The 144,179-nt window shown below is 39.4% G+C and overlaps 1 protein-coding gene across 1 annotated transcript; it reads right to left on the bottom strand.

Annotated features, from left to right (window-relative positions):
• Nucleotides 1-51,290: 51,290 nt before the first annotated feature.
• ST8SIA4 (ST8 alpha-N-acetyl-neuraminide alpha-2,8-sialyltransferase 4) lies at nucleotides 51,291-99,667 on the bottom strand. The gene is made up of 5 exons (XM_040090901.2): nucleotides 99,229-99,667; nucleotides 94,631-94,762; nucleotides 84,618-84,875; nucleotides 75,578-75,871; nucleotides 51,291-52,719 (listed from the first exon to the last, which is right to left on the bottom strand). The coding sequence occupies exons 1-5, from the start codon at nucleotides 99,339-99,341 to the stop codon at nucleotides 52,437-52,439; spliced, it is 1,080 nt and encodes a 359-aa protein (XP_039946835.1). The 5' UTR covers nucleotides 99,342-99,667; the 3' UTR covers nucleotides 51,291-52,436.
• Between the last annotated feature and the right edge of the window lie 44,512 nt (nucleotides 99,668-144,179).

The following is a 144,179-nucleotide window of genomic DNA, read 5'->3' as shown; positions in this document are numbered from 1 at the left end:
GGAATGGATTCTCTCTCAAGCTAGCAGAGGGAAAAATGGAGCACAGGCTCTGAAAGGGGGGAGAGCCATGTCAATCTTGTATTTGTTTTCAGCAGGCACTTTTCCTTCATTTTGTTCTCTTAAAAATTCAGAAAGGGAATTAGGATTTTGGAATTCAATGTATTTTTGAAGAAGACAATACGATCTGAAGAAGTCAATATGATCTGATATGAGTGATTAAGCAGCTAAGACACTAAAAAAATATTAAAATAGCTGGAGAAATTCTTCCCAGGAATGCACATGCAGATATCGTCTTTTTCTTTTATGCACAGGTTGATCTCATGAAGCTGGTCTAACTAAGGCTGAGAGAAAGATTGAAATTTGTCATTACACAGTATTTAAGTATTTAAAAGATGAAATAAAGAAAAGGGGCACATTAAATAATGAAGCAAATTGATTATCTCTATATCTTAGTTAATGGAGTTAAAAGGTGATTAAGAAAATTATATTATGGTTTAGTGGATTTGAAATTAAACAGTAATGTAGAAGATTTATGTTCTCCAGAACAGAGTTTTTCCAGATTAAACTGGAGTCTTTGAACTGCAAACGTCTAAATGAGTGAAAAAATAAAGATTAAAAATATATGGATTAGAAAATGAAAGCAATAGAAACAATTTGTCATCTTGACCTGCCTAGGACTAGGGAAAATAAGAAGAGAAAGTTAACAAATATCTCTTTAAAGAAAATTTTATTAAAATTTTATGTCTGCATTTCTGTTCTTGTAAAGAACAGTGAGCAGAGCACCTGTTGGCCTCCACAAAGCAATTATAATAAAGTTTCTTAATTACAGAAATACAGATAAGCTGTTACAGCTGGCTACACTGAATAAGTCTGATTTGTAATTCAGATAAGTGCTGCTACTCCTTGATTGCAGTATGAAGATACAAAGGAAGCAGAATCCATAGAAACTGAGAGGAAGCTTAGGGATTATAAAATTGAGTGCTTGTTTTATGCTGCTAGGCTTGAAATTCATGCATGAAATTAGACTGTTTCTTTTATGGTACAGAAAGGTTATCACTCTTGATTTAAATGAGAGGAATAGACAAGTTGATTGCAAATAAAGGAGGATTGATATTCTAAATGTTCCAACAGAGCTGTTCACAAGTCCTCTCAAGAGCAGAGTCCACAAGGCCTATTCTCACGGGTACTTCTGTGTAAATGACAGTGTAACAGATAATAGCCATGCAGGACACAACAGTCACTTACCTTCTCTCACCTGATTCAATATTAAGTATTTTGAATACTACCATTCTTCTTTCTCAAACACCTCCCCCTTTTTGGAGTTGTGGCGCAGGGTACATACTTGGCATATATTTCAGTAGGCTTTTGGACTCCCACAGAGTTTGTGTGTACACGCATTCACCTACACATGTACATAGACAGAGAAGAGACACTCAGTCTCTTTCACAAGAGAATTCAAGCGCATCGATCTCTTCAGCATTTCCTGGTAGCAATATTAAGGATTTTGGTGGTCAGTATGCTGGTTTCTGTGAACACATCTATGAATGTCTGTATCTCCAAAATTTCTGAGGGGAATTAATTTACTTGAACTCAACTTTGTGAATTTTATGTCTGAGCGAGAAATCTATCTTGAAGGCAAGACAGTAGAAAGTATCATCACAGTTAATCATTTCTTGGCATTTGATCCAAGACCTTCACAAAGTCATAGAGTGGGAATTATTGAGCTGTTTTAGGAGTCTCTCAGCCCAGCCTCTTGTAGGTCACAAGCTGTCTTACTGAGTAGTGATACCATTTTCAGATATAGGTATTTCCATTTCCAATTATATTTGTTTTCTATCTAAGAATAATGCAATTTGAATAAAATATCTTTGCCCTACAATTAACTGTGGAGTAAATATTCTATGAATATTCTGTATTGCTCTGTCTCCTGAGGAATCTCTTGATAGGGAGTTAATGGAAAGAGCATCTTTCTTTGTGGTAGCTGTGGCAGTTCTCCCATGGGTAAAACAGCTGGAAATGTGATCAGAGAAATTTCTCTGAGCAATTTATTTTGAACTCTGGACTAGCAGGGAACTAAGGACCACAACTGCATTTCTAAGCTTTATATCATAACATATCTTAAATCTCTCCAGGTAATATAATGGTCATTAATAATTCCTTCTTCTGTTTTCTATGTTCACAGGTAAATTTCTGTATTGAATAATTTCCTTACAAAAATAGAACAGAGTAATAATATACAAAGAATTTTAAAATGAGAAGTTCATTCTGTGGAGGCTGATAAATTGTTGTACCTCTTGGGCTGGTGTAAAATTTTCAAGCATTATGAACAACTGCCTGTGGGAATTTTTGTGCTAAAAGAAAAATAAGAAAGTAAGGGGACAGACAGTCAAGCAAGTGAAAGCTAGTGAAACCACCTGCCACTAACAATTTCATTTGCATTACTATCATTTTACTAAGAACTCCCAACTTCAAACAGATAAGCAGATAAGCAGATTGAAAGAATCAAAGAACCGGACAACATTTGGAAAAACATGTAGCAGCTTGCATCCCTCAATGGTCATGCAGAAGGCCATGAAGAAAAGAGATCACTTTATTTACAAATAATTTCAACATTTAACTGTACCAGCTGGACTGACCAGACATGACCATTGCAGTCAGGATAGAATAATCTAAAAGATGAATAAAGCTGGGTCCTTCCATTGTATAGGAAAGCAGCTCAAAAGCACTAAGAATATCTTGTAAAACACACTCCTCCAAAATACATATTCCAGATTAGCAAGTTTAAAATACCCTAGTCTCACAGATCACTGAGTCATCTCTACATCATCTCTGAGCTATTTATTATACTGATTCTATAACACAGAATCACAGAATGTGTAGGTTGGAAGAGACTTTCAAGATTGAGTCCAACCCACACCCTAATACCTCAACTAAATCATTCCATTGCGTGCCACATCCAGTCTTTTTTAAACACGGACAGGGATGGTGACTCCACCACCTCCCCAGGCAGACTATTCCAGTACCTTATCACTCTTTCCATTAAAAACTTTTTCCTTATGTCCAACCTATATTTCCCTTGACTCAGTCTGAGACTGCGTACTCTGGTTCTGTCAGTTGCTGCCTGGAGAAAGAGACCAAACCCCAGCTCTCTACGACCAAAGGAAGTTGTAGAGAGTGATAAGGTCACCTCTGAGTCTCCTTTCCTCCAGGCTAAACAACCCCAGCTCCCTCAGTCGTTCCTCACAGGGTTTGTGTTCCAAGCCCCTCACCAGCCTTGTTGCCTCCTCTGGGCGTGCTCAAGCATCTTAACATCCTTCCTAAACTGAGGGACCCAGAACTGGACACAATACTCAAGATGCGGACTGACCAATGCTGAGTACAGGGGAAGAATGACCTCCCTGCTCCTGCTGGCCACACCATTCCTGATCCAGGCCAGGATGCGATTGGGCACACTGCTGGCTCATGTTCAGCTGCTGTCACCAGTAACCCCAGGTCCCTTTCCTCCTGGGCACTGTCCAGCCACACCATCCCCAGCCTATAATGCTGCAGGGGGTTATTGTGGCCAAAGTGCAGGACTCAGCACTTAGACTTATTAAACTTCATCTTGTTAGACTCTGCCATCCATTCAACTGGTGCAGATCTCTCTGTAGAGCCCTTCTCCCTTCCAGCCTATCAACACACGCTCCCAGCTCAGTGTCATCCGCAAATTTACTAATGAGAGATTCAATACCCTCATCCATGTAATCAATAAAAATATTGAACAGAACTGGCCCCAGCACAGATCCCTGAGGGACACCACTGGTGAATGGCCACCAGTTGGATGCAGCACCATTCACCACCACTCTCTGGGCCAGGCCATCCTGCCAGTTCCTAACCCAGCAAAGAGTGCTCCTGTCCAAGCCACAGGCTCCCAGCTTATCCAGGAGTATGCTGTCGGAGACAGTGTCAAAAGCCTTGCTGAAGTCCAAATAGACACACACATGATATGCTACAGAGTCAGTGTTTTGTTCATGTCAGTTAACACTTTATGCATTGCCTTCTAATGAGGCAGAGCACTAAATCTCATGGCTCAAGTATTGTACATTCACACAGTGATTTTCAGTAGACAACATACTACTACTTTTATGCTCCAAGTACAAATACTGTACAAGGATATTGACAGACTATTGAGATACGAGTTTTAGCAATAATTTCCACTAAATGAAAGAAAAAAATTAAACATACATCACCATGATCTGGTCCTAAAAGACAGAGGAAATGCATTAGACACACATCAGCTATTTTAATTACCAGTTTTAAAGCTTCACTAGTTCTTCTATACTTTGTGCTTAATGAGCTTTTTAAACAGTTTTGTATTATCTCCAAATTAATTTTTTATAAGAACTTATGAAGTAACTAAGATATTTCATTTCCAATATACAACTGTTTTAAAAAAATAATTCTTACCACAGTATTGTTTATCTGAATAACTGGCAAATAGGAAGAGCTTCTACCACAAGACCAGTATTTCTCACTTAGTTATCTTTAGCTCTTGAATGCAAATAAAAATGGTTTGGTAATCTAAATTCCTGAGGAATCCAGAGAGTTTATGGGCTAATGCCTTGAGAAGAGATTGGGATACTGCCATATTCTAATATTCAACTGAGATGATATGAAAGCTTCTGTGTTTAGTAAAATTCTTCACAGTCTTTTTTCTTAATGATTTTTTTCCAACACCTGCTCAGGAACAAAGGTGGAGTTTTGCAGCAGAGATTTTCTCAGAGGTATTCTACATTTTCTAAATGGATAGGCATGATCCAAAGAATTTTGAAACACTAAAATGTCATGGAATGCAAATGGAGCATATGTATTTTAAGGCAGACCTCTGTCCCAATGTTAGTTAATAAGAAATTGCTATGTTTTGAGGATACTGCTGTTATATTTCATTATAGATCTCAGATAAATTTGTAAATCCACAGTAAAATAACAGAATATGCTCAGCTGGAAGGGACCAACAAGGATCATTAATTCTAGCTCCAGGCCCAGCACAGCACCATCCCCAAGAGTCACAGCATGGGCCTGAGACAATTGTCCAAACACTTCTTGAACTGTCAGGCTTGGTGCTGTGACCAGTTCCTCGTGGAGTCTGTTTCAGTGCCCAACCACCCTCTGGATGAAAAATGTTTTCCTGATATCCAACATAAACCTCCCCTGACACAATTTAATGCCATTTACTTTGAGTCCTGTCACTGGGCACCACAGAAAGGAGACCAGTGTCTGCCCCTCCTCTTCCCTCCCAAGGAAGCTGTAGACTGCAACGGGGTCTCCCCTCAGTCTCCTCCAGGCTGAACAGACCAAATGACCTCAGCTATTCATCATACATCTTCCCCTTCCAGACCGTTCAACATCTTAATTAGTGTCCATTGGACACTAATAACTGAATGATTTCCTTATATTGTGGTACCCAAAACTGCCCCCAGCACTCAGAGTGTGGCTGCCCCAGTGCAGAGCAGAGTGGGACAACCCCCTTCCTTGCCCAGCTGACAATGCTGTGCCTGGTGCCCCACAGGACATGGTTGGCCCTCTTGGCTGCTGACTAATATTCAACCTGCCATCCACCAGGACCTGTACATCCCTTTCCATAGCTCTGCTGTCCAGCATCTCATTCCCCAGTTTGTCCCAGCTTCTAAGGTTACTCCACCCCCAGTGAAGAATCTGGCACTTGTTTTCATTAAACTTTACATACAGTTTGTGATGGCCCAGCCCTCAGATTTGTTGGTATAGATCTGCAGGGCCTCTCTGCCATCATGGTGTTATGGGAAAACTTAGTGTGCCTTTGAGTCTTGTATCCAAGCAATTTTATGAAGGTGCTGAAGAGCACTGCCCTTGAAATGGAGCCCTGTGGAACCCCACTAAGTTACAGGTCACCAGCCTGATGTCACCCAATTCACTGTCAACCTTTGTGCCTGACCCATGAGCCAGTAGCTCATCCATGAGATGATGTATTTATCCAGCTGGGTGCTGAACAATTTGTCCAGGACACTGTGAGAGACAATATCAAAAGCTTTACTGAAATTCAGAAAGATTATTACATCAACTGCTCTCCCTTGATCAACAAGATCGGGAACCTTGTCCCTTTCTTTGCCAATGAAACAAAATCAAATTTGTACAGCAGTACTTTCCACTTGTGAACTTGTGCTGGCTTTGACTGATGACTATGTAATATAACTTCTTTCAAAGCTATTAAGATTTATTCAATGTCAGTGAGATCAAGAGTAAGATTTTAGTGGATTCTCAAAGGATGGCCTTTCCAAAATTATTTTTTGCTAATTTTCATGTTATTATTTTATATTCTCTTGAAGTCTCTTGCAAAATCTAAACCAATGACGCTTCTTATTTATCGTAAGTGCCGCACATATATAAGACCTAAAAGCTGAAGATCATTAAAATAAAATAATGTAAGAGTCTGCCAGGTTCTTAAGCTTACCAGAAGGAATCCATTGTCTTTACCGCTTAGTGTTACTGCCCTTCAAATTTTGATGCCAGAAGTGACTTAGATGCTAACAACTCTACTTTGATCATTCCCAAAGGTAATAAGCATCTAAGATCTTTGGCCCGTCAAAAATTGTACCACATGCCACATGTTCTTTCCATCCTGACTTGCAATGAAATTTTCACTCCATGGGATAATTAATATGTTTTGCTTTCACTGCATAGCAAGGGAACATTTGTACTTCAGTATAAAACACATATTAATGAGAAGGGCTTGCTTAACTTCTGCCTGTTAATGCAGAGGAGACTTACTCAAAAAATTAGAGATTTCTATAGCTGGCTGGATAAGAGTCAGATTCATCTACTTCCTAGTGATCCATGTGGAAGTTACAATCCAAAAATCACATTTGGAGTTGGTTATAGACTACCATGGGCCTATGAACAAACTTGCAAGAGAAAATATTAATATGAATCCTATGGTAAAGGCAGCCAGGTAACTTCTGTCCCCCCATCCACAACTCTTTTGTTCTACATTAGGAAGCTTTTGCATAAAGAATAGAAATAATCAGAATTAAACTAGGAAGCAAAACAAATATTAGGCTTTCTTTAGGATAGCTTCACAACCCTGGTAGAAATGCAAGTGTCTGTATCAATTTTCTTTGACATTTTTTCTTCCATCTTCATTTGTCTTCTACATGAATTTTTGACAGGAAGTTTTCAGTAACATGAACTCACGTCATTACAATAAGGGCAAAATAGCCATAAAAATTAAAAGTGATTCTGTGCTATTTTAGTTGCAAATAGTACATCTCATCCCTGTATAATCAGTAGTTTTACGAATTATTTTGCAAGCAAGACTGTCATTCTGAATAACTAAGTATTTTGAGGGCTTAAAGTAGAATGGAACAGGAATAAAGCTGGGTGTATTTGTGTGTGTAAAGAGCACTGATCAGGGTCTCCACAAAGTCCCATGAACTGTACTATCTTCTTTTGTATTTCTACAATGTGTGTGATTTTCATTTTTCTAATTCAAAGAATATCCTAACAAAACCCCTGTTCCTGAGCTTGATATTCAGAACTTTCCTGGTCTGCTTCGAAAGTGAAATCACTTGACAAAAGTAAAATCACATTTGACAGAAATGTCAAATACAAAATTCAATCAAATATACTGGCATTCAAATCAAACTATTTTGTGTCTACAAATTTTAGGTTCCTGGCTACACTGACAGCAGTGACAACTGTGACATTTCTCCATTTTTTTCTCCAGTATGGTCAGAATAAACTATAAAACAATTTATCCAAGGAATACTTCTAATCTTCACGGTTTTTCCTAGATGTAAATAGTATAAATGTGACCTAAGGTTGGTTTAGTCTTCTTTGGTTATCACTGAACAGTATCACTACAGTCAGAAACATGTGGCTTTAAAACAGAGGACCAACAGCAAAGAAGTTTATTTGAAAATGCCCTTAGAAAGAATTGTGATTACTTGGGATCATTAAATCTATTCTTTTACTGTCTTTCTCTTAGATGAAAGCTTTTAAGACCCATTGTGCTGGCTTGAAAGCAAAACCAGCAAGAGACTCCAAGTCAGAAAAAAACAATTTAATAGGAGAGAAAAAAAGGGTAAAATAAAATAAAACAAATGCAGTAGTATAAAAGATCACTGACAGAGTCAGAATACAACCTGATACCCTGTGGTGGTGGTAGCAGTCCAGATGAAGTGGTCTTGTTGAAGCAGTGGTCCCATAGAAAGGTCTGGTAGCTCTTGTCCTCTGGGAATCCAGTGATTAAGGCTAACCGTGCTGTCCCAAAATCAGGTGGAAAATGCTTGGCTCCTTCCCCTGGGTGGAGCATCTCACAATGGGCTGATATCATTTTATCAGTCTTGTAATGAGTCCTTGATTGCCCATTAAACAGAGATAGCTCCTGGAGGGAATTACCTATGAGTCATGCAGCAGGGCATTGATGGGCCATTGACAGAAGATAGTCTGGAGGGAGGGGGCAAGGGAAACACTGCCCAACCTAGTTTCAACAGCCCATGTAGATGGTGATAGAATACATACTTTGGGCACATCTTACACTGTAACCTAGAACATCCATTTATCTGGAAAATTAATTTTAATGTAATTGAAATAACCACTAGAACTACCAGGAATGAATCCTATATATTTTTGTCTTAATTTTGATTTCTTTAGCTCAAATAGAACAGATTGTCAAACTCTAGGGACACATATGCTAACTTTTTCATTTAAATGGATTATTCTTATGATGAATAGAGCTGTCTGCATTTTGTGCATTGAGAAATGCAAACAGCAACAACAATGATTACTCTTCAGGAGAAACTATAACTCAGATAGCAAGACAAAGCATTTTGCTAGTGTTCAAACTGTCATTGTTCCCAAAATGGTACTTCTTTTTCTGTTTTGAATCTTCTGCTCACTTTCACTTTTTTGCTATTATCATATGTGTGTGTGTGTGTGTGTGTGTGTGTGTGTGTGTGTGTGTATATATATATATATATATATATATACACACACACACACACAGGATGCAGAAATCAGAATGAATTAACAAACAATCTGGATCTGCTTCTGAGAAATGTCTTTTAGTTTCTTCCATAGTTGCATTGTGTAAGAAGCATTTTCTGTTTTGGTACCAGAAGTGCCAGCTGTACTTTCAGTCATTTACAGTTCTTGGTTTTTCTCTGAGCTGAAAAATTCACTTCCCATATATAGATATAGATATACTGTAGATAATATACACTGTAGGTAGATGGGTATAGATACAGATCAATTCATGTAGACTTCTTAACTCCTTTCTTTCCTGGTGTTTGATATTCTATTTGCACATCATCCACAAAAGGGAGGAAGGAGGGATGAGGGCTTAGTGAAAAGCGTAGAGACTGCAGACTTCATTCTAGGAGAATGTGGCTTCCAGCCTGGTGTTCTGTTATCTTTTTCTGATGTACAGTGCCATGAAATATTCCCAGTTCTATGATTTTGTTGTCATAACACAGTTGGTCAGCAATGCCTACTCTGGAATGGTGAGGGACCCCACAGTACAGACAAGTGGTATACTTTTCTCTAGCTAAGTACAGTTACCTTGAAACCTGCAGCATCTTTGATGCTCAGTTCCCTTCCTGGGGAGTGGGTTTGTAGGACTCAGCAGACTGGAGCCACATAGACATAAAGGCCCTGTTAGAAGATACCTGGCAGCAGCAGTCTTTGTGAGCAGATCTGTCCCAGGAAGTGAAACAGATGTCTTCAAATGCCTTTCAAGAAGACAATAATATGGATCCCTCCAGTTGCACCTTTGTCAGAGTGTTATGTGAGAAAAACTCACCTGCACAAATAGAGGAGCATGGAGAAACAAAGCAGGTGTGAAAGCCCAAGACCACACTGCCTTGCAACTTCTAGGCCCATCATAGGACTCATTAACACATCATCTTCCTGAGTTTGGAAGAATCCAGGGGCACAAATACAAAATGAAACCCAAGGCAAGGACGCAGAAGGGCTCCCCTGTTTTAGTCCTTCCCATCTCTCTCAGGAGTCACCAGACGCTTTGTCAAGGTATTAAGTTCTTTATTGTCCAGGCATGAAACCCTTCAAGATGAATCAATTCCAGAGCACCATTCAGACAGCATGGTTACTGCCAAAAGGAAACAGGACATATTACAGCATGCAGAACAGCATTTTGGGATAAGTCTACCTGTGGGATATGTAGTGCACAAACCACAGGAAAGGATTTTAATGATTTAAGAGAAACAAGAGTGGGAAAATAGAGGAATAAGTTTATGGCAAAGGGTCAGCTGAGCGTAAACACTTTGCTGGGGAAAGTGTACTAGGAAACCTATTGTATCACAAACATTTACATGTTATTAAGTCAAAGGTTCAAAAAAGGTTCAAAATAAGAGAAAAGAATTTACAATATACAATGTCTAATACATTATAGAGGATAAGCTAAATGTACTTTTTCCTCTAAAATGGAGGAGAGAGCACTGTATTGGTTTTGTGAGTTACTGTATGTCTTAGACAGCAAATGCTGTATCTGTAACCCACTTCTTCCATTCACCACTGTGTGTAAGTAGGTGTCTTTTCTTTGCAGAGCTAAGGCAGTTAGTTAGCTGGCTGCCCCTCTTAGTCACTTACCTTTTGATAAATGCCATTTTATGGATTGAATTCCATATTTTGCAAGGATAATGCAAAACCAAAGCAACAATTTCTAGTGCCTTCACTAAATTCCCTGTTTCCAGAAGAAGCAGAAGTTCCATACAACCTACAAGAGATCAGAAAAGCTCACTCTGCAGCATAAGAAATCAAGAAATACATCCTAAAGACTAAACATAGCAAGGGCAAATTACAGTAGCTCATTGAACCAGCTGCTGTTTCATAAAGGGTGTTATTGGTTTAATCCATGTAGTGCAATTTTATCCCTGATGTAATAAATATGCAACAGCAATAAAACTCACTTAATGTACTTAGTCAAATCAAGGTATGCAAATTTAAAACAAAAATCTAATAATGGGTGGGATATATGACCTAAAGTTAATTCGTGTTAGGTAATGTGATATGTAATTAATTCACAGTGAAATGTAGTGATATGCAATATCAAATTGATCTGCATTTGGTCTGATTTAAGATCTGTAAACCTAAAGTGTGTTTAGGGTTAACTAAGACTAAAAGCTGCACGGAGGGACATGGGGTTGGGGGAAAGAAAGAATTTCTGCTGGGAACCGCCTTTTTATATGGAAAATGGGAGAGTGGTCATACCACCCCCGGAGATGGGCATGCTAACGATCGAACGATTTGGAGAAGATTGGTATCTTATCTGTTCCGGCCTGATTTAACATTTCCAAACCTTCTCCGGACCTAGCAATCATGGCATTGTTCCACTCTGAGAACCTATTCAACCAACTGGAGACCTGAACATGGATACTTAATGAAGCTACCATGAAGCAAGAGTTCTACGGTCGCTGACCACTCTCAGTGAAAGACTGTATAAAAACTGGCAGTGCTGGACACAATTTGTGAACAGAGGGGGTGGCAGAGCGACAGAGTCCGTTACCATGTTCACCCAGTGCTGAAACCCCGGGGCTCGATGCTGTTCCTTTGAATTGTGACTATTGGAGACTGAATTTAAGTATCAAAATAAAATTCTAAATTTTGATTTACGGAATTTGGCTTGTCGATTTATTACAATCTGGAGACCCCGACGTGATGGTCTGATTTCGGGACCCTCAGACCCCTGTCTCTGGCCAGGAGGCGCCCCGCTGATTTCAGCGGCCTGGCAGAGCCGAGAGACCTTGTGGAACCAATCAAACCACACTATGAACTTAAGCCAAAAAGCCACACTTAAAAGGAGGACAGGCGAGATCAGAGCTCTCAGGGAACTCGGGGAAGTCCAAGATACAGGGCTTCCATGGCCGCGGCGAAGATACAACTCATAAAACTCTACGTGCACGAAGAATCCACACAAGAAAAGGATTGTAAGTATTGCGTGGTTGAGTGGGGGTGACCGAGTGTGTGAGTGAGACGTGATTTTATCATGAAGCAAGTGGGACCCCAAGATCATAGTTCCACTTCCCCGCGAGGGGTGTGGTCGGTCGCGGGGGAAGCGAAAGTTACAGGAGTAACAAACACACCTCACACGTAAAACCCGAAACTTGGGGAGTTCGGGGGTCGGTCACAGGAAGGCTGAAAGGGAAGGGACATCCTTAGGAGTTCTGGGACTGGTAAACCTTTCAGCCTAGGACCAGGGAAGGGTCCGGGAGAAAACCAAAAAAGGAGAGCATCATCATCATCAGGGGAAATCCCGACAGGGACTGATCACCCTTAGGGTTAGTAGCCGGTGACACCATAGAATGGGACAAAAGAAGAGTAAAACCCAGGAGAAATCCGCTGGGAAATCCACAAAGGGAATAGCAAGGGACATTCCAGAAAGTCCGTTTGAGAGTCCTTTGGGATGGATATTAGAACATTGGGAGGAATGCCCTGCCTGGAAAAAGAAATCTAAAGAAAAAATGATACATTATTGCGTAGAGGTTTGGGAGGGTGTTGAAGTACGGGATCATGTAATACGGCCTGTCTTCGGAACATTCGAGAAGTAGATTTGTAATGCTTTAGTCAGCCACATAAAAATGAGAAAGAATAAGGAAGAATATGAATATGCTAGAATGTGGCAAAGAACAGATACTAAACTTTTTCCAGTGAGACTTAATAATCCCACTGGAACCTTGAGTGATAAATGGGGACCTTTAGATAATCTGCCTCCGCCATACCTCATGCAACCCCCACAACCTGCACAGAACCCGGTTGCCCCTCCAGAACCCCCAGGGTCCGGGCTTCCACCTCTGCAGAGGGTCCCCGCACCACCACTGATGGCTTCAGCGCCTTCTCCGGGACTGCAGCTTCCGCAAACAGGAGCTCAATCCCCGCCCTCTGGGCTCACTCCCCCGCTAGAACCCACGCTGGTTCCCCAGCCTTCCTGGCAGGGTGCCCAGCCTCCCATGCCCCAAGCCCTGCTCCTCGATCCCTCATCACCTGAATTAGAATTGGCCTCTTTCCTCAGCCCCTTTGCACGGGTTCCTCAGAATCCACTAGAGGCCAGAGATACTCCACCCGCCAGGAGAACCAGGAGGCAATTAAAAAGGTTAAATGAAGTGGAAAGTGAGAATGAAGGCAAAAGAAATAACCTTTTCCCTTTACGGGAAGTGCCCACTGCTCCAGGAACCATCGGATATGTAAACGGACCGATTAACACAAGTAACATTAGAGCTTTCAAAAAGGAAATGGGTAAGCTTATGGATGATCCTTTAGGGGTATCAGAAAGATTGGACGAATTTTTAGGAACTAGCATATGCTAGTATGCGGACCTTACTGCAATCTTAAGGTCGTTATTTAACACCGAAGAAAGGGAAATTATAAGGCAAGCAGGAATGAGGGAGTGGGAACGCCGAAACCCCCAAAGCACCCCAGGGGACCAGAAATGGCCGAGCCAGGATCCCCGGTGGAATGCTCAGACAGAAGAAGGTAGGAAAAGTATGATTAATATGAGGAATATAATAATTCAAGGCATCAGAGAGGCAGTGCCCAGGGGACAAAACCTGAGTAAAGTATTTGGGGAATGCCAAGGGAAAGAGGAAACCCCTACTGAATGGTTAGAAAGACTGAGAAAAAGCCTCCAGGTATACTCCGGGACAGACTCTGATTCCCCTGTGGGGGTAGTTTTATTAAAAACACAATTTGTGGCAAAATCATGGGACCATATATGGAGGAAATTAGAAAAAATCAAGGGTTGGCAGGAAAAGAGTTTGCAGGAATTGCTGAGGGAAGCTCAGAAAGTATATATGAGGAGAGATGAGGAGAGACAGAAAATACAGGCAAAGGTATTGGTAGCAGCAGTAAGGGAAGCCCAAAAACAGGAGCGTCCTCAAGACCTAGGGAAAACATTAAAAAGGGCCCCACAGAAAAAGCCAGCACCCCCTCAGAAGAAGACCCCTAATAATCAAGACGAAGGACCTGAGTGTTTCTATTGTAAGAAGAGGGGCCACCTGAAAAGAGACTGTAAAAAAAGAATGAGGGATGAAACAATATTCCAAGAAGATTAGGGATGTCGAGGGCTTTTTATTTTGGGGTCCATAACATCTAAAGAGCCTGTGGTAAAACTTAAAATAGGACCCGAAGGGAAGGAGATGGACTTCCTAGTGGACTCTGGGGCCGAAAGAAGTACTTTTAAACAACTGCCCCCAGGGTGTAAAATCAGTAAGGTTTCTATGATGGTCCTAGGGGCAAAGGGGGAACCCTTTAAAATTCCCGTAGTTAAGATGTAGAAATTTAATCTGAAAATAAGATTGCTTAGGAGATATGCTATTAGTTGAAGAGGCCGATTATAACTTATTGGGCTGAGATCTGATAGTTGCATTAGGTATTAATTTAATAGTGAAAAATTCCAGATTGATAGTAAGTTTATATAAATTGACCCTCGAGGATGAGAAGGAAATTAACCAAAAGGTGTGGCACACTGGAAGAGAGGCGGGGAAACTGGACATGGAGCCAATTTCAATTGAAATTGAAAGACCAGAGGACCACATAAGGGTGAAACAATACCCTATCTCCCTAGAAGGGCGACGAGGATGAAAGCCTATAGTAGAGGATTTAATAGCAAAAGGGGTCCTAGAACCCTGTATGTCCCAGCATAACGCCCCTATCCTAGCAATAAGGAAAACAGATGGGAGCTATCGATTAGTTCAGGACTTAAGAGCAGTTAATGAAAGAACAAAAACACGGTTCCCCATAGTAGCAAACCCATACACTCTTTTGAACCGGGTCTCCCCAGAGGAAATATGGTATAGCGTAATAGACCTAAATGATGCTTTTTGGACCTGCCCATTAACAGAAGGGAGTCAGGACTATTCGGCTTTTCAGTGGGAAGACCCAGACACAAATAGAAAACAACAGCTAAGGTGGGCTTCCCTTCCCCAGGGGTTTGTGGACTCACCTAATTTGTTTGGACAAGCCGTGGAACAGCTACTGAGCCAATTTTCCCCAGGGGAGGGGACCAAGATCCTGCAATATGTAGATGACCCACTAATTGCAGGACAAGAGGAGGGGAAGGTAAAAGCTTGCACCATATCGTTACTAAATTTTTTGGGAGAAAAGGGACTGAAGGTCTCAAAAGTCTAAACTTCAGTTTGCAGAGCCTGAGGTAAAGTATTTAGGACATTGGATTACAAAAGGGAGAAAAAGATTAGACCCAGAGAGGGTGGTCGGTATAATAGAGTTACTTCCCCCAAGAAACAAGAGACAAGTGAGACAGCTGCTGGGGCTCCTTGGATATTGCCGACAGTGGATAGAGGGCTATAGCGAGAAGGTGAAGTTCTTGTATGAGAAATTAACCACAGATAAGCTGAAGTGGACTGAGCAAGATGAAAAAGAATTTAAGTATTTAAAGGAAGCTTTAATTGCAGCCCCTGTCCTAAGCCTCCCCAATGTGAAAAAGAAGTTCCAGTTGTTCACAGATGTGAGCAACCACACAGCCCATGGAGTCTTAACCCAAGATTGGGCAGGGGACAAAAAACCCTGTAGGCTGTATCTCTAAATTACTAGATCCAGTAAGCAGGGGATGGCCCACATGCCTACAGGCAATTGTAGCAGTAGCCCTGCTAGTGGAGGAAGCTAAGAAGACTACCTTTGGGGCCCCATTAGTAGTTTATACTCCCCATAATGTAACAACTATCCTACAGCAAAAGGCAGATAAGTGGCTTACAGATACTAGACTTTTAAAATACGAGGCCATACTCATCCACGCACCTGAATTGAAACTAAGAACAACCACAGCCAAAAACACAGCCGAGTTCATCTTTGGAGAAGCATCAGATGGGCCCACCCACAATTGCTCTGAAATGATAGAACTCCAAACAAAAATTAGGGCAGATCTAGAAGATGAGGAACTGGTGGAGGGGAAAAAATGGTTTGTGGATGGATCAGCCCGAGTTTTGGAAGGGAAAAGAAAGTCAGGCTATGCCATCATAGCTGGAAGAACAGGAAAAGTAGTTGAATCTGGCCCTTTAAGAGCATCCTGGTCAGCACAAGCATGTGAACTATATGCAGTCCTGAGGGCTCTAAAAGGATTAAAAGGAAAAGCAGGGACCATTTACACAAATTCAAAATATGCTTTTGGAGTGGTACACACATTTGGAAAAATTTGGGAAGAAAGAGGTTAATGAATACCCAAGGGAAAAGCCTAGTACATGAAAATTTAATAAAACAAATTTTAGAGCCTATAAGAGAGCCAAAAGCCATCACTGTAGTATATGTAAAAGGGCATCAGGTGGGGATGCAGTTCAGAATGAGAAGAAACAATCTAGCAGATCAGGAGGTGTCGGGGCTTTCCCCCGCATTCAGGTGGTTTTAGAGTCTTTCTTGCGCTCTGCAAAGCTCTGAGCCAAACGGATGAAAGAGACAGAGTCTTTGAGCTCTGATTTTCAAGCTTGCATACTTCGTTTATTGTTTCTTATCTTACAATTCTCTCAGTGTCCAACAGATGTTTGCCGTGGCTTGGACTTCTGACAACTCCTCCCGAGCTGGGTTGACCTTATCTTTTATACTAATTGCTACGTATTTTATATTTACTATTTCTTACCAATGTCTGTCACTATTACTAAAAATTACTAAAAATTACTATTACTCTCCCATGGACTGAAATCAAAGCCAGTGTCTCTCTGAGCTCTGGGCTGGGGTCTCAGACCCCCCTGCCCAGGTCCCTGACCCTCCAGGGCAACCAAAGGAATGCCCTGGACTCCAACAAGGAGGCAAGAACGGCAGCACTCCTTACCCTAAATGCTCCAGAAACCCTAGAGGGTGAACCCCAGGAATTCCCTCCCTGTCCTTCTGAAAAAGAGATAGAGGAATTCAAGAGGATAGGAGGAATACTAGAAGATGGGAAGTGGAAACTACCAGATGGTAGAGAATTAATACCAAAGACCTATGCCAGAAAAATCTTAAAAGGGCTACATTTGCAGACCCACTGGGGAACCCAGGCCCTGCCTGAGCAATTCTTAAAGTTCTTTGGGTGTAAAGGAATCTATGAACTAGCAAAACAGGAGGTCCAGGGATGTATGATATGTCAAAAAATAAATAAATCTAGGACTAGGCAGGTATCCCCAGGGGGACGTCCTTTGGCCCACCGCACCTTCGGGAGGATCCAAGTGGATTTTGCTGAGTTGCCAAAAATTGGGAGGCATAGATACCTATTAGTGATAGTAGATCAGTTAACCCACTGGGTAGAAGCATTCCCTAGTCCTCGGGCCACCGCCCAAGTGGTAGCTAAGAAACTACTGGAGGAAATAATACTGAGATATGGAATCCCAGAGTCCATAGATTCAGATCAGGGGACACACTTCACCTCCAAAATCATAAAACATTTGGCAAATGCCTTAGGAATCCGGTAGGAATACCATACGCCCTGGCACCCCCAGAGTTTGGGACAGTTAGAAAGAATGAATCAAACATTAAAAGCTCAATTATCAAAACTTATGCTTGAGACCAAAATGTCATGGGTGAAGTGCCTCCCCCTTGCACTTTTAAACATCAGGACTCAACCCCACTCAGGATCAGGGTTATCCCCTTTTGAGATGCTATACGGAATGCCATATGAACATGGAATGCCAGTGGGACACCCTCGAGTTGAGGATTGTCAAATACAATCTTATCTTGTATCAGTTAATAAAAATTTACAGGAACTTCGAAAATGTGGACTAATATTACAGAGTACACCCTTAGGATTTGCCATCCATAAGATCCAACTGGGAGACAAGGTGTTAATCAAGACATGGAAAGAAGCACCGCTGACTCCTCACTGGGAGGGACCTTTCCTTGTCCTCTTGACCACGGACATTGCAGTAAGAGCCACGGAAAAGGGCTGGACACACTCTTCCTGAGTAAAAAGGGTCTAGCCGGGAGACAACATTCTGGAGTGGAGAATAACCTCTTCACCGGGAGACCTGAAGCTGAAAATCCACGGACAGACTCAATGACCAGCCGGTATTCGATTAGTTGTATCCAAGTTAGGTGTACTTGTTATCCTTTTGTTCATTTTAAGTGTGCTCATTGTAAAGAGATTTGGGTAGCCCATTGTTTCAGAGGGATCAGACCTTGGAGCCTGTGTGAAAATTGTTTAGAGGAGGAAAGGCAGCTCACAGACCTTTTTCTGTTTGTTGCCACTGAGGGAGGTATATTGGAATTAGATTCCCCAGGGTGGTTCCATTTTTACACAAACGGGTTGAGGGGGAAGCTAAATACAAAAGCCGAGCCTTTGGCAATTGAGTGTAGGAGGGCAGTAAAAGTACCCTGTATAGGAGACCAAATAAAATTGACCAGGTGGGGCACTTATAAAAGGCGATATGCTAACAGGACAGACTATGGAGGCCCGGAAGAATACCCTTGCTGCCAAGAAGATGGTTTACCTCACCGCTGGTGGCAACCCGGTGGGCAGAGGCAAAGGCAGAAGGGTACACCTATGGGTAAACCTAGTGATCCTGAGCCTAGTCATGTACCTCACAAATGGCCTTCCCAACCCTAAGGGACAAATGGGGCAGGAAAGAAAGTGCCTGAAAGAGACTCAGCAAGAGCCTACCTGGGGCCAGAACGTAGCTTTCCGGGTACATTTTAATTGCCCAGAAATCCAGCAGAGGGGGCTTTGCACCCACAATGAAAGTTGGTTCAGAGTATGCAAATTAAAAGAAAAAAACATATACCACGAGACAGTGGCAATGTCTAGAAAAAGGAGGGATATAAGTAGCCTGCCCATAATCCCCATATGTGAAAAGTGTAATAAAACTGTGTGGGTTGGGGGCAAGAAAGATTCCACCTTTGTAGCAACTTTTCAGGTAAACAAACTGTGCTATGACCAGAATAAATTGGGGATGTGTATGCTGAACGGAAAAACCTATTGGGTAGGACAGAATGAAAAAGTTAAGACAGCTTCCCTAAGCAGCGGGCCCATCATCCTAAATCTGTTAAGTGAGAATGATGAAAGAGTTTGCTTAAAGTTAGAAAGGACCTTCTGCTTCTCCAAAAATGAGGAAGGGATGGACCCAGAAAGCAAAATACAGAAAGTGGCCCAGGAATTAAAAAGGTCTGGCAGCCTGAGCCACCTGCTGGATACTGGAGCAGAAAGAAAGAAAAAGGGTGTGACTAGATTAGTGAAATTGAGCTTTGTTGGAATGAACTAGCTGGGGCCAACCCTTACCAATCATTAGGGAACCTAAAAGAGTTTTGGGAATCACCAGAAAGCACAGAAATTAAATGGAAAGCCCTGAGTGGAATATATTGGATATGTGGGAAAAAGGCCTATAGTGAGCTACCCCGCAAGTGGAAAGGATCCTGCACTCTGGGGATGATCAGACCCTCCTTTTTCACGCTACCCTGATCCGAAAGCAATCTACTAAGTGCTCCGTTATATGAGACACTAAACTGGAAAAAAAGGGAAATAAAAAGAGAACTTCCAAATGCAGGAGGAAACCAGAAATGGAGAAGCGAGAAATGGCCAGCTGAACGAATAATAGAATACTACGGTCCTGCAACCTGGGCCCAGGATGGAAGCTGGGGTTACAGAACTCCAGTTTATTTACTAAACAGGTTAATCAGATTGCAAGCCGTAGTAGAAATAGACTCAAACCACACCTTGGAGCTATTAGCCCAACTATTAGCCCAGCAGCACTCACAGATGAGGGCTTTTGTGTATCAAAATAGAATTGCTTTAGACTACCTGTTAGCAGAGGAAGGAGGACTATGTGGGAAATTCAATGATTCAGAATGTTGCATAGAGATAAATGATTATGGAGAAACTATCAGAGGTTTAGCAGCTGAAATAAAAAAAGTAGCACATGTACCGGTTAAAAAATTCAATCCTCCAGGCCTCCTGGTGGGATCAATTGTTTGGGACAGGGGCTTGGTGGAAGAAAGTGGGATTCTTCATTCTTCATTCTGTGTTCAGCAGCAGGAGTTATCTTCCTACCATGCCTGATACCATGTTTCATTCGGCTTATTCACACAGTAGTTCAAGGAATGCAAATCGCAGCTTTACCCACAGATCCCGAGTTAGCCTCAGAGGGCTTTAGCAAGAACAGTGAAGTATCAAAAATCATGAAATTAAATGAGGAGAGAAGCAGGGCAGCAGAAGTTCTGGCAAGGTTCGAGGCTCGAGTACAGGATGGAGATAAGTGTTAATCATATTGGAGTGAACTCGAAGAAGAGTGGGAGGACTATAAAGGTGATGTTCAGAGAATAAGAAGTCTTTTTGTGTTTGATAAAATTCTTGTTAAGAGGCTTTTTTGTCAAAAGAAAAAAAGGCAATAACAGGAATACAAATTAAATGTGTTTATATAGAAGGGGAGGGATTGTGATATGTGACCTAAAGTTAATTTGTGTTAGGTAATGTGATATGTAATTAATTCACAGTGAAATGTAGTGATATGCAATATCAAATTGATCTGCATTTGGTCTGATTTAAGATCTGTAAACCTAAAGTGTGTTTAGGGTTAACTAAGACTAAAAGCTGCACGGAGGGACATGGGGTTGGGGGAAAGAAAGAATTTCTGCTGGGAACCGCCTTTTTATATGGAAAATGGGAGAGTGGTCATACCACCCCCGGAGATGGGCATGCTAACGATCGAACGATTTGGAGAAGATTGGTATCTTATCTGTTCCGGCCTGATTTAACATTTCCAAACCTTCTCCGGACCCAGCAATCATGGCATTGTTCCACTCTGAGAACCTATTTAACCGACCGGGGACCTGAACATGAATACCTAATGAAGCTACCACAAAGCAAGAGCGCTATGGTCACCGTCCACTCTCAGTGAAAGACTGTATAAAAATCAGTGGCTCTGGGCACATTCGGTGAACAGAGTGGATACGGAGCGATAGAGTCTGTTACCACGTTCACCCAGTGCTGAAACCCCGGGGTTCGATGCTGTTCCTTTTAATTGTGACTATTGGAGACTGAATTTAAGTCTTAAAATAAAATTCTAAATTTTGATTTACTGAATTTGGCTTGTTGTTTTATTACAATGGTGAATGGCATTTCTTAAGATCCATAGCTTGGCTTTGTTGAACTTTGTTCCAATACTTAAAAGAGACTGGTCCTGCCAGATTCAGCAGAGTTTTTAGGCATAAGACTAATACTATTTTTTAAATTTTAAGATACTACTCCATTTTCTTTCATAAAGAAATATGTCTTAGTATCCCTTTAAGGACTGCAGACCAAGCTCTGAAGTACATTTCAGGAGTTTTCATAATTTTGCTCAATTTGTTCAGTATTAAACCCATAAAGATAGATACAAAAGCAGGAACAAAATGCTTGTAGCACTTATTAAACAGCGCTACTGCTGTTTAATTTTAGGCAGTATAAAGCTGTTCATATTAAGAATGGAATTTTGCAAGCTCTGTAGGACACACACACACACACACACACAGACACACACACACACACACACACATACAAAGATATTTAAAGACTGAGTTTTATGGTAATGTAAATACTACTCAAAAAGGTAAATATATTACTGGGGATATTCTATATTTGGTGCTTCTTCCCTTGTTATTTCTATTATATTGATTTTAATGTGATGTCACAAAGACTTAAGCTTTGAGGCCCTTCAAGTTTCAACTCAGAAACCTTCATTTAGATAATGAAGACATTAAAAATAAGCAACATCTTTTTATTTATCTAAATTTATCATCCTGGATCTTAAATTCATTATATTTACAATGTACACCCTAAACCCACATTTACTGGAAGTTCATGTTTTTCTCAGGAGGTTCACTTTATGCCTTTTAGAGTCTATAAATTTCCATGTCCCTAATGGCTATGAATATTTAAGATAAAACATAATTAGGTTTAAGATTAAAAAAAAAAAAGTTTCAGAACTAAAGACTGAGTTTAATTCCACTGTTACCTGAACTGTCAAGAGTTCATACAGAATAGATAGATAATTTTTAAGCCTTCACCTTTTCATAAGCTTTTAACTGACAAATTCATCTGGAAGCTATTTAAAAATATATAAAAACATAAAACACACTATTTAAGTCATTCACGCAATCAAGGTGTAAATTAGAAAGACAACGAAAGCTATAATATTGGAGTATTGTAGTAAGTTGAGAATGACAACAACGTACATTCGGAATCCTGGTCTTAGAAATTAACAAATCACCTAATAGTCATAAATCTTTGTTATATATAGTAATAAAGATAGATATGGGGGTTTTTGTTTGTTTTCTACAGAAAATTGAGTATGTGCATACAGCTTGAAATTCTAGTGAATTAACCAATATAACTAAAATTACATAATATTGTTTTTTAATCTTGAAATCAAATCAATATATCAATATATCAATAACAAATTGGAATGCATCAACTCATTCAAATCCTGGAAAATTACAGGTTATGATGTTATCTGAGTTAGTATGACCCCTCTGAAACAGAATGATAGAGCTTGACATCAGTATAAGGCTGCAAATGCATAATTTTAGGCAATGGTTTTTCCTGCAACATGTACAACTAACTCTTACCCTGCCTAATATTCCTATTTGAATATTGAATCTATGGAATATCTTGCAAGCACTGTATATTGATGTGGTAAACTAATTTTACACTGAGCAAGCATAGATTATGGCTGCATATGTCAGAGCTAGTATGACGTTCAAAGCAGAACAAAAAATATACCATGATTCTGAAATACTATACCCCAAAGCAACAAGGAGGGATCAAGAGCTCCCTGCCTCTGCAGTTAGGAGGGATCACTAGCTGTTCTTTTGAGTACCACATAGGATCGCTTTTAGTTAGAATATTCAAACTGTGGTTATCCTTTGGCATTGGGCTTGGTACAATGAGAATTTCTCACATTTTTCTCCTTTTTAGACTGTCAGGACAGTAAAAACTTCCATTATGATGTAGATGCTGAAGGAAGACACATATTTTTTGTATTTATGAATACGTAGTTTAACAGGTTGGCATTTCCCCCCCCTTGGATACTTCCAGAGAATTCTTCAAAACAAAATATATGCTCAGTTGTTTGCTCTGTATCTTAAATCATTTATGCATAGCCCAGTGATCATCTATTCTACGGTTTATTCTGATTACATCTTGTTTCTATCAGTAAAAATTCATAAAAATTTCCATGATACTGTGAGCAACATCTGGAGATGTCACAGCATTAAAGTCATTAGCCCATTCCTCTTTGTGATGTTGAACCTGCCTAATTTTGTCTTTGTTTTTATTTTTTCACTGAAGAAACAACTCATATTTTCTCCACACACACACAATTAATGTTTTTTACAATTTCTTTGCATTTCCATTACCCAAACAAATTTAAAAGTAATCATAACCCTTCTTGTTTACTTTCAGGAGACAGAAGTAATTTTCTTTATTCCATCAAATAAAACTAATTCTTGGGAATATATATCTCACTTGCGAATTTATATTCCTTATGTATCAGTTAAGTAATAAATTAAGAAACAGGTTGCTGATTTAATTTTTTCCCAGAGAAAGCCCTGCTCCTGTATGACAGCATTGTTATTGTAACAGAATTTGCAAAGTAACATTCAAATATCCATTTCTTTAGAATAGTTCGATTTTATTTTGCAAAACAGAGTATGTGAAAATAAAAAATAGGGGACATTTTTAGAAGATTTTTATTTAATTAGTTGCTATAGTTATTCTATACAATTTTTTGTACAAATAACAGTTTAATTTCATAGTTTGAATCAATAATTCTGAGTGTAAAACGTGCATTCTATCTCTGCCAAGACTTCAAGACTAGCGCATAAACTGTAGGAATCTTTCTTCGTTCTGATTAGTCAGCATAAAATATATATTTTTTTTTTAATAAAGAAAGACAGATTTTCTGTGCTGAGCCTACTACTACTGATCTTATTAACATTTCATCTTTTTAAAGTAAGGCTATCCATGCTTCATTTTTTCCTTCTATATTTACGAAGTAAAATCAAGCAACATCAAATACTCTGTAATTATTTCTTTTCAAATATGCTGAAGAATTCTCAATTAGCCCAATTTATTAAATCTGTTTTACATTTAGATTTAAAAATCAATCCTATGGAACAGGCCAATTTCTGGCCATCTTTGCAAGTGCTGATATGAAACCTAGAGAAATTAGGTTTCTGCTGCTACAGCTCAGCACATCTTGAAAGTTTTCTCAGGTTAAATAAGAACAACTTTCATAAACTCAAGCCAAAAATAAGTAATTTCACTCTCAGATAAGATGTGTTTTCAATATCAGATGGAATTTCCAAATGCCAACTCTTGCATCATATGAAACCCCTCGTCCTTCACACTGGTGTTTCCACATCATTCAGATAAGCACTGGTGCAGGAAGTGAAAGAAGGAGCAAGACTTTCATTTCTCCTACAGATCATGTGGAAATTATTTTTCAGTCTGATCTGAAACTGTTGACTTCTCCTTTTCATTATGTTTTTTCTACTCTTGGAGAAGAATCAAACAGCATAGAGGCAAAATGAGGTGAAGTCTGTCTGTGGGAAAGTACACATGGAAATTATAACTCAGCCGGGGTAAATCTGCCCTTTTCCCAGCAAATCTCACAGAGCACTGAGAATATACCTAGGCTGAAGGACTGCTCTGTTTTGAATAAAAATGTAGAGAGAAGTAGGCACTTAGCTAACAAGGGACACGCCTGCTAAAGTTAAAATAACTGCCTTAGTAATGATTAACAGTGCTGTAGACAATACACCCCTAATGAAGTATATACTAACAGACAATATCATAAAAGTCTTCCTTTTTTATCTCAATCTACACATAAGGGAATCCTATACCCTTGATGATGAAAGGAAGATAAAGCTTAGAGAGAAAAAATAAAGTGATTAATTATCTGAGAACATGTCAACATAAAAGACAAAAACAAACAAAAAAAATCACTGATTTACAAGTAACTAAAAATCCTTTAAGGAATATATATTAATTTCACTGGTTTTTTATGTATATCTGTTTATATATACAAATATCTCTTCAAAAGATTAGTGTTATATGCATGTTTCTATTTATCTGTGTATGTGTATGTTCCAAAAATATAAACACATTATGGGCAAGTGCACATTCACAGTCAGTAGAGCAAGAAACTAAGTCCATGTCAGTTTGGAATTAGCAAAATGTAGAACCTCTGAGGTAAAAGTAGAAAAATATTGAAAAAAAAAATCTTCTGAGTGGTAGAGAACTTGATCTGAAACAGACTAGCATTAGCAGGAAGTCAAGAGTTTCCTAGTATGTCATCTTCCTGAGGTTAAAGAACATTAAATACGTTCTTTGCTGTACTGTATATGCTGTCAGGAAATCCTGTGAGTCCCTTGTAGATAGGCAGGAGAGAAAGCAGGCCTCAGAAACTTAGTCAAAAATCACAGATAAAAAGAATTAAGAAACAGTATGCTAGCAAAGCACAGACCCCATTTAGCCCCATCATGATTTACCATTGCAAGCTTAGAGAAGTAAAAGTCTGCACTTAGAATGGCCATCTTACAGTACCCCAGAACTTCCCTTTTTCCCTTGGGATATCAATGCTCCAGAGACCTGTCAAGTTAGATTTTATCCTAGTCCAGCTTAACTCTTTTGGGTCATATCCATTCCCTGCATAATCAAAGCTTAGCTCTGAGGCAACCACACCAGGGGATTGTAGAATATCATCATTCCATTCTAGAAAGCAATTTCTCCTTATCACGTTCCATCTTTAAAATTGTTTTATTTCTAGGTTTTGAGGGCCTTTAAATTTGGAGAAATGGAACAGTCTTACTTTAAATACTAACATCTCTGGTTACAAGTCTCTGTACAAGTATTTGTTACAGTCCTAAATTCAGGCATGTACAATCAAAATCCGAGTTGACAAAGTATGACTATAATATCCAGTCACTGAAAACAGAAGGATTTTTGGAGTGAAAAGTAAATGCTACAAGGCATAATTTTTCATTTGTACAGGTTTGTTGTTTTTTTTTTTTTTTTTTAAATACTCGCTGCCTATCCATGTGTGAATAAAATGCAAGAGTTTGTGAAGAAGGCTTATATGTAATTTGGTAAAGGTTTATGCAATTTTTCTTCATCTTTCTTTTGGCACAAGGTGAGGCCAAGGTGATAATGACCTCTTTCTGTTTTGCTGCAGATGTGTTAAAGACTTCAGAGATAGTGTTTAGAAAGGTTTTTAGCCCTGTGAGAGTGAATGTGCTTCCTTTCTCACATGCACAGTTTGCAATGCTGTCATTCATCTGAAGAAAAGTCTTTTCCCCTTCCATCTGTTTTGGCTTATGTGCACACAAAATCCACACCAAGTCTGAAGGGAGGGGAAGAGTTTAATTCTGTTTTTGTTGTGTGACATGAACCTTGTGTTTTTTACCATCTCTGGCCTCTTCAAAACTCCATTTCTCCTGACATTATAATCAAATGTGTCCAGTCTTAGACAGCAGCACACATTTGTCACTGATGCCAAATACCCACTTTTGCTTTGGATTGCCTAGCAGTGAAATGCAGGACCCCTATTCTTCCGAAATAGCTTTTTTCCTTTAAATATATTTCAACTTGTTTCTTGGATCCCATTCTTCATTAGAATTCCTCAGCAATGATCTCAAGACAAACCTGTGAAAATCAGCTAAAGTGAAAAAGTAGGAGCAAACATCAAAATTACCTGATGCTCCAACAGAGCAACTTCATCTGAATACTCAGCTGAGAAAACAATATACTTGGTTGCAAGGCTAAACTACTTATAAACAAGCAAAAGAGAATAATGATTTCTTTATATTTCAGACAAAACAGTACTTTAAAATAGCATAATCTGCTAGAAATTACTGTTAAAGACGTTACTATTATTTCTTTATTGTTGTAGTTGTTGAGTAAAATTGGATTGAAGAATGATTTAAATTTCTATATGCTCTTTAGCAAAGAAAAAAACCCCTGAACACTCTCATTCACCCCTCTAAACAACATCTACTTGGCCAGGAAATTTTATTTAAAGAAAAAACAAACATAAAAAAAATTAAATAGGTTAACACAGAAAGAAAAATGAAGTTAAGGAGATAGATTTTTAAGACAAATAATCACAAGAATTTTACACAAACAAGTATGAAATAAAAAAGGTATGCAGTCAGACTTTTGCATGACATCACATACATATCTAACTAAACATAGCTTCTTTAACCAGATGATCAGTTAAACAAAAACCTTATCAACAAGAGAACAAATTTCTCTAAATATTGGCAGGATAATTTTTTTCCACTCATGGCATTATCTGGATAAGTATTGTAGCCAGACAAAGGCATGTAATTTTTAGAAGAATGGAGAGTTTTACTTTGTTTCTTGCAGCTCATACTATTATCTAAATACAGTCTTGTTTACAATTATCCCGCAGAAGCAGAGTTATTCATTCTCACAAAAAAGGAATTAAATACAAACTGTTTATTTTGTAAATACTATTTTCTTTAAACTTAGGGTAAAAAACCCAACTCAACTAGGTGAATTTTCCATTTCTTTACTTTTGGATGAACTAGAGAGAAAAGGAAGTGACTCTGGGGGTGGGAAGAGAGGCAAAGCATGGGAGAAGTGGCTGGACACAGAGCGTATGAGAGAGAGAGAGTGAGAATTAGAGTGAGAGAGGCAGCACTGCATGAGAAAAGAGTGAAAGAAAGAGGGAGAGATGGAAACATAAAAGGAAGAATGGGGGTGGGTAGAGACAAAATGTTCATGATGAAGAAAGAAGTACAAGGAGCAATAATTTTCAATTTATTCATAAAGCTGAGGAGGATTTATGACATCTAATGAAATATAAAAACAACTTCAGAAGGAAATGAAGCATTTTCCTGTCATACATTTTCTTATTTTTGGCTTGGATTTCATCTTCATTTTTAAAATCTCCCTCAAGCCCAGAACTTTTCCCCATTTTGACCTCACTTTCAACCAGCTGTTTTCCCAAACATTATATTAGCTCCAAAGTGTTGTCAAGAGACCTGCTCTACCCTATCAGAAAAGAATAGATTTGTACTTAGAGTACATCAAAGCTATGGTATCAGATGACTTAGAAAAATGCACTTCTGCCAGCAAGCAGATCAGTGAGTGTCTGTGTCAGATACAGAACTTAATCTCTGTTCTACACTTTCTGCTATGAAACTGTGTAAATATTTGGGTACTGCTAATTCAGCACTGTGATCTAAGCATGAAAGCAGTATCTATAAAATACATGTGCATGAGAATCACACAGTATTATGCTGAGAAAAATCAGAAATTTTATTGCAATTTGGAGTAGAGAAGCAGGGGAGGAGGGGGAAAAGCCCCCAAATACCCATAGACGAACTTCCAGACCAACTTCCATATGTCACCTTCCAAGATTCAGTCTGGAAGAGGTGGCTCATTATATGCACTGTGTGCACTAAACAAAGAAATCTCTTCTGATTAAAATGAAAATTGTGTTTTAACAAGGTGACTTCAGCTGCAGCACTTCAGATGGGCTACAGCTGCTGTCTTTGGAAGACTTTGTTTTGGCTCATCACAGATATATTTCTTTGATAAATACAGACTCCAAGCAGAAAAAAATCATTCCTGATGGTGCACAAAATGTGGAACAATATGAATGGAGGCCTGAAAATTGTGAGAAACATGGAAAAAGCTTTTGTCAGAACAACTGGACATCCTGCAAGAAAGCATCAGAGATGTGAAGGGGTATTGAACACTTCCTGGTGAGTTGTCACTAGTTCTGATCAAATGACCCTAAATTAAATGTTCAATAATTTCAACTCATGTGTGATTTGCATACTCTTTTCTAAATGGTTTTTCTGATCTCATCTTAAACTATTTGCTAAGTTACAAGCAAAAAAGACAAGCAAAACATCCTGAAAATTATAAAGAGGTCATATTCTGGTTTAATCCAATCTTATGTCCAAACATGGTTAGTTAAAAATGAAAATGAGACAATTTCTCTGCCAATGCTCATGGTCACCTTCTTTCATCTTTGTAAATGGATGCATAGGGTCTTCTGGGAAGAAATCTACCCAAATGCAACTGTGCTGCTGCTCTTCATGTTGATACTGCGCAGTAGCCTCTGAAGAGACCAGGATGCTAGAGATACTTGATGCTCAGGCAGTAAAGCGCAGTTTGCTGCCTTTGACTTCTCAACGTTGCTTGCACTTCCTCTAGTTCATCCTACTGAGAGGAGAAAGGAAAAGAGCATGGTCTTCCAATAAGACATATGGCAGCACTCTTATCACTTGGATCCTGCATCATGCCCAAACAAATTTGAAGCCCAAAATACTCCCCACATGAGATTAACCTTCCATTTAAAAATATATATATTAAAATATATTATTTCAGCCAAATTTTCAATTAGGAAGAATGTAAACTTTTGAAAAACATTGCTAAGAATTAAGTATTTTCACTCAAGCAGTAAGAAGCATCAAGCCAAGATGAATTTCTATAATTCTTCCTAGAAAATAGGATTAGTTTAAAACCTACAAGAATGTCTGTATGCCTAAAGCTATGACACACTCACCTGCCAAACACCATATTAATCTGAGGGTATTTAATGCCATGAGTGTTTCCATATCCAGCACTTTTCAGAAGCTGTTAGCTCTCTCAAGTGAATAGTGCCAAATTCTTTTTCTTTGCGTACATCCATGTCAAAAGTAATTCACACTGTGGGTAGAGGGAGCAAAAATTTTGCAAGGATTTGCCCAAATCTTTGCATGCAACTAGCTCTGAAAAATTTTACTTATAGGTCTCTGTTATATTTGGCTGCTATTAAAAAAAAAAAAAAAAAAAAAAAAAAAACAACAAAAAAACAAAAAAAAACCCCCAAAAAACCCCCCCCCAAACCCCCAAAACAACAAACAAACAAACAAACAAACAAACAAACACCACACAGAAAAACCACACAACACCACACCACCCTGGTGTTGGGTTTTCTGCAGTGGTTCCTAGTCATTTTCCTGCAGACTGGGTGTACACAGATTAAAGAATTCCTGTATTTGTAGCAGTCCAGTGCCTGACAGGTCTCTCAAGGCTACTTCAGCTCAGCTTAACTGAGCTCAGATTACTGTAATATTGCTGAATAGTTGCTCCATGAGTCAGAAAATACAGAGATGGACAAACACAACTTTGCAGTTTGTCACTTTTATCACACAAACTAAAGATAATAGAGCCACAGTTGCTCCATTATATGATATATGTTGGAAACTTACTGCCTTCTGAAAATCTGCATAAACATTCTATGCAGAATTTTATAAAAGAAATGATGAAACACTTGTGGAATAGCTTGGTAGAAAAAAAGATATGCAGGCAAATTACTGGTGTAAGATAATGACTTAGGAAAATAATGATGTGAATGTAATCTGCTTTTCAAGGACAAAGCATCTGGAAATACAAACAAGAAATATTATTTTAGATGAGACAACCCTTAAGTAACTTTTTGGGTTTTTTAAGATCTTCAGAATAAAACAGTTATAATTTTTACATTTAAATGCTCAGAAGAATATGAAGGATGTCAAAGAACACAACTTTTTGTGTTGCTCTTTAAAATGAAGGTTTATTTTAAGTAGCACTTGAGTAAGGAGCTCCCTTTCCACTAGACTTGAAACATTTAAATATATTAGTCAATTGGTTTTTCAATTTGCCTCTTCTGAAATATATACTTTTTCTCTTTTACGTAAAATATGCCTAAACAGCCAGAATATATATATCTAGAATCCTAAAACAGTTTTTTTTCTACTGCCCCAGAAATTACTTATTACAACAGAAGGAAGTGTGTAAAATTTAACTGCCTGCAGATATTTTACTCTAAATATTTCTACAATGAACACTTCTATATAATCTCGTGATTCATATCTCTATTGACAAGATTATGACTCTCCTAGAAGGTGGGCAGACATGTAGGACTTTCATTTAAAGTCTAAAAATCAAAACATTTTTCACCCAAAACCAGCTAGTTGCACCTACCTTCCGACAGAAGGAAACTGTTCAGATCTACCACAGCTTAACGCAACACACACTGCTTAAGCAGCTCTGGAGGTGATTTGTTCTGCAGCTGAGCATATACTGGGACAATGTGTTAATGACAGCTTAAAATATTCAGAGTGGCCATTTTTGGTATCTATCTGAATGCTGAAAAATAAGAAGGGTAAAGGTCTAGGGCAAATGAGGGCTTAAAGGTTCCTATTCAGGATGAAGCATGTGATTTTTAGACATTTCAGTACATAAATTACAGAGTTACTTAGGTTCTCAAGACTTTGCCTAGAATCATGTCACATTCCCAATATAAAAGGTCTCCTTTCTCCAAATTGGCATTTTTCTGCTGAAGATATATGGACTTGGTGGTTCATTCTAGGTCTTGTGCTGTGACAGTATTCTCATTTCTTTCCCCTATCACTGTTAAAAATAATGCCATCATCCCCTGAGCACATTGTTTCCAAATATCAACTGCCTTTACACAGAAGTTAATATATTTTGTACTGATTGTCATATGTCTCTTCACAAGATAAATTCCTTGTCAGCAATGGGATCTTACTCAGCATGTGTCAATTTTATCTGATCACAGACATAAAAATAAATGAGTGTACAGACGTTTTGGAGAATCTTTTATTCATCTGCAGTTGCTTTGTACTGAAACTTTCATCAGACTTCTGTGAAACATTGCCTGAGAATGTGACTGTATGAAAGTTTGTCTTACACATATTTTGAGGTAAATAGAAGGAGTCTGCAGAAAATCAAAATATGTTTAGTTCTGTTAGGATGTCAATAATGAATTCTCCTAAGAGGCAGAAGTTATTAGTGTAGCAGTGGATTTAAGCTAAGGCAGTAACATATATTTAGGCTCAAATTTGGCTTGGATTTTGGGCACACAGAAAGTGGGCTGCGATTATGTCATTCCTCAAGTGTCCAGTATTTCCAGCCTGTGAATTAGGGCAGTTCATTCTCATTGTGAACCTTTTCCACATTACAAATTTAATCCCCTTGGTGCTGGAAGTTTTTAAGCAATGTAGAAGATCTTGTAAAATATCAGTGCAGGGTACATGGTAGAAGTGAGATCTACACATCATCAGTATTGCATGGTATACAGGATCTGCTTAGAAAGTACCTAGGGGAGTAAGACTGATTTTCTGTCACATTTATTTCCTATCAGACTGCCCCAGAAATACAAATTTTCATCAAGAATAAATTAACTTCTTTTCAGCTCAATGTTTCTGCCTATATTCTGGTAATATAAATAGCTTCAACACATGATCTCAACACATGTTCTTCAAGTCAGTATATGAAGCCTATGGGTGCTCCCACAAAGATCCTGCCTGTGGTGGCAAGGGTGGGACTAGTGCTGAAGGCTTACTTGGTTCTTCTGCAAACAATAATCTCCAAAGTTAATTCTATCTTCATAACGCCTTTTATTTCCAGACTCAGCTATCTAAGGCATCCCTCAGCCAGCTCACGTGTTCATAGAGCACTCCAAGCAGAGACTTTTATCCCTTTAAAATAAAGAAGTAATGGACTCATTTCAGAAAAACAGAAAATATAAAAAAGTTAAGGCAAAGGCTTTCAGGCTTTTAGACCCTGCTTCTGTTTTTTTCTTTCTATTATATTCAAGAGGGTCTCCAGAAAGGTTTTGTTTTCCCACCTAACACAATTATTAATTTTTAGTGAATGTCAGGCTACTTAACCAGCCTCACTGCTAAAATGGTATCACTCCTTTCCTGCTAACATTTGTCAGTTTTCAGTTCTGGCCACTGGTTTCTTTAAAAAACTGTTTTGGCACCTTTTACTCCTAGCACTTTCTCCACACATGTATATATGAGATGTTACCACTTCTTGATTATTTCTGCATCCTGCTGGCTTTTCTTATTGGTAGAAACCAGAAGTGTTTCCATGGTTTATTTTGCTGTTTAACCTACACAGCATTAAAACCCAATCTAGCTATCAGCTATCTCTGAATCCTAATTTCTGTCTTGCTGCAGGAAAGCCTTTAGTAAGAGGAGAATCTTATAACAATTAGCACCAACCCAGAGGTGTATGTTCAAGAATTCTGTTTTAATCCCAGAAGTTGATTAAACCTAAATAGTAAATTTTAATTAAAAAAAAGGGGGGGGGGGGGGGGAATGTCTGACAACATGTGGCAACGTATGAAATATATTTAATGAATAATCCATGTACTTTGTCAATGCAAGCCATGCCATAGGAAAAAATGTTTTTCTCAGTCTTTCATTTCAATAGAACTGTGTAACATTAAGAGTTCTAACTGGTGTAAAATTTCAAGGATCAGTAAACTGAAGGGTACATGTTTATAAATGCTTATAAAATACAAAGCTTCTGCAGTGATGAATCTCATTCTAACAGTTTAAGATTCAAACAGCCTGGGTGGCTCCAATAACTTTAATGGCTTTATTGTTCTGCTACTCTGAAACAAACTTACCCAGACGGTTTCCCTAAACCACTTTAAAAAGCCACTCCTCTCTTACTTTCCTCTGCCCCACAAATCTATTCAGATTTATCACCAGCAGTTACTAAAGTGCTGCTTGTCTTACAGATGAGAGGCTCAAGCAATAGGGCTGTCCCAGGTGCTGGAAGGGGGCATCGGCACAGCTGAGCGTATTTTACTTACATGGCAAGAGCAGCAGGATCACAGCATTACCCTGAGCTCTCTAAACTTTTTCTTTCCTCCCTTGCTATGTTTCTGGTCCTTGTAATTTGTCCATCACCACATTACTACTCACCACTCTCCTGGACTAAGTTTCCCTTCATGTACTTCTTTCTACCAGTGGTTTCCGTCATTATTCCAGAATGCTTTCTTGAAGGAAAGAAAAGATTTATTCTTCTATTAAAACAATTATAAAAATATATAGCAGCTTATGTCCCATGTCAAACATCACTGCTTGGTCACTGTTATGGACGATCAATAGCCAATTTGATATAAAGTAATTTTATGTTGCCATATTAAATATAATAACGATCTGAAGTCACCACAATAAAAGAGACAACCTCAATCCTGGGTTATCTAAGTTGGGTGAATGTAGAGACGGTCACGAATGAACCAGTCTTCCCCCGTTCACGATCACTTAGATTCAGCAGGCAGCTTTTATACGGTTTTTCTTCCCTGAGGCAGTTTTATTGTTAGTTGTATCTGCCGCGCATATTCATGTGTTTTCTTTCTCTGGCCGCTTGGAATGCTTCTTCCTGGCAGAATCAAGCACTTGAATGGGGTTCCAAGAAGTTGGCATTGGGATGCTGATAGCAACATCTCTGGGTCTTCCTCTTCTAGATTGGTATAATGTGTTAGTCACTGGAGGAGACAGATGGCTCTTTGATGGAAGGGACATCTCCTGTTTGGCCATTCCTTTTGGTTGTTAATTTGGACTTCTTCCTGCCATTGTCTAGAATCTCTATGATTGTAAATTAGTCTCGGCAAGCAGAAAATTTTCCACAGTTCTGTAGAAACCTTCTGCTTGTAATACAGTTTATAGTTTATAACATATAAACCACAAATTTATCTCAAAACATACATCACAGTCACCATTCTGATTGCACAGACAAAAGTAAACATACTTACCCAATGAGGTTTTTGCTCTGCTGTCTGTATAATACTCACCTATTTTCTACCTTTTCACTTTAAATTGTGACTCAAGGCATAAGAGAAGGAAAAGAAAAAGCATTCAGAAGAGTTCTTTGTCAGCTGCATCATCAGCCACATCAGTGGCATCAACCACAGGCAAGGGAAAAAATCCTTTGTTCTGATATACAACCCACCCTATTAATGAGCTTAGTCTGAAGTCACATGTATTATGGATCATTCCTAATTAATAAATTATTTGATGTTCGAAAGTAAGAGCTTTTGCCTTTGTCAAATTAGAAGCTTGCCTAAAAATCTTAATGGTCATCTTTATTGCATCAAGTGCTTTAGCTCATTTGGGTAGTCAGAAATATTATTATACTTCATGTAATAAATGATCAAGACCAATTTCATGAATCAAAATACAGAGTTTTATTTCGAGACTTAAATTCAGTCTCTAACAGCCACAATTAAAAGGAACAGCGTCGAACCCCATGTTTTGGCGCTGGGTGAACACAGAAACGGACCCTATCACTCTGAATCTCCCCTGTTCACACAGACAAAGTGTGTCTCGAGCTTCTGGTTTTTATACAGTCTTCCGCTAAGGATGAAGAGCTACCTTGCTTCTCTTGTCCCTTTTTGCTTCATCAGGTATTCATGTCCATGCCTCTGGTCAGTTGAATAGATTTCCTGTGGTGGAACAATGTCTTGATTGCTTTCTCTGGAGTGGTGTTTAGAGATGTAAAACTCGGCTGGAGCAGATAAGATACCTGTATGGTGTTGATCGCTGTGTTATTGGCAGGTTCATCTCCAGGGGGGACACATCTTATCTGGTCACTCCTTCTATTCACTGGGTAAATGAGTGTTCTGATGGTTTCCAGGCAGAAACTCCCCCCCTTGTTTCTCAATCCTCTGTGTCCCCCTCACATTCCGCTTTTCAAAACCCAAGTACATTTTATATTTTACAAAGTTGAATTCAGACCGAACACGAATTAATTTTATATTACGTATCACACTTCATTAATTAAATAAATACCTATCTGCATGTTTTATTTAATTTGTTCTGTAGAATATTAACTATTTTGTCAGGGCAGCTAAAGAAGAATTGGCTTAAATTAGAACCTGTATTCTCTTCAGCAACCAAACAGAACAATGCCTCTGCAAGTCAGAGACTGTTTCCAGATGTTCCTGCTGTACTGTGTTCAGCCAGAGGGTAATGGAACCTCCTGTGAAGTCCAAAGACTGGTATAAATACAGCTGAGTCATTTTTTTGTAGATCTACTAGTTCTTTCACACTGCCTGCCTGTCTGATATTTCTTTTCAGGGTTTTGGCCTGCAAATAGGAAACTGTGTCTGTACTATAACTAATGATGCATTTCTTACAGTTATTGACTTCTTGCCCCCACATTACACAGTTTTTATGTTTCTGTGCTGTCCTGTCTAGTGAGGAGGATAGGTGGCTTAGTGAGGATGGAATGATTGCCTTGTGACAGAAGGTTGACTGAACACAGGTGTTTTCCCAATTGACAAGGTTTCTGTCAATTGTTTTCTTAGTATTGATAGGTATACAGAGGATATAAATTTTGTTCTATAAAAATTACCAAAGGAGCCAGCAGAAAAAGAGAACACCTCCATTAAAACAGTAGTATCTTCTTTTAAAAAGGGGGGGAAAGGGAAAAAAAAAAACCAAAAAACCAAACCACAAACCAAAAAAGCCCAAACCAACCCACACTATGAAATAAGACCACCATGAGCACCATCTTCAAACTTTCCATTATAAATTTTAGTTAACTATTACTGTATATAGCAGATTAGATCCTCTGCTTAGAGTCCCCCTTTAGATGTGCACTATATAAGAACAGAAGGATATTTGCATTAACTCAGTTACTTCTTTTGTGACTTTCTGTTGACTTTCATTATGATAGCAGCTCAACTGAAACTAAAATTACCAAAACTGAAATTTACCAAACCTATGAGGCATTCTAGTGTTGGAGTTTAGTGTTTGTTCCCTTTTGTTTATTTCTCTTAGGGAATTTTTTCCCATTTTGTTGCTAAGAAAAAATAACGACCGGGTGCTTAAGAAAGACAAAAGATGCTGCCAGGGGAATGGTGCTGCTGACTATTCTCTTAGCTGGGGGTGTTTCTGGAGGGGCAGAGGTACCATGAGAACTGGGCTGGGGAAAAGGGAGTTGGGTGCAGCTCCTTGTTCTCTTACACTCTCGGCATTCAGAGGGGGAGGAAGCAATATGCAATAACAATATGCAAGTATATCTAGAATCATTTACTTGATCATAGTTACCTAGAGATCTTCTCAAGACAGAAGCCATGTTAAAGCTATAAAATATAATCTGGCCCTAGTATATCACAAGAATTTAAGAACAAAATTATCCTTGACTACATAGTAACTTTCATATTGATCCTATGAAGCAAGTTACTTTTCCTATCAGAATTGCACATCATCTTTCCAATGTTAATCACATGCTCCAGGCAAAAAGCTACTGAAAATGAAAGGGAGAGAATATGGTCTGGATTACTACTCATCTGCCTTTATATTTCAACCAATACCCCAGAGAGGGTGTTCAAATACTAGCAGTAGTAGCCAGACCAAGAAAGAGGGCTTATCTAATTGACAACATAAAATATTATGTTCAGGTATGTTTCTGTTCTTATTTACAGTCACATACTTTTGCCATTAGGTACAGCTAACTTCATCCTGGTTTGCTAAGGCAATAAACTTTAAATGATGCCACTGTCAGTTCATCCTAATAACTTGGCCAATGAGTACTGCACCATGAAGAAGTTTAAGGGTCCAAAAATTGTATACAAATAAATGATGACTGTAAAGAAGGAGTCATGTTCTCAGTCGTGCACTTTGACAATACAATAGGAAAAGGAACAAATTGAAAATTGGAAATACCATATCAAAACAAGATTTTTGTTTTGGGTTGGTTTTTTTTTTTTTTTTTTTTTTTTTTACTGTGAGGGTGGTGAAATAAAGGACCAAGCCACCCAGGGAGGTTGTGAAGTCTCCATTATGGGTGGCTTTTAAAACATGAAACAGTCCTGGGCAAACTGCTCTATCTGAATCAACTCAAGCAGCAGGAGATGGACTTGATGATGTCAAGAGACTTGTTCCAAGTTAAATGACTCTCTGATTCCATATTAACCTGTTGTTCAAATTCAGCCATATTTGCTAGAAGAGTAGCAGACTTGCACATTTTAAATTCTTAGGACTTTTTGGAAATAAGTAAATTACAAGGAGGAGAGGAAGAGGGAACAGCCTCTCTCCTTCTGCAGAAAAGACAATTAGCACTCTGCACCCCTTCAGCAGCAACAGTCTCCCAAATGGGATTCAGATTTATTAGCATGGGCATATTAGTGCTTGCATAGCTGCCTGGCTTATAAGCTTCACCTATCTTAGCGGAACAGGTCCTTTTTTCCCATTCTACAACAGTGGACACAGGGATGTGGGATCATTGGAAGAGGAAGGAGCTCAGTGAGAGGGCTCTAGAAGACACTGGAAGTGTAAAGATGTAAGGTGGAAAAGCACTGATGCAGCTGGCATGAGAGGAGCTGAGGTTACCTCAGAACATAACTGTAAAATCAGGCTCTACACATTGACTTGCTTGATAAACAGAGCCATCACAGCACTGAATGCTGCTTATGTATCACACATTTTCTGTGTGCTGTAGAAGCAGAGCAAAGAACATTTCCATAATCCATTGACCAGACTACTCCTTCGTTCTTCTTAAAGAAGCAATTTATCCATGTGGAGTACCTTACCATGATAGCTATTCTTCCCCCAGGCTGGTGCATCTCTAGGTAACACTGCCTCAGGCTTCAAAGTCTCTCTTCACACACAGGTTTAGGACTCAGCTTGCATTTGCTGATGTTTCAGCAGAAGGAAAACAGAGAGCTTGGAGAGCAAGTGGACAGCCCTGGAGAGGAAAGGTGATTGCCATGAAGATGGAGATTCAGGAGAGCTATTTGAAAGCATCTTTTTATATTTTGTTCCTTTTTCTTGTTATTTTCATACTCTTATAATGTCATTAACCTTACCTTTTATTCTTGCTTTTCTGCAGTCAGACAAACAATATGTAAATGGGATGCTTAGACACTGTTCTTGAACATACAAGACCTGGAGTATTTTCTTGTTAGTGCAAGTTGGAAGTGGCTGCAAACAAGGATTTGAATGCCCCACAATAGTTGTTGTGTCATGAAGGTAAGCCTAAGAAATATGTTAGTAAAAGGAGGTAAGTTGCCTAATTAGTTGATTTAATAGAAGCTGTCAATTTCTGAGAGGAAAAGAAGCTACTGAGAATAATATTAATGAGTGTGATATGTGACCTAATGTTAATTCGTGTTAGGTATTGTGATATGTAATTAATTCACGTTAAAATGTGGTGGTATGTAATACAAAGTTAATCTGCGTTCAGTTGGATTTAAGAACCTAAAGTGTGTTTAGGGTTAAAGAAGAAGAAAAAAAGCTAAAATGCAAGAGGGGGACATGGGGGTTGGGGGACGGGGAGAGTCCCTGCCGGGAAAAGCCCCAGGACAAACAACAAAACTAAAAGAATGGGAAAAATGGGAAGATTGGCCGAGTCTCCCCTGGAGACAAGTGTGCTAACGATTGAGTGATTAAGAGGAGATTGATATCTTATCTGTTCCAGCCGATTTAACATTTCCAAACCTACTCCTGACCCAGCAATCATGGCATTGTTCTACTCAGAGAACCTATTCAACCGACCCCGGACCTGAACATGAATACCTAATGAAGTTACCAAGAAGCAAGAGCGCTATAGTCACCATCCACTCTCAGCGAAAGACTGTATAAAAATCGGCGACTCTGGGCACACTTGGTGAACAGAGTGGATACGGAGCAATAGAGTCTGTTTCTGCGTTCACCCAGTGCCGAAACCCTGGGGTTCGACACTGTTCCTTTTAATTGTGGCTGTTAGAGACTGAATTTAAGTCTCAAAATAAAATTCTAAATATTAATTTATGGAATTGCCCTTGTTCATTCATTACAATGAGGTAATAAAGAAGCAAAGTCCTGGAAACACTATCTGAACAGCACAGCTAGTTCATCAAAAAGTTTGTTGAGAATGAACTATTTGAGGAAAGATGCTTGCACTTGACTATCTGCTGCCATCCAAGAAAGTAGCTCATTTCATCACTACTATATTAGCAAAACACTTTGTGACTGTGAATCCACTTTATCAGGATTTTAGAAATTGACTGCTTACTAATTTGAGGCAAGAAGACCTACTACAAAAATCTTACATCTCTTCAAAGTATTTTTTGAGATACACATCACATAAGGATGGTGACTATTTTGAAGGGTTTATTTAAGGTATAGAACATATTTTCTTGGCTGACTGTCCATGCCCATTCTGACACTGGAACTAGTAACTTTTCCTGCTTTACATAGGTCTGGGTCTTAATTTCTTGGTTGCATCCTTGTGAGTCAACAGGGGTATTTTTTTGGCAGGGGCACTCCAGAAATGCCTTTTATTGTTGCTTAGATGGAATCTGTGCTTAAAGACAGGAGTTGAACTTTTACTTCAGTGTACTCATGATTGTTCACTGTATGTTATTCACACATGAACATAATTGTCACAGTATGTTGTCAATAAGTGGTTTAGGTTCCTTAAAGAAATGACATCAAACCTATTAGCAAAAGCATATTTGGTGTAAATAGGCAGAAAACAATAGAGTTGGATGGCAAGGCTCACTCTTTTGGTTCCTACATGGATGAAACATACAGAGGAAAATCAAAGCACCAAAAGAAGAATCATTGTCTGTGTTGGTTTTTGGTCTAGCAGCTGTTTGCTCTAAAACAATCAAAGAGCACTGAGACTCAAGTAATGTCTCCTTTGTAGAGTGTATTTTCTCATTGCACTTCTCTCGGAATACATTTTAGTTTCCAGGAAAGAGGTATTACTTTTCTTTGGGACCACAGCCTCTCTAAGGTGCAACAGAACAAACTGAAACACAGAAATTTCATCTCAGTATGAGGAAAAGCTTTGATTTTGAGGTTGACAGAGCATTGGAATGGGCTGCACAAAGAGGTTGCAGAGCATCCATCTCTGGAAATATTCCTAAGTGACATGGTAACTGGGTGAACCTGATTTGGCAACAGGGTTGGACTAAAGGATCTCCAGAGGTCTCTTCCAACCAGCTGTTCAGTGGTACTCTGCTGACTAGCTACATGTGCAGTTGGCTAGCTCTGTTATCACCTAAGTGCCATAAAAGGACAACTAAATGAGAAGTGGAAATTACCTGCTTTTGGCAGTAGTCCTTTCAGGACTACTCTTTTGAAAAGCAATCTTTCATCTTGTCAATCTTAAGACAATACTTGAATCTCATAAAAAATCTTTAAAGTTTTGCAGTAAGAAAAGGGTGAAAACATCTCATTGATTTGTGCATTCATTTGGGGATATAAGGAGCAAGCAGGAGATAAGGCATAATCTGAATACAGAAAGCAGAGGTTCATGCAGCCACTTCAAAAGTGGCAGGAGAAAATATGACTAACAGTGCCAATGTGAGCAGGTCTTCATTACAGTGCAGTAATTTTTCATGAACACAATTACTTATTATCAATTATATGCTTATAGTTTTTGCTGTAGTAAGCAATCAAAAGACATCATTTTCAATAAAAATTGATACCAATGTAAAACAATCTAATTAATATAACAGAGCCATAAATAGAGATCAGCAAAATTTGGCCTCTTTTATGTGTGTGTAATGAAAAAGAAGAATACAGTGATAGTATTCTCAAAGATACATAAGCTCCAATGTGGTGGTGTGAGAATTGTTTTTATTAAGTTATTTTTGTAAGATTTTAAAGTTATTTTTATAATGGTTGAGTCCACTGTATACCCCTGTGTTATGCATTGGTTTTCCCTTATGAGTTAGGTTGTTTAGTCTACTGTTTAACCAGACGTTTTCTGTCATTCATTCCTTCCCTGCACCTGTCGCTGTCAATCCCTGCCTCTCTCCTCGTGGTCGCCCTGTCTGTCACTCGGAAACCCTTCCCTGGCTTCTGGAAAACTCCGGGAGGGGTGCCGAGTGATAGGCTGGGGCCCTGGAGACCCCCTCCCATCATTTCATGGTTGGTCCCCGGTTTTAGGGTTCACACCCCCAGTTAACCCCCCGATTCCTGTGACTGGCTGACCGGTTGTCGCCACCCCCGTTTCCACCCCCCCTTAAAAACTGCCACGCGCCTGCCCTCGGGGTCTCTCCTGGGCAGCAGGTTGCAGCATGCAGAGCCCCGCGCTCCCTCTGCCTCAATAAACCTACGTTACATCCTGCTCGGGAGAGTCCGCCTTTCATTCAGTTGCCAGGGTCGCTTACGTCATCTACGTGCCCGTCGCTGGCGGTGGGATCCAAGTTCCCACAGGGAGGAAGCGGCGCGCTTAGCCTGTCGCTCCGACCTTACCATGCTGCCGCAGTGAGTTACTCTGAGCTAGCCTGTGTCTGCGCTGGTCAGCGCGATTTCTGGACACTGTGACACTCCAACAGTGTGTGAAGACTGAAACTGCAATAATAGCATAAAAATATTCAACTCATTATAGAAAAAGTTGGGGATATTTTCTAGTATCAATAGCAAGAATGGAGCTGTGTATTTCCTTTTGCAACGTGTTTGGTAAAGGTTTAGAAATCTATTATTGTTTGAATCTATTATTGATAGCGATGAATGTAATAGGCTTTAAATGGTACTGTATGGTACTTGTAGTATTATCTATGATTTCTACATTGCTTCATACAATAACTCAACACATTTTTTTCCATTCTATTTAAAAATCTAAAGTGCATACAGAGTTTAAATCTTTATCTTACTCAGTCAGTTTTGCTCTCCTGTGAATTGCTTCAAATATTTTATAATAGATTTTATTAATGGGGCATTTGGGCCATGACCTCTCCTGCCTGGCTGATATCCGGTGCCTGGGAGCCCAGGGTGTCTACCCTGACTGAGGGCAGTGGTTTTTTCATTTTCAAGCACACACAAAAGTGGAGCTGAGCACACATTCCTGTGACACACACAGGACACCGACATGGCTGGTCAACCGCACTGGCACTGCACAGTACCCCAGGGCTCCCTGCTCTTCCTCCTGGGCTGGCAGGCAGAATATGCCTTGTGTAACACTCTGGGAACACTCACCAGGTTCACAAGCATACACATGTTCATGGAGCCTCCTCTGCCTGCTTGGTGTCCCTTCCCCAATCCCAGACCCCCTTGTCAGACCCATGTGTCCTCAACTTGTTGGCTGGTACAGATGGAAGTTTGCTGGTGATGGCCACATGCACCACATCTACACCAGGTTTGGGGAAAACACAAGACACTTCATCCCAGCAGTTTGCACCACACAGATAGATGTGACCTGTGGTTCTGCTACAGCAACAAGAGCTGATCCCCTCATTCGCCTCACTCATGCAGAGCCTGCCCAGCAGCTGGTTTTGGGAACACCCAGCATTCCCTTCCCCTGACAGGAGGTTAGGGAACACTACTTACAACACTACGGATCTTGAATCACAGAATCATTAACGTTGGAAAAGACCTCTAAAATCACTGAATACAGCTGTTAACCCAGCACTGCCAAATCTACCACTACAGCATGTCCTTCAGGTCAGACTCCACCACTTCCCTGGGCAAGCCCTTTGAGTGCCTAACTACCCTTTCAGTGATGAAATTTTTCCTTACTATTCAATGCAAACCCTCTGGTATAAAGCCCTTCATTCCAGTAGTTGAAGAGAATGACTGAGACCCCCACCACAAACTCCAGCAGGTAACACCACAGGCCAGGGGCATCCACATCCCTCATCAGGGCTCCAGCACCTGGCACCCAAACCTTTCACAACAGTCCCCCACTATCTGGCACTGAGTCCTTCCAGCATGCACATGCATGGGACAGACTCTGAGATTACACAGAGAAGGAGGTAAGAAAAGATTTAATGGACTTAAGATAGACTGGGGCAATAAGCCTTAGGTATCTGCCAGACAAGCATACTGACCCGTCATGGTTTACACAGGACTAGCCCCTTTTCTGTCTGTTCCTCTTCTCTTCCTCCCCTGTTGTAATGCATTAATTGGGTTTATATTTCATCAGATTTGTAATGTTTTTGTTATGTATCACGTGATCTGTCCTTGCCCAGCAGTGTCCATCCCCCACACTAAAATGTAACCCAACCCTGTTCCCCTCCCGCTTCTCCCTTATTGGGTGTTGTTCTGTCCCTGCCTCTGGGCCCTGCCCCCTGGTGAAGAAGCCCCGACAGGGGAGTAGCGAGCTCTCTCTGGCACTGGCGAGCCATTGGGAAGGGCTCCAGCCAAGCAGGGCCGGGCTTGAGAATAAAAGCTGTAAGATCCCACCCAGTGAAAGAGAGTAGACTCTTTTTCTTTTGCCATCGGTGGTCGTCTAGTCTTGTGGAGAAATACCACAACTGGTGCCTTATGTGCAGCTCAAAGCCACAAAAGGTTCCCAAAAAGCTGGAAGAACCACTTGGGGAGCACGTGGCCGAAGAATCTCACGGAGGTACATGAGTCACGAAACGCAGCCCACCCACGCAGGCACACAGACCCGTCAGGCTTGGCATTCACCGTGGAATCTCCGAAACACAGGATTCTACAGGCCAGGGCTGCAGTTTTCTCCTTTGGACTTAAAGAACTCATTGGAGTGCTGCGAAGAAGCCCCCCAAAGAGCAGGCTGCTCCCAGGGAAGGTGACCACATGTTTGTGGAAAGATGACCCTGAGATCTGGGACTAGAAGCTCTTTTTGCACCAAAAAGGGTCAATCTCAGGCAAAAGGAGTGATTGGGAAAGAAAGGAAAGGAACACTGGATTTTTGGTGAGTACCACTTTCGGTTTTGTAAGGGAAAATCTTTTTCAGAGGCGGTGTTCCTCAGGGGAAAGGGTTTTTTTCACTTTCAGGGAAGGTTTTGCTTTCAGAGTAAAAAACCTTCAATGTGCTTTAATAGTACGCTTCTTTTGACAGCTTGGGGAGGGTGAAAAGGAAACTGTTTCCCCTTTTGGCTTTTTTTTCTCACCGGCGAGGTTTTTTTTCCTTTCGATTTCTCAGTCACAGTAAAGAGGACACAGAAACTCAAAATCTGAGCCAAAAATGGGTGCTAGGCTGTCTGTGTCTCAAAAAAGAATCTATTACCACCTTGGATGATGAGAAGACCCATTGTTCAAAGAAACAGCTGAAAAAATTAATTCTGTGGTTGTTTTCTCAGTTTCCACATGTATCATTAAAGCAAATAAACTTCCCAGAATTTTGGGAGGCTATAACAAAAAAAAAATAGTTGAATTTGGATTTTCTAATAATAAAGAAAATGCAAATTTTGCTTTTTATAGCTTAAAAATTAAGTTTGCATTGCAAAAGCAAAATAAAAAAAGAAGAAAAGCCAGTTCTTTGTGAATTTTCCCCAGCTTGTACCTTTGCAGGCAGTCCGAGTGCTCAAATCTCCCATCTTAGTGGTCCCATGGGGGGGGGGGGGGGGTCCCAAGATGGAGAGGATTTCTTTGTCCAAAATGGCCGAAACCATGTGCTCCCAAGCCACAAGGAGTCTATCCCTTTGTCTGTCCCTCCTTCCTGCAATCCCTTCTTCTCCCCAGACCCCTCCCTGCCCCTGGTTCCTATGGTTTCCCCGCCCACAGTCCCGGTTCCCACGCCCTGGAGAGAGCGGGGGGAGCCGGGAACCTGGAAGCAGGAAGTGATCCCGTCTTTTCTGCCATCCCTTTCACATATCAACAATCAAAAAGAGAGGATGCTGTCCACAGTAATTGGGACCCCTTTCCCCAACAAGCGATTCAGGGTTTATGCAAAGCTCAGGCCAAATTTGGATACAGAAGAGAATACTTTTGCAACCATTTAAAAGAAAATTTAGCAAGGAATACTACAATTCCTTTTCACCTGCAAGGAGATTTGCTTCCGGAGATTTGGCAAAATCCTGAAACAGCTGTTGATAATAAGAATCTGCCAATTCAATTAGCAACCCAGCCCAATAAGTCTTTCCAACCTTGCAGTAAAATAAAGCAGCTTCCATCAAAACCTTCAGTAACATTTGTGGAGCAGTTAACCCGAGCTATCGAGTTACAGGTTAAGAATAAGGGAACCCAGGAACGGGTCCTGGAGGAGATGGCTCTGGCTGATGCAAACGAACAGTGCAAGGCAGCTATCCTCAGCCTGTCTATAGAACCGGCTTCAACTTTACATGACATGCTCCAGGTGTGTGCCAGGAAGGTTCCCTGCATAAAAGCTCATCAAAACCACAGTTCCAGAGTCAAGCCACCACAAAAAGCTGCTGCTGCAGACACCGTGCCTCCTGTACCTGTGCCACAGCCACCGCCCAAGAGAGGAACAACGTGTCTCCTGTATGATCAGGCTGGACATTGGGCATCTCAATGCCCTTTAAAGAAGCAATTTCTGGACTTTCAGGACAATGGGGGTGGGAAGTCTCAAAGGTCCAAAGGGAATTTTTCTAAAAAAATAGAAAATGTAAATGTTAAACTAAGTAATCCTGCTTTAACCAGTTCTGCCTTTCAGCAGAAGTCACCGGATATGATAGTAAGGACCCAGCGACCAGAGAAACAAAAAGTCCTCATGATCAGGTCACTTGGGGTGACGGGTGTTCCTATGTGTCCACTCCCCCAGGTCTCAAGTGGGTGCCAGCCAAGTGGGGCAACCTTTCATCCCTAAAACTGCAAAGCCACCTGCAGAGGCTCCACAAGTGGCCAGTGATGCCTGGAGGAGGAGAAAGCACTGAACCTTCTCCTTCTAATTATCATCATCCCTTAACAGTGTTTTTCTAGACAGTTTGTTTGCACTAAAAGTAATTTTTCTTTTGCAACTTTAAAGGTACTCAAGGTCCGAACTCTGACCATCTCCCATGAACGGAGCCTTCCTCCTTCTTAGTTTAATAAGAAAAGGGGAAATGTTGTTATGCATTAATTGGGTTTATATTTCATCAGATTTGTAATGTTTTTGTTATGTATCACGTGATCTGTCCTTGCCCAGCAGTGTCCATCCCCCACACTAAAATGTAACCCAACCCTGTTCCCCTCCCGCTTCTCCCTTATTGGGTGTTGTCTTGTCCCTGCCTCTGGGCCCTGCCCCCTGGGGAAAAAGCCCCGACAGGGGCAGGGCGAGAGTTCTCTGGCACCGGCGAGCCATTGGGAAGGGCTCCAGCCAAGCAGGGCAGGACTTGAGAATAAAAGCTGTAATATCTCACCCTGTGAAAGAGAGCAGACTCTTTTTCTTTTGCCATCGGCGGTCATCTAGTCTCGTGGAGAAATACCACACTCCCCTGCACACTGCCCCATTTGCAAAGACCCACCAACTCCCCTCCAACATTCTGGACCCCCAGGACTGCATCCTTATCTGTTGCAAAGTACAATTTGCCCACACTTTCTTGACAGCTATTCAATGTGACTGATGAGGTTGGCTTCTTCTCCTTGTCTCTGTTACGATTTGCCTGTCAGGTTTGGGTCCTTACATATTTTGCTTCCCCCTTCTTCTTAGTATCCCATTTTACAAAGTCCTTGATCAGAAAATCATACTGGAATAAAAAATCCTACACTCTACCCTCACCATTTTGTGTGACTCATCTCTGCCTCCTTTGTTATTGGTCAGACAAGTTTGTGTCTCTCCGTTCCTGTTTATGGCTTCCCCCTTTTCTTAATATCCTCTTTTGTGTTGAGAAAGCCCCTGATTAGACACTTTAAAGAAACAGGCACTCTTCCACAGATTCTTACAATTAGCACAAGATTGATAAAATTACTGTAACTGTGTTACAAAGGAATATAGAACAAAATATAGCAGAAAACATGAAAGGAAATTTTTATTTTTCAGTCATACAAATAAAAAACAATCCCCATAGCTGTACTTGGAATAAGACTAACTGTGCCAAATATGACAATTCTGAAAGAATATGTATCAATACTTTAAACCACAGAAATTGTATGACATACACTCAGAAGCAATAGTACTGTGCAGGTATGAATCTCTGTAAATGCTCTTCCTTTATCTACATTTGTAACAATTGTGCTTTTCCCTACACAAAGAAACAGTGCTCTTAAAAATAAATAATGTGCAGTTTCAGAGTTCTATCCTGAAATATGCTAATCTAGATCCCCATCTAAATCCTGGACACATCTCTCCCAGGAAAGTCACAAAAAAGAGTGCTTAGCACTTTGCTAGATCAAATACTAAAAAAAGGTATTGAACCCGCACCTGTTTTTCTTCAAATTGCAGTCAATTAGAGAAAAAGTAATGACCTCAAGCACACGTTGCTTATATTGTTTAACAAAAGAATAATACAGTCGTTATTACATGTCAGACTCGGATTTGAAAGGTTCAATAGATTTTACGTCTGGCTCAGAGCTGTGGAAGAGAACTATCCCAAAGCTGAAAAGTTAATAATCAAACATTTATCTATTGATAAATAAATATGAAATATGAAAGACTGTCACAGAAACATTAACATGTATCTTGATAAGCAATTTACAATCAATTTATCTGAATGAAATCAAGTTGTTTAATGCAAAGCTGCCATAAGCTTTGGAAAAATATACACGTTCTGCTGTCTTGATTTAGTTTCCAGTTCTTATTTTTAATGTACATTTAGGAACTACAGCAGGCAATTGATATAGCTGATGAAAGGATAAATTTGAGGAACACTCTGAACACAACTGGCATTTCAGTTGTTCCTCACCAGGGCAGATATTACAACATTACAGATCTTTCTTTTTATCCTACTACTTTGAATTAGTTGTTGGTAGTGTTGGAATATAAAAATGGTAATTAAAATATAAATTGATTATCTGCTCTGTGCTGTGAGCAGCAGAGGTGTGAATGTAGATAAACAACAGAAATCACTCAAAGCAGCTAGGAAGGCCTAAGCCATTGACTGCTAACCAGTGAAGAACCACAGAAGTCTCTATACAGCAGTTAAGACTTGCCTGCAATGCCCTGAGTCCTCTCTAGGGAAAAAGTCATACAGTGGAAGTTACCATGTTTTTCCATTTAGATCCTGGGGTGCCTTAAGAGAAATGCTCCAAGAATCCCAGGAGGTATAAGGGAAAGGTTAAGAAGGGTGTTTGCAATGAGTCCATTGCTACAGCTTCCCAGCGTAGAGTGCAAACGACAGGGAAAGTCCTGGGCATGTCTCACCTCAGATCACCTTTGATCAAGCAGTAATCGGTGCTCACAAACCATCTCAAAACAATTTGTAGCACAACAAACCACACACTAAGGAGCTTCCCAGAATCTTTGGGCTCCACATGGACAAGGGTCTTATACAAGAACAATAGCGTAAAATGACCCCTAGTGCTTGTGAAAACCTACACAGTGAAAGATGTTTTTGTGCATTATTTGGGTTTATATTGTATCTCATTTTTATATTGGGTTTTGTAATGGTTTCTTCTGTACTCCCCTGTTCCCCTGGAAAATGTATCATCCCGAAGTTTGTCCCTGCTCCTTTTCCCCACCCATTCTCCCATACCGGAATGTAATCCAACTCTATTCCACTTCCACCTCATCTCTGATTGGGCAGTGGCTTGTCCCCACGTTTAGCCCCTTCCCCTGGATAAAAGCCAGAAAACACATGGAATTCTCTCTTGGCCAGGGGACAGGGACTGGGCTCCTGACCCAGGCTGGGGCAGGACCACAGGAGAAAGACTGAATAAAGCCCTGATTTCCCCCAGATCAAGTGCAGACCCTTCCTTTGCCATCAATGGGGACCTGATCTCTCTAAAGGAAAAGGTTCACAGCTACTCCTGGGATTTTTGGGGCCCTGAGGAAAAAAATCCTTCCAAATATGGTTAGTCTCTCAAGCTAGCCGAGGCAAAAACAAAGCCAGGGCTCCGAGAGAGAGACTGCCACACAAAGACTTTTATAAAACAGCTGCTTGCCTCAGAGAATAGTTTGAGACCCACTCCTCACTACATCACACCTCAGCTCAGGACAAAGTAAGGCTGGTGAGAGAAAAGGTGTACTGGTGTGGAGTCCCATGGCTTTGGTAGGGAGGCACACCTAGGTGCTGGTTTGAAGGGAGAGTGCTGCAAGAAGGATGAACGTGGATGATAGCGGAGTGCCTTGAGCCTATGGCTCACGGTGTCCAAGAGTGCAGTACTGAAGGTAGAAAGCCTGCAGAAGATGAGGTTAAGGCCCAGTTTTGAGGAGGTATGGAAAAACTGTTGTCTTTGAATGAAGCTGCTGCTACTGTCATGTCTTGTGCCAAACTAAGTCAGAGAAATTTAGTGATAGGGAAAATAATCTGGACTCTATGGCTTCTGTACTAAAGTTAACTTCACTTGCAGAAAATCAAATGTGAAGCACACAAAACCAAGGCTTAGGCCATGGTTTCATTTATCTGCTGACCTTTAAAGGCAATTTTTCTCACCTATGTTTCTATTTACATAATATTCTTTTAATTTATTCATTTGCACAAATATTTTTTTTACTTCCAAGGAATAAGAGAGTCCCCATTGACTTTGCTGTCAGATACATAATCAGTTGGCATATTCATACCTCCCACAAGTGAACAAAATCACCTGTCAGTTAATATTTTAAACTACGAGAGCATGCAGTTTGTAGACTGCCTGACACTAGAGACAAGAAAAGACATTCCCAGGAGATAAAGTTGAGCAGATCTTTCTCTGAGCTTTTGAGAGAATGACAATCTCTGAATTATTTCAATAGCAATTTTGCCAATGTATATGAAATATGCTGTAGAAGATCTACAGTAGCAAAACCCTAACAGCAAGAGCAGCAGTATGCTCACACTTCACCAAAGAAACAACCTCGTATTAAAATGAAGGTGTACATAGTGAACAAATAGCACCCTCTGGTTTATCAACAACAAATTAAACACATTCCAGTCTGCATGGCTGTTTAGTTCCTCATGATACCTTGGTTTCAGTGAGTTTCATGTTAGGACCACTTATTGCACATTAGCATTTGGCCAAAGTAACCTGTCCTAGGTAGGAGAGTCTGGTGAGTAAGGAAAGATGTTACTGTGTCTTACATATAAGACACAGAGCTGACTTTTTACTTCCTGTAATATTTGGCTGCAAGGCAGTGATTTAGCTACCAAATTTCATAATTGCAGATCTCCAATCATGCATGACGAAATACATAAACTTAAGAGGAGAAAATGGGTAATAAAGAGCATTTTCAGCTAGTAAATGTTTGTGAGAGTGGTGATACATATGAAATTGGTCAAACTAATTCAAAATTCAGTAGATACGCTGAATATCATATTTGGAGACCAGGACCTAATGTTGCTCTGAAAACATAACAAGAAAATACCCATATATTCTACCTGCATGCTTACTCCTTCGCCAAGCATAACAGGAAAGATATGAAACCATGATGTTACCCATTTATGTGCTCCTTTAGCACTAAAATATATCATAGGATGACAGCTTTTGTTTCTTAATGTATGCTGTACTGACACTCCACCCTCTCCTAAGCTCCTGTAATTTCTTTTCTCTTTTTTTGGAAAGAAGGAACTGAAAGAACTCTTGCCTTTTGGATAAACAAGGCTGATGATAAAAAAAACAACAGTGAGAGAATGCAGCTCTGTGTTATTTCAGCCAGTTACACATCAGAACATTTAGATGATACAAAAGAGGTATATTAAATAAAGAGATCATTTAACAGCATTAGAAGTTTAAAAGAACTGTATGAGCTGCATTAATCGGCTAGGTTTTTTTTTTTTTTTTTCTTTAGTTCCACTGTCACCTGAGTTTCTTTAGACTTTTCCTTTCTATCAAGAATAAAACTGTATATATATATATATATATATACACACACACACATACACATATATATTTGAATGCATGAAGTATTTTCTTTACTCCTGCAGATTTTTCTGAAGAATTCTCTTTGTGAAGTCAGTAAAGAGGCTTTGATTTGAGAGGCTTCAAAATTATAAATAACAAATAATATGTTCCCTTAAGCAGCAAAGAAACATAAATCCACACCATTTCTCCAAGATAAGGAAAAAATGTGTATAAAAAGTAATCTTTGGCACTGAAAACAAGGGCACCCACATGTCTTCAAATCTGTACAGGAGAGAACTTCTCTTTAAGTCAGACAAAAATGAAACCAAAAATGGTTTCATGTAATGGGTACTGACAACAATAGCTAGAAAAACAATTGGGATGTTAAGGATTGTGTGACATCAGGATACAACATAATAACACTTGATAAAATATTTGACGTTCCCCTCGACCCTCCCACAGTTACAAATTTTTTTTCTTTATGACAGTTCCATGAGATAAAAAATTTAATTACTCATAACATCCTTGAAATCTTGTAAGGGTTCCAAAACTTAAAAGCAACAAACCCCAACCAACACACAAGAAAAACAGCAACAAAAGTTGAGGTTATAATACAATATAGAAACAGTTCTCAGACTGAAGGCATTTACTGATTTGTTTGATATTACAGACTTCACTTTCTCTACTCAAATCCATCATGGTATTTTCTGCCAAAGCCTGATTTATTTACTCAAGTAAATATTCCATCCACTGGGTATTCTTGTGCGTGCTGTCTGATCACAGTTGCAAATTGTCAGGCTCTTTTTCTTCTTTAATTTGTGATGAATGTGTCACTGCATCCTGTAAACACTACTGAGCATACATTCAAGCTTTGTTCTTAGTGAAAGTGGCACTTACTTGAACCCTTGCAGTCAAAACAGCTTAGTTATATAGCACTTTACAGGTATAACAGCTGGTTATGTACTTCTAATATAACACTTTTTTCCAATGACTTAGTGGGTACTGAAACAAATCCCCACTGTGGTCCCACTGTCATTCCACAACATCTTTATTATGAGGTGTGTATTCTATATTTATTGTACTTTACATATGCTTTATTGCTGTATGCATTTCCCTGTTGTTAATTTAAGTGCTCCTCTGTTATGTAACACATACAACGTTTTAAACTCCAATGGCATCCTATGAGGACTGGCATTAGAAAAGTACCGATACTTCAGGTCATCATAATAGTGATACTTGACTGGTTTTCCATGTAAATCCTTTGGGAATGGCCAAAATCCGTACAGGTGAATTTCATCACAAAATCTGGTGGCAAGTGTATACATGAGGAGACCTGTGCTGGGTCGTTTAATGTGGACCTTGTTTGTCAGCCAATAGCTGCAAAGAAAGAAAAAATGCATTACGAAATGCATATAACTTCACATGAATAAATCCTGTAAACTTATTTTATCTACTACGCATTCATTCTACACTACGAAAAGCTGAACGTCTCCTTTTCTTTAAACTGAGATCATAATGACACTGGTTTGGTACACTGCCTTTATTTGTCCAAGAAGAGGTTAAGGGAGACCTTAGCACAGTGCTAGAAAAAAACTGGCTAAGGGACTTAGTTCAGGCTTCCATCCTGACACAACATCATATCTGCAGAAGCTAGAAGACTGTAGTTAACCTTCTCAGCGAGATCAGGGAACAGTCTCTTGCTATAAAATCCAACCAGTTGTATCCACTTCATGTGATCAAGTGAGCCCTACGCTGAATATTTGATAAGCCTGGTTGTCACTTCACAGATTGCTTGTCTGAGTAGAAAGGAAATGGAAATGATAAATGTAAGTTAAGCATGTAACTTTCAGCAGTCAGTAGAAGAGAAGCTTGATTTACTTGCTTGTGATTAAATACATAAACCCACTTGTTAAAGGCAGTCTTGAGATAAGGAAAACCTGACACAACCCATTTTTAAAATGTTTGTACTCAAACATTCACTGATCTGACTGAGGCAACAGGACAGTTCTCCTGAGCTAGTACCAAGAAGTCTGGTTATGGCTTTCAAAGCAATAGAGGGTTTTCAAGGCCACAAATGGAAACTTAACTGGATCCCAGCACATAGCTCACGTTGGTACCCTCAAAGTCTGTCACCGACATTGTTCTACATCTCTAACCTTTAAAATCAGAACATCATTAAAATAGTGCTTGCTATTACTGGTAAAAGACTTCTCCCAAGTCTGATTTGATAGAAAGTTCACTAGTACTTTATGGAAATAAAAAAGGTCACTTAGATTCTTAAACCTGGTCATTCTTCTGATTCAGGCAAACAACAGCCAGGCACACAGCTGTATTGATCAGATTGTGGAAATGTGTGCCTGCAAATAAGGGAAGTAAGTATTACTTAGCATTACCACACAAATGTAAAACCATTGCAGTGTGCCACTGTACTCTTAGCTGTAGGCTGTGAATTCCTTCTACCACAGTCTAGGAAGAAGGTCAAGGAAGATAAGCCTCATGAGACCAGTTAGCCTTGTTTTAAATTGGGATTACAATAAGGCTGGAACTTGGAATTCTACATCCAGAGTGCTATAAAGGCATCAGTGGTATAGCAGGAGGATTGTCCTATCCCCAGTATGAGACAGAACACCAAAACCATGTCTTTAATCAAAGCCTAAAGTATGTTAAAAGCACCAGATAATATGTTACAGGTAAATTAACCATCCCATTGAAAGTGGCCTTTTCAGTTTAATTCTTTGCCAAAATTATAGCTTTGAATCATAGATAGGTATCCATGTGAAAGCTGGTTTGGTATTTTTGGTGGGTTCTTTGGGTTTTTTTTGTTCTGTTTTGGTGTTTTGTTTTGCGTTTCTGTTTCTGTTGTTGTTGGCTAGGTTTTTTTTAGTTTTTGGTTGTTTTGTTGAGGTTTCTTTGCATTATACTCAAATTCATTTTTTGAAAGCTGAAGGACCCTGCAAACAGAAAACTGTTCTGAGCCATGTAACTCCTTCTCCAACGCCAACATAGGGAATGACTCAGAATTTTGCTTAGCTGTAAAAACAGGAAGGTAAACAGCATATTTAAAGAGTGAATGCAATTGGGAATGGGTACATCTACAAATGCCACATGCATGTATAATTTTCCACTGTCTTCATAAACATAATTTTTTAGACATAACATGCTAAGCAGTTTGCTTTTCACTCTGATGAACTGCAACTCTGTAAAACAAGATAAAACCAAAGGAGGGACTCCATTCTAGAAAGTGTTGGGTTGTTTTTTTTGGTTTTTTTTTTTTTTGGTTTTTTTTTTTTTTTTTGTGGGTTTTTTTTTTTTTGGGGTTTTTTTTTTTTTGGTTTTTTTTTTTTGTTTGTTTTTTTGGGTTTTTTTTGGTTTTTTTTTGTTTTTGTTTTTGTTTTTAATGGAAAAGTTGCTGGAGAAAGGAATCTGAACACTTTTAGCACTTCATATCACAGGTACAGCAGAATAGATTAAAAGCTAATTACTTAATTTTTGTAGAAACCGGTAGCTGTCTCTTGAGAATTTGGTACTTGAATTTTGTGCAGTCATCCATCTACATAAGCGTTTCTAGCCAAACAGCAGTCAAACCTGATGCATCTGGTACTACAGGGTAGCACTGGTATCATTCCAGCTGAATTTCACCCTTCCAGGAATAGGATGTTCATGGCAGAAAATTAAATTAGTAAACAGGTAAATATTTGAAAAGGATACTACATCTTACTTAGGCATTTGTGTTCAGAAATAAGTATGTTATGAAGGAACAAGATGCAAGGAAGACCCTCTTACAATTTAAGAGTATAAAAGCATATCTTCTCTTCTGTTTGTCATATTCAGGTATTATACAAAACAGAAGTTTAACTACTTGGAATTTCTTAAAATTGAAAATATATCTAAACTCTCTCTACATATATAGAAAATAGAGTACTTGGTTACTATAATTACTATAAAAATTTTGTAACTTGGGATTAATTATACTTCAGATAAAAAAAAAAAAAAAAAAGCAACAAATGAAACAGTTGGAGGCACTCAGTGCTCTAGGCTGATGCTTCCTAAAGATATTTATCTCAGCACATTCCTGCCTCCCAGTGTCTGGTTGAATTAATAGAATTGTCAAGTGGTGACACAAATCTCAAGCAGTCTTTGTGATTTTTGTTCTGAAAGATATGTGTCAACTTTTCAGTCACTGTTAGCTGTTCTAATCTCAAGCTGAGTCTAGACTGATTAGGGTCGACTGATGTAGATGCTTTAACCCATAAACATTTTTGTATCTGTTTTTAGTTTCTGGAGTTTTATTATAACTTTCGTTTAAAGCATAAAGATACTCTCCCATTCTACTTTTCCAGGATGCACTCATTTCCTGTTTAACTAAGATTACATCATGAAGGAAGTAACTAGCTACAGAATGGAATGACATTGTTTCTCTCTTGTTTCTCATAACTAACCTCCAGATTTTCACCCATGACCAATTCCTGATTTTCCAGCTGGATACAGAATCAGCTTAACTGACAGGACTGGGTGGATCTCACCATGTTAGAAAACAGTCCCAACTATTAAGTCTAACTGGCCATGCAGTGCATATGTTTTCTTGATGCCTCATGCTAAAACAACCCCTTTGTGGGGCCCGAAGGGTGAATTTATTGAAGATTAGTGAACATGCTAATGCATAAACACTCTTTAATTCTATAATTTCCGTGACTTGAAGTTGAATCGCTTGAATTCAAAGAGATCTCACTTCAAATTACTTTAAAATATAAGTGGCTGATGGTAATACTAAATAATGGTAAATACTAAATATACTAAACTACTAAATATGGTAATACTAAAAGACACTGGCAAGATACCATGTATTTTAACTTAGGCTAAAAAGTTAAAGTAATCTCTAGGGGTAAGTGAAAACCAGCACAAATAGAGAGTATGTTGAACTTTCTGCAGTGAAAGGAAGGTCAGGTCAGTGCTTAGATCAATGTATTGTATTTTATAAAATTGCTGTTAATAAATACCATGTCTGCAACAGGTAACTCAGAACCCTCTTCCATGAAAAGGAAGGGTATTTGAGCAGGTACTGGTTCCTGTAACAATATCCTTGAGCTCCTACTATCATTCTGTCTATTTTCACCTCAGCTCCTCATCCCAAATCCAAGCATCTTTGCCTCCAAAACTTCTTACCCACTTCAGACATATCAGGTAGTTAGCCATGGCCACGTCTGAGACCTCTTTCACACAGTCCAGCATGGATCTCTCTTCTACAATCCTTTCTTTTTACATTTCAAATAGATTTTACATGATTTTAAAATCTGAGCAATGATCTCTTGCATGTTTCACTGTATTTTACATTAAAAAAATGAAAATAATCAAAGACATTTTGGTATTTCTGTTAGTACTGGAAAGAAATAATGTCAATAAAGGATTTGTGCCAGCATTATTCTAGTACTTTCTGATGCTTTAAACTTAGACAGTTTTTCCCCTTCCTTTTTATTGTTATTATCTTAATGAAACCTAGTTCTTATATACAGTTCCATACCATAAATAAAAGACATTTTGAAATTCTGTATGTAAAAATGTATTTTTGTCAAAGATCCTTCTTTGTCTCTACTAAGATCATACAAAAAGCTATAAAAATGTATTAAAAACTGATTTCTAATTGAGGCAATTTGTACAAAACCTAAACCTCTCAGTAATAATGACTTTTACAAGAATCACAAGATTATTCCCATTGGAAGGAACGTCAGCAGACCTCAGACCAATCTCTGATGGATCTCAGTCCAATCTCTTTCTCCAGTTAGGGTTCCTCAGCCATTGCTGGCTAGGCCTGTGCTCCAGGCTGACCACATTTGTAGCTCACTGTTTGGCTTGCTTCAGTTGGCAAATATCTTTTGTACCTTAGGGGCTCAAAGGTGCTTGAGTGGGAAACTGTCTAAAAAAAGCATTGTTTAAAAAAGCAATGAAAAAAGTGAAAATCTGCCCTGATGAATATGAATAAATTATTTACAACCATAAGCACTGTTAAAAGATTGCTTTGACACTTGCATTTGTCTTTGAGTTTACAGAACTTCAATATTTTGGCTTTTAAAAACACTGAACCTGTTTCTACCAGATTAAACTATCACCTATAGTTAAATATACAGTCAAATCCACCACACTTTCACCAGTATCTAGCAAGATGTCCTCATATTTAAGAAAACGGAATGTTCTACAGTCAGCATGACTGCCGAAGGAATGTCAATTGAGTAGCACACTGCTATCTGATAATGACTTTTTGCAGCTATTGACAAAAATGAAAGTAAAATAAACACATAAAAACACAGGTATCTGTTTTAAAAATAGTTAACATTAATATGATCTTCTGACAAGACTCTATTACAATGACTAATACATGCAACAATTGATGCCAGTCATCATCACATTATATGAATACTGGGGAATTCAAATTACAATTGCTTACCCTGCTGCTGTGGAATAGATGACTTCTGATTAAATTAAAACATGAGATGTGCTTTCTCAGGGCTGTACTCAGACTGAAGTGTTTTCTCAGACAAAGAAAATCAGATATGATGGGTTATGTTCAAATACCAGGTAATTTAGTGTACTTAGCACCTTTATTTGCCTCATCTACAAATTCCGTAAGATGTCATAGCGTAAAGAGATTCAGAATCTGGTTGCATATATTTCAATGGATTTTGAATCCCTTGTTCTGGACAGGGCTGAATCTGAGGAAACATATAGGTTTAAACACTGAATAGCTCAAAAAATTATATACCGAGCTCTGTTTCTTAAGATGTCCAAGCTGGTCTCCAAGCAAACCTACTCAGCACACCTGACTGTCACTGAAATTCTGTTCTCCTTTTACAGACAGAGAGAATATTTGTAAAAAGAGCTTTATGAGAAATCATATATGGTATTTGAGAAGTTAATGCATTAACATTAATAGGAAGGTAGGGGGAAAAAAGATTTTGAAAGATGACAAAACATTTCAGTGTTACTCAAGAGGGTCTGTGTGAGAAGCTAGAGGTTGTATATTGTCTTGATTACACTTCCTCAAAAGATAATTCAGAACAGGACAAGACACAGAGTAAAGCAACATACACTACTAGAAGAATAAAGTAACTTCTGTATGAGGAGAGAATAAATAGAGTAGCTTGAAAAAGAGACAGCTAGGTGGGGAGATGGCAAAACACTCCAAAATTACAAAGTGGTGAAGGTGGCAAATAGGAATTTAATTACTACTTTAACATAAGCATTGCAACATAAAAAGCTATGGACTCAGTAAAATCATTTATTAATAGGTCTGAAATAAACAGGTGAAAAGTACTTCTACACAATACAACACTGAACTCGGAATTCATGGCAATAGGATATTTTGGATATCATTGGCCAACTGACAAAAAAACCCACAACTTGACAATGTTCACAAACCCATTGGTGCTGATGAAGCTCCTTCTCAAAGCTTTGCTAAGCTACTGGCAATGGGAGCATATATGACAGAGTAATCTTTACCCTATTTCTAACTTCTCTTCCATGTTTCTGTGTTGGTACCTGGCACTGGTAAGACTACAGGCTAGAAAGGAATCTCTTAACTAGCCACTTTTATGTTCTTGGACCAAACATCCGCTTTCTAAAGAAGGTGTTAGGGCAAATATCTTCCTCAATTTCAAACAACAAAACTTGTGCTTTCTTGTCTTCAGTGGGACTAATCACACCAATGATAGGAACAGCCCTTCAATTTACCCTCTCAATTTATGTAAATGTTTTAATTAAAAATGCACTATTTTTGTACTGAGATATGCTTTGCGCAGAATGCTGCACAAGGAATCTCAAGTGTGAAAGAATTAAAGTGTGAATAACAACACAGAAAATGTGACAGCCAGCACAAAGGAACTGCTTAGCATTTGCAAATCTACTTGAAAGTTTTCAGTGTGCAGTATTTTCAAAGAGCATACATAAAAACCCCTATTTTATTAAAGGGAATAAATCACTTTATGAAGAGTTGAAACTCCATCACAGCTTTACCCAAAAAGTCAGGATTCTGTCCAGCTCTGATCTGCCTCTTTATTGGTTAGAAATATTCTCTGTGATACATCACACTACAGGACAACAAGGGAAAATAAAGGCTACTTTATTATTACTTACTTATGTTTCTAGTGAAATTTGCGATATTGAGTATTCATCAATATATTTTTTAAATTATTTAAGCACTCAGAAATTGATTTACATGAAAAAGACAACTGAACCTTTGCCAGTAAATATGGTTCATTTTCTGCTGCATAGCAATAGAAACATCTACCCCTGCTTCAGAGCCATGTACTCTAGCACAGTACATGCCTCTGTTAAAAAGTGATGCTCACTCAACTCATGCACAAAACCATTTTCAAGAGTGAAACATAGCTTAATTTTAGAAGATGTAATCTATAAATGATTTGAGATTACAGTTCCACTAGACACATAGCAAAGGTGCAGCAAAACAGACCTAGAGTACATTTTACAGGCTTAGAAAGTCAAGAGGGAAACTTCTGGAGAAAAGGTTTTCCTTTCCTGACAGATCAGCTCCTTACTGAAATATGATGGAAAGAGATAGATCTTCCAGTGAGGTATTCCATGTCTATCTTATTTCTGTGACATACTTGGACAATAACATATGCCTACTGTACAGATAATACAGCAAAATATGGAATTATATGAATTATAGAATCACAGAATTTATTCACTTGGGAAGGACCTTTAAAGATCAATTTATCCTCTCCCCCTGTTCTTGGCATAGACATATTTATCTAGACCAGGTTGCTCAAAGCTCCATCCAACCAATGATAAAACATTTCTGCCTTCTGTCTAATCCAAACCTACCTTCTTTCAGCTCAAAACCACTGTCCTTTGTCCTGTCTTGGACAGATAGGTAAAAAGTTTCTCCCTCCCTCTCCAGCTTTCTTGTAGGCTCCTTCAGGTATTAGAGGGCCACAATAAGGTCTCCCTGGAGTGTTTTCTTCTCCAGGCTCAGCAAGCCCAGCTCCCTCTGCCCTTCTTCAGAGAAGGGATGCTCCAGCCTTCTGATCATTTCTGTGTCTCTGCTCTGTACCCACTGCAGCAGGTCCCTGTGTTCTTTCCGGAGTAAGGCTCCAGACGGGGTCTCAGCAAAGCAAAATTGAGCAGAATCAACTCCTTCAACTTGCTGGCCACTCTCCTTTTGATGCAGCTCAGGATACAATTGGCTTTCTGGGCTGTAAGCATGTATTTCCAGGTGATATACGTAACATTTCCTTCAGGTTAAAAAATCCTAATCTCTCAAAAAACATTTTCTAATTTTTTTTAATAAATTTGTAGCCATAAACTAGAATCCACAACAACAAGATAAACAACAAGATTGCAACAATTTTTCTTTTGCTCCCCACAAAGACACTACAAATTAATGACTATCTTCACAATTATAAAATTAAAGTCAATGTGCCAGTGTGCAATTTCAAATCAATCTGGTTTTGATTAATACAGACTGAATCTGTATCAAGTAAACTATTTTTTATTATACATTTGTTGAAAATTGCTAGCATTTCTGGGCTTTTTTTTCCTCCTTTACAATTCCAACAGCTAAGATGACTATTTAGTATTTTGTATATTTTCATCTTGTTCCATAGAACAATTTAAAAATACAGAAATATTAAGGACTAAAACCTTAAGAATAAATAAGAATAAAACCTTAAGAATACTGGAGAACATTTGAACAGCGTGACTGGTAGATGTAAAAATGGTGATCAAGAAGGATGCATATGATTTTATGAGGATTTGAAATGTCAGCTAGGAGATGCTTTTAGATGGTACATAAACAGTCAAATCTAAGTGAAACAGAATGCCTGTAGCAACATACAGTAGCAATGATAAAACCCAAAAGAGAAGGTATCTGATAAAATTAGGAAGAAATAGAACCATCAAGTTGAATATCAAATCTAAGCAACTATTTGCCGTAATTTTATAGTCTGCCTTTTTCTCCTTTGTTTAATTCTTCCTGCATGAAACCTAAAAGATAAACTATTTACCTATGTCTGTAACTATAAAGCACAGCTACAAAATAGGTAAACTTGCCTGGAAAAGTTCTGTGGGATTGCCATTCTGGAAAGCAGACTGGGTCCAATTCTAAGAAAACACTTATAAAAGTAAGTAAAAAGAATGCAATTGTATCTTAAATAGGGCTAGAAATGGTTTCAGAGGGAGTCAATGGCTTTTTCTCCTCTTGTACAGGTTGCATATATTACTTATTTTCCTCTCTAGAAAGGGTATTGGCATTAGTTTGGCTACAGAAGCAATGAAGCAAAGGGATGATTCATAACCAGATGGCACAACAGTATTATATTGGTTTTAAAAACTAAGTTTTCTACTCAGTAAAATAAGATTACCAACCACTATTCCATGCACAGAAACTTATGTAAAGGTGAGAAAGAAGCGTGGAAGTAGGAAAAACTGTCAGGCAAAAAAAAAATCCCTAAATGTGTAGCGTATAGAAAAGCTCCAGCATTCCCTAACAGCAATATGGGAAGGCAGTCACAGGAAAAAGATATTTTCAGGTTGTAGGACATTTGTAGCCTAAGCTTATATTTTGACTTATGTTCATGCTAGATCTGTTTTAGAAGCAGACTCCTCCACTGAAGAAAAAGTTTGGTTGTTGAGTGGTAACAACTGCTAGAAAGAATTCCTTTGCTCTCCACTCATCTTCTAGGGCTCCTTTTCCATCTAGGGCTGGCATGAGAGACAAGGCTGCTGTTCCCTACTACTGGAACATTTGATTGACTTAGAGGTTGATCCAGACCAGCTGTGATGGCTGACTGGCTTCCTTGGCAGGGATTTTTTCTGTATCATCAGGAAGGTTGATATCAGCAGCCATCCTCAAGCTGAAAGACAGTGACACAATGAGACTCTGTGATCTCTTCTATTTCTGGAACTGAGAAATCTGAACCCGAGAATATACCCCTCCTGGCCCACAGGGACAACTCTAACAAACAGAGATCAGGCAGGATGATAAATAAACAGCCTACTTTCTATCAGCCACATTCCCTTCCTGAAAGTAGCCTTATTATACTTCTCATAGTAGCTATTCAAGTCTCAAAAAGACTATTGAAGCAGCCCCTTGACAGGAAACCTTGATAATGGCTTAGGTCAGCAAAGGTACAGCAGCTAAGAAATTAATTTGACCCATGACCCAATTGACTGCACTGTAATTGGTTATACAGAACTAATGCCATTGGGTATGTAAAACCAAATGCTCATATTGATCTTGAATTTCTGTGCTTTGTAAAACTGTCTCCTAGAGTTCTGACTTTTTCTGGGAATTGGTGAGGCAAACCAAAAACTACATTATATTTCATTAAAAATTACCACCAAAAATTTATCTCCCATGCCAAAGACAGGCAAATGGAATAAAAGAGGAATTTGGTTTGTAAAAAGAGTGCAAATGATTGGATAAAACTCTTCAACTGTATTTACTGGTGAAAGCTTGTTTGGGAAAGCCGTGTCAAATTAAGAACATAGAAAAATCTTCTGTTGGAACAAAGATACAACAAATTCAGTTAAAGAATAGCAGGTTAAAAAAGAACTATGTAACTTTAGTGCAAAGTTGTAACAGTAATATGTATCAGAGTGACTAGAGACATTGTTACATGCTTTGAAACACACATGTAACTTCGGATTAAATTAACAAAATATGGATTTCAAAAACTTACATTAATTCTTAATATTTCAAGAAACAAAATTAATAATATAAAGTATCAATTATTCATATTTTATGAAGGCATTACAACAACTTACAATTGATTAGCATTTTTCCAATGAAAATTTAAACAGAATATCACTGGAAGGGTGTAATTAAAATTAATAACTTGCCCTAATTCTAGTTTTCACCATTAGATATAATCATTCCTACTGAGTGAATATCTGTTCTTATGCTAATGACCAATGAATATACTTCTGTAACAGAGAAAAAATCCTATCTAATTTTTTCTCTTTTCAAAACAATGCAAACACAGTCATGTTCAGAAGAAAAATCTAATATATGCAGAATAAAATGCAATGTTCACTATGCATAGTAGGGAATTAGGAAGACAATAATGGAAGGGCCCACTCAAATTGTTAAATTCTGCCTTTGTCACTTCAGAATACTTTATCTGTCGCCTAGAACATTGTCCTAGGGTGACTTTATGATGCTTGTATCCCCAACTGCCTATTCTGTTTATGCTGGATATTAAGTTCTGCACCTTTAAGACTGGTTCCAAGAGCAAAGAAGGAGAGAAGAAGCATGGAGTTTGTTTTCAGAAACTGCACTGACTCCTTCATATTCCGCACCTGGACTGTGTTGTCTGCAGCATGGACAAGACAGTCAGAGAGAGCTCTCCTTTGCTTTTAGTTAGCTTTTAGCTAGCTGAGGCAGAAGAGTTCCCTGGACTGTGTTTTTTCTTTTTCTTGGAACCGCTTAAACCTGTTCTGGGACTGAAAACCCAGAAAAACACCATGAACTAACACCTATGGACCATTGGGGCCCAAGACACAGCATTTTCCAGTGCCAGAGGGACTGATAAGAGACTGAGTGAGCTGAGCTACACCCCGTGACAAGGACTTTCTGAATTTGCCATCTCTTCAGAAGAGCGAGAGGTTTTATTGTTTAATACCCTTCATTTTTTTATGCTTGTGAATACTTTACTTGTTAAATAAACAGGTTTTTTCCACTTTTGTCTGAGGAAATCTTTTCCCAAACCAGCTGGGGAAGGAGCTGCTTGAATTTGCTTTCTAGATGGACCCCATTTGGAGGTTTCCTCCCAAATTTGCCCTAAACCAGGACAAACATCCATTCCACAGGTCTGTATTCTTGAAGGACTGCTTCCTAAAAACTTACACCACCTGTTAAATCTACCTAAAAAAGAAAAACTTGGTAAGAAAAGTTGTGTTGAATTTCCATTCTAGGCCCAATCCTAATAAAACAGTTACAAATGTAGGCAAAAGAAAACAATTCCATTTTAAGTAGGGCTACAGCTGGAAGTATGTTTTAGAGTCAATTTCTTTTGAAGGGAGTCAACTTGGGATTTTTTGGTCCCTGCTACAGAGTAATGTATTACATGTCCCTGAAACAGAGCAAAATTTAGAAACATGATCCCAGAATGAGTACTCTGCCCTCATCTGAAAGCATTACATTAATGGCACTAATACTGAAGCTAATATTGAAAAGCACAGCCTGTAAATTTAAGAAAAAGTTCAGGATGCTTTTTGCTTATTGGACTCTAAACAGCTTTAAATGGCTTTCAGCTTGTACCCAGCTGCCCTTTACTGCTGAAGTCAATTATGCCTAACATCAGGTCTGGATACAGTAAAACAACATGTTCAGTGCTATGCTTCTTTTTAGACTAACTTCAGTTACACAGAAGAAAATCAGGTCTCTTTTGATTTAATCCATACAAACTGAAATCTCCTATTTAGAAATTATTACAGAAAATATGCATTATAGGACCTTAAATTTCAGTGCATTCAGTGCAATGAACCAGGGCAGATTAATCAGATACAAAAGCTATTGATTTTACTATCTGTCTCAAAGTGAGTTATGATGATAGTCTATTCCATAATCCTCTGCTTTGTGTCCAAAATGGTTACTGTATCTTTAAGGCCTGGGAGTGAGAGTGTGGGGGGCGGAAGCTTATGGGGTTTTTGGTGGACATTTTTGAAGATTCACTGCCGAGGTGTACCATAGCGCTGTGCAGTTAGATTTTTCTCGGCTAGCTTGGTTTTGCTGGCCCAGGCTGAAAGCTTTTCCCTTCTCTAGTTTGGAGAAGATGAGTAGGAATTTTTCATCCACCTCGAGGTGAACTCAACAGCTGCAGGTCTGAGAATGCAGTGGGAGTGGCGGGACCAGGGGTGCCCTGTTCCACTCCGAGCCTCAGGGAGCCAAGGGAGAGAAAGCACACTAAGAGGCTCCAGACCAGGCTTTTCACCTGCCATGACTGCTGTGGAGAGAAGGTCGATGGCAGAGAGCCACCAGGTTTTTGCCTCCCGCTGGAACTCCTCCTTGGAAGCTCCACTTCCCTCAGAGTGAAAGCTGGCACTATCTTGAACTGTGCGTTAGGAAGGGGTATTTCTCCAACATTTCCACCATTCTCTGGGCATTTCTGGGTTTTCATTCCTCTGTGAGTGTGGGACAGAACATGAGTTTTGACAGTTCAGTGTTCTTTTTCTTCCTTGCCTTGTAGGTATTTTGTTGTTAATAAACTGTTGGGTTTCGGGTTTTTTTCACTTTCTTCTATTAGTATTCATTTTCTACTGGTGCAGGGGGGAGGGTGTTGAAATTCTTTACAGAAGACTACTCATTACAGTGTGTCTTCTCTTAAATTTGCCTCAAAAGTGAGACATTATCATAAATCCCATGGTTCTCATTGAATTAAACAACCAATAGACAGGCTTAATACAAAAAAAAGTAATACTACTTCAGTACATGAAGGAGGCAGAAGTTACTCCTTAGGATCAAGATTACACAAAACCTTTGACCAGTCAAAAGCATTCAACTGAAGCAACTGCAAGCATGCATTCTTGCAGTGTTGAAGAATGTGTTTGAGCAGAATCAATTTGCTGCATCACAGCTTAATGGCAGATTGCCTCACAAAATCCATTAAATATGAAAAACACACTTAAACAATACAGAGGAGTTAACATGCCAAAGGACCAGTGTCCTTAAAGAATGAATGAATACTGTTCACATCCTACTAAATTCTAGCTCATTGCAAACAATGCCAACCAAAATGCCCATTAAATAGCAATGGGATGTGACTGGAGTTATGCCAAACCCATAAACTGGTTTCACAAGGACATGCAATACACCAAGGAAAAAACAGTTTTCAATCACTTCTACAAACCATCAGAAATAAATATGTGACATCTATGTGTAAGGCTGCAGATACCACTACTAATTCTACGTGCAAAAACTTCCCAAGAGAAATTTCAGTTATTTTCAAGTAAGAAGATTAATGAATGTTCTTACTCCAAAAAGATTTTCTGTCTTTAGCTTGCTTTCTGATGTGACGGCCTTCTGCATTATCTTCTCTTTCCACTATATATGAAAGGAGCATAGAGAAAAATGACAAAAGACTTCGCCATTATTTGTTAGTATTAAAAAAAAAAAAAAAAAAAGTGTCCTCTGCATGGTACAATTTGCTTTATTTTCCTTATGTGGGTTTCATGCACTTTAAATCTGCACAGCATCAATAAAGGCATACAGTAGGTAGGTATCTATTATTTTTCACTTTATTACTGCTCTTATATATGAAATAAGAATTAAAAAAAAAAAAAAAAAGAGGCAGCAAGGTTGTGTAAATGCATTTAAAGCTATTTTAAAAGGAAATAGTTCTCACTTTATGGATTAAAGACTTTAAACAAAATCTGAGCTGCTTTACTAAGTTACTATCAACTAAGTCACTTGAAGCAAGATCTTCAGTCTGAATTCAAGCTACTGAACTTCAAGTCATCAATGCTATAGAAATAAAGTGTGTTTACACATTGGTACATTTCCCAGTTATTCTGTGCCCAGAACTTGCTTTGCATACTACCTACAAGTTTAAAGAATTTGAAAACAAAACCAGAAAGACAGATTTCTGGTTCTCTTTCACCTCTGCTTCAGAGAATGATCAACATACCAAAATAGCAATCTCATGATTTAACACAAGATGATCTGAGACATAATTTTGTGCTCTTCACCAGTCTTTATTATCCTCACTGATGAGAAGCCTACTGTTCTTTTAACAGATCCATTTGGAAAAGATGTTTGCTACTAACAACATCAGAGAGCTGACATCAACAAATCTATGAACCAAATCTTCCTCTACCCATATCCTCTCCTGAATTCATCCAGTGCATTTTCTAATAGTCCAGAGTCAGCAAGCATCATCCCTCTGCATCTGCTCCCATAGTGAAACATCCTCCACCCTAGATTGTGGGGAAACCCACAAACTACAGCACATCAACTCCTCTTTGGAAACCCATGACAAACGCCTTGCAGGCAGCAGAAATCCCAATTGCCACCAGTTATCTAGGGGTCAAGCCTGCATTTTGTTCCCAGCACCAGCATGCAGCAATACTCCTGCAGCAGGCTGACCTGCCCTATCTGCTTGGCAGTCATTTTTCCCCAGCACAGCTCACAGCTGTGCTTCCAGTTTCACACACCTAACACAGCTTCCAGTGGATGCCTTTTAGAGAGAACACAGTGCAGCATGGAGAGAAGGCTTCTGTCCTTGATGTTGTCTTTATCAGGCCTCAGGATTTCTCTTTAGTGATTTTCTTCCTTCTGCAAAGAAGATAAAACTTAACACTAAGATTATTTTCTGAAACCTTTCTGTCTGAGAGCTATGTTCTGTAAACCACCTTTTTCCTATTGCATTTCAATGTTCTGTCCATTACAGACTAAAAGGTGAAAAAGGCAAGGCCTACCCTGTAAAGTTTGTGCCACACATGAACCTTTCTACTGCCTTGTTAGCCCATCTCTATGTTACATTTCGTATGAGGCTAAATAATTTGATATAAGCATAAGCTGTGCCACCTGTTGGTTTCAGTATGACTGTGAAACACCCACTTACTTCCCCTCTGCCAATTCTGCTAGTGAGTGTGCCCACACTTGTACTAAAAAAAAAAAAAACAAAAAACCCACAAAAAAAAAAGGAACAAAATCCCCTGAGCCTCCAAAAGGTTCAGAAACCATGGGCTGCACTTGTTTTCAGTAAGGCCCTATCTCAGATTCTTTTACAGGTTCTTCTTTTCTTGCAAAAGAAAATGATTACTCATCTTCTTTGGAAAGTCCCATGTATTACAGAGGTATACAATAATGTACAAATAAATGTCAAATGAAAAAGCAAGTTCTAGCAACTACTTTTGCTAAGTCCATTTTCTTTGACTACTTCACTAAAGATACGATACAAAAATGCAAATTATGACACTAGCTTCTAAATACAGACTAGAAAACATCAATAAGCTGTTTCCACAATGGCCATGAGGTATAGGAACTATAATATTTCTATGCAGAAATATTGCTTAAAACAAATTAGAAATGAAAGTAAACATTCTAGAAGTAACTATTATTTTCTAATTTTTCCTATGGCATATTAATTCACCTGTTGAAGACAGAAGAACAGATCTCAGAAAAGGACTTCAATACAGCGGTGTTATAGTATTGAACTCAATGAGAATCCAAAGAGCACTAACCTCCCACATACGTATAGATACGTCCTCATGGCTACAAATGAGAATAAGGATAAGCAAAACACCTAAAAACAGGATGCACAGGAGCAACCTCTGCTGAAAGAGACACACAAGACAGAATGGAGGGATAGATACTTTGGTATAGAATGGGAAGGAAATGCGTACTGGTAAGAGACTTCAAATCTCATTCCATCTGAAACATATGCACTACTAGCATCTACCTCAATTATGGTGTGCTTTCCAACAGCAAAGAAGCAGAATCCAGATTTGTCACCTGATTAATCAATTATTTTCTTTGTAAACATGTTCTGTTCTTAAAACATCACACCAGGCATGTCATCACTGACCTAACCCTCTCAAGGGTCTGCAATAGAGCAATGCTCACCCTTTTTCTCACTTTCTAATTCTCTGATGTAAACTGAAACAGGCTAACAAGCTTTCCTTAGCCTCTGAAAAGGCTATACATGGCTTACATACCAAATAAACAAACTCCTTCCCTCTCATAGGGGCCTGACACAGCCCAGATGCTCTTACTCCCCTCCCCACTCCTCAGTGGGGTGGAGAGAGAACAGAAAAAGCAAAACCAAGTAAAGTCAGGGATCAAGATAAAGACAGCTTACTAGATGAATGAAAGAGCTGTCTCCCACCTTCTTTTTCTGCCACCACAGCTGTATTGCATGATGCTGGATGGCACAGAATTTCCTTTGGTAATGGAAGCTTTGAGGCTGTGCAAGTGCCATTCAGGCACAGCCTAAACACTGGTGTGTTATTAACAACTTTTTACCCAAATAGAACACACAGCACCTACATTTTGGCACAAATGCTCAGGAAGAAGGCAGTAGCCATTAGTCTTAGCACTTGGTAGTTCCAGACAAAATATCCCCAGATATTTCTCAGTGCTTCTGATCTGAAACACTTAAATGTCTTCCTGTATACCAACAAGAACACAGAGACTTCAAACAAATCCATTAAAACATTCTTGAAGGAACTCATATGTATTAAAAAGCAAGGCTACCGAAGACACTAAGCTAAACTGCTTCTTCCCATACTGACACCACTGTTTACATTTGTGCTAGTGTATCATTTCACTGAAGCATTATTCATGTTAACAGCCCAATGACTTGAACTGACAAAAGCAAAAGGCCAAACCATATAGAGCATTCAGCAATAGCTTTGTCCGCTTATTTCCAAACTGCCTCAGTAGTTAACTAAGCATTTGAAGCAATCTGTTACTGGGTGGATTCTTAGGACAACCTCTCCTCATCACAGAAGTAAGATCAAAACTAAAAGCATACATCTTTAAAAAGCCTTGGAAGGCATTACAATAAAAACAAAAAATAGCAGAATTTGTATTATTGTCTTATCTTGGAAACACCACTTAAAAAAAAAAAAAAAAGAGAAGGAAACGAAGGAAACGTAACAATTTTCTCATGCATACATGTTCCAGCGAGAATCAACAGATAATTCATCTCATGTGTCAAAAGAAATCCCAAGAGAAGCTGTTCTCAATTCTATTAATACCATATGGCCAAAATCACTCTCTGTGGATTCCAGTCCTGTTACTGGTTCATCAGAAACAGACTACAAAAAATCTTTCTATTTTGCTTCTCAATTGCACAGCTACAGGTATTTTAACAGGAATATGAAAGGATCAAATGGGAGTTATTTTTATAGTTTTCAGAAACACAGGTTTTATGTTAGGGAAAATAATTTATTTTTAAAAAAACCAACCTAAAATTGAAAAAAATCATAGTAAGTACCAAAATACTTTTCAAATAACTATAAATTTGCAGACACACTGTATGAACAACCTATGTGTTATTTACTCCCTGTTTAGCTCCTAGGAATCATTAGTGAGAGGAATGACAAGATTTGTCTTTACAAACAAGCCCTAGGTCTGCTGATAGATAAAACTAGCACTGAGAGATAAGAGAAACAATGGGAAGGATTCTATTGATTGATGAATGGAAAAGAAGATGCTTGCCTTTACAAACAAACCATAAGTTTGTTTGTAAATGAAATTTAATATTGAAAGATGAAAGCAACAATGGGGAAAAACCCATAAATCCCATAAAAATTAAAAATTAGGGGGGTTATACATTAAAAGGGGAAGCTTAGGTATTTCAGGAAGTCTGTACCTCTCAAGTACCTCAGCCAATGGGGAAAGAGAGAGGGAAATGCGGCCGGGAAATCAGGATAAAAAGGAGGCCGCGTCCTCCGAAAAACTGAGAGACCCCAGGGGAAATGCCCCATGGCCTCTCCCTTTATTCAAATAAAGTAAAAGGACTCCTCTGTCTCCTTTTTGGACATAAACCTCTGGTGTTCGTGGATTAATTTTCCTAACATTAGCATTAGTTAGAGTGGTAGAAAACCTAAGCAACAAAACTTGAAAATGGAAAATTTCGTTCCTATTTTTTTTTTAATGACTAATTTTGTTACTCTCCATTAGTTGAAACCTGAAATTCAGTCTGGGAAAAGTAAGTTTTACCAGTGTTGGGTATATAAACATTGCTGATAAGGAACAAAACAGTTGCCTCAGTAAGAGATGAAACTGTTCTCCCAAAACAAAAACTTACGGAAGTTTATTGTCAAAAGGTAAATAAGAATTAAAAAAAAAAAAAAAAGGATAAAAAATCCCTATTATCATGATAAACATCTCCTTTCAGGCTTACCTGGAAGAATGGACTAGGGAGTGAAAAATGTAAAAAAGCAGTTTAATGCACTGTAAATTCTGCTTTCATGTTCTCTACTTCAACTGCGCCTTCTTCCAATGAAAACTCTCAAAAAAGTGAGATATCTCTTGACAGACCTTGCTGAGTCTTTCACAAATGTGAAACTAGTTCAGGGCACCTCCATAAGAGATGCAGAGGTGCTGCAGCTCTGGCAAGTAGCTGATAGACTGAAAAGTCAACCTGGGAGTGTTTCCACTTCAAGAACATCATTTTCTGCTCCCCACCCAGGACAGGATATTTGGACTAGACGAACAACTTCACACAATAGATTAGGTTCTTAAAAGCTGAACTGCCTTCCCATTTGTTTGTATAAGTTAAACAAAGCCAGCTCCAAGGATACCTTACGCTAGGGCACAAGGGTACTATAATGTTAAACTCATATTTTTAATATCCACATATATTAAAGAAAGGAATGTGTTCCACTGAAACATAGCTACTGTGATTTTTTTCCCCAGTATTTTGAATATTTATATACATGATGCAACAGATACAGTCATTTTATAGTTAGAATTCTGTTTTTAGTGTAATGGCCTTTTTTTCCCCTCAGGTGATTTATTAATCCATTAATTCCAAAACATTTTTTCTCTAATAAATATATTTCAACAGTATACTGAAAAGGGAAGTCTGTTAGCAGGAAGAAAATAAACAGAAGTTTGCAGAAGTTGCCAACATAGATTACTCACAGTACTTGTTTCTCAGAACAGAGCTGCTGGAAAACTACTTGATTTCTGCATGTTTCATTTTCTGAAAGTATTTTCAGTGTAATTCCCAGAGTAAAGAAGATACGGTAAAGTTGTGCAAAAGGTCACTATATCCAAAGAACAGCTGTTTGCTTTCACTAATAAAAATAAAAGACCCTGACTGAGAAGTGACCATAAATAGGCACAGCATACTCCTTACATAGGCAAAACTCAGAGATTTCTGTGGGAGTTCTGCTATGTTTAATGCAGGATAATACTGCTCTTTCACAGGCAGGATCAAGAAGGAAATAAGCAGAGCACAGGCAAATCCCACAGGATGTCCACACAATTGTTCTGTAACCAAAAGATGGGAAGGAATCTAATGTGAAGCAATTTCAGTGATACTGCCGCTGAGTGACTAATAGTTCAAAATATCAAGTTTCCTACTGCATGGCTCCAGTTGGAAGAGCAGCCAAGAAAACATTCTTACACATCAAGATGAGCGTGAGAACTTTGTTTTATGGATTTAGGAGAGGAAATACAAGAAAAAAACTTCCCAGAAAACGAGTGTTTTTAAAATCTGTATTGCTTGTCAGGGCAAGGGGGTGGTGGTGTTCAGCCTCTTCAACAGATGTCCTCAAATATTCACCAGCAGAAGCACAAAAAAAAAAAAGAGAGCTGTGCAAGGCTCTAGGAGTTAACTGACCTCCCCTTAAATGCACCACCTACATGTTTCATCTCAGGAACCCTCTCTAATCCCTCCATGGATCCACAAGGAATCCATGGCAGAACATCCCAGTGATCCTACTTCTGAGTTTGGTTGTCACCAGAAGTAGACAATATGATCTGGACTCTAACCCCAGCAGGCTCAGTTCCTGTTTGCCTACTGTTTAATCCACACTGAATTACAGCTCTGCTACTGGGACAAGCTTCTATACAGACACTTTCCACACCTCAGAGAGTATAATTTCATTTGGAAAATATTACTACAAATAATCCTAATGAAATAGTTCAGCATTAAATCTCAGCCTTCTTAATAAAAAAAGTTTCTGAAATTAGTCACTGAAGTAAATTAAAAAAACAGTTATGTGGTTTGTTCATTACAACTACTTTATAATTAATCATTTTGGCAGTGACATTAGAGAGCCCGTAAATGTTTTTAACCAGTTAAGATATTAATTTAAAGATTTTAGTTCCATCTTGAACTCTGTCATGTATTGATTGCCTCATTTATTTTGTCAATTCGTGCAGTGACATTGAAATTTCCATAAATCAGCTTTTAGAGACACTTTGGGAAAAAATACAGTGGCTCTCAAATCACTTTCAACATCTAATATTTGAAACTTACTGATCAAGAAGTGAAAAAGCAAAATAGAAAAAAATATCACAGGTAGTCACTTGATCTAAATCTACTGAAGAAAAAAAAATTGAATACAACAGCGATTTATTATACTACTGATTTAAAAAGTAGTTATTCTGCTGGACTTTGTATGTATATAATCTGGTTTTAAAATCTAAAATCCTTCTGAGATTCTAGAGGAGCGTCCATCACTCACAGCCGTTTTATAAAGCATGAAATCAGCAAAACAGTCATTTCTTTTTCCAATACCATATTACCTTTCTTTTAACCCAAAAAAGTGCATAACGGACAAAACAAAGTTTTTAAAATTATCTCAGAATGCAGTTAGCTGATCAACAGCAACTCTGGAACACTATGTAATCATAAAAGTTTATTTTCATTAAAAGAGAAGGAAGAACAGGAGTGAGAATTTCAGTACAGTGCTGTGATTGTAGCCAAACTGGCCTTTTACTAGATAAAACTCTAACATAACCTTATACTGCATTAGAAATAAAGAATTTGGCCTCATTAGATCAGAATTCTAAGATACTTCATGTTCTTCCCTTGGAAAGTGCCTAACACCACATGCTTCAAGGACTAATGAAGGAAAAAATTGACAGTTTGATACATATAAAAACCAAATCTTGAGCCTGCACCTTTCAGCATAATATGTTCTCTATTTGTATTTAACATGTCAGGTTGGAATCACGAACCTTATTGATTATCAGATATTAAGTGGCCAAAAATTCACCATACTTCCATATTTTTATAAAATTTTAGGTTCATTAAATCAAAGAATTATTAGTATCAATTTAAATTTACTGTTGAGTTTAAACCACAGATTCAACAACTGGAAGAACCTATGTATCAGATGACACTGCTAGATATAATCTAAAATACAGCTCAATCCAAATTTTCAACAATTCTGATGGCAGACCTTTTGTTGCCTCATTCAGAGAGACAATGTAGGTACTCATAATTTTTTTAAGACAAAGCCCCCCAAAGGACCTTTAAATTGGCCAGCTTAAAGACTGCACATTCTGAATTACCTTTCACATTCTATAATTTTGCCCAGATTTAGTAGATAGAAATGAAAACTGTTGTTTGTAAACTGGAAGCAACCTCAGACAGGTTTATATACAAATACAAACCACTATGTATTAAAGACATTTTGAATACTTGATAATTCAACTCAGTCATGGCCCATATATAGCTAAAGTCTGAATGTCTAATGAAACTGAGTAACTCAGTAAAAAAGTAAAGGTTTTCTGAAGAATTTCCTAATTTCAAAGGCAATAGATTACTTTTTCCAGTGCTAGAAGCGCACCACAAAGGGAATTCAGCAGTTAATCTATGAGACATGGCAAAATAGCCTGAAGAACAACTTACGTCTAAGCTTTGTTCTCACACTACATTGGGATAACAGTTCAAATATTCTTTCTAAACTTATCTCTGCTGCTCTAACAGCAAGAACAGCTACATAATCAGTAACTGATGTACAAGCCAATAGCAATACTTTAAAGTATCTTCCTAAACCCCACAAACAGCACATTTCAAAGAACTCCAGCAGAATATTACCATACTGTCATAATTTAATGTACAAATGCATTACCATCATCTTTTGAACGATTATCAGGCAATGCCCTACTTGTATAGTAGTGACAAAGACACTGAAGCCTTAATCTGACAGTTTTGTTTAATTATGGCGTTTAAAAGAAAGATATCTGCTCAAAGCATGGATACATCTTTTTTCTAATAAGTGGTTTCATTAACATTTTCAGTGATTCTGATCAATATTTTTGAATTGCCCAAGCATCTGGACCAATTCAAAAGGAGAAAAATTGCTCCAAATCCTAGATATTTTATGAAGGAGATCAGTACTTTCAGATCTGCCAGGCTTCATTATTTAGAGGGTTACTTCCTTACCCCTGATGCTATTTAGACTGTATTTTTCATCTTCACAGTTATTTCCCAAAGAAGACATGTAGCACTTTTCATTGTACACTGAATTCAGACTATTTTTAAGATTAGCTTATCACTAGATTATGATACACTTTTGCACATAGAGCAACTGGAAAAGTTATTGTGCTAATGCATTTCAGCTGTTGGCAGCAGAGCTGGCTAAATGACTGGCCAGCATTTATTACCAAACTTGTCATAAATGCAATTCATTACATCAATAAAGGAAATAGCATGCTCCTTTTGACACTCATCTTTTTTTCTGCCTGCTAGGAATTCTAGCTGTGAGTTTCATTGTGCTGAGGACAGACCAGTCTTTTCCATACACTTACCCTCTGACAGCATGAATCAGTCTCAGTGATGGATAGGCGGTTCGCACTTTCAATTTATTCTTAAGGATTAATGCATTAACCCACTCCACATGCTTCTCTCCACCTTTGACCATGAAAGCTGGGATCCAAAGGACACTGTCATTCAGCATGGATAGTCTATGCACAAATTTTTCTCTGTCACTCTCATTCCGAAAGCCTCCAAATGCTCTTTGTACAACTGATGGGTTCATGGTAATAAAATCAGATTTAGTTCCCACATCGGCAGCAAACTCCACCACAGGAGCTAGATTGCACCTGAAGAGGAAGAAATTAATGGAAAAATGAAAATAAATATGAAACATTAATTAAGAAAAACGTGTGCATGAAGGGAAAGCTAAAAATGAACATGCAAGCCTAATTCAATTTAATGTGAGAAAAAAAAAATCAGTGATAACAGGTGTGATAACACAAAGTATTTTACTCAAGTTGGACAAGGATCAGACAAATTTTAAAAACACTAAGTGTGCAGAATGCTGTGAGAAAAATAAATCCTCTCTGGAACCATTTGGAAACTATCTGATCATGCTCTAGAATGCATCAACATCTACAGCAGCACTTGTGAATAATATGCTTTCTTAAACCTATTACCTTTAATTATTCATTTATCATCATGTTACTAACAGCTCTTATACAAAGAAAGCCATGCTAGCAAAATAAGGTATCATTTATACACTTTAGTACACGCATTTTTATTTTACTTTACTTACAACACAGTATTTAAATATTATTTATAAACTAACTTAACCCCATCTTTAAATGAGCTTTTGGTATTACCACTGCAGTTTATAAGATGCTTAGAAATTCGGTGTTTTTATTTGACTTAGAACTGTGACTTTTGGAAAAGAGTATTAAATTTTAATTTTTTTTTTTCATATCTTATTTTCAAACCTTTAATTTTTCAGTAGCTTTGTGCCTTCTTCCTAGGGTTGAGAAGGTCTCATTATGCCATTGTTCAGCAGATTTTTACTCCAATAAATACATACATGCATATGCAACAACACATGTGTTCAAAGCAGGTGACAAAATACAACTCAGAAATCAGCTGTGATTTAGGCGACCAGTATGATCTGACTAAAACAAATCATCTCCACAACATCCTCAATGAATTAGCCTGTAGCTGGTATGCCCCAAAAATGCATCCTGACACAATAATATTTTCATAACTTAACAGACTGCTCTGTTGAGGCAAAGGATGGTAAGAAGCAATGTTGGAATAGACTTCTCCAAAACAATTGTACATGATCACACTCGTAATATAAACAGTATTCCATTAATTCTACAATTTTTCATCCACTAGCTTCTTCTAATGCCAGATGTCCAACAACATAAAAATTAATCAGCATTACTTAACATCAATTGATGACCTAGTCCTGTCTGATAATTACTTAACATTAATTGATGATCTAGTCCTGTCTGACAATACTAATTACCCAGAAAATAATTTTCATTATGTAATTTTCAGGTTAACAAGTGGTATTATCTTCTTCAGAAAGACATTCTGAAAACTATGAAGTAGGAAATAAAGAAGTCAAAGTTTCTGATAACATGTGGGCAGATGTAGGCTAAGGAAATAAGATTTACATTCTTCATTACCTATACATCTATTCCACAAACCATCTGCATGCATTTCAAGCTGCTAAGAGTACTATCTTTTAGAAAATGGTAGTTAGGGCATTAGAAAAACTCCCACTGAATTTAACACTAGCTTTGTAAATTGTTTCTGAAAACCTTAATGCATGAACTTACAACCTGTCATTATTAAAAGTTTTTTTTTTTTTAAATCTAAAAATAAAGATGATAAAATAATCAAACCAAGTACTTAAAGCCAACCAATCAAATTCACTGAATAACTGCTGCTTTTGAAAATACCTCTTTTAAGATTGCACAACACAATAAGGGATTTATATAGTGGATTTGTTTTAGTAGTCATAGATACACATGACGAAATCTATAACTTAAAAATATAAGACAGATCTTGACATTGCAAATCCTGCAATCCTCTGAGTCCAACTTTGAGAAACAGACCATATATGTGTCAACATCACCATGTTCATAAAGCTGTATGCCATATGCATATATTATATATCATTACTGCTACATCAGTAACTCAAATCTGTAATTTAGGGAGGTATACAGCATAGCAGTATAACTTGTATCTTACTGCATATTCAGATTTTTCAAGTCTAACTTCAGAAAATAATCAGCGATCCAAATACACTCAGTAACAACAGGAATGCAATGTATTACCATCCTTATTGTAAAGTTTCTTGCTTGTAACTAGTGTGACTCTAACCTCCTTCACTTTAAAATTATTTCACCTTGTCTTGGTGCAACAGGCTGGGCTATAAATTTTATCCCTATTTTCCTTTTATATTCCAGGGCTAATAAAACCCGCTATTGTGTATTTGTATATAGACCTGAGTGTAAGTATATAACTTTTACCTGGTTTAGAGCTTTTATCTTACCCTCTAATACATCTTTATGCTATACCACATAGTGTGGCTGGAATTTTTAAGTTTACTTTTTTAGAAGATGTCAATGACGTCCTACCAATTCTCATGATTCTTTCAAGAAAACTTCACATTCAGAGGCAAACATACACATACTAATTTCCTTTCACACGAAATGAAGAAGCCTATTAACTGAAAAACTTTTAAATAATCAAAGCAATTCCCTTCCATTGTTGTATTTTTTAATACTAGCTAATTTGCCATAAGGCACAGAATGCCAAATATAATCACAGCAGAGATGAAGTGGTGAGGGTGTTTCTGCATGAAAAGCTTTACCATTACATGCCTAGGGATTGATGCACTGTAAAAAAAACCATACTTTTATTAGGGTTTTTAAAGGAATAATATATGTAAGACTGTAATTTACTGAATTTCCTCTTTCTTACATGCCACATTATTAGTACCTTGCAACATATGAATGCATATGTATAAATTTCTTGCAACATACCATCACTTTCTGTTCATTCGAAAAACAACTTCAGTGTTGCCTTCACGTTAGCATGAAAGTAACCAGGCTTCAGGTGAAAGCTGAGCAAGACAAACTTGCTATGCTACTGTTACTGAGAATATAAGAAGAGTAATTAAGTCACATTGAGCACTGAAGACTGACTTAATTAAGCAAATTGCTGAAAATATGACTATTGATGGTATATCACTTTACTAAAAGGTTTTTAAATCTGCTAAGTCTCCTTCTCCTGAGCTGTTTCCAGACAAAAAGATGGAATTAGTTTTCTCCCAGCAAAAATAATTCTCTAAAATAATGTTTTCATGGGTTCCTTTGCCATTTTTTGCCATAAAAAATTTGTTTCAGTAGAGTGTTTGAAATAAACAATCTTATGGGTATTTTTTTGCTATATAAAAGCATTCAATCAGAAGCACTAACTACTGCTTCTTTCCCTTGCACAAAACTAGCAAGCAATTAGTTATTATTGTAAGCAGTATCTATGGTAGAAAATGCTTAGAAAATGGTCTAATGAGACAAAGACTGATACATTTGAGAGTGGGCATTAGAAAAAGACCTAAGTGTATGGGAAACATTCAGAATTCATAATTTATGTGATCCATGGTATCATAGGCAATAATATCCATGGTACCTCAAATTAATGCTGCAGTGCCTTTTCTTCCCATGACATCAAACCGGACCATAGACAAAACTTCTGCGCAACAAGGTGGTTACTATAAACTTAGTATTAGGCATCAATTATATTATTTAGGAAATATCGAAGCCTACAGAGGCACCTAAGTTACACAAATACTATGTACAACTATGATGCTAAAAGGCAAATATATCTATAAAACATTCCCAGTAAAAATGCAGGGATTCCCACACATGAGCTTTCAGTGTGATAACAAAAGATTTTCAACTTAAAAATGCACTAAAACGAGCTCTGGGATAAAAGAGAAAAATTAGATGATGTCTGAAATATCATGTAGTATTTGAGCATGCATAAAACAACTGAGATACTAACACATGCAGACCAAAATGCCTCAGTGATTGAAAATCTGCTTCTTCCACAGACACCCATTGCATGTATTAGTCACAGTGGGATACGTTAAGAAAAAGTGTGGGGAAAAACCTGCTAATGGCTGGAGTTGTATGCCATGAGAAAAAAATGAAGAATGGAATAGGTGCTTCTATACCACACTTTCACCAAACTGGATGATCATCCCTGGGTTTCCTGTGCCATCTTTATGGCTCAAACATCCATAACACACATAGTCTTTCAGAGAGCAGAGCTTAATTAAAAAAAAAAAAATGCAATCAAAATCACAAAAATATGCTCAAATGAGAAGTCAGTTTTTCCACAGAGATTCACTTCAACTTGCTTTGTCACTAGGAAGTACACAGATCATGTATATGTACACAAAGGTCCAGTGCAAAGTATTCATAGATCTTATTTCAAGTTAATTTTAAATAAAAACCATTAAAATTTCCTTGAGTAAAACAGATATAATTTCAATTTTATCTGACATTGACAACCAAAGGAATATTCTACCTATAGTAGAATAATGCAAGAAATGGCCATGAATCTGTACACTTCTTAATCCTCTAACAATTGGTGGACTTCAGGTTTAAAAGCTGAAATAAATACTTTAAAACAGTATGAAGTCATGGAAAGCAGTTCTTTATATGCTCTTTATATGTTCGATGCTTTGTTTCATTAGTATCTTCTCTTGGTAGAGCAAAGCCAAAAATACCAGTTACATAGTAATAACCACATACATTCTGAGAAGACAAAAAATGAAAATCAGATTGTTGCTGGCCAACATATTAAAACTTCCTGAAACATAAGGCATTATACCTAGATTAGTGTCAATAACATACACTTCTTCCTGAGTAGCCTGAAAGGTTTCATATCCAGATTCATATCCAAATTCTTGTAAGAATCAAAATAGCAATCTTGAATTCAGTAATTCACACCATTTAAAAGAAATAATTGGATATGAAAGAAAAATTAAAGGCTTGAGCAAGCAGGAGAGGAAAAAAGAATTCAAGACAGAAGAGAACCTCACAGCTGGAGTACACTCTACTCAATCTACATGCAAGAAGCACATTGCCCTAATACTCAGGTGTATATAGTGTATCTTCTCACCTGGTTCTCCAAATAAAGCTGTGCAGCAGTGCTGTGGTAACTTTCATACACACACACACACAAAAAAAACCACACCAAAAAACAAAACAAAAAGAAAACAAAACCAAAACAAAAACAAAACAAAAACACCACACAAAAAAACCACCAAAAAAACACCCCCAAAACCAACCAAACAAAAAAACACCAACAAAAAACACAAACAAAATCAAAACCAAAACAAAACAACCCACCAAAAACACACACACACACACACACCCCCCCCATGTATTTTTGATATTGTTCAAATTCTGAACCCAAAGCTGAACAGTTTAGTACATATGGGCTTCCAGAAGTAATTCCGAGTTATTACTTGGCAATGCTTAGTGTTGTTATCTTACACTTGCCCAAAATACAGCTGTATTTCTCAGAAACTTCTATGCAACCACTGCATTTCAAAATACACCACTTCACTATAACAAGTTCATCTGCTTTATAAGATGCAACAGCTAACTCAGCCCTGGCTTGGTAATTTCAGCGTGAGAAAGTGCAGATAATGTGGGAATAAAATCTAGTCAGATATCTTGGAATGCTTCAGACTCTCATTGGGCAGAGCATCAAAATGCAGCACACTTAAACTCAGCACTGGAAAGGACTAGTAGGGGCACATAGATCAATAGCTCCTAATGAGGTATAAAAGCATGAAAGGTAAAAAGGAAAGGTATACAGGAAACAGAAATAGTCAGAGTCATCACTGTTTGGGATTTTTTTAATAGCAGTCTCCTTGCTTCTCATTTTAATTAGATGGACCACATTTTCTACTGCCAAAATAGGAATGACTTTACTAATCTTGTGAAACTTCTGTGTGTTTGTCCATTATTATTAACACTTTCACACTAGCTTTATAGAATATTGAGTTTATCATACTGCAAATATTGTTGGATATCCGTTGTGTCTTCTTCATTGTCACAAACTTTCAGTGTCAGTTTTATCATTAAATTAATGATATTTTTGGTGTTAACTCTGACATAAGAACTGCTCCTCTAAGAAATAACTCTCAGAGACAATTTTCCTTCAGATTCCACCCTCCTCCTCTCTCCCCGTGTCCCCTATAAAATACAGTCAAAATCAAGGGAATATATTTAACCAGAATAGTATTACATACTTGTCACAGCATATAGGCATAATGCACTTAGCACCAGTGGATTCTACAAAACTGTCCTTCACCAGCCTACACATTTGGCTACATTCAGTAACTCCTTTTGAGAATACCATCAGGTGGCACATAAGTGAGGACATTTTACCTCTAGAGAGATCAGATAAAAGTAAAAAGATTAACAGAGTGTCATGGTACATTTTAATACTAGAATCCTAACACCAATATAGGTAAATGCTTATGAAGCAATCCAGAACGTCATAATTACACCATGTGATTACATATCAAGTGATGCACAAGTTTTACTAAATGGAACATGAGGAACGTAAACTAACTCTGATGAACAATTTGTTTTTTCTTTAACTTCCATTATGAACGAATTCTTTGCTATTTAAACAGGTGCTATACAAATATACATGCATCGAGACTTAAACAAATATCATATAGTTTCAACTATAATACGTAAATTCTAAACCATCTCAACTTTCATTGTAACTCCCTACAGGCAGCATGGCCAAGCATGTTATTCCCAAAACTATTAATCACAACATTGTCAGACTCACTTGTTGCTAGACAGATCACTTTAATTGTCATATACGATAGGAGAGATGTTTAATGGAATCATAAAATGGTTTAGGTTGAAAGGGGGCCTTAAAGATTATCTAGTACTAAATCCCCCACCATGGTCAGGGATATCTTTCACTAGACCAGGTTGCTCAGAGCCCCATCCAACCTGGCCTTGAACACTTCCAGGGATGGGACATGCACAGCTTCTCTGGGCAACATGTTCCAGCTCCTCACAGAACACCCACATCTCTCTCCAGTCTAAAGAATTAATCATCAACAGTAACTTTCTACTGCTCCTATTAAGCTTCACCAAGTCTTTAGAATATTATCCTTGGATAGTTGAATTAGTTAAAACCGCCTGTCAGGTATCATCACCTAGTTTCATGGCTAATTAAAACAAGTGGAAGAGCATGGGGATGACTGCAAAGAAATCCAGCACGTGATTTACAATAAAATATGTACCTTGCCTTTTCTATGAAAATTTTAATCTAGAAAATCTAGCAACTCATTTTTTCTGTAATCCTGTGTCAACTCCATCCTGGAGTGATGGTATTGTATCCCCTATTCCTTGCTTTGTGCCCAAAAATGGGCCCTAGAGCTTTAAGCTAAATCCAGAGAGAGAGAAAGAGGAAAGAGAAGAAATAATTTTTTTTTTCACCACCTGTGCTTAAAAACACAGAGAAAAAGAGACTGAGTTGTTTGCTTTTTAAGCTAGCTTTTTGTTCGTTAGCTGAACCAGGAGTTTTTCCTAGAACAGTAGCTTCATCTTCTATAACTATTCAACTTTTCTCCAAAACACCAAAACGTCACCCAGGGGCCTCCCTCCACTGCACTGCGGCCCAGACACTGGCTCCAGACTCAGTAAAAGACTGAACCACACCTACAGAAAAAAACTCTGAACCTCTCAAATCAGCAAGAAGTTATATTATTTAACATTATTTGTTCTTTTCATACCTGTAAACTTGCTTTTTAAATAAACAATTTTTTCACTTTCTCCAGGAAAAATCCTTTTGAACCTGTAAGAACCCATTAAAAAAAAAAAAAAAAAATTGCTAAAAAACCCTATTCTTCATTAAAGGAAACACCCTTTCAGAACATTTCCTCCTAAATTTAAACCAAGACATCCTCTTAAATGAATCACATTTAATCTCAGAGAGAGCAAAAAAAGCATGCCATAGGCTAAATGCAGTTTAAAACTGTGGTAATTGCTTTTGGATTTCCTCTGCAGTAAGTAAGGATGCTAATTTGAATAACCAGTGGTACAGTAAGATTAATTAGGAAAATGAAAGAGAGAAGTTGCTTCAGTTGCAACTTGTTAAAATAATTTTCAAATTAAATACAAATTTCATGTATAGTCTTCTTCTATTTACGTACTGCAAAACTGTTATTTTTCTTTTCCATGTCCTTTTACTATTTATTGTCACCATCATTTTTTAGGGTGAAAAAAGAAAAAGCAAATAACTAACAATGACTGCTATTTCTATATTGCTTTCTGTCGCAACTCTCCTGTCTTCTACCTTTTCACCTTTCTCAAACCAAATCAATTGAAACTTCTGCTTCAAAAGCAAAAGTACCCATCTCTTGCTCAGCATTTTCTACACAATGCAAGATGTCAAATGAGGTCAGCTTTGACATGAAATCCAAGCCTCTATTGTGTGTGTTTGAAGAACGAATAAAAAGTGAAACATAATTTTTTCCCCCAAACTGCAAGAATAGATTCTTAAACCAATGTGAAGGAATATATTAGGGTGACTTCCAGCTACCTCTGTGGCATCCTGGTTTAACATCAATACACCACACTGAAATTTTACTACATGCTACACAAAAGTAATGTAGTAATTTACAAAAGGCCATCTGTGCTGACCAAAAGCTAAGAAAGAGTGGTTTTAAAGGAGAAACCATTTTGCATTGATGCTACCAAGACCTCTATAAGAATAATTCTGTCTGGAATAAGCACAGCAAAAAGCAAAAGTAAGTGATATAAACCTCTCTCTATTGTTTTATTTTCACTGTAAAAATAATCTTCTTGTTAATAATATAAGCATGAATTTAAATTTGGGAAATCACATGTTGATGGATATTGTTTCAGATTAACATCAGATAATGCCAGTAATACGTACCTCAGGCTAAAACATTTCTCCCAGCTTTTCTCCAAGAAACATAATAGCCTGCATCTTCAACAGCAGATAAAAACTTACCTTATTACAAAGTCATGGTTATCAATCTCTTTTCCGCAACCACTCTTCAGAAGGATGCCAGAATTCCCAATAACTGCACACGTTTTAAATCGGCGATTTTTCATTGGAGAAACTTCAGGGAGAAGGCTGTGCAAATCCTGAGAAATGTTTAGAGTGCGACGTCTGTCCAGTACATAATGAATTACATCTCCTGGCTTGAAGCTGCTTTTGACCACTGAGACATCTCTTTCAGCATCCAAGAACTGCAGTATGTTCTTCCTGCATCGACAGAAAAATGCAGAGATAAAACCCAACACTCCCTGCTCGAATGCAGTTTGTCTAACAGCAACATAAACGGTACAAGGCATACAACATAAAGCAGAGGGTAGACCCTGTCAGCCCTGTTAGGGTAATTTCCCATGCTTTAGGACGGAGTTAAAGCAAAGCTTTAGAATGGAGCTCACACTGTGGTTACAATGTAACACACAAATACTACCCAACTACAGCTTAATGACTTGTACACACAAAAGGCACAGAGACACCAAGGAAAAATAACTGAAAATTTGAAGGCATACTGTGCTTGACTCCCTCCACAAAATTTTGGAAATAAGATGTTTTTAAAAAGTACTGCGGCAGTTTGTTTTCATAAAAACAAACTTAAATACATGAAGTATTTGTGATCAGGAAATGTCACCTCATACAAATCAGGTTGGCTCAGGAATGGCCATGTTTTCTTATAGGTTCTTATTTCACTATAAGAGTAATATATTCACTTTAACATAAACTTCCTCCTAATTAACTGAGGTTTAGTTAAAGCTATGCTAATTAATTTGATATGAGAACACACCCAGTCTTTTGTACTAATTTGAACAAAATCAGCTTGAAATATACTGTAAATTAAACTACTGCAGCTCAGGGTCCAGTCAATCTGTTAGCTGAACTCAAAATTTCTAACAAACTCATCAACACTTTGAAACATTTATCCTCTTTTCTGCAAATAATTATTTAAACTATTAGGTTTAGATACATATGACCAAGCATGAGGGTTTAATAAACTACCACATATCAAGTGAACTATGGCAGTCGAACAGTTGCATACTTCCAGACCCCAGCAAGTAACGGATGAAGAATGTTTGCTTTTATGTCAGCTGGAAGGTGAAGTCATGGTATCTGCTTATGGGGCCATCAGGATGCTCTGCCTAAGTGGAGGTCAAACACCTCAAACTTGCCTCTATTTGCAGAAGTTATCAGTGCTGACGGAGAAGAGGGGCTCACCCTGCTTTTGGTGCTGAAGAATGCTGAGACCAGTCTGATTTACCAATCCCAAAGTTAAACACTCTATCCTGTGAAGAACAGTCTTTCCTGACAGAAACTGGCACTGGTGAGGATGCAGCAGAGCTACTGATATTGGAACCAACAAGTGACAGTACTGGTAATTTAAGTAAAGCTTCTGAGCTGATATATCTGACTGTCAATCACTTTACAGTACAAAAGCCAAGGCCTCCTTTATAATGGCAGAGAATTCTGACACACTCCTTCTAGGATGGAGAGTGTGTGTAGCTTCCTTCCTCGAGTGGAAATCACTTTCCAGGTTACTCCTTAAGGCTGAGTAAAGGAGACTTGCCCATGGTCAGTGGTATGGGTAAGAAACATCAATTTCTACTCAATTACAGCTTTAATAGCTAGCTTTAATATTGTTGCTTCAATATGGCTTCAGTAAACAGTGCACTTTACTAGAAGCTATAACTATATCACATATTAAATAAAAATGATCTTTTAGTCTAATTATTTTCATGACCATCAATAAATAATTTACTTTAATAATTTAAATGTATTTTGTTTGTCATCCTTAATCATGTGGGACAATGTTGCATAAAGGTTCAATTACACTTGCACAGTCCTTTAAACATCAACTGTTGACCAAGTCTGGGGCTAAGATTAGATCCAATCATACCTTGAGTCCTCTCTGAGAAGGAGTTTAACATGCAAGGGGCTCAGAAAACAAGTTTTGTACCTCCTGACTCAGTGGGAGGGATTATCTAATAAACTCTGTCCAAAGCTTCCATTCTGCCCACGACAGGTGGGAACGGGGTCCAAAAAATGCCATATGTTCAATACGTAGGTTCAAAAGAGATATTTAATGACTGCAATGCAATGACTAATGTATGCAATGACTAATACCTGCACTGGCAGTGTAGAGCAGTTTTCAGTACATCCTTGACATAAAAAGCTGAAAAATCCCTAGGCCAGAGCTGAGGGAGCCGCTGATAACTCAGGACTGCAAGTGAACAAAGCTTTAGAAGCTTGCATCTGTCTGTGAAGCAGGTGTGTTTGTGAAGAAAGATCACATCTGAGCCAAGTACAACACTCTTGTGGAAAAGACAGGGAGTGCAGAGCTGGAGCAGAGTGTTTAGTACATAACAAATCTACTAGAAGCTTTTGCCTCTGCAAGTCTAACAAGAAAAGAAGAAAAACAAAAACTTTATATTTTTCACTGTTGTCAGTGGGTAAGGTCAAATTTGAAACAAAATGGATATTTTGATTAAAATAATGTTATTTTTGCATATTAAGCCTCTAGAGCAGAACTTCCATAGAGCACAACCAGACAGGAAAAGACAGCTAGAAATCTGATTCTAGCAGTTGTAACATTCAGTCACAGCCATAAAGGTGAAATAATCCTCCACAAATTAAAAGGGATGAACTACAGAAACACCCATGCTCACTAGCCAGCTCTTGTCTTGCTGCCTCAAGAAAGAAGAGTATGTCTGAACCTTTCAACCAACACAAAATACTCACCATGGAACTGATCTTAAAAGACATAAGAGAAGTGAAACATAATAAAAGTGATTTTTAAGTAATTGCTCTAATTTCCTAAACTTGGCCAAAAAAAAAAAAAAAAAAAAAAAAAAAGAAGGAAAGAATATCTGGAATGTGTTGGGCTATCTGTTGCAGCTGTCACATATGAAAGAAGCAGCATCAGAGGCTGAGGTACATGAGGGACTCAGAATAACAAAGCAGGAGAGATAATCTTAAAATCCTTTTACAGAAATACCTTGCCTGGCCTTACCAAAAGCTACACTCAGTAGCTTTTGGTAGGGTCAGGCAAGGTACTTCTGTAAAAGGAAGAAGACGACTCAAATTCGGCCTTTAAATTGAATAGACTTTAAATCTCCTTGAGCTGGGTAGCTTAACTTCGTGGGCACTCAGCAACAGATAGATCAACTGATACAAAACAAAAAAGAGCAAGAAAGAAAATAAATTACTGCAATTATTCATTACATAGGAAGAGAACTACTACAGGGCTGTCAAAGATAATATGAATGAATCAAAAACTATGAACATCATCAACTAATCTATCAAGAGACATATTTCAGTGAACTCTGGCTTGAGAAGGGATGACCACAAACAAGTCTCAAAACCTCAAAAATTTATGTGAAATGTACAGAAACTAGATTTCCAGCTACAAAAAGTCACATGATCACCAGAAGATTTCCCTGATATCTAGAAAAAATTAGCCTAAAACTGTCCATGTTAGCAAAAAAGTAGCAGCATTTGTGTATAAACACAGTAACTTCTGTATTATTTTTAAAAGTAAGAGAAAGGCAGTGAAGTTACGCAAACAGTGTCAAAAAAAAGTAAAAGTACCTTGGCTTTCATTATTCATTTGGTTGCCTGCATTCAAAACTCATTTATCTATATGCTGATCAAAGCTCCTCAAAGAATTTCATGTGGACCTGAATTAGAATCAGATAATCAACCACTCACTTAAGACAGCTGAAATTTCCAAAATGTCTAAGGAAATTATTTTTCAATAAAATGCCGAGATGGTCAGAAGTCACTAATACTAGTATCTTCTCACATATTCCTTTTTTTTTTTTTTTTTAAATCTGAAGCTGCCATTATAGTTAAATGTGCACACAGGTATTGCAGTACACAACAGAATCCTTGTATAAGAGATATGCAATAATGCATTAAAATTTAAAAACTTTAAAATGCATAAAAACATTAAAATATTTTTTATGGATTCATCTGGCTGTATCCAAGCATCTTCTAATACTGAGAGTAATATGATAAATAATGCAGAGTCCATGCTATTGTTTTAAGTTCCTCTGTGCTACTGACTCACTTGTACCATGGGGATAACAGTACTTCTGATTTTCACGTAAGTGCTAAGAGAAAAAAAATTACAGAGGGACATATCAAATACTGAGCATGCATACACGAGTGTCTCAATCAGTCTTGATGTTGATTAATAATAACAACTTTAAACCTCTGCTCTGTCCCACAAAGAACATTAAAAATAGCACAACAAGGTTATTCTGATTAAATATGACAAATTCTGATTAGACATGACAAAATAATGACAAGTATTAATCCACTTCAAGCTGCATATTAAATTCAAAAGTAAGCTTGAACAAAAGTAACCAAGGGAAAAAAACGTGTGATTTTTAGCAAACCTTGAAGAAACAGTATTCTGCAACTTTTAGCGAAAATGTGCAAACAAACATTCATTTGAGGTGGTTTTTTTATGACAAATAGAACTGTGTCAAGGGTGACCTGAACCATTTTGTAGGCAGGTGAGACTGATGTGACTCACCCTTAATTGTAGCCATTGTAGCTGCTTGGAACATGTTAATTTGTGGCTGACCTATGGTTTTTCTTTGATAAGCAGAAACAGATCTCCATAATATTTAAGTACCAACTGAAACTCTCAGTTATCTGATGAGTTAATGCAACAGTAATGTCTCTGAACAGCCTTCCAAATGTCAAGAGTATGTACTGCTCTGGGGGAACATAGCGGGATATTTTTCATGATGCATTTTTCCAGTTTTATTTCGTACTGTGGTCTTTGTACTACAAAACTATTATATAATCTCAAACTGATCTTCATCTGCCTCAGAACTGTGAGAATGAATGAACGAAAGAAAATAGACCACTATAAGATTTGACTTTTAAGGCTACAGAAAGCCTATATATTTTTAGACATTCTCAAGAAAACTGAAACATGACCTCCAGTGCTTTCTCTGGAAAAAATCATCTTTGTAGAGGAAGGCAGTGACATTAATCATTGCTGTTGGAATTGAGTGGACCCCAGTTGTGAGGGGAAGCCTCTAGAGTGCATCCTAAGTGCCCAGGAGTCAGCAATTTTAGTTTACCAGCAATCACATTATGGAACAGAGATGGACGAAGTGTTTAATTGTTCCTCTCTGTGCCCTGTGAAGATACACCTTTATTTACGTGACCCCCAGCCCATGTTTACCTAATATGACCCTAATAATCCCTATGGTGGGGATTTGACAACCACTCCAAGCACCTCTGTCAGTGCTTCCTTGGCCTTACTGAAAGCGTATTCTTCAGACCTTTCCCACAGCAGCTGAGGCTGCTCTTGTTCCTTATGCCTTGCTGAGGACTATACCTTATTCTTAGCAATAGCCTTCATTTACCTGAGGATAAGAAACCACTCAACTTTTTTTTTTTAAAACTTTTATGCTCTGGATTTCTAATCCCTCCTCTTGATCTCCTGCAGGCCCTCTCTGAGAGGCTTCCATAAACAACTCTGCTTTCTAGCCCTGTCAAGCCCTGACTCTCCTTTGCACGCTGCAGCTGGAAGGCAGAAAGTATCTCTCAGCCTTTAGAATCACCAGAGGCTATGGCCTAGATAAAACAATTTTTTGTCAGCTAATTTGTTTCATTAAAAACAACATGAAAAAACAAACTCTATGGTAACAAAATGTCACATCTTGCTCTTGTATATGACTTAAGAGTTTCAGCTCCTCTTGGTTTCTTGAGGAGACAGTGGGGACCAAAGGTATTTGCACCTGCGCTGGGTTTTACTTTAGTCTGAAAGGAAGTTTTAAGAAAAGCTCTTCGAGGAAAGCAGCCTTTAGAATTATAGGATAGTTTGTGTTGGAAGGGGACTTGACGTATCATCTATTTCAACCACTAATTTGGATTTGTTAAAAACAAACCTAACTGCAGATAACTCTTGAAGAGCTCCTAGGAGCTCCCAGCTGATGGAGACCACACAACCAGAAATGCTGTTAATACAAGAGAGTGGACACGCAGAAGGAAGAAGGCTTTTAAACAGACTGTGACTCAACTGCTGCTTATCACAGGAAGGTCATCCATATACCAGCTTTTCACAAAGATAAGCAAGGTAGAGTAAGATGGATCAGAAAGCAAAAATCCCCTGAGGGATTTATGACTAAACCAGACCAGAGAACCCCAGGTTCCTTTTCTTTGACGCAGAAATGATCAGAAGGAAACAGTGCAAATGGCCTCAGAACAAAAGCTTCAGAGCAACTGCAGTGCTCCATTGCTGGTTACTTCTTGCACTTCAGAGACTTACTGCAGCTGTTTCACACTAACTTGTAAAACAAAAATTGATAATAATCTAAACCTTTTGAAGAAGGAAGATGTGGTTTTTCGGGGTTTTTTTTGAGATGCTGCTGACATCTTACAAGCTCTCACACTTTTCTGACAGGAAATATCTGTTAAATTGCAGAGATAAATACATTTCCAGTGTACTTTTAAAAAATTTTGCCTTCCTGCAATTCATGACCTTCTTCTGCTCCTTTCAGCATAAATTCCCGTATTTATTTAAAAGTACGTAGAAGAAAGTCACAGACATCAAACTGAGGTTCATTTCACACAGGTCACAGATGTGCTGTCGTCAGCCCAGCCAGGAAGGCTTCCTCATACAGGTTTGTACCATCTCAGCCATACCCCTACTTTCTGAAACTATAGCCTTCATTAAAGTGAAGTCTCCCTATTTCCATAAGCATGAAGTGAAAACCTTTACGTTGCTAGAGAGAGTATAAAGGACTTAAGACATAAAACCTTAGCAGATGGTGGACCCTTCTTCATGACTGAAATAATTCAGACAGAAAGGAGAGTCAAGAAACCAGTTCTCTTTCTTCCCTTTGTCACTGGAATTCTCCCTCAAAAAAGTTGCCAGCAATGTGAAGGTTAACATCAGCTGCAAAAAACCACTCTCCCACTAAACAAGTCATTGTCAAGGCAGCACATTTCACGAAGTCTCAAGTAATTAGTAACACCCATAATTTCCACCTCAATCACAGAAACTCTAGCTCTTTCTTCTTAAGACTGCTTACTATCTCCAAAGAGCTCTGCCTTCCCAAGAGGGCTGCTACACTGCACAGACTTCCTTGTCTGGCCGCAACATCCTAGGGCACCAGAAACCCACTGGAAGCTTTCCATCTTTCCATAGGTTCCTGATAAAGGAGATATATCATTCACTGACTCCTGTCTGAGCTTGGCCTTGCCAAGAATACCTTTGAGGCTGATAGACACATCACTAACTTGAGCAAAAATAAAATGGCCAGAGATGATGCCCACAAAGTCAATGAAGCAATAGCAAAGTATAATATTCTAGATGCCAATCAACAGGAATTGACATCACTGACCAACAGTCCTTGCACAAAGCAGAAGTCACTATAAACTACTTTCCACATTTGAAAATTGCTAATGTGGGTGGCAAGCTGATGTAAGACATAAAAAACATCTGTCATTTATGGGTGACTATAAGTTTTCTGAAATATCTTTATGATGAACACTAATGGCTTCACAATTATTTCCACTGCTTAGAATTGATAACATTTTGTATATTATTCAACAGGCTTGTTTATAGTTTCTCTCTTACTGTTACTTCCTGTGGTCAACCTCACATCAAAAGACCACCAACCACTGTTAAAGTTAACAGCTGCAATTATAGACTATGAATCATCTTCATGGTCTACACAGTGCATTCAACATATTATGGAAGACTGAGAAGTTAGTTAAACCACAGAAATACAGTACAACTTTGCTAGACACTTCTAAAGTCAGTCCTTAGGTAGGTAAGTATAAGTGTACAACTACAGCTAAAATGCTTCTTACTGCTGGAACATGGAAGAAAGGTGTATAGCAAACAGCCTGTAAAAGTGAGAGAATGTACATAATTTAGCCAGCATCAGACTGAAAGACATCATAAGGTGTTGCATGTGGCTTCCTCAGTGAAAAGCCTGCCTGATAGCCCTCCCTCACCACTGAGGGCCATAACTGAATGTGCTATGCATGTCAGCAAAGAGGATTTCTGGGAAGACTATGCTTGGCAGGTCGCACTGACTCCTTTTGTAGAGTTCATGTCAACTTTTGGCCCTAAGTCACATTCACCTAAAATAATTTTTCTGGTTCACACCTACTCTCTGCCTCAGTGTTCACTAAGGTAGCCATTTCCTTTGAAAACAAGACTGGCAATGTGGACTTCTAAATAACCTCAGCTGTGGTACAGAAAATCTTACAGTGGAAGAATTACAGTGGAACCTCTACTTCCAGCACTTAAGCCAGTGTACCAGACACACTGGCTTCACTCTACTAATGAGATGAAAAAAAAAACCAAAATGCACAAATTTTTTTAAAAATCCACGTATAAAAGTGCTTCTTAAGTAAATAGTAATTTGTTAAATAAGAGAAATTTCCCCTTCTGGAAAATAATAAAGAAAAAAGCTATTTTGAAACTTAATTATTTAGTAGATTGAGATGATACACATGAATACAGGATGAAAAAATATTAAAGCATTCTCTACCATTTTACCTTTTTGTCTGAATAATATATTTTGCATTTGGAACAGGTGGAAAACTGGCATAACTCAAGCTTAATTTTCTCTCTTAGTTTTAACCAAAAGGTTATTGCAATATTTTTTTATTGTGTGCTTTGAGCAGCAAGGTGTTTGTGTTTAAAACGGTTCTGAAATATGATGTTCAATTTTTCAGTAAAATGACTGAGAATATTTGTCTCTACTTATAGTCACTCACTCATTTCCAAATCAGCTTACTGCACAAGCAGAAAAAGCTGTTTTCTCCCAACTTTCAGATCCATAACTTATGATACATACATTTGTGAGCTACCTTTATCTTCTGCATGCTTTAGAATTTGGGACATAAAATAGCAGTCATTAAAAAAAATCCCTAAATTTCTCCTTCAGAGAAGCCATGCTTTTATACATGGAAACAATACCTCTTTAAAGGGTTTGCAAACTCACCTTTAATTAAAAAAAAAAAAGGAAAAAAAAAGTAAAAATAAAAAATTTTGAAAGTAGAAAGGGCTATCACATAGAAACCACATTTTAATTAGAACACATCACTATTCAAAATGTTAATATTCAGAAAATCAAGTCTAATCTGCTATGTGATTGTTGCTAAAAATAGTTACTTTCCCTCGTTTTTCATAGACTGCAACACTCCTAGGACTCCACACTGCCAATCCATGCTCCATATGTTTCTCTCATGGTTCCATCCTGATGCAGATGGGGAAGATAGGACACCACACACTCAGAGACATCTTGCTACTCTCTGTGGCTACAATGTGCAGAGATCCACCGTAAAGACACATCAGAACTATCACTCAATTTAACTCTGCTACTGGGTTGCCCCCTCAGTGTAAACTTAAAGCACTTTTTGGCCTTTCTGACATCAAGAAAGGAAACTGTGTAAGACATAGCTACTGTCATAGCTATTGACCCTGCCATGTGGACCAGCCACAGCCGCAGGTGGATTCACAACACTTGATGGCCCAGATATTGACTCCTGCATCTCAGCTGTCTGCCCAAGCTCCATCTGTAGTCAAGAGAGGAAAACTGATATACTCAGGATACTTTCACCTGTTATATTTCAAACCTTTAGGATGAGAGAAAATCATGTCCTAAAAGCAACAGCTTCTCACCACTGACTGTGGAACAGTTCTAGACAACCAGCTTACGTATGGACATGAATAATATAGACTGATTGCACAGGTTGGACAGTCACAGCCAGATGAAAACATTTTATTAATTCTTATGAAGAATGACTTGACTTTGAAGCCTAATGTAATGCAGTTGCATTTATCACTGAAACCAAAATAGATACAGTTTAAAAACATCCACCTGCAAATGTAAATCAAATTACAGTTTTATAGACCAAAGGAATTATAAAGCAACATGAATGAAAAGAGTTATAGGTAAGGTGAAATGAACTGCTTTATTTAAGAAACTCACCTTATTTCCATTACCAAAGAAGAATTGATTTTCCAACCTTCTGCAGCATGTTGGAAGATTGAGGAGCCACCCTTTCGAATTATCTTACCAGAGCTATTGATCATTGATCTACTCAAACTCAGTTCACCATCTCTGCAATGCAATACAGAAAACACACAATTACATCAAGACTAACTCCAGCTTAAGTAATTTACATCCCAAACATCAGAAATATATCCTTTTATTCACAACAAAGATAAGCAACAATTTCTTGGCTTTCTAAAGAAAACACACCATAACAGAAAAAAATCTGAAACAGCTATCTGTAATAGTTGAATATGCAAATTTAGAGATTAAATATGTTTATATTTGTAATGGAATAGACATAACAAGAACTACAATAAATTCCAAATTGTGAATCTGGACAAAACTTCATTATGCTTGTGAGGCAGATTCTGCACTTCTAGATTCCTAATTTCTAGTACTAAACTAAGAATTAAGTGTTACATTTCAAGCCTTTGCCCAGTTCATAATCTGCAATACTGGCTTAACAGGTATCTTTGGCCTCCTGCTGACGCTAAAGATTTTTAAGCATGGAATTCTGGAGTTTAATGGTATACAAAATACAAAATTTCCCCAACACTTCATGAAATTTTTGCATGCACACACTCAAAACACACCAGCCGTCTTATCCTGTCCATCAGCCTTATGATTATACCTTTTCGGCAAGGCAACATTAAAAAATAGGTACAGTAAGCTTTGGGTGATGACCACTGAACATCTGGTGAGCTAGCAGAAGTTCCAGTGATATTAGCCAACAGGATCACATAAATGGGACAGAGAAGTCTAGACACTACAAGTGCAATTTAAGGTGTTAGGACTAAAACTCATTTTTATCTCCACATCTTTCCATTATCAACCATAGTGTTCCTTTTTAGATGCCAGAGCAATATTTAACTGAGTGCAAACACAGCTGTTAATCACAAATATATCAAAGTTGTTGGATATAAAAATCTACCACAAAAAATGTCTTTTAACTCAGGTGTGCACAGGACAATATATAGAAATCCATTTTATCTGTCAAATAAGCATGCTCGGAAATACTGCCAATAACAATAACTTAACTTGGAAATAGAGTATCTGACCACAGCCCTTCAACAAACAAAATGGTAAAGATGTGAGACTAAGCTTTCCAGGAATTGCTGAGTTGTGTTTTTTGGTGACTGTAAGTTTTGATAACAACTGTATCACTGCCCTTAGTAAGAAACACAGAAACATTACTGCTGTATAGAAAGCAATAATATTTAATAAATTATACAACAGACTAAACACAACCTAACCTGCAACGGGACATTAATTAAGCTAAATTAACAAAACTGGTAATATGTAGTAATTTCTAAAACGTGCTGTCATCGCAAAAGCCTTTATAACTAACAAACCAGTGTCACACACTTCATCAAAACCGTCCTACACTACTTGCAGCTCTCTTTCTCCCCCACCCCCATGCCAACATCCTTCAGCCTAGACATCACACTGATGCAGAGGTAAGGCTGCCACCTGCTGAAAACGTACAACTTTAGGTTCAAGACCTGTACGTAAATAACCCAAATCCTGCTGACCTGGAGGCATGGGAGGATGCTGCAAAGCCCCTAAATCCAACAGCCAGATTCCAACTGATACTTTTTGCTATATTAATTTTTTTATTCCCTGTAACTTTTCCAAAATGGTTATAATAATATTAATCACATACATATTCCTGCATGTATTTTCTAGATGCATTGAGTGCACGCATCTAAAGGAAAATTACCAAACTACAGCCAGGTAAAGTTCTCAGCCTAAGGATAATTCAGAGATGTCTCTAGTTTATTCTAGGTTAAATATTACTTCATACACACTTGAAAAATAAAACCAGTGACAAAACTTAGCAACAAAATGCATTGCAAACACTTAAACCATAGCATTTGAAATGTGGTTGATTTTCATAGTCACAATTTACAACTGCAGTGAGTTACACAAATTATAAATTGAAAAAAAAGTTAAATCCTGTTCTTATGAAAGAAGACCCTAGGTACTTCATGCTAAAATTATTACTATGAACACAAATGTGCTCATTTAGATGCTTCTCTCTCTTTTATTGGATTAACTTTCATTTAAAGCAATATTAAATAAACAAATATATAAAAATCAAAGTTTTCTCCAGGTAATTCTTCATTGTGTAAATAACTGAAAGAAATCTAGATAACTTTGTATCTTCTAGAATCATTTCAAATCCTCTCTGATGCAAATGAAAGAGCTGCCATACTGTGACGGCAACGTACAGCTGAAAGCATCAGCATTCACTTTGGATCACCTTGCCTTGGTGACCAATTAGACTCATATAATAAGGATTACTTCTTGTGAAGATAGTTCATTAAATAATATAACTGCCTCCAAATGTATTCCATATCAGTAGAAGATGACACTGCTTAAGAAACACTACTCTGCACATAACATGCACGTTTCACTATTTGTTTAATCTTTAACGAGGCATTAATGTCTATTTGAAGCAGGGCATGCTTCACATTAATTGTCCTAGCACACTTTTCTATGAGAGCACACAGCTGGTTGAAAGTTTCTCAAGTAATTTAGAACTGTATATAGTCAGTCCATTTTGGATTGTCTAGGATTTACCTCTGGTGCCACTAATACCCACAAAACGGGCCACCTCGCCTATCCATAAATTCTGAAAGTAAAACAACCAAAGGTAAACTAACTTAGCTTGCCCACACAGCCAGTCAAAAATAACCCAACGTTCCAAACACCTGATTCAGGAGAAAGGCAAGTTTAACATCAATAGGGGCAGCAGTTATGAGCAATACATTTTTATGTATTGTATACATTCGTACAATAATGAATGGGATGACAGGCTGTGAAGAGGAAAAAAAAAAAAAAAATCTACAGTGAAAGTGAGTAGTACCGTACAGTACAATTATTATCCCTGATAAAGAAATATAGATATATCACAAAATGACTAGTCAGAAGTATATTACTGCTGTATCTTAAAAGGTTTTTTAGGAACATACATATTTATAACTGAACACACTTGTTCCCTTTCATTTAATATTAAAGCAACAGTTCATTTTAAGTTCAAGTTTTAAGTTGTGTCAAACAATGCACAGTAAGCTGAAAGTGGGTTTTTTTTTCCTTTACAAACTTATTTAAGTAATTTCTGAATAATTTCATCAGTTCCTTCTAGTTTGAGACAAAGGAGCACATACTAAGAAACAGGGGTATTAATGACAATTTTCATCTCTGTTTTCACACAGCTGTAACCCCAAAATTTTAAACTTCTGTACATTGCCTAAGAATACAGATACCTTTTGGCAGAAACCCAGGCTGAATAAGAGGAAAAGATACCAGCAAATTGTGAAAATCTTGAATAACAAAGGAAGCAAATATTGCACACACACAGGTGAGGACAGCCCCTGCTCTCAGCACATGCTGGGGCCGCAGCTGCCCAGCCATGCCCAGCTGCCTGTGTCCCCCCGCTCCTCACCAGACTGCCTGGGAAGGAGGGATGTGCTTTCTGTCTTTAACTCCGGAGCCTAGCAGGCTGTAATTGCCTCAGCTTTCTCCAGGCCTGTACAGATACTTACAAACGTACCTATACCTCCTCTTTAGATTAAGGCAAAGGCTTACTACACAAGAAGACAAAAATCTGCTGTGAAAGAATTCTACCCACAGTCGACATGCACAAGGCAAACAGAAAAGTGTGAGTCCCTACTTAGCTTTTACTGATTACATTAAACAACCAATAAATATTATGCATAGTAGTGAAAACAAAATCTTATACACCTCCAAGAAAAAAACAGCTTTGGCTGAAAACCCAACACCTCCAGAGAACAGCTGCAAGCTGGGAGAACGAGGAATGGAGGCATTCATATACATAAAAAGAAAGCTCAGGTGTAAGCAGAAAAATGGCAAGGCACTCTTTGCCTTTTCGTTTCGAGTCAACGACAGGCAGCAAAGGGAAAGTATATAACACACGGTATCAGCGAGGGACCACCCTTTCCAGTGCAGGAAGCTCGAGAGCTAAGGGGGATGACCCACACTCCTCTCAGAGCCAGAATCCTGAGGAAAAAGCCAAGTTAAGCAAAGCTCCCAGGCAAACTTCAAAGACGGAAGCCACTGTTCCCCTGCATCCTAGCACGCCTATCTGCTAAAGGCAAGGAGCCGAGGTACAAGGCGTTCCGGCGGCCGCCGCCGCCACCTCGGTCCGTCCCGGCCTCCGGGACAGCCGCGGACAGGTGAAACTTCCCAGGAGCGCCCCGTTACGCCGGCTGAGAGGCAACCTCAGAAGCAGCGCAGCTCCCGTCCTTTCCCGTGCACTCCCACCCACCCTGCGGCCGCCGAGCCCCGGCAGCAAGCTCCGCTGGGGTACCCCCCATCCCGCAGCGGCATCCGCGCCCTCCGCAGCGCCAGGCAGCGAGAATGCTGAGCTGCGCTGGTACCGCAGGCTGCGGGTCACAGCCCGAGCAGTGCCGGGGCATCTGACAACGCACGCGGAGGGGACCTAGGGCAGGGAGCACGGCCCCGCCACCCCCTCGGACCGCCCTCCCGGCGCGGAGCCCCGTAGTTACCCGGCGAGAGGTATCTCCTGGCGCTCCTCGGTCCGCGTTATTTCCTTCGTCTTATAGAAGATGAGGAGGAGACTTACGGTGCACACAGTCCACCTCTTCCTGACGGAACGCATGTCTTCTGCGAAACGCGGGCCCCCTCCCCCCTTTCCTTTGTTTATCAGGGGCGTGCTGGAAACAACTGCAAACGCAGCACGAATTGCTAAAAACACGGCGGTGTATTTTGTTGTTGTTGTTGTTGTTATCTTTTCCCGAAATAATTACAGAAGATAAAATAAAACCAAGCAGGAGTAGCGGCTCGGGTTTCGTTGGCGTTTAGTTTGTCTCTCTTTCGCCCTGCCAGGCAGCTGGGCTTGCAAGCGGTAACTCGCTCGCCTCGGCCGGGGACACGAGTCCGCGGCGCCGCAGCGCGGTGTCCAAGCCGCGCCGAGCCGCGCAGCGCTCCGCGGGATCCGCTACGCGTCCTGATCCGCTGCGGCGCCGCTCGGCCGGAGGCGCGGCCAGGGCCACCCTCACCGCGGCGGGGCGGCGGCGAGCGGGGCGCGGCCAATGCGGGCAGAGCGGGCGGGGCCTCGGCGCGGGGAGGAGGACCGCCAACGCGGGCGGCGCCGGCGGGGCGAGGGAAGGTGGGAGAGGCCCGCCGGCAGCTCCGTAGGGTTTGGGGAAGGCGTGCCTTCCTCGCCTGGCTAGCGTCGGTTGTGCCCGTATCACCAGCTAGGCGTCTGAAAAGGACAGCGAAGGACCGCCAACGTAGTGCCTGTGAAAAGGAACGCGCTTCCTTTTCAGAGAAGGATGAGCTCCCGCTATGAATGATTGTGGCTTGAACAGGGCACTGGAGGTTTTTCCCGGTCTCCCTGTCCCAAAGCCGCAGGAGAAGGCGGGAAGCGGCGTGACTCCCGCACACACCCGCCTGGAATCCTGGAGTCCGGCCAAATCCACTGCCCATGTCCCGCTCCCCAGGGTCTTGTTTCATCCACACGGTCTCAACACGGCCGTTATTTTCCTAACTTCTGCAGGGATGGTTCTCTGAAATGCACAAAAAAACCTGACAAACCACGAAACCCCAAAACGAAACGAAAAAACCCCAAACCTTTGACATGGATAATGCAACATGAATATTAAATTATTATCTATATCCGTTTTTCTCAGTATTGTTTTGCCTTTTTCAAATGCCCTGGAAATATGCTGATTCTGTGTGACAGGCATCTGCCCACAGCCCTGAGGTTTGCTCTTAAGGAAAAGGCAAGACCAGTATCAAACTTCTCCCACGGGGACCCAGGAAGGGTTTGCGATAAATCTAGTGTGACTTCTCTTTCCTAGTTGAGATTACAAGTAGGAGCTCACGGGATGACAGAAACTTCCCTGGGTCTATTTGGTCTGATATCTTGTGTCTAGAACCGATCCATAACAGACATTTCATAGGAGCATGCAAGGAAATTTGGAAGTAACTACAGATTTTTCCTTCCCAGGAGATTACTCCCTCACAACCATTAAAAGTGAAGAAAGGTTAGGGAAGTTTTTGAGAATCTTAAGGCTGCTAATAGTTATATTGGAAAAATCAGTTGTGTGTAATAAGAAAGTTTAATTCAGTCTCAGTGCAATGGAATGAAAATGGCAATTGTCTTCCACACAAGCCAGAACAAGCTGCATTTTCTGTGCTCTTTTCTGCTGTCGCTCTGATAACATAGTCTCAGAAAGCGATCTCTATAAGGCATCAGCAGCAAAAGGAGAAAAGCCCATCCTATCTATGCAAGTGAAGTTCAAATTTCCCATCGTATAATAATTGATGTTCTTTTCTAAGGGGAAAAAAAAAAAAAATTATGCAACCCTACTTAATACCTTAGTGAAAACTACATCACATGTTCAGCCTAACAGTCAGGATTCTGACAGTGTTTTTAACCCTGTTGAATATCTGTGATTTTTTAAATATACTTTATATATTTTTAATATTATTTTTATACTTTATATTTTTGTATCTTTTGTATATAAAATATTTGTATATTTTGTATATTACATTATTTTAGTAGTTAGATGGACTCACTGAAAATATATGTTGAAAATGTATATAGAGCATCCCAAATTCACCTGTCTTCAGAGGTGGTTTTACTTGATTCCATCCACGATGCCAAAAGGCATCTTACAATACAGTTCGCCAGAGCAGCCCCTTGGTTCCATGCCAGGCTACATGTATGTTCAGAAAACAGTGTTGCCTCCACCTTCTTGTCTACCTTCTGCTGTGCTTCTTCCTCCCTGAAGGTTAAAATCCATCTCCCCTGCTGCTTCATAAGAACTAATACTCACCCCACATAAGAAATCCCTGCCTGCATCTAAGACATTTGAGGACTGACAGCAATGTCTGTGCCATTCCCAGCAGCACACTTTTCTCTCCCTGCTCAGTGTGGTTGCTACCAGTCTAACTGAAACTGACCTAAAAGAGTTCAAGCTCCTAACCATCAAGACTCTAAAGGCTTTTCCCAGTTACTAGAATGTAAAACTGTCAATTTATACTTGAGCAAAATATGGAGATAAGCACTTCTCAACAAAAGCACAATGTTCACAAACAACCTGTGGCATTTTTCTGAAAATTTCAGCTTTTCCCATACCTGTCATTCTACTACCCTGAAAACACATTTCTGGGTCAGAAAAGGACTGTGGCATCCTGAGATAAAAACCACTCATCCCCTACAGTGATTCACTGTCTTCGCCTTCTGCCCACGACATTCAAAGCTCTGTTAGCTATGTAACAGGGTCCCAGAGTTTCAGAAGCTGCTTAAAAGTGGATCCAGAGCAAGTTTGCAATTTGTTCATTCCTCTTCAAACCACTCCTAAGCTTTCATTCAGAAATAGGCTTACAGCTCTGACTACAGTGAGGAGGACCCCCCTCTTAGCTCTTCTGCCCTTCCTCGGGTTTCCCTCCATTCTCTTGCTGTATACTCAAGTAACAGGCAGACACAAATTATATATATATGTATAGCACATATGCAATATAATTCAGGCAGCATTACATTTTTACATTGCCTTTACAATGATACAATTTATTTTTACAGAAAATGAATTTACTGTGAAAAGTTTACATATTCATATCCAGTATTTCACCAATTCATTTACCTTTCTTTAATGTGTCATCAACAGCAGTTCATACCTCTAACAAGCTACCTAAATTATACCTTGAAACTATTTCCTCTTTCTCATGCATCCTTATATAAATAATTGTCATGGGTTAGTACAGTTTGGTTTTTTAGTTATAGAAGAATGTAGAATAATTCTCCAGGTCAGGACCTGGGAATTGCTTTAGAAAGGACAGGGACCTATCACAGGGTTAGCTGGAATACTGGCATCTGTTTTGGCCACTGAAAATTGTTGGCTACAACTTTGGGAAGTACCATATAAAACCCCTTGATTTCCTGTAGGTCGGCCATCTTCCTTTTTTCCTTTGGCCAGAGGGAGACAGGTAACATCGAGCTGGGCCTGCTGCTCCCCCTTTTTGCGGGGGAGCTGGCCTGAGGCCTGGCCGGATTCCATCGGCTCCCGGGTGAAGGGGGAGGGGAGGGGGGAAGGAGAGGTTGCTGCTTTACAGCAACTACTTTCTCTAAACTTCCCTGGAACAGAGAGAGATTTCTGCCGGGGCCCTGATAAGAGCTATGGGCACCATTTAGGCTGAGGCCTCCCTGATTTACGCCGAGGGGTGGCTGAGAAGGCATTTATGATCCTACCTGTGATCTCTCATGTTTCTGCTTGAGTTCTTCCTCCCTCACTAGTGTAACCTTGAACATCTAACACCACGAGCTACAGAGGGAGAGAGACAAAGACTCTGGGTAAATTTAACCCTTTCCTAGCAACATAAATCTTCCAGAGCTCAGCCCTTCTCTGAGAGAGAAAAGAAGAGACAGAGTGAACATAAAGGAAAAAACAGCATGAAGTCAGTAGAGCAAGAGTGAAAAGACTATTAGGACAGAGGGTTGAAGAGTTGGTTGTTCCATTCTTACTTGAGCCATAGAAACAAACTCTATATTTAGATCATTCCTTTAAATCATGGGAAAAATATGCATTTGGGGAGATGATTGTTTTGATTTGTGTGTGGATTTGAGCAAAGGTGTTTGTGATGGACTAAGTAATATTAATGCTATAAGATGCTTGAAGAGAGATAAAGATGAGAAGCTCTCTGCACCAATGAAGAAGTGAGAAAATATCTCTGTACCTTGAGGTGAAGAATCCTTTGCTTTGGAGTTATTCATCTTTAAAAGGTGACACCCCAGTATGCAAAACTCTAAGACCCATGACCCATAAGCAGCTTGGGAACCTGCTCCTGGGAGGGTCACAAAAGCAGGTTTCCTCAGGCAGCTGTTTTTGTAACAGTTAAAACCCACAAGAGAACTGTTCTAGGTTGTCAGTGGGATCCATGACTCTAAGAGAGACTCTTCCCCTAAAGAATTGATGAAAGACTATTGTCAGATAGTCAAACTGACTGAAAATTACAGGTTTTGTCTCTTTATGTTGTTTTGTAGGAAAGTGAACAGCTCATAAGGGGAGGGAAGAGTGTTTTTAAAGTTTCATTCTGTTTTAGTTTTTTTTCCAACTTTCTTTTGCTATACTTTTAGTGTGTGTTAATAAAACTATTTGTTAATTTTTAAGGTTGAGCCTGCTTTGTTTTGTCCTAGTCTCTCTCTCCCACAGAAAAAAAGTACTAAGACCAAAATTCAGTGAACGTATAACACTACAATACTAAATAGGATTTATATCAAATAGTATGGTTTATTTCACATGAATTAGAGGAATGGTTTAGCTTAGTGAACCAGAAACTTGTTCACTAAATCCTATTTCGTGGCATCTGATGATAACAGTAGAATTCCTTTAATGACGACTAGGAGCAAAAATGTGAATAATAGAAATAATCGTGCACTTCAGTGTTGTAGTGTTTTAATTTGGTTTATATTGTATTTCATTTTTGTATTGGGTTTTGTAATGTTTCTTCTGTTCTCTGTAAACTGTAGCACATGGTTTGTCCCTGCTCGGCCCTGCCCATCCTCTCACACTGGAATGTAACCCAACCCTGTTCCACTCCCACGTTGTCCCTGATTGGGTAGTGGCTTGTTCCTGCCTCTAGCCCTTCCCCCAGAGTAAAAGCGCTGGAAGGAGGTGGGGGGTTGGGGGGGGGGGTGTGGGGGGTGGGGGGGCGGTGTCTCTTTGGCATGGGGACAGGGATGGGAAAGTAGCTGGAGGGGCAAGACTCAAATAAAGCCCTGATCCCCCACCTCCAGACAAAGAGCAGACTCTTTCTTTTTGCCATCAACCGGTGCCTGTTCTCTCTAAAGAACCTTCACACTTAAGCATTTCAAATTTCAGAGTGCTGATTAGTTTTTATGGCTAAGATTTCTTGAAGAACTGCATTTCATACCAAAGATGGTGGCTAGAAACATGAAACATTTATGTTTGTTGATACATATTATGATATAAAGTCCTTTTTTCATTAAGAGTATTTCATGTTTTATGTGGGTGGCCAGAAATCTCTTCTGAATTAATTCAGCCTGTTTTATCACTGAGGACAGAGAAACACTAGAACAAATTTCCTGGGGAGGCTGTAGCATTTCAATCACTCGTTGTCTTTAGGACCAAGTTAGACAAATCTGCATTTTTAACTCAAGCTGGAAGAATGAATGAGGTAAATTTGTCAGGTATCCCTCTAACTATTCATTTTAACATATAATTTTAATGCCAATCTATCAAGTTACAGATATACAGCTTTCTGATTCCTATATAGTAGCTTTTAACAAAATACTCAACATTGTGGAAAGGTCATGTGTTCCTACATGCCTTTTTTTTTTCAGGAGCAGGCAAAGCTGATGTGGCATTCTTGCATTTGCTTAACAACATTAACTCTTATTTAATCCTATTGAATGTATCTAATAGTATTAATAGTATAAACTATTCATATTTCCTTACTTTTTTTTTTTTTTTTTTTTTTTTTTTTTTTTTTTTTTTTTTTACAAAAAGCCAGCTAAAACAGTGAATGATGCTTTGTGAGTTTATGAGTACTACTGTAACTTTAATCTGTTGTCATTGCAGACTTAAAAATCCTTCAATGTTTTCATTGATGGTTCAAAAAACAAACAAACAAACAAACAAAAACCACAAAAAACCCCAAAACCCCCCAGACATCCCCATAGTTGATTATGACTAATGTGCACAGAACACTTAAATTTACAGAATTTCTCTTACAGCTTAAATTTGAATATTTTCAATGCTTCTGATTATCATCATCTACACATATTTTCATCAAAGTGTAGAACTCTTGAAATACCTTCTCTTCTTGTAGCAGAAGTCCAGTATTTAACTTATAGCATTACTGGCATTGCAAATAGCAGCACATCAAATACTCCATATTTATAATGCAACAGTTTTTCCATAGGCAGCAGAATGAAATATAATGCACTAAGCTGCATTTTTGCATAGTTATTCTACCATATAGGACTCAAGGTTGGTAGATGTTGTGCATTATTTGGGTTTATATTGTATTTCATTTTTATGTTGGGTTTTGTAATGGTTTCTTCTGTACTCCCCTGTTTCCCTGGAAAATGTATAATCCCGAGATTTGTCCCTGCCCCTTTTCCCCGCCCATTCTCCCACACTGGAATGTAATCCAACTCTGTTCCACTTCCACTTTATCCCTGATTGGGTAGTGGCTTGTCCCTTCCTCTAGCCCCTTCCCCCTGGATAAAAGCCGGGAAACCACATAGGAAAGTCTCTGGGACGGGGACAGGGACTAAGCTTCTGACCCTGCAGGGGGCAGGACCACAGGAGAAAGGCTGAATAAAGCCCTGATTCCCTCCCCTGGATCAAGTGCAGAGACCCTTCCTTTGCCATCGGCGGGTGCCTGCTCTCTCTAAAGGAAAAGGTTCCAGCTGCTCTGAGATCTTTGGGACCCTGAGGGGAAAAATCCTTACAACTGTGGTTTGTCTCTCAAACTAGCTGAGGCAAAAATGGAGCCGGGGCTCCCGAGAGAGAGGGGGGGAGAGAGAGAGAGAGAGAGCACAGGTAGATATTAAATTTCTCTTGATGTTGAGGGGCACAAAAGTCAGGTCAGAATCCATATTCCCATTCAACTCCCTTCTCACTTTTGTGACTAGCATGCATTGATGACTTCATATTTGCAATTGCCTTGCAGAACAACCACAGGATCAATAGTGAGGAGACAGTTAAAATAAACTTATCCAAAATTCTCAGCCATTTCCTTTGTGGGTGTGATAGAAGAGAGCATACTTTTCTCTAGCAGAAATTCTTTAGCAATTCCTTAGGAAGTATTAGAACTAAATCCCTATGAAGCTGTACTTCTCTGGTTTACATTCTTTTGTGTGGTAGTGTATTTAGCCAGCGCAGAGGTCTCCAGATAAAGTTGCGGTGCAACAGCAAGGAAGGATGTTTAATTTAGGGGCATACACTGTTATGTTTATTGTATTGCATACCTCCTTGATCAATGCACACTTTTATGTAGTAGGAAAATACAAACCATGTCCATATTTCAAGCAGAATTATCATGCAGATAGGGACCACTCCGAAAGAAGATATTGTCATCTGTCATGATCTTCTCCTTACCATTGTGACATAGGATATTGCAAAAGTCACACAGACATTGGTTATAAAAATACTAATTCTATGCTAATTCAAGATGGCTCTCAGCTAGTATGCTTTCAAGAAGGCTAAAACCTCACTAATTTTAATCAAAATGTCTACCACATGCATAGGGACTGTGTATGTGAAATTTGATAATGATGAGCTGCAGTACTTCTCATACTGTATTTGAGTGAGGCTCAAGACAGCCTGTGTTTTTTGTAATTGGGATGAAGAGAAAAATTAGGGAGCAGAGATAAAGGTTGGTTACAGAACTGTTGCATTGTGCTTTGTGTTATTTATTTTCATATTGTATTTTATGTTATTTATTTTCATTACAATGGTTTGTTCTGTACTCCTCTGTTCTCCTGAGAAATATTATGTTCCGAGGTTTGTCCCTGCCCCATTTCCCTGTCAATCCTCCCATATTCCTCCCAGTCCCCTCCTATGGACCCTGCCTGTCATTCAATTGTTTCTCGTGGCTTCTAGAGAGTTCAGGTAAGGACACTGAGTGGCAGGGCAGGAGCTGAGGAGGTTCCTCCCTTTATGTTCTCATTGGTTTCTTTGAATGTCCCTCCAACCCTGTTCCACTCCCACCTTGTCCCTCTCTGGATGTTGGTTTGTCTCCTCCCTTAGTCCCTCCTCTATATTTAATCCCAGAGCTCACCCCTCCAGGCTGCTGGGATGGAGAGATTCCCTAAGGTTCAGATGTCCCCAGGTGGGACTGAATAAACACCTTGGACTTTTCCCTCCAACTGAGTCTGACTCCTTCCTCTGTCTTCGGTGATGTCTCTCCTGAGATAAGGGGAAAACCCCCTTTGCCGCTCCTCTGGTTCTCAGGATCCAGAAGAGTATTCTCCAACTGATCGCAGTATCAGAGCTAGCTTGGGTGTACAGAGCTGCTGCTCCAAGAAAGGCATTGTGACAGAGAACACTAGCAGAAGAGAAAGATAGATAAGAAGAAGTAGATATAGAAGAAGAGTGAGGATGGAAGGATTAAGGGGTTGGCAACTGGGAGAGAGAGCAACCAGAGAGCTATATCTGGACCAATAAAAGAAATTAGAGGAAAAGTTTGGAGTCCAGGAAGGGTACAATGTCCTAGGGTAACTTTATGATGCCTGTATCCCCAATCGTCTGTTCTGTTTGTGCTGTATATTGAGTTCTGTGCCTTTAAGACTGGTTCTAAGAGCAAGGAGAAGCGCGGAGTTTGTTTTGAGAAAACTGCCTGACTCCTCCACATTCTTCTGCGGACGGGGTGTTCGGCGGAGGCTTGGAGAGACTGCAGGACAGAGATTTTTTTTTCTTTGCTTTTAGTTAGTTTCAGCTAGCTAGGGCAGAGAATTTCCCTGGACTGTTTTTTTCCTTTTTCTTGGAACTGTTTAAACCTGCTCTGGACTGAAAACCCAGGGGAGCACTGGGGGCTGCACCTGCGGCCCACCCGGGCCTGGACCTCAGCATTTTCCAGCAGCGCCGGAGAGACTGGGACTGAGGAGAGACTGAGAGAGAGAGAGCCGAGCTACACCCATGGCAAGGACTTTCTCAATTTGCCATCTCACTTCAGAAGGAGAGGTTTTATTGTTTCATACTATTCATTCTTTATACTTGTATGCATTTCATTTGTTTAGTAAAATAGTTTTTTCCACTTTTCTCCAAAGAGGGTTTTGGTTTTTTTTTTCCGGACCGGTTGGAGGGAGGGGCCACGTGGGTTTGCTTCCTTAGAGGGATCCTATACAGGGGTTTTCTCCCAAATTTGTCCCAAACCAGGACATACAAGAACCTACTTAAATGGTGTCTTAGGTTACAGTGTAAGATGTAACCAAAAGTGTGTATCCTATTACAATCTTTATAAGCTTTAAAACAGGTAGAGCAGTGTTCTTTATCTTCTGTATGAGTCACTCCTGATAATACCCTCTGGAAAGAGGGGTATGCTATCTCTGCTAATGGGCCATCAAGGTCTCACTGCATGACTCATAAAATTCCACCATCCCATTGTGAGATACTTCACCCCAGGGAGGAACCAAACAGTCCTACCTGTATGTAATCTGAGGCTTAGAACACCAGAGCAGCACCTACCACTGGATTCCCAGAGGACAAGAATTCCATAACCACCACTGGACCTCCAGAGAAGAACCAGACTTTACTACAGGATCACCACTTTGACAGAACCGCATCCATCACTCCTACAGGACTACAGCCACCATTTAATCAGACTGCTAATACCACCCCAGCCAACAGGGTATCAGGTTGTATTCTGACTGTCAGGTTAAGCCAGTGTTTCTGTACAATTGCCTTTATTTAAATTTTCCTATGAAATTGTAGTTCTGACTTGGAAGCTCCCACTGGTTTTGTTCACTGGTACAAATGGAGAAGTGTGACTAATTCAGGCCTTCTGAATAAACAAGGTAAGAAATGCATATAGCTGTGTCTGGTTTTTGTGTTGATCTGTCCTTCTGCCAAGAACATGCCCCTTTTCTCCCTTTTTAAAATGTGCCTGAGCCTGTGGTTAAGCCATAAATTCACTTCATTGATCAGATACAATTCTGTTTCAGAGTCTGAATGAAGAATTCCTCTTTCTATAACATAAAACATTACTTAGCCAGGAGACTGCTTTTTATTTAGATGTTTCTTTTAGGTCAAATGAAAGAAAGTAAAGTAAATTTCTGGCCATATTTCCATGCTTGCAGTTTAACTTGTAAATTTGAAACACATCTAAAACATAACTGGATAAACATTTACAACTCCAGAAAGCAACTGGCTTTCTCTTTACATCAAACCTCCAACTCCTCTCTTTATTAGGGCACCAGGGCAGCTTTTCCTTCAGACTCTGAAACTAGCAAAAATAAAGTATTTCTAGGAATTAACAAGAAAATCTGCACTAATGTCCAGCACTGCTGAGACGTTTCTTATGAATTATGGGGCATTCCTGAGAGTTTCAAAGGACTCTGTACACCTCCTTATGCTATTAGTTGAGCTGGACATATTGCTGAAGAAGAGAAGAAGATCACAGCTATATGTTATCATTAGATTAATCTTAATTTATTTGTGTTTGGTCATGCCTGCAATGAAATCTTGTCCAAAGCACTTCCTCTTAGGTGGTTTAGGTATGGGGTGAGAGGTCAGAGTTAGGTTTGGGGTTACAGTTAGGGTGCCTACAATTAGGGTTATGGTTAGGGTGGTAGGGTTAGGTTTTATGGTTGATAATATAAAGATGTTTTTGTTATTGCATATTAAAGGTCTTTTCTGTTTTCCAAACTGACACACTGTCAAGGAAGTAGTAAGATGGGAGGAGACACAGCCATGACAGATGATCGCAGCTGATCAAGGGGATATTCCATACTGTGTGACGTCATTCTCAATATACAAATTGGAAGAAGAAGGGGGAAAGGGTGATGTGAAGGGATGTTTGGAGTGATGCTGTTTGATGTTTGTCTTCCCTAGTCACCCTTACACATTATCCCTGTTCTCCTGGACCATCTACCAGTCCATGAGAAGCAGTGAATCAATTCCTTGTTTTGTTTGCTTGTGTGTGTGGTTTTTTGTTTTCCTTATTAAACTATCTTTATCTCAGCCCCTGAGTTTTCTGGTTTTTACCCTCCCAGTTATCTCCCAAGTTCTACAGTTGGGGCAATGAGTGAGGGGCTGGGTTGCTGGCTGGGGTTTAACCACAACACCCTGTATTGGTCCTGTAGTGTTTCCAATGGCCCCCTTGAGCTAAGAAGTGAGATCAGACTTAGGCAGATAATCTCTGGTTTTACAAACTCTTTTAACATGGCACAAAATGTCCAAGTTAATATTTTTCTTCTATTTTTAGGCAATCTTCTAGGGCTGAAAGGCCTGTAATCACAGAAAGGTGAACTTGGGTTTCCACACAATCCCATATGCCTGCACAACAGTGTGATTAGTTGTAGTTAACACATGCTGTCAACACACCGGCTACCAGTCTGCTTTTCAGTTGTTATGGCAAAAATGAAGTTTAAGTAATTATCCCAGTCATAAAATAATACTTACTTTACATCTACTAATGTAGAGTTTGCATGTTGTTTTCTTTTTCAGAGTGAGTAACCATGGTTGTAAAAGCAAAGGTGACTTTTTCCTTTATTTGGAAGGCTATGCTTTAGTTTGGTTTATTTATAACTCTATGTAACACATTAGTGCATGAAGAGAAAATGTATTTCCTAAAAAAATTTTGTGAAATTATGAGAGATTACTGTGGTGGTGGGAGAATTGTTTTTATTAAGTTATTAAGTTATTTTTGTAAGATTTTTAAGTTATTTTATAATGGTTGAGTCCACTGTATACCCCTGTGTTCTGCATTGGTTTTCCCTTATGAGTTAGGACGTTTTCTGTCATTCATTCCTTCCCTGCACCTGTCGCTGTCAATCCCCCCCTCTCTCCTCGTGGTTGCCCTGTCTGTCACTCAGAGACCCTTCCCTGGCTTATAGAAAACAGCGGGAGGGGTGTCGAGTGATAGGCTGGGGCCCGAGAGACCCTCTCCCATCATTTCGTGGTTGGTCCCCGGTTTTAGGGTTCACACCCCCAGTTAACCCCCCGATTCCTGTGACTGTCTGACCGGTTGTCGCCACCCCCGTTTCCACCCCCCCTTAAAAACTGCCACGCACCTGCCCTCAGGGTCTCTCCTGGGCAGCAGGTTACAGCGTGCAGAGCCCCGCATCCCTCTGCCTCAATAAACCTACGTTACATCCTGCTTGGGAGAGACCGCCTTTCACTTAGCTGCCGGGGTCGCTTACGTCATCTACATGCCCGTCGCTGGCAGTGGGATCCAAGTTCCCACAGGAAGGAAGGGGCGTGCTTGCCTGCCGCTCCGACCTTACCACACTGCCACAGTGAGACACTCTGAGCTAGCCTGTGGCTGCGCTGGTCAGTGCGATTTCTGGACACTGCGACAGATTACTTCATGAGCTTTCCATGACTGAGAATGGGAAGGAGATTTTCTGAGAAGCTAGATGGTGAGGATTTGTGAGGTTCTATTTGTGAGGTTGTATTTTAATAACAGTGAACGACCTCTCATTGAGAGCCATCATTTTTATAAAAGTTTCCAGCCAGATACCCACGTAGGCTATACAGATTTGAAGATGAGGAAAGAACATTTTTTCTGAATTCAAACCACAGCAACAGCTATTCAATCTTTGGGAACTATTTCCCATTTTTATAACTGCTATTTTAAATTTTGCTTACTTTAAAGTTGGTTAAATTATATAGTTAGTACAAAATTGCTTGGCTTTTATAGCTTTGTGCTGGATGAAGTAATACGAAAGAGTTTCCCATGCCTTCAACTATATTTTCTTATATATTTCTTTGAAAGTAACGCTTAAAGGCATTTGCTGAGTTTGACATTTTGTTGAGGTGGTGTGGGTGTGGGTGGGTTGTTTTTTTTTTTTTTTTTTGTTTTTTTTTTTTTTCTTTCCCTCTTTCTTTTTCTTAAATTGAGAAGTGTAGTTCAACAACACTGTTATGGCATCCTTGTAAGTTTCAACACAATGAAGTCTCCAAATCCAAAAGTAAATTTCTCGTCTTTGGGACAGGTCACACCTAACATTAATTTAGCCTGTTCTGCACTCACCAGGCAGACAAAGGATTTGGACTCAAATTCCTGTCAAAATAGGGATTTTTCTCTGTCTTCATCAGCATTTTATAGACCTTATAGATCTTTATGGGCAGCTGAACAAGCAAGACCTTTTGACTGACAGCTAAAATACCTTAACATAATCTAATATTTGCTGCAGACACAAGCATGTGTGCAAATTGTTACTGCATAACTAACAGATGCTGTAAGTTTACAGTACACCCTCTGCTGTGGTAAATTGTGAAGCTAGTTCTCAGCCTGCATTGCTGTGATCAAATTCATCTTTAATGACTGCTTTCAATGACAGTTTTACAGTATAAGTGAGACAAAGTGGTTTATAACGTGACCTGGCACTTAAAACAAGAACCCTCACTTTGTCTACTCCATTCCAAAAGTAAGTCGTATCCTCTTCAGGTGAAGTCATTTTCTTAAATGCAAGGATGTCCATTTCCCTCACCCCTCTATATTTTCCCTCTTTGCAAACTAGGATTTGGTGTTCCACTAACAGAGGACCAGGATCCTACGTATTTAAATGCCTGTGGGAAAGCCTGCATCAGAAATTTTCAGCCCACTGAGAAGACACAGGCACCAACCTGGGCAAGAAAAATCCACAAGGAGATTCCATTTCCCATATGTCATCCAGGTCAATAGAAGACATGTGAAGGAGATCTAAGATTGTGTTGCTGATCTGCTGATGTTGGTGTTAAATTTTGATTGACATCAGCAGTGTTAGGTATCTGTTCAGGTCACCTAACTGCTAGTCATATACTCAAGATACGCAGCCACTGATTTTTAAAAAGATACATCATGAAAGATATTTCTTAATGTTCCCTAGTGTTATTTCATTAAATCTCTTAGATGAAAAAGTTTTTAAAAGTACAAATAATGCAACTTCAGGACATAAAAATTGAAGTAATAATCTAATCCTATTACTCATAGTCTACTGTAGAGAGCATTGAGGACAATAAATTTTTCTGTATTTTGATGACTTGGGAAAAGCACATAAATTCCTAACCGGTCACAATTATAGAAGTCTTTTAGAGGTTTTTCAGTGCTGAGACTTCTTCTTCTTAGGAATAAGCATTGTATCAATTTCAGAGACTTATTTTGACTTTTATAAATATGATTTGCATTAAATAAAAGGCAGAAGACTTTTTAGTTTTGCTTAGACAACTATTTTTAATGGTCTTTAAAGAAAATTGTCACAAAATCTAAAATAGCTATTTCAATAGAAACAAATTTATATTGTTCAGAGAAATACTACGGAAAGTAAATTTGATTTACCAACCTTATCACAGACTGTGAATTTTAACATTAGAGCAAAAGAAATATTTGGTTTTGAAATAATTGGTTTAGCCCTAAATGAAATAAATTAATATGTGAAAGGAAGAAAAAGTATATATGTAGACAAACCCATGTAAAGTACTGCAAGTCACAAGATGCGAATATACTTTAATTACAGAATTACAGAGGAAGAGACAGATCTGAGTCTGAAGTGCTTGAACAGGAATTCACCACCTAGCTGGGTAGAATTTTAGGAACTTATTTTCACATACCTTTTTTCTGACTGGAGAGTAGGAAGGTGTGTGTAGCTCTTAGGCAAAAGAAAGACATGATGTTTGTTGGCTTGTATCTTGTCCAGAAATGGATACTTTGAAATTATTTTTCTCAGCTTCTGCAAAGTGCTATAGTGTCACCCTGTTTTTTCTGAGTTTTTTAAAGCCTTCTGACTGTTCATAAGATGGAGTCAGTCTCTGTAGCTTCTGTACAATATTAGGAGCAGTTTTTGCCTTTTCTTACACATGTAACATAAACAAATCCTTTGTTTTTCATTCCCTGTCCTTTGTTTGCATATTTCTAACCTGAAAAAAATTGTAACTGGCAGTTGGTCTGGCCATTCGGCTGGGAGGTGATAACTCCAGAAGCCAATCCATAACCACACCCACAAATGTATAAAAAGTAAGAAATAAATAAGGAGAAGGGCTCTTGGCCTTGGTTCAGCCTTGGGCATTCTCGGAGGAACATCTCTGCCCTGCAAATCTCATCTCCGTGCGGTTGCTTTGTGTGTCACGATCACACTATAGTCTTGATGTTTGCTCTCAGTGGAGAATTTCCACAGTGCAAAACACAGATGTGCCACATCTAGGTCTGTTGTTGTGTATTATTGGGGTTTATATTTTATTTCATTTTTATATTGGGTTTTGTAATGGTTTCTTCTGTACTCCCCTGTTTCCCTGGAAAATGTATCATCCCGAGGTTTGTCCCTGCCCCTTTTCCCCACCCATTCTCCCACACTGGAATGTAATCCAACTCTGTTCCACTCCCACCTTATCCCTGATTGGGTAGTGGCTTGTCCCTGCCTCTAGCCCCTTCCCCCTGGATAAAAGCTAGGAAAGCAGCAGGGGTTGGTCTTTTGGCTCCCCAAAGGGGTCAGGGACTGGGCTCCTGACCCAGGCTGGGGCAGGACCACAGGAGAAAGACTGAATAAAGCCCTGATTCCCACCCCCTACCCCGGATCAAGTGCAGACCTTTCCTTTGCCATCAGCAGGTGCCTTCTCTCTCTAAAGGAGAAGGTTCACAGCTGCTCTGGGATCTTTAGGGCCCTGAGGAAAAATCCTTACAACTGTGGTTTGTCTCTCAAGCTAGCCAAGGCAAAAGCAGAGCCAGAGGGCTCCAAGAGAGAGAGGCACCACATAGGTCTGTTCTCATCTCCATGTCCTTTCCTCAAAAAAATGCCAACCAGAGGGAAGGACAGAAGAGGGGTGTGGTGTACAATGACAACCTTGTCTGGCAGCGATTGGAAATTGCTTTGTAGTGAGATAAATCCAACCAGCCAAAGCTCTGGCACAGTGGTCTCCAAATAAGAGCTTAGGAAGCCCCTTTTTTTATAGTAGTATAATATTTATCATGAGTTGCAGATGACATTTGCTTCCCTCAAATCAGTGGCTTTCAGATTTCATAGTACATTATAGGACTATCTCTTAGTACTGGTGCATTGGCATTCAGCTTTCAAAAGCACCTGGGATACTTTAGCCTGCTTGGACCATACCACTGCAAATGGGATTTAGCAGCACCTTTCCCTGAATCTTGGGCTGGACAAATTAGTGCTGGACATGTCTCACATCCAAGACTCCTAGCATTTCTGTCAGCAACTCAGATTATCAAGATTTGAGCTGTGCATCCTGCAAAGCAGCTCTTTTAGAGCAATGGTTTTAGAATTCAGGCTGATGTTTTTGCGACAAAACTTGCTTATGTGGAGGGAACTTAGTACATTTTCAGTCTGGGGAAGCGAGCAAGTTGCTGATGAATGAGCTCAGGCTGGCTACCAAAAAAGTCCTTGTTCTTTGCTAGGTTAACTTTCATCATTCTGTGCTCTTCCCCTGTGAAATTCTTTCTATAGGGCAACCCAGAAAGCAATTTAATGACATGGACTCTCTCCAGATAAAACATTGTTATGTATCCACAGACCTCTTTCTCCACAGACGGATGGTACACCATACAAATGCTCCTTGTTTTTTTTTTTATCCTTACTAGATACATCTTTTCTGGCAGGCTACTAGTTCTTTGGGTTTGTGAACAAAATGTTGCTTTTTTTTTCCTTTGTGTTAACTCCCCATATTTAGTCAATTACTCACTGCATTGCATATTGATTTTACTCTCTCTCCTGTGCAACATAGAAAGTGTTTTTGGTTTTGTTTGTTTGTTTGTTTTAAAATAAATGAATTGTGTGTCATTTGCTCAGTTTCGTCTTTAGATTTGGCTAAGTGATTGCTTCCTAAAGGCTGGAAAATATTCTCAAAGTCTGGCAAAATTAATTTGATCCTCTACCAATGAAGTGAAAATAGCATTTTCATAAGGTGAATCTTTGTAACCATGCTGAATAATATTTCTTAACAGTAGGGTCCTGTATTTAAGCATGTCATTCTTATATTGTGCCAGGAAGATGAAAGTAGAACTGAAAACATTACATTTTGGCATGCTCTGCAGGCCCTTTTCTCTACCCACCCTGTGCATGCTCAGTAGTACTGACCAACCCACACCAATTCTGACACATGGTTTGCACCTTTATTTCCATGCGTCATGTTATACCCTGGCTTCCTGACTTTCACAGCCTGTATCTCTTAATCTCCTTGATACTGATATTTACATTTCAAGATCAGAATTTTATGGTTTTGGGCCAATTTGAGCTCACAGTTATTGTATCAAAGTACCATTAATTCTTATCTCTGAGTTTCTTCTTGTCTCAGTGAGTTTTAGCAAGTGTTAGCTATCTCTGTTTTAGTTGGCAACTCTGTACTCCATCTACTATCATCACTCTCAAGAAGGATTTATTTTAAACAATTAAGACTGCAAGACTTACTCCTTTGTTATTATAGTAATTTTTACTTTTCAGTTGAAAATTTTCCATATCAGGTAAAGCAGACCTTCAGTTTCTGTCTCAGGTCTCAAGTGAATACTAACTTCAGTCAGCCCCTCATAACTACCACATTTTAATTCCGCTGGAGCACTTGCCTGTCCTCTCCTCCCAGCCACCACAATTTTTTATGTGTCCTGTAGGAATGCTGTTCTGTGAGCGGTCCATGGCTGCTCTGCCCTTTTACAGGCAAGAGTGTGTCATTATTGATTAGGAATGGCAGTAATAAACAACATATAGACTCTCCGGTCTCCAAGACTGTTGCTTTATATTATTTGTTTTCATATTGTATTTTATATTACTTAGTTTTATACTGGGTTTTGTGTTATAATGGTTTGTTCTGTACTCCCCTGTTCTCCTGGAAAGTGTTTTATTCCAAGGCTTGTCCCTACTCCTCTTCCCTGTTACTCCTCCCAGTCCCCTCCTACAGGTCCTGTCATTCAGCTGTTCCTTCAGCTTCTGGAGAGTTCAGGTAAGGACATGGAATGATAGGGCAAGAGCCAAGGAGGTTCTTCCCTTTATGTTCCCACTGGTTTCTTTGAATGTCCCTCCAACCCTGTTCCACTCACACCTTATCCCTCACTGGGGGTTGGTTTGTCCCCTCCTTTAGCCCCTCTCTTTTATATAAGCCCAAAACATGAGGCCGGGCGAGGAATTGGCCTGAGCTGCTGAACTGAGGCAGACACCTGATCAGGACGGAAATAAAGACCTTGGATTTGTCCTCTGACCAAATCTGATTCCTTTCATCTGCCATAGACGTGGTATCTCTTGTGTAAGGGGAAAAGCCCCTTCGCCACTCCCCTGGTTTCTAGGACCCAGGGGAGTTTTCCTGTCTGGTTGCAGTCTCGAGCTAGCTTGGGCAAAACAGAGCCAGCAGCTCTGATACAGACAGGTGACACAAGACAAAAGAGAGCGATCTTCATGTTTCACCACCCTTTTATAGAGAGTTCCAAGAAAGAAACATGATTGGACACTTTGAACAACACCTCTTGACCATTTTTAATAAGTAAACAGCAAGTTAGAAAAACACCATCTGCTAACGGTTTTCCACCTTAATGGTTTTTCACTTTCCAAGGATTGTTTTTGATTCCTCCTCACAATTTTTCAGGCCAGTGTGAGAAATTTATGTGACTTGATTTCACACAGACTCAGACTCTGCTGTCACTGCCTGATCTCTTGCTTTCAGTATCCACAAAATTGAAAGAACTCTGCCAGTCTCTCTGTAACTTGTTTGTGTGATAAAGATATCCTTTCTTAGAGTTTCTGTATCTAAGAAGTGAAACGCTTTAAAACCAGAGGTCCTGATTGAAGCAGTACCTGCTTATGCAGTTGGTTGTCTCAGCTGTTTAAATGAGATTGAAACAGAAGGGAAGTTCTCTCAGCAGAAGCTAAAGCGACTATCTGGGCTTTTTCTTCCTTCTTCTAGAAAGAAATGAAAGGTGGAAAGAAAATTTATCTCCCTTGATCTTTTGAAATTGCTTTAATTCTTGGTGATCGCCTTCAGTGTCAAAACAATGCAACTTTTTGGATGCTTTTCTCACCAAGTTTCTGGACCACGTGACTAAGGAGATCAGAAACTTCCAGCAACAGATCCCTTATGCTGTGAGATATTTGACCAAGCCAAGAGAATTAATTTTTTTCCTCTCACTAGCACTTCTCTATACCATATTTACATTGCCTGGTTTGAGAAATTAAACAAACACTTAGCAAAAGTGAAATAAAACCTCCACATTCCCTCATACATCTGTCAGTCTGACCTTCTGTAAAGTTGTTGGTTTTTTGGAGTTTTTTTTCTTCCTTTTTAAATCAAATTGCAATGCAAAGAAACAGCATGTGTGAAATCCTACATGTCTAAAAATTCAGGAACCTATGAAGTATTCACCAGGAATGGAAAAAAAATTTGCTAGGTTAAGTTCTTAAAAATTTAAAGAATCCTTAGATCTGTGCATAAGAGGTTGTTTTGAGGGGGAAATGCAAGGTAGCCTGTGACACTGCATAACTATCTTTCTACAAACCTGCAATATAACTGTCATACATATTTGAATGCCCCAGGTAGAATTTATTCAGTGACCATATTTAGCATGACATGAAAGCCAACATAAAAAGTTAGTGTGAGAAAAGAGGCTTGCTCTGCAAATCTTGACAAATACCTCCAAGGTTAGTGAAAACTGTGCTTCACAAATGCTCTTGTTAGGAAGCAAAGGAAGAAAGAAACTCTAGATAATTAAACATAGGTATTATAATAAGAGTCACAGAATGGTAAATCACAAAGTAGAACAAGGTGTCTGCAGTAAATGGGTCAGTTCTCAAAGAAAAGTGCTGAGCAAAGCGGGACAAAAAGGAACAAATCACACAATCCATAACAGCCGCAATAACAACATGTGCTGTCTAAAAAAAGTACTGCTGTGGAAAAAAGCAAAGAATTTGAAGTTGTTAGTGATGCAGAAGTATTTGTTGGTTAGTGTTCATTGTAGATATACAAGGAGACATCCTGCCTTTAACTCATTTATTACGGGAACTAAAGCTATTACAGACCATCCAATGTTGCCTGTGGAGATGGTGAAGGGCCTTGAGGGAAAGATGTATGAGTATCTGAGGTCACTTGCTTTGTTCAGCCTGGAGAAGAGGAGAGGAGACTGAGGGGAGACTTCATTGCAGTCTGCAACTTCCTTGTGAGGGAAGAGGAGGGGCAGACAGTCATCTCTTCTCTGTGGTGCCCAGTGACAGGACTTGAGTAAATGGCATGAAGTTAAATCAGGAGAGGTTTAAGTTGGATATCAGGAAAAGGTTTTTAATCCACTGGGTGGCTTGGCACTGGAACAGTGCCAACATAGCAATGTTCACAGCACCAAGCCTCACAGAGTTCAAGAAGTGTTTGGACAAGGCTCTCAGGCCCATGGTGTGATTCTTGGGGATGGTCCTCTGCAGGCCCAGGAATTGGACTCGATAATCATGATGGGTCCTTTCCAACTTAGAATATTTTGTGATTCTGTGAAGAGTTAGGGTTCTCTTTCTCCTGGATGCATTTTGCTTTTTTGTGAGACGAGCTATTTTATCACTCAGGGCTTCAAAATGTTTTCAAATTTTAGGCAAAACAATAGTTTGCTAAAAGAGAGTTGTGGTGGTTTCAGGTAGAAACCAGGCCATAGCACCAATTCAGTGTAGCGGTTTTGGTTCGCCAATTGGAGATTTCCCAGACAATGCACCAAATAAACATGATGGATTGAGTGCTGGCTAAATGCTCAAGCACCTTCTAGAATATTTACTCCTTTTCTGCCGTGAGATAGGATTAGAAGAGCAAAACAGGCTCAAACTTTAAAGGGTATAAAGAAAACTTTAGTTAAACAGAACTGAAAGAAAAAAATATAAGAATAATCCGAATTAAACCTTCAGAACACTTCTCCCCCCCCCGCGCTCCCCCCCCCCCCCCCCTTCTTTTCTTTCTCACTGACAACATATAGAGACAAAACCTGGGACTTAGGGCAGTTTACCATCTCTAAAATAGTCTTTCATCAGTTCTCTTAGAGAGAGGAGTCTCTTTTGTCATGTCATGGGCACTTCACGAGAAGCAATTCTCTTGTGGGTTCAATTGCATGAACAATTCAATTGCATGAGCAGCTTCCCGGAAATCTGTATTCATGATGTCCCTCTCATCTCATGCAGCCTTCCCACAGCTGCATTATGGGCTATGCCAAATTTACGGGGTACTTAACTATTTTAAGGATGAGCTGTTCAATAGCAAAGGTTTTCTTCATCTCTTCATCTGAGATCATCTTAATCTTTGGGAACAGAGTTCTTCTTCTTCTCCGGGGGGCAAAGGGTTTTCATCACTTTCATCTCTCTTTCTGTTCAAACTTCTCATGAGATCACAGCTACTTCAACATTTACTTGCTTCAGCATGAATACCTTTGCTCATGTCTACAATTTGAACACACTATCCTCCAATACTTCTTTCATTAATTAAAGGGATATTTCTAGTGTTTCAATAGTCCATCCCATGGCCTTGCAAAAGAATTTCAGCCTAAGACTAAGGCATCTGCTCATTCTCCTTCCATCTGGGACTTGACTCCTTCTTCAATGACCTTGGTGTCTTCATGTTGTTTTTCTGTGTGTCTTCACTCTGTCTTTTTCTCTCACTCGAGAGAGGATCAATGCTTTTCAAGTTTCATCTTTGCAATGAAAGAGTTAATATCTCACCCAGGCCTGTAGAGGGTCATTGATGGCTTCTGCCAGGTGGTGGCTGTAGCAGTCACAGTGATAGATCCAGGCCATGCTGGGGTTGTGCCAGGATCTCAGGGGACCCGGCCAGTATGGCAGCGGCCGCTCTGGCCACATGGCTGGTCCCAGGCCCGTACTGCTTTTAATTCCAGCCATGGGCCAGCCTGACTGTGCTGGGGGCTGGGTTCTGTCTTGGATTATGTAACCTAAAAATGTGTATTCTATTTCATCTGTTGAAAGCTGTTTCTTGGGACATGTTTTATCCTTATCTCTTGTAACTCCAGGGGGGAGGGGGCGGATGTCTTCTGATAGTGGCCCAGCCATTAAAACCAGGTGGGGCAGTGTTTCTTATCTCTTTCACCACCCCTCCATCCTCCAGGGGGACAGCTTCTCATAATGGCCCATTAGGGCCCACCAATGACATGACACATTCCATCATCCCATTGTGAGATGCTCCACACAGTGGGGGAGGAGCCAGCTGTTCCTAGCTAGATAAAAACTGGGACTGAAGACCACAAGGTATCCAGTTTTTCCACTGGAGGAGGACTGGACCCATCTTGTCACCACTGGACTTTCTACAGGACCATCTCTACTCCACAGAACCACATCTGTTACTCCAGGAGGACTTATTTGGACTGCTTCCAACACCCTGACCAACAAGGTGCCAGGTCGTATCCCTGACTCTTTCAGGTTTTTTCCAGGATCTTTGTTTGCTTTCTTGCTTGTTGTTGTTGTTGTTTTTTGTACTACTACATTTGTTTTTTCCTTTTTTTTTTTTTTTTTAAATATTCCTAGTAAAGAACTGTTGCTCCTATTCCCATATCTTTGCCTGAATGCCTCAAATTGCAAAATTATATTAATTTGGAGGGAAGGGGGTTTACATTTTCCATACCAATGGAAGCTCTATCTTTCCTCGGCAGACAACTGTCTTTCAAAACCAAGACAGGATCCAGCCCTGCAGCCAGATGTTAACTGCCACTGAGGCCCTTGGCCTCCCCTCCCCATGCCTGGCAGCTGCTGGGGCATGGCCCAGCCCAGACAGGGCTGGTGGACTCCTCAGGAAAGTGTCCAGCCCCTTGGCAGGATGTGACCAGCCTGTCCCGACTGCACGGAGCGGGCTGGGCCAGGGTGTTTCCTGTTCCCAGGCCAGAAGAAGAAGAGAACTTTCCCAGCCTTGTTTGTTTTAAAATGTGAATCTCACAGAGGCATATTCAGCTCTTTAATTTGTTTAATGGGTTGTCAATATTCAGAACTAGTCAATGATTGGTTTTTTCTGGCACAGAAGTGGCTCTTACCAGCTCCTCTTAGAAAAATCATTTTTGTGGGTGGCTTCTTCCCTCCTCACTAAACGTCAATCAATGTAATACCAGCACAAGAGTCCGTTCCAATAATTTTTGCTCTTGGTAGACCTAAATCAGTTTGCCACAAAAAAGACTGAGGACAATTTGAAGATAACTATTTATAGGAAAGGCTCTATACTAAGTTATATTTAATGTGTAGAGGTTAACTTTGGCTCATTTAAGAAAAAGAAATCTGTTCCCCTGTTTAGTAGTAAGGGGTTTTTATGTATTCAAACACAAATTTACTTTTGTTGGAGCATTTTTATTTGAGCAGTAATTGAATCTCTAAAAGTTGATATGGTTGAAATATTACCCTGATCACCTCCATTTTTTTCTATGTGCATTTTAGGATTTTCAGTTCAGCCTAAAATCAATTACATTCATTTAAATAAACAATATGGGGAAAATACGTAACACTGCTCCTCTGCATATATGCAATGGCTATTAAAGAGTTTTTTTAGTTTCCTGATGACAGGTTTTATGGACACTCTTATGTATCTCTAAGCCTTACATTAACAGCATAATTATGGACATGTGCCTATGTATCAAGCACTAAGTTGGATTTTATATACTGGCCAGTGCCTGTAAGTGTGTTACATGAAGTGATTAATGAGTCAATATCAAGAGTGTTTTTTACTGTTGTTTATAGCTGGCCAATGAACAACACATGCTGTGTTCTCTTAGAACTCAAAGTCGCATGACAAGTACTTCAGAAAAGATTCTACCAGACTTTGCAGGCAGCAGAGAAAATCAGACAGTTTTATTATTCAGTATTCTTAAGTCATTTAGCTATGCTTACAAAAGAACAAGCACATGAAGCAAGGTAGACCCAAGCACTGCTGCAATCTGCATATATCATGACCATATAAAATTACATTTATAATAATGTTTTACTCTTTTTTTGTTTTGGATAGAGGGGATTTTTTTTATTTTTGATAAAATGTTTTAAAATATTTAAAAATATAAAATGTTTAAAAGTATTTCAGACTAAAGCAGCCTGTTTAGGATACTGTTTAGTCGTTACAGATAATATTTTCTTCTTATTGATTCTCAGGGTTTTTTGGGGTTCGGTTTTAGTGATTTTTTTTATGAGTTCATTGAAGAACAGATGGAGATACTTTTAAAATGGCATAGTTCTAGTCACGATCTAAAAATACTAACAGGGTGCATATGTGGCCCAATATTTATAGAAATAAATACAGATTAAGGAGATATGCCAAATGTAGGAGGAGATTTGTGCATTAAAATCCATATCCAATTTCTATGTTTCAAGAAAACCTGATCTAATGCATACTCTGGTACAAGCAGGACACTACAAATATCACATTATTTTTACCAGCTACACTTTGGAAGGATGCTCATAGTGCAGAATATTTAATCAACATTTAACATTACTTATAAGGAAAAATTTAACAATCAATCAAGAACTCAAATCTCTGAAGCAGACCAGCACCCAGCCAAAGTTACAGAAGATATCTCAGTCTACACCCATTTTTACCACATGAGCTGAAAACTGCAGAATCAAGTCATATCTCACTTGGATTTTACCTTGGTGCCATCCTAAGCATCTAATCATCCATCATGGTCAATTGACTGATGACATGCGTTCTGCCCTGGGGCCTGGATTAAAGACTGAAGGATGGATAATAGTCCAAAGCTGAAGTATTTGCTTGTTAATTCCTGCTAATGAGGAAATATTTGTGTTAATCCCACCTAAATACAAATCAAAAAAGCAAAAATATAAAAGTAGACTGGGATACTGATAGTACTGCAACAGGATTATTTTCAAATGTAATATTCTATTTTACTTGAACAGTTTCCAAAAAAGCATACTGAGAATATCTCCTGTGTCAGATCTTAAAAATCAAGATGGGAATGAACTACAGACCTGGCAACTAAATATACATAAGGTCTGAATAATAACTCAAAAAACTTATAGAGGTTTAAGTAGAGTCTAAACATACTGTGTTAACGTTAAAATGTTTGAACTCTTCTGCCCAACCCAACCTCCCCAGCTAAGTAATCTGATATATCTGCCACATACATTTTTTTTCAAACTATTGCTAAAGCATTTTAGCTTGTTAAATTTTATATTGTGTTTTATTTTTAATGTGTAAGAATTAAATACTTGCATGACTTTTTTTGTTTTTTTCCCATGTAGATCTAATACAGAGAATCATTCACATAATAACAATTTCCTGAACAGGAATGCTGTTTTTCAGTCTGGACCAAAACTAACCCAAGTAAAAATGTAAATGTAAAAAAAAATTATTTCTTGAACTCTTGAATCTCTTTCTGTTATCAAGATATCTTCCATATGTATGTTATTAATTCTTAGTAATTGCCATGTGAGTAAATTACAACCTTATATTAATACTCAAAAAGATTATGTATAACTGCAGATGATCTTGCTCTTTGAAGTAACATAACATGGAATAGAGAAATATTTCCCCATTTGTCAGCTGTCTAATAAATGCAACAAAGAAATTCTATCCTGTTTTTCAATCAAAGACTTAGTGGACTGATTAGACTTCTGGTGGTTCATATCATCCAGGCAGTATTTAATTTTTGATGTTCAAGTAGAAAATAGATGAAAAAGAAAAAGAAAAGGGAAAAAAAAAAAAAAAAAAAAAAAAAAAAAAAAAAAAAAAAAAAGGTGTATCTTCAAGTTCACTAAAAAACTTCAATGTAAATTCCAAATTATGGGCAATTTCTAAATTTTTTTTCCTAAGTTATCTGTTATGCCATATGACCTGCACAGATTTTCTTCTTTTCTTTGTTAAAGTGCTGTAAACTGCTTTTTCTCTTCAGTTAAATTTGAAACTACATCTGTATGTGTCACATTGACAAATGAAAGGGGATGTTTTTTTAAATCTTAACCGAGAATCAGAAATTAAGTCAGCACTTCAAAAAGTCCATTTTCCATGAAAGGAAAACAGAGTAAGTTTTTTTATTAAAGAGTAAAGAGTAAAGTTAAAAGACTAACATTTTGTCAGAAACATGAGTAAAGCAGACAGATGATTTTCAAATTTGTCAGGGCTTCAATGCATCCTAATTGTTACAGTAAAAATTCTCCAGGGGCAGACCTGCTAAAGAAATAAGACTTCTGGGCCATATGTTGACTTTCACTCTCATGAAAATAATTCCAGCTTTTCTGTATTTATTTATAGAAACTTGACAATTTTAGACACGCACTCTCAGGATCAGAAGAAAACCTATGTTGTAAATTGAACAATCTTACGGTTAGATAGACTCAGCCTCTAGACCCTTTTTTTCCTTGTACCATTTTTACTACTGTAAAATTTTTCTCTAAGTGGCTTACACTAAATAGAAGGTGATACCAGATCTTTAAATACCAAGTCAAGGCAATCAGAATAAATCTAATTTATGCAAAATATCCTCTAACATTTCCTTTTTACAATTGCAGCAGTGATCTCACTCCTTTGCCTCCGGTGCTACTTAAGCTATCCAAAAGCACTCATAAAACCGAATGTGTTACCATACAAAAAACCTTTAGCATTGGGGTGTATGAAAAATGAAAACCAAATCCAATACCCCTTGGTATTTTACTGCAGGTAAGTAGCTCCTTTTGAAATAAAGCAGATTGTTACCAGACTCTGAGGTTTTCCAATCTACTGGGAAATCTGTGTTTGGGTGAGAATGATATCATCAATGAATACACTGAAAAAATTCATCATTATTACTTACCAAGATGTTTATTGTCTATAAAGTGGTATTTTAAACTTCATATTAATCCTTTTTATTTATGTTATTCAACTCCCATTTCAAAAGCAGCATTTACTTCCATGTCAAGGAAGTATAAGGGGAGTAAGTGCAGTAGAGCATTTGTTTGACAGTTGCCATTTGAAAGAATACATTCATGATACAATTTGCTTTACTTTCTAATAAAAAATGTTATAAAGTTAATGTGTTCCAGTTGATACTCTCCTTATATTTTTATTAAAAGTTACTACTATAGGAGTATGGTATGAATATTGAACATTAAAGATAATAATGTCTCTAGCTGAGAGCCAGATGAGTGCTAAGTGCTGGAGCTAATTAATATATATTTTAGGGCAAAGTTGTGTTCTATGCAATTTCTACTTTTTTTTTTTTTTTAATGGAGAAAAACCACTATTTTCAGTTATTTTTAGAAAACATTTGCAAAAGTTGCTGTATTTTCTGATGGGAATCTTTATTTGTAACTGATCACTGCAGTATTGCCTCCCATAGTCAAAATTTGTTGACTTAGACACTGCCTTCTATGTAATACCATCTTCTTTAATTAATGTGTATTGAGGTTTGTCCCCAGCCAGCATCTAAGTACCAAGAAGTCATTCATTCACTCACTTGCTCACTCACTCACTAAAAAACCAAAACAACCCAAAACCAAAAAAGCAAACAAAGCCCCTCATGGGTTGACATCAGAATAGCTTGCTAACTAGGTGGATATATTTGGAATTTATTAAGAATAAAATATGAGTGTTTGGACTGAAGCTATGTGAATGGAGAGAAAAGAAAAACTTATGCTGAGTAATATTTATAGAAACAAAACCTACAAAATCAGCAAAGAGAAGTCCAAAGTAAATAGTTTGAGGTGAGCTCTATTTTTGTCATGAATGATAAAATACATGTGCAGAAAAGACTGTAGTTTCTTTTAGTTATTTATTCATCAGACTGTATAAGTTGAAACTTGCTGTTGCAGTCAACACTCTATGTAAAAAACCATCCAAACTGGAAGTAAAATGTTCCATGACAGATCCTTTGTAGAGAAATGTATAGATTTGAAGTGTTTTTCATGTGTGGCTGAGGCTTCTCAGCATTGTAGAGAGAGATAAAATAGAATTGAATAGAATCCCACAGCCTGTGGGATGCACCTGCAGAACCCCATGGCAGCACAGAGAGGCTTGTCTCAGCCTGACCTTGGGGGAAGGAGGTGCCACACAGCAGATGCCCTGCGCAGAGAGGAGCCTGCTGGAAGCTGCCAGACACCTGAACAGCGTGTGATCACCCCATAGAAGGACATTAGGAAAGCGTGTTGCTGACATGGCCTTGTGTGATAGGTCACTTAGTGAAAAATACCATAATGAATACAGTGTCTTGAAGAAGTGTATAACACCAGCTCCTTTGTCTAAATAAATGTCTCAGTATCCCTGCCGGTCTGAGTCCAATATGCTGGTCGTTACACAGCATATTTTAATAAATGTTATTTCAAAAGAAAATGTGCAGATTTATAGCAGTACTACAGTCCAATACTCACTGCCTGGGTCCTTTTAGATATTCCACAGAGGGAAGGCTATATTTAATGTAAAATTGACTTATTTGAAGATTATGTTAAATGGGGTTTCTGTTTTACTATATAAATCAAATAAAACAAAGTGATGAAACAATGAAAAAAATGTGCTGAAAGCATAATACAAATGTAGTTAAACAGTCACTGCATACATTACTCCATGCTGCATCATGTTACATTTATGGGTACATTGCTTTTGCCCATCTCCTGTGAACCTTCTTCCATATTAGGGTTTTATTTGTCAGAAACAGGTAACTGTACAGCTGGTACTGCTCTTTTATTTTTGTACCCCCCTCTCTCCCATTTTCTGGGAAGAAAAAAAGCAATGAGAATAGAATGCAAACCTCAAGCCTGCAACTTATCAACAGGAGGGAAAGAGAGAGAGGTAAAATCCAAAGACAATTTTCTTTAGTACATATACATATTTCAATGGAATTAGGCTAAATAGGGCTGCCCCTCACCTTTTGTACTGGTTCAGACCATTTACCAAAAACTTGCTTTCAGCAGTGGCCTGCAAAGCCTGCTCTCCAAGGCCTGTTACAAGGTAATGCATCTGCTGGTGTTCCTTCCCAGGAATCAGTAGTTTTATGACATCCTGAATCAGGTGATGACATTCCTTAGTCTGTTGTGTCTGGTTCCATCCCACACTGGGCGGGAGCTGACCTCCGGCTAGCTTGAGTCAACACAGCCACAGAAGGTCCCAGTTCGTTTCGGCTTCTCGGCTTAGCAGCTGGACCCAATAGTGTTGTGACAGCCAACAGCAGCAGAAGAGAAAAGGCTGGCTCTCAGCTTAGCAGGTTAAAAGGTGTTTATTAGCTCAAAAGCTGAGGAGCAGAGAGGCTCAGAGCTCCGAGCTGAGAGCTGAGTGGCTGAGAGGCTGAGAGGCTGAGAGAGTTTGAATCTCCCTCCCCCGCCCCGCTTATAAGTGGGGGTGGGGTTCCAGGGGGGGTACCACAAGACAACAAATCAGGGGATTCAGGGGGTAACAAGGTGTGCCCACCCCCAAGCCTTGGACCACTAAAATCCACAGCTAAAGGAATTCCCCCCAGGGGCCCTATCACCTGAGGCCCTCTCCCTGAGATTTCACAACCTGGGAGGGACCCTCAAAGTGATAGACAATCTGCCCCAGAGAGGGGGGTGGGGCAGAGGGGATGTTACAAGTCAGGTGAGGAGTGGGAGGACTGACGCAAAACACCTTATTATACAGACAACACAAAAAGGGTTACAAATTGGGGATACAGTGAAATGAACCATAACATAAACTTCTTATAAAAACCTAATAAAACAGTTCTGCACCACCACAGTCTGTGTCATGGGTTGGCATAGAATTTTAGTTATGGAGAAATGTGGAATATCTTCCCGGTCAGGACCTTGGAATTGCTTTAGAAAGGACAGGCACCTATCAGAATGCTACTTTGGGATATTGGCATCTGTTTTGACCACTGAAAATGACAAATTTTGGGAACTTGGGGAAGTACCCATATAAAAACCCCCTGATTTCCTGCAGGGAAAGCCCATTTTCCCTTAGGCCAGAGAGGGAGAGGTAACATCCATACAGCAGCCAGGGGTCAGCTCTGCATTTTTGTGCTTCAGTATTTTGAGAAAGGGTTACAATGCACATAGTGTTCAAGGTGTGACAGCGCAATAGTGATATTTTCTGATCTATTCTTCCTTAACATTTCCTAGATTTTTGGAGCTGCCCATCATTCCTGGCAAAATTGTGCTATAATGAGTAGTTCTCAACTGACAAACCAGGTGCTTTTGCTTTTGTTCATCATTGTGCATTTTTCAATTCTGCATGTCCTCTGTCATGCTATCTCCTCACCAGCTAGTTTCTACAAAAATTTTGCAGGGATCTCAGTATTGTCTTTAGAAAATTTTGAAGCAGCAGCCACCTTAATCCTTGTACTGGGTGCAGATGCCCAGGTGCTAGCAGTGAGTGGCTTCAGAGGCACTTCTGAAAGGGGTCTGTGAGACTGTTCTGTGCTGTTTCAGCTGGCACCAGTGGACCTCCTTTTAGGGCATTGTCTGAGTCCTTCAGCCAGAGCGGTCATGCCTTTGTGGAAAAATATGGAAGCGAAAGAAACAGTGGGGAAAGAGAGAAGGAGGAAAGAAAGCAGCAGTGAGAAACAGTGGTGGGAGCTCTATGGTCAGAGAAGGAGGAAGTGCTTCCCCAACGAGACTGCAGCTTCCAGAGGAGTCACAACAACATGGAGAAAAACTGCAAAAATAAGGAGCAGCAGAGAAGAAAATCCTGACCCCAAACACACTGTGCCACTCGACAGCCTCATTGAATGGAAAATATGTAGCCTGTCATGCTATCAGGGGTCAGGAGAGCAGTCTGGAGTGAAAGTGAGTACAGAAATGTGGGAGAGCTGTTTTCTGTATGTGTTTTTGGTGGGTTTTTTTGTTTCTTTGTTTGTTTGTTGTGGGGTTTTTGTTTGTTTGTTGGTTGGTTGGTTGGTTTGGTTTGGTTTGGTTTGGTTTGGTTTGGTTCCCCCCTCCCCCCACCCTCCCCCAAAAGATCTTATTCACTTTAGAGAGGCAATTTTGAAACACCCAGAGACAGGTGGGACAGCAGCCAAGAAACACCCTGTTGTGAAAAATTGCATTTTTCAGCTTTATTATTAATCCTAATCTGTTGTTAATGCATAAGAAGATTGTCTTTTTATCCTAAGAAAGTGTCCTAGGGTGACTTTATGATGCTGGTATCCCCATCGTCTGTCTTTTTGCTCAGAAATGGGTCCTGTTGCTTTAAGCTAGGCCCAGAGGGAGAGAAGGAGGGGAGCCGTGGAATTTTTCCTGCTTTGTATTCAAATCACAGAGAGACAACAGCTTAGTGCTCTCTTGAATTTTGCAGAGAGAGGGAGAGACAGGGAGTTTTTCTTTGCTTTTTTTTCCGATGTTTTTTCTTGTTAGCTATGGAATGTAAGGTCTTCCCAGAACTGTGTCCTTTTTTCTGGAACTGTTCATCTTCCCTCCGGTTCAGAACACCAGAACAATTGCCCAGGGAGGCCCCCAAGCTGCTCTGCAGCCTGGACACCAGGGCCGAGCCTGGTGGGATTGAGAGATTTTGAGAGTCTGAAGAGACTGAGACACACCCACAGAGGACGTTCTGAATTTGCCATCTCTTCAGAGCAACGCGAGATGTTTTTAGAGGCTTCTCTAAGCACTGTTTAATATTATTCATTTTTTTCATGCTTGTGAATACTTTGCTTGTTCAATAAACATTTTTTTTTCCACTTTTCTCCAAGGAGCTTTTTCTCACAAAGTGGCCGGGGGAGGGGCAGCTGGAATTTGTTTTTTAGAGGAGACCCCTTTGGAAAGTTTCCTCCTAAATTTTGTCCCAAACCAGGACAGAAAGGTAAGATTTTCCTAACTGTCTTTAGTGATGGATATGTTAAAATTTTCTTTATTATAGTACATCTCGCTTTTGCTTCATTACAACAATATTTCTTTTATTTTGTTATAATTTCAAACCATTTTCGTAGTAAGTAAACCAGAGTCAACAATTCTCTGCAATACTCCTAAAACCCTTTTTAAGGTTGGTGAATATAGTTTTGTTTCAGTTCTGATGCTGAGGCTTCATGAAACTAGAAAGTATGGCTAGTAATTTTGCACTTTTGAATTTCTTTTTTACTTTTAACTCTTCTACTTTGGATGATGAGGATTTTTTACTATGCATTTCATTGATTAGATTGATTTAATTAATAGCATTAATTTGATGATGGTACTGATTTGATGTTCTGTTTAGGATAATGTGTTAGATGCTTTCCTCAGAAAAAATGGCTCCAAGGTAAAAACTTCTGAAGCAGCTCTCTAAATTATTCAAATGTGTAAGAGATTTTAAATATCTTATCCCTTCATTTTAATACTAGAACGTTTTCACCATTTAAAAATCCCTTCTCTAATGCAGCATAGTTTCAGTGTGGAGAAACATTAAGTTAGACCATGTAGCTTGGAATATCCAAGAATGCAAAAATGTCTGTCAGCACACTTTGCAGGTTACATTTGGGTTACATAGTTGGTCAAGTGCTTTTTTCACTGTAAAGCTTGGGGGAACATGTTCTGCATCCCTGATTTCCACGTTTTTTAGCTTTCAAGAAAAGAAATGTAGTCTTGCATTCTTTGAAGGACAGAAATGAAAAATTCTACCCTTCCTCTATGGAAGAACAATGAAATACTAGTGATATGTTGTCATCAAAAACTGATAAGCACAGAGCTTGCAAGAGTTGACAGATGACACACTACACAAAGATAACAGGCAAGCCTAAAATAAAATGATCCTATGGCCTGAGCTCAAATTAATAACTCAGGGTGTTGGAGTACACCTGTTATTTTAAGGTGGACTTAAACTTGCTCCCTCATTTATCAAATCTGCCTAAATCAACTCAGACAGGCCTAAAAAGAGTGGTAAGTACCATTTCCAGACAGACTATATATCTATCAAAAAGAAGTGGAGCAGTCTTACTGCCAGCCCAGGCTTCCCTAAGCATGCAGAGTTCACAGGACAGCTAAACCCAAAACATATAAATGAGAAAGGCATAACTAAAACAATCCAACATGAATAAATGACATAGCTCTCTCTCCCTCGGAGCGCATGCTCTGTTTTTGCCTTGGTTAGCTTGAGAGAGAATCTACACCAGAAGGAATTTTCCCTTCAGGGTCCCAAAAGATCCCAGAGGCTGCAACCCTTTTTCTTTAGAGAAAGCAGGTCCTTGTTGATGGCAAAAGGAAAGAGTCTGACCTTGATCCAGGGGGAACCAAGGCTTTATTCAGTCTCTGCTCCTGCCCCCACAGCGTCAGGAGCCCAGTCCAGTTCCCATCCTTGTCCCAGTCCCAAGAACTAGAGAGAGCTTTCCACGTGGTCCCAGGGCTTTTACCCAGGAGGCAGGGACAAGACACTGCCCAATCAGGGATAAGGTGGGAGTGGAACAGAGTTGGATTACACTCCAGCGTGGGAGGACGGGCAGGGAGAAGAAGCAGGGACAAACCTCATGATACATGGTGACACAGAAGAAACCATTACAAAACTCAATATAAAAATGAAATACAATATAAACTCAAATGATGCACTACAACATCTCCCCCTTTCTTATCAAATTGAGAAGGAGGAAGGCTCAGTTTGTGGGAGATGCTCAGAGTTCGGATCTTGAGTACCTTTAAAGCTGAAAAATAAAAAATGACATCTAGTGGAAATAAACTGTTCAGAAAAACACTGTTAAGGGAAAAGGATAATCAGAAGGAGAGGGTTCAGTGCTTTCTCCTTCTCCAGGCAGCACTGGCCACTTGTGGGACCTCTGCAGGTGACTTTGCACTTTTAGGGATGAAAGGTTTCACCCACTCGGCTGGCACCCACTTGGGACCTGAGAGAGTGGACACGCAGGCATACCCACGACCCCAGGTGACCAGATCATGAGGACTCTCTGTTTCCCTGGTTGCTGGATCCTTTACCATTACCAGTGGCTTTGCTTTCAGCTGCAGCTAGCAGTTCTCTCTGAAATGGAGCACAATTGGTGGGTTAAGATTTTCAAATGTGCAATTTAAAAATTCAGAGTGAACAAGGCTTTGGACAACTGGATTTGGGGTGTTTCTAGTTTTAGAGACTGATGTTGTTGGCTGAGGACCCTTTTGAGATTTTGGTCCTTTCCACGATGGCCTGACCTGTCAGGAAGTAGGGGATGCCTGTTTTGTGCTCTACTCCCCATTGCTGCAGGAAGCTTCTGAACTCCTTGGATGTGTACGTGGGTCCATTATCAGTTTTTATTGATTTGGGGGTGCCCAGGAAGGAGAAAGCCTGTATTAGGTGTTTCATGGCATCACCAGACTTCTCCCCTGAGTGGGCAGAGATACAGACAGCTCCAGAAAAGGTGTCCACAGATACATGGACATACCTTTGCCTACCAAAGGACATGATGTGGCTCATGTCTGTCTGCCATACCTCACAGCTGTTCAATCCCCTGGGGTTTGCTCCTGCACTCAGGGCTGGGAGTGCGTGTTGCTGGCACGAGGGACACATGGACACAATTGCCCGAGCCTGTTCCTGAGTTAGGTGGAACTGGCAGACTAGGCCTGGTGCATTCTGGTAAAAAAGCTGATGGCTGATTTTGGCTTGTCCAAAGATGTTTGGGAGTGGAGCCGTCTCCACAGGCGCAGCGAGAGCATCAGCCCTTCTGTTGCCCTTGGCTATGAATCCTGGTAAATCAGTGTGTGATCTAATGTGCATCACATAAAATTGTTGCTCTCGGTGGGAGATCAGAGTTACTAGTTTTGAGAGCAAGTCGAAAAGTGCAGAACTGGAGACCTCACTCAGTACAGCTTGTTCAGCTCTGGATACTACATCTGCTACATAGGCTGAATCTGTGACCAAATTGAATGGTTCAGGAAACTTTTCAAAAGCTCTAACAACTGCAGCCAACTCAGCTACCTGAGGTGATCCTTCCACCTCGGCAATATCTTCCCACTGCTGAGTTTGAGGATCTTTCCAAGTTATCACTGACTTGTGGGATGCTCCAGATGCATCTGTAAAAATGGTTAGAGCCTTTAAGGGCCTCCCGCTCTGAACATTTTTAATCATAATTGGAACTGAATTTGTTCTTGGAATAATTTGTGAGCAGGCCGATGAATTGAAATTTGACCTGTGTAGCTATCCAGAGCAAACTGCAGAGCTTCATTTTCATGAATCAGGTGCTCCAACACTGCTTATGTGATTCGGCCCAAGTTTACCTCCGTTGGGATGTGAATGCACTCAAAATCATATCCTGCCAACTCCCTGATCTGGGCCCTGGCTTTCCAGATCAATTCTGCTACCAATTCCTGTGGCCTGGTCATTCTTTTGGACCGGTGGTGACTGAGGAAAACCCACTCTCTGTTTAAGTGGGGATCCCTACAGTCTTTGTCCTTTTTTGATTTGCCCACTTTCTCCCACTGAAAAATCATCCTGTGTAAAGTGTGGCAATTTGCCTAAAATGATGAATTTGAATGGCAAGTCTGATTTGCATCTGTTGGCCTGTCTGGTTGCCATACAGTCCTGTACCTTTTCTAGGGCTGCTCTTGCCTCTTGGGTGAGGGTCCTAGGAGAACTTAGCTCCTCTCCCCCTTTTAAAAGATAAAAGAGGGGGTCTAGGTCCTTGGTGGTTAGACCTAGCCAAGGTCTTACCCAATTTAAAGACCCACACAGCTGCTGGACATCTGCTAAGGTCCTGATGTTATTTTTCACAACTAATTTTTGTGGCACAATGGTCCACTTACCAGTCTCCAGGCCCAGGTACTTCCAAGGCGGCATCCTTTGAATCTTTTTCTCCTGAAGCTCGAACCCTGCAACAACCAAAGAATCTATTGTCAGGTCAAGCATGTGGGACAGTTGTTGCGGTGCCTAAGCGTGGTCTCCACGCTCGCCCGGGCTAGCTCACGCTAGCCCGGGCACCATGGTGTGGAAAGATACAGACAGCTGGCCATGCCAGCTAATTCAATCCTATGGGGCCTTGGCTCCCACGCGACCTTGGCAGTAGGCACAGGTGGTGCAAGGCAATGATGGCGGAGATAGAAAGGCGGACTCTGTTGAGCGAGTCACAAGATTTTATTGGAGTCCCAGCGTGGGACCTCCTCACCTCCAGCTAACTGCCCAGGCAGAGCCCCCCAGGCTGCTTGCCAGAACCTTTTATTTGGGGGTGGAACAAGGAGAAGAGGCAGGGGGTGAGCAAATCAGGGATCAACAGGGAGGGTGTTCACCCTGATCAAAGATATTTTCATAAACCAAACATAAGTGATGGGGAGGGACCCTCTCTGGATCTGACCCATCACTCGACGCCCTTGAAAGAGCTTTCTAGCTCTAGGGGAAGGCCCTGAGATAACAGGCAGATCCCAGAGGTGAGGGGAATAGGGGATTGACACAAAACAGTTAGAGGGGAGAAAACCAGGGAAAGACCATTGGAGGGAAACAAACAGGGGTACATAGGAGGAACCATAAATTAACAGCACATACAATAAAACCAAAACAAATCTGTTGTATTTCCCCACGAGACTAGACGACTGCTGATGGCAAAAGTAAAAGAGTCTGCTCTCTTTCACCGGGTGGGATATTACAACTTTTATTCTCGAGTCCTGCCCTACTTGGCTGGAGCCCTTCCCGATGGCTCGCCGGCGCCAGAGAGAGCTCACCCCGCCCCTGTTGGGGCTTTTTCCCCAGGGGGCAAGGGCCCAGAGGCTGAGACAAGATACTACCCAATAAGGGAGAAGTGGGAGGGGAACAGAGTTGGGTTACATTTCAGTGTGGGGGATGGGCACAGCTGGGCAAGGACAGATCACGTGATACATAGAAAAAACATTACAAATCCGATGAAATATAAACCAAATTAATGCATTACAACACAAATCCCACACCACTACAGACAGTAAGTCATCATTGGGGGCACACACGAGCACATCATCCATGTAGTGCAGGATGATGGCTTCTCTTACAGCTGCGTGCACTGGGGACAGCAGGGAAGAGAGGTACCACTGACAAATAGATGGTGAGTTTTCATCCCTTGGGGAAGAAATTTCCAGTGGTATCTTTTCCTCGGGCTGCTCAGTTGAGGATTGGAAGGCCGAGAAGGCGAAATGTGGGGCATTGTCAGGGTGCAGAGAAATCTGGAAAAAACAATCTTTGATATCAATAATTGCCAAATTCCAGTTCTGGGAGAGCATTGCTGGGGATGGCATCCCTGGTTGGAGAGAACCCATGTCCTCAATGACATTGTTAAATTGACGGAGATCATGGAGGATCCGCCACTTGTCTTTGTTTGCCTTTTTGATAACAAAGACTGGGGAATTCCATGGAAACATGGTTTCCACAATGTGGCCTTTAGCTAGCTGTTCATCCACTAGCTCCTGAAGTGCCTTCAATTTTTCTTTACTGGGCGGCCACTGCTCTACCCAGACTGGTGAATCAGTTTTCCATTTGAATTTCTGGGTAGGGTGCTCTTCAGTGGCTGCAGCCTGAAAAACCAGGGGGAGGAAGCATCTGGAATGCCAGTCGTGACCCCACACTGGGCCATCAGGTCTCTCCCCCACAAGGGCTCCGAATAATCCAAAACAAACGGATGCAGTGTAGCCAATTTTCTGTTTGGCCCCTTAATTTGGACAAAACTTTTTGATTGTTTTGCCAATTTCATTCCCCCTATACCTTCCACATACCCAGCCACATTTTGCCGTTCCCAGTGTGAGGGCCACATCCTTTCTGGTGCAATCGTTACATGTGCCTCTGTGTCCAAAACCCCCTTGATGTTTATAACTTCCCCACCATGACGGACCTCACTTCCTATTATGAGTTTGTCCCTCCCAATAACATTTGTGGGGCAAACCTCAGGGTGTTTGTTCCTTGTGATGTCTTTTTCAGGGAACGGGTCAGGTGCTGGAATTGCCTGAGCTATTATCTGCCCCTTAGGCAGAAACAAGGGTGGGCAGACACAGCACAGCCCGAGAACTAGTTGTTTAGGGTTTGATGAGACGAGACCCGGAAGGATCTCGATCTCTCTCGGTGTGTACTTGGTGTCCCCAAGGATGACATACTTACTGCCAACATGTTCCAAGGAGCCTAGCACCTGTAGATCCAATGAACCTAAATGCCAGTCTGTGTCACTTAAGTGCAAGGACTCTGTCAGTTGCAGCCTAAAAGGCTTTTGGAGACATTCTGTGGTTAGACAGGGTCTGCTTACATCATGATCTGAAAGGGTCATATCTGGTGACTTCTGCTGAAAAGCAGAACTGGTTAAAGCAGGATTATTTAATTTAACATTTGTATTTTCTAGTTTTTACTCCACCCTCCTTGGGCTTGCCTCATTTATGTCAGCATGCTGGGCAAGCTGGTGCTCACCTTTCAGTTTTTTGAAAAATTCCCTTTGGACCCTTGAGACCCCCCATCCCCATTGTCCCAAAAGTCCAAAAATTGTCTCTTTAAAGGGCATTGAGATGGCCAATGTCCAGCCTGATCGCACAGGAGACACATTGTTCTTCTCTTGGGCAGTGGTTGTGGCACAGGCGCAGGAGGCACGGTGTCTGCAGCAGCAGCTCTTTGCGGTGGTCTGAATACATCTCTCAAACCTTGGCTTTGGTGAGCTGTCCTGAAGGGAATCTTCCTGGCACAAACCTGAGCATGTAATCTAAGTTTGGAGCCGGTTGCAAGGGAGGCTGAGGATGGCTGCCTTGCAATGTTCGTTTGCATTGGTCAGTGCCATTTCCTCCAGGACCTGTTCCTTGAATTCTTCTTTCTTAACCTGTAACTCGATAGCTTGGGTTAATTGCTCCACAAATGTTACAAAAGGTTCTGATGTAAGTGGCTTTATTTTACTGTAAGGTTGGAAAGGCCTGTCGGGCTGGATTGAAAAGAATGCTTTGAAAGCAGCATCTTTAATATGCTCCGAAACAGCTAAAGGAATTTCTTGAGCCCACTTGAGGGCTGAGACTCATTCACTATCACCACATAGATGTTCTAATTGAATTGGCAAATTATTATTATCAACAGCTGTTTCAGGATTTTGCCAAAGCTCCAGAAGTAAATCTCTCAACATTTTTTTCCATGTAGATTCCTAAAGCCTGAACTGTGTGGATGAAAGGAAGGAAGAACAAAAAAAGCTTCCGGATGTCAAAGGGAACTATAGGATTCCCTGCTAAATTTGCTTTTAAAAGGTTGCAAAAGTATTCACTTTCACATCCAAAATTGATCTGAGCTTTGCATAAATCCCGAATTGCTTGTTGGGGTAAGGGGTCCCAATCACCATGGACAACAACCCCCCTTTTTGACCGTTGATATGTGACAGGGGTAGCAGAAAAGCTGGGATCAGTTCCTGCTTCCGGGTTTCTGGCTCCCCCGCCCCGGGGTGTAGGAACTGGGATTGTGGGCAGGGAAACCATGGGAACCAGGAGCAGGGAGGGGCTGGAGGCTTGACTCACAATGGGCAGAGTCAGAGGGTGGGAGGGTTGAGGGTAGGGGGCGGGGTCAAAGGAGAGGGCAGTGCCAGGGGCAGCACCAAAGTGAAGGAGGGGTCTGGGGAGAGGAATGGGTTGTGAAAGAGATTGTGGGAAGGAGGGACAGGCAAAGAAAGAGGCTCCTTGTGCCTTGGGATCACATGGCCTCTGCTATTGTAGGGAACAAAGGAGTCTCTGCCATCCTGTGATCCACCCACAGAACTGAAGCTAGCTCGGGGATCACTAAGATGGGGTTTTGAGCACCCGAACTGCCTGCAAAAGTAAACTGAACATGGGGTTTACGAACTTGGGAAGAAGGGATGTTTGGAGAAAATTTAAGGGTTTCTTGAGGAATCTGGCCAGAATTACTCAAGCAAGGGGACTCAGGAATTTGGGGAAAGCCAGGGGAGCTGCAGCTTCCCTGCCCTGTCTGGTAGGCTGCTTTCCTCAGAATACCCGAGCTTGGGGAAGGGACTTGGGGGTTGGGAGAGGGAGAAACTGAGGAAACGGGAAAATCCACAAAGAACTGTGTTGTTTTTTTTTTTAATTTTGCTTTTGCAATGCAAGCCAAATTTACAAGCTCCAGAGAGCAAAATTTGCAGCTTTTTTATCCTTAGGGGATTCAGCCAATTTATTTGCAACACCCTCCTAAAATTCTGGGAAGCTTATTTGTTCTAATGATACAAGTGAAAATGAGAAAACAACCACCAAATTAATTTTTTCAACTGTGTCTTGGTTTGAAAAGACAGGTATCTGCTAGGGAGAGGCAGGCCTCTCTAGGAACGGGGAATTCCAATCCCTTCCCTCCGTGTTATTATAATTTGGAAGATTAAAAAAAACACCAAAACTTTTCAGTCAGAGCTATGGGGAAAGGAGTAACAGTCCTTTACTAGTAAATATAACAGGACAGACAAACGACAACAGCAATTATAATAATAATAAAACAGAATCAAGAACTCTGAAGGGCTTTGTCTCAGAAGTCCTGGGCAGTCTGATCTCTTGGGACCCCAAGAGCACCAAGCTGAAACGGTGGAAACGCCGGGGCTGATGGCTGGAAATGGTGGGTTGTCCCCAGCAGTCAGGGGGATGTCCCGGCAGGCAAAGTGAGCAGTGCTGAAGAAGCTGTGGTGGCTAGACCCGGGCTAACCCAAAATCCAGCAGGGCAGGTGAAAAAACTCTGAATTCCTGGGCACTACAGCAGATGAAAGAATTCTCAGGACTGAACCCCTCCATTAACTGCGGACTCCACGCAGCTACCAATCGCCCGACCGTCCTCCCCGGAAAACCGAGAGCAGCGAAAACCCCCACCCTCAGCTCCCAGGAGACTTTCCCTGGCCCAGACTAAGTGATCTACTTCTTTTGTACGGGTCAAACCCCCTTTAACTATCAGTATTTAATCTCCTAGCAACTTACGGGGGGGAAAATGCCACAGGAAAACTTAACCCCCAACAAACTGTTTGGAAAACTTAACCCCCAACAAACTGTTTCTTTGAACAATGGGTCCCCCCCATCATCCAAGGCACTAAAATTTTGGTAGTAGATGCTTTTTGAGACACTGACAGCCTAGCACCCATTTTTGGCTCAGATTTTATGTTTCTGTGTCCCCTTTAACTGCAACTGGGAAACCGAAAGGAAAAAAAAAAAAAACAACACCACAAAAACCTTGCTGGGGAGAAAAAAAAAAAACTCGTGAGGAGAAACTGTTACTTTCTCCACCCCCTGGGCTGCTCAGCTGAAACCAAATTGCTTTTTAAAAGCATTCTGAAGGTTTGCTCTGAAGGCGAAAACCTTCCCCCAAAGGAAAAAACCCCCTCCCTGAGGTTTAAAGCCTCTGAAAGATTTTTCCTAAGATCCCTGATTTGGGAATACGTGCCAAATCCAGCGTGCAGATGAATAAACTTCCCAGTCACTTCCTCTGCCTGAAACTGACCCTTTTGGCGCAAAAAGAGCTTCCAGTTTCGGTTCCCAGGGTTGGCTGTCCATTAACACATGGTCACCTTCTCTGGGAGCAGCCTGCCGTTTGGGGGGCTTCTTTGCAGCACTCCGATGGGTTTTTTAAGTCCAAAGGAAAAAGCTACAGCCCTGGCCTGTGGAATCCTGTGTTTTGGAGACTCCACAGAGAACACCAAGCCTGACAGGTCTGTCTCTCTGTGTGGATGGGCCATGTTTCTGGACTCACATGCCTGTGTGGGGTTCCTCGGCCGCATGCTCCACGTGTGGTTCTTTGAGCCTTCTGGGAGCCCTTTGTGGCTTCGGGCACCACGCTTGAGCGTCATCTGACGTGGCTCTCTCTCCCTCGGAGCGCATGCTCTGTTTTTGCCTTGGTTAGCTTGAGAGAGAATCCACGCCGGAAGGAATTTTCCCTTCAGGGTCCCAAAAGATCCCAGAGGCTGCAACCCTTTTTCTTTAGAGAAAGCAGGTCCTTGTTGATGGCAAAAGGAAAGAGTCTGACCTTGATCCGGGGGGAACCAAGGCTTTATTCAGTCTCTGCTCCTGCCCCCACAGCGTCAGGAGCCCAGTCCAGTTCCCATCCCTGTCCCAGTCCCAAGAACTAGAGAGAGCTTTCCACGTGGTCCCAGGGCTTTTATCCAGGGGAAGGGGATAGAGGCAGGAACAAGCCACTACCCAATCAGGGATAAGGTGGGAGTGGAACAGAGCTGGATTACATTCCAGTGTGGGAGGATGAGCAGGGAGAAGGAGCGGGGACAAACCTCATTATACATGGTGGTACAGAAGAAGCTATTACAAAACCCAATGTAAAAATGAAATACTATATAAACCCAAATAATGCACTACAACAAACCTCCTCGAGAACTTTATACTGAATTCACAAGGCAGGCTTACAGAGAAATATCAATACTGAATTGTCAATTCCTACATTCAGATCAGGATTCTTAACCATCTAAATAGGAGATGGAGAGTATCTTCTCTTAGTGGGCACAATATATGCACAACGTACGTACTTTTAAAAGATCTTAGTATTTAGTAAAAACTTCATTTTACCTGAACAGCAGATTATTTACATACAAAAGCTACATCAAAAACAAGTGGATGATGCTAAGAGTATTCCAGCTAGAACCAACAATAAAAAATTACTAGTTCTACTGTGGACTCCATTAAAAACTATAAGAATGAAAAATTTAAGAAGCTAAGAACACCTGTGACATTAAATAAAAGACTACCCTTATTTGTGAGGAAACTACCTCAGAAAAAAATATTTACAGTGTTAACATTTAAGATAGTCATAAAATAATATTTGTAACTCTAGTGCTTCAAAAAAAGTTCTCTAACCATAGCCAAATCTCTTGTCAATATTTAAGGTCACATCTGGTCTGGTTCTAAGTATATATGGAAGACAGAAGAGTGTCATAACTTTCCGTGCCCTGACTATTTTCTGTGCTTTCAACTCAGTACCACGCTGGATTTATTTCTATTTCCAGACCAAGTCTGAAGCTTGAAAGCTATATGACTTATGACTTTGTACATATGTAAATATGTATACACAAACTTACATATTCATTTATATGTGTATAGATATATATTGCTTCTTCATTATCACACCCGAGGGGGGGGGGGGGGGGGGGGGGGGGGGGGGAGGAAATTTGGGATCCAAAATGAAAATAGATACCCCATGACTCCTTGTAGTCAGTTAAAGAGTTAAAGGAAGGAGAGAAGGAGAGGTGGCTATCCTGTTTTCTTATTTCTGTTTGAATTTAGACATGCTAATTTAACACACAAATTGGAAGGGAAAACATGCTACTCTCAGTAAAAGCTTTGGGTGATTATCTTAAACTCAGCTAGCTTAGAGTGGCCTCATACTACAGAAAATTACTTCTGAAGCTGTCACCAAGCTTTCAGATTCCAAAAAACAACCCACATAAGGCCATCATTACTTGCAGTATTATGATATATTCAGTAATTGTTTAAAGTAAGTTTAAATATTCCCTCCTGGTTAAAAAGCTGACATCATTCTCACACCAGTACTACCCATTTTTAGCATTAAATAATGTTTTAATTCTTTGTAAAGCTGATTACAATCTCTCAGGCTCAAATTTGATTCCATTCCTTTCCTAAAAGGATTCCACCCCTTTTCTAAAAGGAGTACAATTTAACCATTTTCTGTTTTGTTACTTCCTTGCCAAGTTTCACATCTTCACAAGTTAAAATTCAAAGCATTGTTTCCAATGCTTACAGAATGCAAGGGGGTTCCCTTGAGGTAAAGGCAAGAAAATAACAGATACAGCCACTATGAGAGTGAGCCCCTGCAGTGATGATGTACTCTGTATATGAAAAGAGATATTCATATTTATATATATATGAATATATATATGAATATATATGAATATGAATATATATATTCATATATATATTCATATATATATTCATATATATATGAATATATACACACACACACACACACACATTTAATTTACTTTCCATTCAGTCCAAATCCCTCTGAAATAATTTTTCAGTATATAAATCCAAGTCCACAATGTTCTGTTACCAGGCAAATGTTTTTAAGAAAAGCTCCTTCAAGGATTCCTGTTTACTAGTGAGAAATTTGAAAAGAGTGATGATTTATTTAACACGACATTAAAAATATCATTTCATTACCTTCATAGTTTATTTTATGTATGTACATATACATTGCATTTCTCCAAAATAATCCAAAATGTCTTCTGGAATACTTTTTATGTAGTGCCTGAGCTGGGTATTTTGTGAAGGTGTTTTTGTTTGGTTTAGTTTGTTTGTTTGTTTATTTGTTTGTTGTGGGATTTTGTTTGTTTTAACTGGTTGGAGGGTTTTTTAGGGATGGATGAATGGGTGGGTAGGCTTTTGTGTTGCTTTCTCTTACCCTAGTAAAATCATGTTATTTTTTGCTTAAGTCTATCAGAATATAGCTACATTCCTACAAATGAAAGAAAATCAATTAAATCAATTGAAAGATCAAGCTACCAAGGCTCATGATATACAGTGAGGTACTATAAACTAGCAATTGAGTTAGAGTCAAAACATGATCAGGCAGAGAAACAGCTTTCAGCACCTGTTTTACTCTCTTTTTCACCTCACAGTAATCACAGAATGCAATTCGTATCATCACAGCAAAATATAGAAATAATATTATCATTAGTGAGACAATGTAACTGTTTTTGCTGAGACAAGTGCTCTAAAGCTAGGATATACCACCACCAAGCTGGTAACACCTTAATTTAGTTCCCAGAGTTCATAGGGAAAACATGCTAGTTATTCCCTTACTCTTCCTTCTACTTTATTAATGAGTTCTGGTCTCATAGAGGAGTAGAATATTTTGTATGAGAATGGGGCAAGAGAACAGGCCTGAACATTGCCCTGGAAAGTTAGATCCCTCTTCACTTGGCCCCAGGGTTTCTTCCAGTAAGCACCACCTTATTTACTGAGAAATACAGTAGAGATCCTGTAGCTTTGCTGATGCAAAGCATATTCTGGTTCTCAGGGCTAGAGCACAAGGCTGCAGAGTTGTCATGTGTTAAAAGATTTCTCTTAAACCTTGTAGGGATTGGCATGGGATGACTA

Source organism: Hirundo rustica, chromosome Z (genome assembly GCF_015227805.2).
Source record: "Hirundo rustica isolate bHirRus1 chromosome Z, bHirRus1.pri.v3, whole genome shotgun sequence".
Classification (NCBI taxonomy): Eukaryota; Metazoa; Chordata; class Aves; order Passeriformes; family Hirundinidae; genus Hirundo; species Hirundo rustica.
The sequence above is the reverse complement of the archived record's forward strand: the minus strand, read 5'-3'. Positions and strand labels throughout refer to the sequence as shown.

Bases quoted from the DNA above. Each gene is read 5' to 3' on its own strand.
- ST8SIA4 (XM_040090901.2), bottom strand. From the start codon at position 99,341: ATGCGTTCCGTCAGGAAGAGGTGGACTGTGTGCACCGTAAGTCTCCTC. The intron at 94,763-99,228 runs GTAACTACGGGG...ATTGCATTGCAG, and splicing joins CAGGAGATACCTCTCGCCGG to AGATGGTGAACTGAGTTTGA. The intron at 75,872-84,617 runs GTAAGTTTTTAT...CTTCCTCTTCAG, and splicing joins AACCATGACTTTGTAATAAG to GTGCAATCTAGCTCCTGTGG.